The sequence below is a fragment of the Podarcis gaigeae genome, assembly GCF_964106915.1.
Source record: "Podarcis gaigeae genome assembly, chromosome: 3".
Lineage (NCBI taxonomy): Eukaryota > Metazoa > Chordata > Lepidosauria > Squamata > Lacertidae > Podarcis > Podarcis gaigeae.
The window spans coordinates 87,734,740-87,878,918 of NC_139680.1; the positions used below are offsets into that span (position 1 = coordinate 87,734,740).

General features: G+C 44.9%; 2 protein-coding genes and 3 long non-coding RNA genes across 10 annotated transcripts in view; 3 read left to right on the forward strand and 2 right to left on the reverse strand.

Moving 5' to 3' along the window:
- The window catches only part of SUPT7L (SPT7 like, STAGA complex subunit gamma), a 49,042-nt gene extending 41,040 nt beyond the window's left edge, over window positions 1-8,002 (reverse strand). The window contains exons 1-2 of the mRNA XM_083732653.1: window positions 7,912-8,002; window positions 7,780-7,871 (exon numbers count right to left, since the gene is read on the reverse strand). The gene's annotated coding sequence lies outside the window, so the exon portion shown is untranslated. The remainder of the gene's footprint in view (window positions 1-7,779; window positions 7,872-7,911) is intronic.
- Window positions 8,003-10,431: 2,429 nt separating this feature from the next.
- LOC310841625 lies at window positions 10,432-23,014 on the forward strand. Its single transcript, XR_014562625.1, has 4 exons — window positions 10,432-10,570; window positions 18,057-18,145; window positions 20,171-20,306; window positions 22,861-23,014. It is a non-coding gene; the product is annotated as an uncharacterized lncRNA (long non-coding RNA).
- A 1,910-nt stretch (window positions 23,015-24,924) lies between these two features.
- LOC310841509 (uncharacterized protein) lies at window positions 24,925-84,715 on the reverse strand. Of its 6 annotated transcripts, none has more exons than XM_083732742.1 (7): window positions 84,595-84,664; window positions 68,555-68,633; window positions 66,475-66,519; window positions 66,340-66,381; window positions 65,663-66,151; window positions 47,212-47,265; window positions 24,925-27,733 (listed from the first exon to the last, which is right to left on the reverse strand). In XM_083732742.1, exons 1-7 carry the CDS (start codon window positions 84,642-84,644, stop codon window positions 27,605-27,607), a joined length of 888 nt encoding a protein of 295 aa, XP_083588868.1. In that variant the 5' UTR covers window positions 84,645-84,664; the 3' UTR covers window positions 24,925-27,604. The 6 variants fall into 6 exon arrangements, with proteins under 6 accessions (XP_083588868.1, XP_083588869.1, XP_083588870.1 ...); XM_083732743.1 differs by lacking the exon at window positions 84,595-84,664 and adding an exon at window positions 77,496-78,222; XM_083732744.1 differs by lacking the exons at window positions 66,340-66,381; window positions 66,475-66,519 and having other exon boundaries at window positions 65,663-66,153; window positions 84,595-84,715.
- Window positions 84,702-90,372, forward strand: LOC310841627. Its single transcript, XR_014562627.1, has 2 exons — window positions 84,702-84,840; window positions 90,131-90,372. It is a non-coding gene; the product is annotated as an uncharacterized lncRNA (long non-coding RNA).
- Window positions 90,373-109,032: 18,660 nt separating this feature from the next.
- LOC310841674 lies at window positions 109,033-111,356 on the forward strand. Its single transcript, XR_014562679.1, has 3 exons — window positions 109,033-109,171; window positions 109,275-109,384; window positions 111,120-111,356. It is a non-coding gene; the product is annotated as an uncharacterized lncRNA (long non-coding RNA).
- Window positions 111,357-144,179: the final 32,823 nt, after the last annotated feature.

The following is a 144,179-nucleotide window of genomic DNA, read 5'->3' on the forward strand; positions in this document are numbered from 1 at the left end:
GTTAATCTCATGCAGTCAAAGGTCAGGCAGAGTAGAAATGAAGGGAGTTTGAGGAGGCAAGAGATAAAGGCAACAGCGAGTCCCCCTTTAGATGTGGGGGGAGATGGGACAAGAGAGTTTTGCTGATTAAGAAACCATAGCAGTTTGTAACGATCTCCAGCTGCAAGAATGAAAGGGCTGCTCTGGGATTCATTAATATGAGGAAAGGCCTCCAGTCCTTTCACGGAAAGCACAGACAAATGCGGAGATCAATTAAAAACCGGGGAGAGGGCACAAGCAGAGGAGATTATTTTAACATCTGGCCTGTGTGAAATACATTCTTTGGAACAATGGCTGGCCCCATCTGACAGCACATGCTCATCCTCTAAGCCTTCTCCACGCCCTGGTTGCTATGTCAGAGGCCAAGTTCTTAGAGAGGTAGCAAACCTGTGTCGTACTGCTCCAAACTCTACATGTGTAACTGAACAATAGAGCGCCTCCAATCTGCCAGTATTTTGTGAGAGGGGTTCAAGAGCATACCAGAAGTTTTGATTTGCACGATTGGAGTTGATTATGAAGGAACATTCCCTTCTCTGAATCCCCCCCCCCCCCCCGCAGTCTGATGTGGTACAGTCCAGACACAGGTTTTGCTGCCGCAGAAAGAGCCACTTGCTCCCATACAGGGGAGCTCATGAGTGAAGATCCATGTCAGTGGCCTTGCTCTCAGTGCTATCTAGAGATATTTGGCAAGTTCTGATCTACCTGTAGTTCCTGATCTACCTTTTCCTCACTCCTGGTCTGAGGGGACTGAATTTGAAGTCCAGTCTCAGCCATGAAGTTCACTAGGTAGTCATCATGGTGTCCTGTTGCTCCAGAAGCGGCTTAGTCATGCTGGCCACATGACCCGGAAAGCTGTCTGTGGACAAACACCGGCTCCCTTGGCCTGAAAGCGAGATGAGCACCACAACCCCATAGTTGCCTTTGACTGGACTTAACCATTCAGAGGTCATTTACCTTTGATTCTCAAATTAATCTACCTTAAAGATGTTGTGAGAATAAAATTGAATGGTCCCACATATGCTACCCAAGAACTCCTTTCAGGAACTGTAGGATACAGATGTGTTGACTGAATTTCTGATGTCAGCCTAGATGGTGTGGTTCAAGCTTATGAAAGTTCCGGATTGTCTCCATGCCTGTAAGGTTTGCATGCATACAATTCAACAAAAGCCCCCCCAAGGTTTGAAAGGTAGGGCTCAATAAGAGCTCAGAGGAGCCTTAACAAGAAAGAGGAAGGTCTCAGCACTTTGAAAAGGGCCACATAATTCTTCGGGAACTCCCTTGTTGTCACTTGTACATTCAAGATGCCAAGTGAGTTCATTCGAAGACTTCCTGGAGCCTTGTAGCTGGGTTCAGAACCTCTGCCTGCAGGAATCCTGGCAGATCTCAAGATAGCCCCAAGAAGGGAATGTTAATGCAACTTTGACTGAAATATTTCAAAGGGGAGTTGGCTAAAGAAACATGTCTCTGCTAGGTTGCCTGGGTTTATCGTTTGCATCTCTCATATCTCTGGCCAGAGAGGAAGTTTCCTCTATTTTCTTCACAAACACATATAGCGGTGCCCAGTCTTCATCCAATTACAAGGCCCCTCACAGACTAAGGTTTATGAGTTGGATCCAGAATCACCCTTCAGTTTGCAGGAGGGAATGACTTCTAGCAGAGGAAGGGGGAGATTATTTTTATTTTACTGATTCCCCTTTCTCCTTGGGCTGCTTCCCATGTTGTTCAAGAGGGATCCTCCAACTCTCTGGAGGAACTTTGCAGGGACCTGCAGAAGGAAGGAGCAATAGGCAAAAATCACCTCCTCTCCCTCCCTCTTTCCTCCATGAGGAACATCCCATGAGCAATTATCTAGGTATGGAATGGGGGAGTTTTTCTGAAGCCTGGGAAAGAAAAGCAATGAATCCAATTGTCTCCCGCTGCTGATGGAAAGCTCTGTGATCCACCAGAGACTGCCATAAACACTAAGGGGGGGGGGGGGAGTGATGTTTGCCAAGTCCCTCCTTCTGCAGCCTCTTGCAGACCCAAAAAATCTGCTTCAGGGGATGGTGAGATTCTTTGGAGCAGAATGGAAAGTGGTCATAATGGTATGTTTAAACTAAGCCTAAGATACATGAAGCCTGAAAGATGTAAGCACAGTGGTACCTCAGGTTAAGTACTTAATTTGTTCTGGAGGTCCGTACTTAACCTGAAACTGTTCTTAACCTGAAGCACCACTTTAGCTAATGGGGCCTCTTGTTGCCGCCGCGCCGCCGGAGCATGATTTCTGTTCTCATCCTGAAGCAAAGTTCTTAACCTGATGACCCTTTGCTGGCGGAGGAGCTTAACTTCTTCTTTGCTCGCTTCGAGAAGGAGCCACCTGAGACGCCGGTATTACAGCCACCAGCCCATAGGGGCCCCTCATTCACTGTAGAGGAGCATGAGGTGAGATAGGTATTGAGGATGGTGAATCCGAGGAAGGCTGCTGGACCTGATGGCATCACGGGAAAGGTGTTGAAGGGCTGTGCGGATCAGCTGGCGAGGGTCTTTACTAAGATCTTCAACAAGTCCTTACACCAGTCTATTGTCCCACCCTGCCTGAAGTCGTCAACTATTGTTCCTCTGCCTAAAAAATCCACAATCAGTAGTCTGAACGACTACAGACCAGTTGCACTGACTCCAATCATCATGAAGTGTTTTGAGAAACTGGTGCGCCGTCACATTATTTCCTGTCTTCCATCAACTTTTGACAACTACCAGTTTGCATACAGGGCAAATAGATCCACGGAAGACGCTATCACTACCACTCTCCATGCTGCTCTGTTCCATCTGGAGCAGCCGGGGAGTTATGTGAGGCTGCTGTTTGTGGATTTTAGCTCTGCTTTTAACACTATCCTCCCCCATAGACTGGTGTCCAAGCTAGAGGCGATTGGACTCTCCAACTCCACCTGTCTCTGGGTTTTGGACTTTTTGTCAGAACGTTCTCAGAGGGTTAGAGTAGGGTCACATATGTCCACAGCCCTTAGCCTTAACACCGGCTCACCACAGGGTTGTGTGTTGAGTCCCCTGCTCTATACTCTCTATACGTATGATTGTACAGCCATTTATTCCAGCAACAAAATCATCAAGTTTGCTGATGACACTACGGTGGTGGGGCTCATTTCAGGAGGGGATGCGTCCGCCTATCGGGACGAGGTGGAGCGGCTTTGTGCTTGGTGTGGAGAGAACAATCTGGCTCTTAATACGACTAAGACCAAGGAATTGGTGGTGGATTACAGGAAAAAAAAGGCGGACATTCAGCCCTTGTATATCAACGGGGAACGGGTGGAGAGGGTGGCGGAATTCAGGTTTTTGGGAGTGACTATCGATCAGGGCATGACTTGGAGCGCAAATACCACTGCTCTGGTGAAGAGGGCCCAGCAGAGAATTTATTTCCTCAGACTTTTAAAGAAGAACAATCTGAGTGAGAGACTGCTGGTGTCCTTCTACCGAGGCTCCATAGAGAGCATTCTCACATACTGTATTTGTGCCTGGTTCTCCAGCTGTACAGCTAGGAAGAGGAAGGTGCTCCAGAAGGTCATAACCACAGCCCAAAGGATTATTGGTCATCCCCTCCCATCTTTGGAAGAACTGTACGGTTCCCGTTGTCTTAGGAAAGCAAACAATATCCTGCAGGATGCATCTCACCCGGGACACAGTCTGTTTGTACTACTGCCTTCTGGCAGGAGATACAGAAACATCAAGTCAAGGACAAATAGACTGAAAAATAGTTTCTATCCAAGAGCTGTGGCCTTCTTAAATGCAGTAACTCGATAGTGTGACCTGGGAGTTTGATGGGTGTGGGTGTGGGTGTGGCTGGAATGTGGTTTGTTTGGTTGTTGTTGTTGTGTTGCTTTTGTTGTTTTTAAGGGATGGCATCCAATTTCGTTGCACTTGTGCAATGTTGCACTTGTGTAATGACAATAAAGAATCTATCTATCTACTATTTCTGGGTTAGTGGAGTCTGTAACTTGAAGCGTATGTAACCTGAAGCATATGTAACCCGAGGTACTACTGTAATAGAACCAACACATCCTTGTGGTTATAACTAAATTGTAACTACTTTCAAGACAAGATAGGGAGATGAAGTTTGGCATGTTTTACTTATATATAGGTACACTGCTGATGGGATTGGTAGGTGGGAGATATAGAATGCCTGAATTTCTAAAGCAGGAAGTGGAAGAAGAATCCACGTTCTTCCTCTTCAAAAGAAGAACACTGCTGGATCAGAGCCAAACCCCCATCTCGACTAGCATCCTTTTCTCACAGGGGCCAATCAGATGTCTATGGGAAGCTTGCAAGCAGGACCTGAATGCAACTGCGCTCTCCCCTGCTGTGTTTTCCAGCAACTGGTGTTCAGAAGCATAGTACTTTGAAGGTGGATTATAACCATCATTACTGCTTTAGAAGGAAATGGTAAATATTTAGCAGCCATGCTGTGTGTTGTTTTAAACCAATATGTGCGGGATGCATGTTCGCAACCTGCAGCGTTCGCAACCCACACCTGCACACGCACCGGTTGCTATTTGGTGCTTCTGTGCATGCGCAAAGCACCATTTAGTGCTTCTGAGCATGCACGACCACCAAAACCCGTTCTGGTACTTCCAGGTTTCGGTGGTCCGTAACCCGAAAAAACGCAACCTGAAGCTTCTGTAACCTGAGGTATGAATGTATATGATTTTTATATTGCATACGTGTATTGATGGCAGGTGGCGCTGTGGGTTAAAGCCTCAGCGCCTAGGACTTGCCGATCGAAAGGTCGGCGGTTCGAATCCCTGCGGCGGGGTGCGCTCCCGCCGCTCCCGCTGCCAACCTAGCAGTTTGAAAGCACCTCCGGGTGCAAGTAGATAAATAGGGACCGCTTACCAGCGGGAAGGTAAACAGCGTTTCTGTGTGCGGCTCTGGCTCGCCAGATGCAGCTTTGTCACGCTGGCCACGTGACCCGGAAGTGTCTCCGGACAGCGCTGGCCCCTGGCCTCTTGAGTGAGATGGGCGCACAACCCCAGAGTCTGTCAAGACTGGCCCGTACGGGCAGGGGTACCTTTACCTTTACCTTTATTGATGGCTGATGTGTTTTGCTTTGTGTTTGTTGTCTGTGCTCCTTTGGAAGAAGTGTGCTCCATAAGTATGCCAAATCAAAAAGTAGATTGTGGTTAGCAGCTGTCAATAGCCTTCTCCTCCATAAATCCCTTCTCATCCTGCATCTTAAAAGAACCCATAGCAGAGGTTCCTCCAACGAGCTCAAAGTCCAAGGAGGTGCTTTTGTCTGCACCAGACCATATGAGATATTAAAGGTCAAGAAGACCACTACTGTGAACTTTAAAGAATCAGTGATTATTTTTTTAAATGACCAGAGATCAGAGACAGTATCTGCTCTGCATGTGGGCCGTCTCAGGTTCAATCTTCAGCATCTCATGATAGAGGTTAAAGAGATCCTGCCTGAAAACCTAGAGAGCTGCTGCCAGCCAGTGTAGGCAATACTGACCAATGGTCTGATTCAGCTTCCTGTGTTCCACTGCATTCCATTGTCTGCCGGGTCTTGTTGAAAGCAGTTGTATTTTGTGCCTGTTGCAGTTCCTTTTGAAAAGCAGCTCTGCTTCCACTAATCCCATCTAGAGGTCACCAAGGAATGTATCATGTTGGGCCATGCAGTGTGCTCTGGTTAACAAATGCCACTTGGGTATCCAGGAGCCCAAGTTTAGAAGCACTCGCCAATATTCTTGCTTCACATATTCCAAGGTTGATCCCAGGCTAAGCTCTGATGATCCGCAGGACTCAAATTAAAACCTGGGTGGAGTCCCTTTCAGCTGCAAAGAAATAAACCGCTTGGTGTACTTTTCAAAACTTGATCTTCTCAGTCTTTGGTCTTGGCTCCGGGTTTCAGTAGTTGTTGCTCCCTGAGCATTAAATAATACCAGGGCTTTATTAAAAGCATATTTGCCAAGGTTTTGCAGCAATTGGACACACATGCCTCCCCCACGTGGGAGCTCAGCCTTGATGAATATGGTTTCAATAAATGAGCAGCATTTCATTTACAAGCTATTACTGTGTTGTTAAATTTAAGATGAAAAAGAAACAAAGAATACCTCATTTGGAACGGTCATTCCACACGAAGCGATAGAAATAGGAAGGTCGAGGCAGAGCAAGAAAGAGCAGTTGCAATGGAGAAGTGCACTTCTCAAACAAATCACTTTTGGTTTCACTGAACATCATTTTGACCCACACGGGAACCAGCGTAAGAAGCTGCAGAGTTGGAAGATCAATGTTTGTTAGCCAGGCCCTCCCCCCAAAGTGTTTATAAGGTAGAGTAGGGGAGACTCAAGGCTCTCCAGTATTGGATTTAAAATTAAATTCAAAAGGGATGCCAGCTGTACTGAAAAGTGCATGACTATTTGCACAGTAGCAGAAGATGTTGAAGGCTAGACCTCTTCACTCTCAATTTCTGCTGTCTCTCCCTCCCATACATGCACAATCACTCGGCTCAGCAATTCCCTCATTCAAAACTATGGAATGTTCCAAGGCACAGGAAGCAAGTTGGTGCAGCTGGTTACTGGTTCCTAGAAAATGAACTGCAACTCTTCATCTTATTGATCAGTCAGCCTTGACTACAATAGCAGTCTTTTTTGGCTGACCGTCCCACGGCTACATATGGATTTGTACTCAGAGAATGGGTTTGCAGGGATGGGAAACCTGTAGTCCTACAGCAGTTGCTAGACTGCAGCTTCCATCGTTCCTGGTATTAGCCATGATGACTGGGGCTGATGAGATTTGGAGTCCAACAACACCTGGAAGGCCACAGGTCTCCCAGCCCTGTGATATACAAGTACGGTCTCTTCCCCTCCACACCCAGTCATCATGCCCCTTTGTGACCTCATAGGTGGTCTGCTGTCAGGAATGAGCTAGCTCCTAGTGGAACTTTACAGCCAGCTGCAGAACAGAGAGGGTTAGATCTGACGCAGACTGAACAGCGGCCAGTGTCCAGTGCGACTTCCTCAGACACTGGAATGCCAAGGGAACGACTGAGAGCGGGCTGGAACACAGCCAAAGCTCTCAGAAAGCTCCAACAGGCGTGAACAGACACCAAGACAGTTTTTCAGAACAGAGAGAGTCTAGAGCTGATCCAATAAGTCCGAAGAGTCAACGAATGGGAGGGCTGCTAGACAGGAAGCAAAACAAGAGACATAAGGGGCAACGGTTCAATATATTCTGTAGGAACCGGAAGCAGTCTTCAGAAGGGTCATCTTGAATGATAATGTTGGTGGCTTCGTTAGGGCTGCCCAAAGCTATCTGTTTGTTTTTGCAATAAATCCTCCTTTTTAATTACCTACGCTTACCGTGTTATCAAGCTGGGAACCTGGACTCCTGACATCTGCAGCCAAAGGTAATAGCTGGAAAGGCATCAGCACAGCTTTCAGGTTTCATCTGTTCATGAATATCCACCAGTTTCCTTTCAGACATCACAGCCATGCATATGCATACACCATTCACAGTGACCACATTTGAAACCCACCCCCCACAAGCATATGCCAGCCAATATCCATGAAGAACGCCAACATACATATTCACTGATAATTCACTCTCCATTCATAAACATTTGGGCCTCGGCTTCAACCCACAAATACCCACCAGCTGATGTCGACCAGCTTCAGCCATTTTACATCCACAAATATCAGCCTGCTTCAGCCTTGTGGCATCCACTGATTTTCAAATACAAATTCCACCTACCAGCATCCAGCATCTTCCATCTTCCGCTAGGTCCATCTCTAGATATCATCCAGCTTCTGACCATGGATATCAGCTGCATTCAGGCTGCAATCCTGCTCAGCAAGTGAACTTGCCTTATTAGTGCTCCATAGCATCCCACAACCAGATAGCCTCCATTCATCTGCAAATGGGCCTCCTACAGATAGAAGACAGGGCATCTGGATATCACAGCTGTTGCCCACTGTACATTGTTGTTAGGGAAGAGGAAAAGGCCCTTTTATGTCCACATCTGCCATTACCTATTGTGACATCAGAGGTAGTTCCTAGCCAATGGTTGCTAAGTTTAGTAATTTAGTTCACGGAAATTGTAAATGCTTGTATGCATTACTATGTGTTTAAATTTGATTGGCTGACAACTGAATTCTAGAAAGTTCTCCAGTAGTTCTCATGTGGTTGGCTAACATTGGTCACATGGTGTCAGAGCTGCCTCTAGGTCCCAGCTCACAGAGGACCAACGCCAGGTTGATGTAATGTACAAAAGTCTTTATTGAACCACATTGTTAGGAGAGCAATTTTAATGGTCTGGACAAAATATAAAGACTTACTGGAGAGTAAGACTCCGAGGTGGCTCTCACCGGTGGAGGCCAAGGCACGTAAGAGACCTAACATGGAAGCCAATTGGCCTAAATATGGGGAAATTATTGAAAAGATTGGAGACAATTGGAGGTTGCAGAGCTTGGAAAAATTAAAAAACAAGGTGCGAGATTGGTTGCATTATGCACAAATTCAAGAGGTCTTTAAAGTAGATAAGAAGGTTGGATTCCAGGTGGAAAAATCGAAACTAGAGACAGAACTGTTAGAACCAAAAAGTAAACTACTTTCGAGAATGTATAACCTGCTGCTTAAATGGAATACTCAGGATGAGACAGTCAAATCCGCTATGATAAAGTGGGCGCAGGACTTGGGGCATAACATTATGTTTGAAGACTGGGAAAGGTTATGGAACACCGGAATGAAATTTACGGCATGTAGTGCCTTGAAGGAAAACATTATGAAAATGATATACCGGTGGTACATGACCCCAGTCAAGCTTGCTAAGATATATCACCTGTCTGATAATAAATGTTGGAAATGTAAAGAGGCGGAAGGGACATTCTTTCACCTCTGGTGGACCTGCCCGAAAGTGAAGGCCTTTTGGGAAATGATTCATAATGAACTAAAAAAGGTACTTAGATTTACCTTACCTAAGAAACCAGAGGCCTTCCTCCTGGGCATGGTGGACCAGAGAGTGCTTAAGAAGGACAGAAATTTTTTTATGTACGCCACTACAGCAGCAAGGATTCTGATTGCAAAACATTGGAAGACACAAGATTTACCCACACTGGAGGAATGGCAAACGCAGTTGATGGACTACATGGAACTGGCCGAAATGACTGGCAGAATCCGAGACTTGGGAGAAGAAACAATCGAGGAGGACTGGAAAAAATTTAAGGACTATCTGGAAAAACACTATAAGTTGTATGAATGTTAAAAAAATGCACCTTTTAGGAAACTCTAGCTTCAGTAATGTTAAACTAAAGAAATGGAAATTAAGGTACAGGAAGTCTGAGATAAGAATAAGGAAATAACTTTATTGTGTTTAAATGAAAATGTACATGATTCGGGTTATAATACATTTGAAATTGGGTAACATGATAAAACGAAGGATACAATAAGTAATGAAATAAGTTAACAAATTGCTGATGTTATGTTCACAGAGAATGCAGGGTTGGGAGGATGCGGGGAAGTCCAATAGATTTGGAAAAAAGAACAAGAAAATTTGTAATCTTCTTATTTTACTTTTATAACATGCTCTTTATTCTTTTTTCTGTATTTTACAAACTTAATAAAAAATATTATAAAAAAACAAAAGTCTTTATTGAAGTTTAGTTTCCATTTCAACGCCAGAGCGTGCAGCCCTACGTCTTAGACCTTAGATCGGCGAAGTCCCGTCTGAATCACCTCCCCTTCCGCACCAGTTTAAGATCCTAGCCCTGCTCCACCTTCTGCGCTGTTCTCTCCTCCTCTGGGTCCTCCTGCCCACTGGGACATTCCCCTTTCTGGACTCCTCCAACGCTGAGTCGCTTAACTCCTCCCCCTGCCTCCGGCGGGCTTTAGGACCCGGTTCCCAATCCTCATTCTCTGCTGTCCCGCGCTCCTGTACATTTGAACTTGTTTCTCGCGCCAACCCAGTGACCTTTCTCCTAACCGTTACACTGCTTCTATCACTGCTTCCCTCTTCCGTGACACTGGCCGGATCTGACCTCCCCTCCGTTGCCTGACTCTCCGATAGAGGCGTGGTCAGCTCTGCCTCGTCTCCTCTCCCTGGTGGGGAAAGCACTGGCCCCGATACCTGGGACTCTTCCCCCCCACTCTGCTCTGGTGGGGAAGCTGGTCCTGATTTCCAACTACTGCTCTGGGAGTCCCTGCTGCCCCCTTGCTCCTGGGGCGTTCCCCTTGGGAACCCCCTGCCCCTGGCCACTGGCGCCCCCTTTTGTGAATCTTCCGATTCGCTGGAGAGGCTCATGGAATCCCTCGGACCACTGTCCCCTCCTACGCTCCCCTCGGATTCCTCCCCCTCGCTCTCCATCTCCCCTCTTCCCTGTGCCTCTGCTCCTGAGCCCCTGACACATGGGAAGTATCTAGTGAAAGAGAGACTCCATTCTATGTGAAGCAAGATGACTGTGTTTTAGAATCCACTGTAAACACTGCTAAGTTCCATAGAGTGTTGGAGTGCTTCTTTGCTTGAAAGAGAGCAAAGCTGCAGGAGAAGGTAAAAGCTGTTATCTCTCAAAGGAGCTGCAAGGCATAGCCTAATTGTGATACAGAAGGCTCAGTACTGTGCTCTGGAAAAAGAGGAAAATACAGTTGTTTGGAAGTTAGAAAAAGAGACTGTAAGCCCATGCTTGATGGTAAATATGTTTTGATTCATCTACAACTATATATTTCTGTAAGTAAAGTTTTTGAATGCTAAAGTCTGGACATTGGTTTAATTTCCAAAGAAGGGTTTCCGTCATATACAGTGAACCCTCCGGATATGAATTAAATTTGTTCTGGGAGTCTGTCTGCAACCCGGAAAGTCCGTAGGCAGAGGCGCTGCTTCTGCACATGTGCAGCATACACTTCCGGGTTTGCCGCATTTGTAACCCAAAAGGTACGTATCCAGAGCGGTGCGTAACTAGAGGGTCCACTGTATATCATTTGAGCTTCTTAGCTGCAATTGTACTGCACTTACTTCAACAATGGTAACAGTTTGTGACACCTCACAATTGTGGATGTACCTCAGCAGTGATTTATTTGCGCGCTTGCTTATTCTTGAAAATATTTCTTATAGCCCACTCTCCATCTGTACTGATACCAAGGGGACCTTTCCAGCACAAGGGCCGCATTTCTTTGCAGGGAACCTGCCAGGGGCCAGTGCAAGGTAGCAGTCAGAGGCAAAGGGGAGAGGAGCAGCACATGTAGCTCTTGTGTTTGTCCAGTGGGCTCCATTGCAGCTGTGCAAAAGCCAGTGGTTTCTATGCTGCTGCCACCCATCAATCTCTCAATCAAGTTCCGCAAGAAGCATCATCACATTTCAAAGAAACATTCCAACCAGAGAAAATGAGGGAAGTGTGGAGCAAGGCTAGTGAGGGGCATGGTGTGGGGAGCATCCTGGGGTCCAGAGAGAATGGCCTGGAGGGCTGCATTTGACCAGCAGGCCAAGTCTCCCTTTGAAGAAGGTTGCAAAGATTAGTACTATGTGCTAAGTCCCATTGCACCGAGTGAGGTTTAGTTCCAAGTAAACATGCATATAGCACATTGACCGGACAATTTTGGCTTCTCCATAAGGTGGCAAAACAGGTGCTGGATTTCAACGGAGAGGGAAGGAAAGAAACCACAGCATTTCTGAAATAGGGGAAATAAAAACACAACACATATACCCAGCCACTGACTGCATCCTTAGATATTTAGTCCACTGTGTGGCTTTTTGGCTTTCTTAATCCATCCTTTGTTAATCCACTACAAACAACTCCAGCTTTCTGCTGAGACAATGAGTCTGAGGCCCTTTGAAGAGAATGGGCGCTGGTGAAGCAAGCAATATATTTCCTAAAATAAACAGATCAAAGCATCATTCTTCCTTTCATATGTGGCATGAACCCTTTCCCCCAAGAAATTCTTCCTTCCTTGCCACCATCACACACTTTAATTAACGCATTGCAACCTGCTGACCCATGGAGGAGTTAACGCAGTACAGTTCTGGTATGGCACAGGTAAATATCTAACCACATACCAAATAGTAGGCCTGGTAAACATTATTTCACTTGGAATGTCAAGCGCTTGGGAGTTGCAAAATGCTCATATTTATACAACTTTTAACCCTGTTCTTTGATTCATCCTCCTCCCTATCCACTGAATGAAGAATTTCTCACACAAATAAAACAATCCAGTAATTAAATCCCAGAAGAAACTGCTGTGTCAGGGGGTGCTTTGGGTTAATATTGCCTGCAGAAGCATGAATGGAAAAAGAGATGCTGTATTGCCTTGCTTGCTTTTTAATTTCTTATTACTTTTTTTATCCTACCTTTTCCTCCAAGGAGCTCAAGGTGGTGTATATGGTTCCCCCATCACTGACTGGCAGAGGCTCTCCAGGGTTTCAGACAGGGCTCTCTGGAGATGCTGGGACTGAACTCAGCATCTCAGCAAAGCAGATGCTCAAACTCTGAGCTACCCTTCCCCTAAGGCTGTGGGACAGAGATCTCTACATGCCTTCCCTTTCCTCCCAGTTTCCCTGTCTTGGCCTACTGGATCCCAAAACCAAATAAACTTTCTAACACAAGTCAATTTCATACGAATATCTCTGAGGGAGTTTTAAAAACAAACCATGAAATCCAACGCAGGCCAAGTCCTAGCGAGACAGTTTGACAAGTGGAATCCGGAGTGTTCTAATCTGTAGGCCTCAGTGTGAGCTGGAAACGATCATTGCTGAGCTGTTGTTGATTCATCTCGGCAAGCAAAGGAAGGGGGTCTGTGTTTGGACAGATGTAGGTTGTATATCACAGACAGGAGACCTAAACAGTATGCTGAATCCCCAGCTGTCTATTATGGATTGTTTTTACCTCCCCCATTCTCCATGACAGTTTTTCAGGCTCCTTTTAAACATCTCCAAAGCTCTTTTATTCCAGTTGATGCTCAATGAACACTTTGACTCGCTGAAAGCTGCATGGATTGAAAATTGTGGTTATAGCCATGCCAGGAAGCCAAAATTGCTGCATCCCATCACGTAACCTTTCCCTTCAGAGTCACATCAAAATAGCATTTTTTTAATGCAGATTGATCAGATTCACTTATTGCCATGCACAAATATATAAATATATCAAATATATCATCCTAAGAATGTCATCCGTGGAGAGGCAAAGTAGGTTAAACTGGGCTTAAACCAGTAGGTTAGACTGCATTCAATTTCAGTGGTCAGGACTCTCAGGGACTCAATGAAGGCTGTGTCCTGGCATGGAGTCCACCTCAGGTTCTCTCATTAACATGGGTGCATAGCCTTGAAGCCATTCCGGTGAGACTGTGATCACTAGCTTGATGTCAGGTAACCCATCTTCAAAAGAAAAACTCTGGAGTGCACTCTTAAGTGCACACTTTCAAGTCCTGAGCCATTTCTGATGAGGCAGCCTTTGAATGGAAGTTGACGACACCCAGGACAATCATCCAGCGGGTCCTCAGCACCTGATCCAAGACCAGCTTGGTGATCTCAGGGAGACAGTTTGGTGGGATGGGATGGGCACAACACCAACAGTATTCCCAACTTGTCCCACTAGAACCAAGTGCAGTTTCCAGAGCAGCAGCCATGATAGTCCATTACACCAAAAGCACCTTAAAGACTCACAGATTAAAGACTCATAGATTTATTTATTGTAGAATAAGCTTTTGTGGACTGAGGCCCACTTTGTCAGTTATGTATGAAGGAATATATTGCAGACTTGTTAAGTTATGGGTGAACATATCAGACGACACAGCAATTCTTCAAACAGCTCTTGTTTATTCACAGGCCAGGACAGAACTCAACTGAAGGGCCCAGTCAGCCTGCTTATATAGAGCTCCAGTACCACGTTACTGTAACAACTTTCTAAAACTATCCAATCACTGAACGTCACTTTCGATCCTTCATTTGCATAACTATCTACAGTATGCCCCTGCTGGCCCAGGGTGAGAACTTCAGTACATAACAAGACTGACCTGGCATTCCATAGCAGCACCACAAGGCCAGAAGCCACATTGACACAGGGCATCTCAGATTTCCAGGGTAGGCGGGAGATTACCAGATGTAACACAATTCAAAACCAGGCAGGGAGGAGCTCCCTTGAAATTTGGGATTCATTAAACACCAAGGACTATGTTCTGGTATATGCCTTAAAACCTCTACAAGACATTGCCATGTTGGTAATACAGTAGGATTCAGATACGGCTTATTTTGAAATGAAAGCTCACAATTCTTAATGCACCAAGATGACAACAGCAACGACAAATTCAATGTAATATTGCATAGATGCAAAAGCCTACGCCAGATGAGCAGTGAAATGAAGAAAAATGTGCCGAGGTCCCTCCAACTTGCCTCCTCCCATGACCAGCTGTAAATATTTATCTGGCAGCCTTTAATGAAAGACATGGGCCGAAACAATGATAGTTTCAACATGGCTGCCCTCCAGGGCTCCAAACGCGAGGGAGTTTGTTCTTTGCCACAGCTTTCTCAGCCGATGGTGCTGTAGGTTCCTAGGCAGTCAAGTGGATGCTTTGGGGGATGGAGGCAGGGTGGGGATTGCAGGAGACCCATATAAAACCGCAAACTCTGAAAGAAAAAGTGTGAGACTGCAATGGAAGCCTGGCTGCCCTGCCTTTTAATGAGCTGGTGCTGTTTTGAAGCTGGAGAAACCTTCCAGGGGTGGGGAAGGATCTTGCTTGGCGAAGGGGTTTTAGAAATCTTTCCCTGCAGCAACAGATTTAATGGTAAATAACTTGCATTCTTTTCCTTCTGAAGTGCCTGATTATGTACACCCTCCAGATAAGTTGTCGCCACTCTAGGGCAGCATGTTTGCTCATTTGTACCGTGTGCTATATAAACTGTTCGGAACAAGAGCTTGAAAAGAATATTACTTAACACTCTCGTTGTTAATAGAGTGGGAACACCGGCAGCTGACATACACTGAGTTAGCTGGGTGCTACTACAGTGCTCTCTACATCTGATTCAGTACTGTCTATACTAAATGGCCGCGGCTCTCCAAGTTTTCCGACGGATGCCTTCCCCAGACGTACCTGGAGATGCTGGTGTCATAAACTGGCTGGATGCAGAGGAGTGGAGGGAGACAGTTGGGGAACTCCTGAGGGAACCTCCAACGGAAGAAGGCTCAGAGCCAGGGATTGGTGGTAGGATAGCAATGAATGGTCAGAGGGATAAGGGGAGGCAGGCAGACTGGGAGCAGGAGCACAGCTGTCAACGTACCCTCCTTTTTTAAGGGAAATTCCCTTATTCCGAATAGGATTCCTCACAGGAAAAGGGATAAGTTGACAGCTATGAGCAGGAGGTGTTGGATGCTGAAGAGGCAACAGGGTTTAGTGAGCAGGAAGAGGCTGTGGCAGACAGCAGTCCAGACTCAAGAGGCAGAAGTGGAGGCGGGGGGGGGGGAGAAGCAGAGATGAGGCAGCTTGCTGAAGAATTCAAGGAGTTTCCCCTTCCTGCTGTGACCATCTCCCCTCCTCCCCTCAGTCTCCCAGAGGTGTGTGTGTCATAGCTTCCCCATCTTTGCTCAGTTTTTGCTTTTATGCGCTCCCCACCCCTGCCCTTCAGACATGTGTCTGCATCATTGTCCCCAGGCACTGGTGCACCAGTAGGCTTTTTCTTGTTTGATAAGCCCCTCTGCTCTTTCATCTCCTGCTGATGCAGTTTCCTCCTTTTTTTTTTACAAGACCAAGGGCAGTTTCAGACAGGTGTTTATTGTGGGATGGTTGCTACTCATCTACGCAAGGTTTTGTTTTGTTTTGTTTTGCAGAGCCCACATGATGTCCTTGCCATCAAAACACCAGCCTATATTCCAATCCACTCCAAATCCAATCCAGATTTACCCTGAGAGAAACGCAAAAAGTGCTTTTTAAAAAACTGCTGCCAATGATCCATGTGTGATACCTGAATGGTCTATTTACAATGCCCTGTTTAGGCAGCCCTGTTTAGGGAAGCTTTTAATATTTAATAGGTTGTTGTATTTTAGTGTTTTGTTGGAAGCCGCCCAGAGTGGCTGGGGAAACCCAGCCAGATGGGTGGGGTATAATAATAAATTATTATTATTATTATATTATTATTATTATTATTATTATTATTATTATTAATCCCTCACCTGGAAGTGCGTCAGATCTACATCTCAATGGTGCTTTTTTACTCAGGTTCTAAAGCAACCTAGCTAAAGCTCTGATCCTCAACTTTTAGAAATGAGTATTTTCAGAGGGAAGAATGGCACTCTGCTTTTGCTCAAAGGAACCTTTCCCCATTATGCTGGACTGTTCTTGGAGCAAGAGCTGATCATGGCATTGCAATCTACAACCAGGGGAAGTCAAAGCAGTGTGTATCTCATGACATGAAGGAAATGGGTTTGCCCACATCATAACCCCAGAAGTGGAGTGCATAGCAGAAATATGTGTTGGGGTTATGCACGGGGAGATAACCAAAGGGCTGGATTTATTTCCCTTGTCTGCTAGGAATGTGCTCTGCCCACGCCCTTCAGAGTCAAGGCTTGCTCAGCTGTAATTTTCTCATCATTCATTTTGCAACCTCACCTCTAGCAGGTGAGCGCAAGGTAGATGGCCCATCTATCATTCTAATGTCCTTTAGGGCCGACTGTTACCACAGTGATCCCATAGACAAGACAGGGTGCACTTAGCCTGGCTGCTGCTTTCATTTCATTTCATTTCATTACCTTGCATATCCCACCTTTCTCTCAGTGCAGGACCTAAGGCAACTTACAGCATTGCTCCCTTCCCTGTAATGTGAGAAACGGCTGCCAATCTGACAGCAGCCAGTTGGAGGCTGGTTTTCCCCCATGATCCCTTTCTTCTCTCCCGCAGCCAAGTGGGTGAAATGCCAGCTTGAGCCGTCACCACTCACACTTGCGGCAGTTCAAGGGCAGCATGCAAGGGGAGACACTGCTATGGCTTTCCGAAGCCAGACGTTGCGCACGATGCCAGCTGAGTGATGCAAACTGCAAATTTCAACAAACAAGCTGGCTGTTTTAAATCTTCTCTTAAGCACTGGGCCTGCAAGAGAAACAAAGCAGATATTTTAATGCGCACTTTTCTAGAACACAGATGAATGGTGGAGACTCCTGTGGAATTTGAAAGCTTGTGTTTGTCTGCACATGGAGGCTATCATATTGGCATGGTTCTCCATGGTTTCAGCCAGTGGATATTCTCAATTTTATCTGGAGATGTAGTGCATCTGCCTTGCATGCAGAAGGTTCCTGGTGCAATCCTGTACATCTCCAGCTAAAACTGAGAATGTCCCCTGGCTGAAACCATGGAGAGCCATTGCCAGTCAGAGTAGACAGTACTGAACTAGATGGACCGGTGATCAGACTTCACATAAGACAGCTCTTATATTCCTATCTTCCGTGATTGCAATGAACAGGGGTCCTGAATTTGACTACCATATACCCCCAGCAAACAAGCTTAATTCAAGTTGTAATATATATTGTGTTATATTGTTGATGGATTGAAGCAGTTAATTTGAGCATGCTTAAGATACCTGTTTTCAAGGATCATAAAGAAATAACTCTCTATCACAGGAGTAGTCAATGAAGGCTAAGGCCATCTTCATGAGCAATTTTTGTGGCCATTCAAATACACCAGGCATAGACAAACTCTGCCCTCCAGATGTTTTGGAACTACAACTCCCTTCATCCCTGACCACCGGTCCTGTTAGCTAAGGATGATGGGAGTTGCAGTCCCAAAACATCTGGAGGGCTAAGTTTGCCTATGCCTGAAATAAACATTTGGCCTTTCCAGCAATTGTCATCATCATCATAATTATTCTTATTATTAGTACCTGGCCTATTTATCCATCTAAATCAAGGTAAAGAAATTTGTGCCCTTCCAGAAGCACTTGGACTCCAACTCCTATCATCCCTAATTAGGCTAGCAAATGATCAGGGAGGATGGGAGTTGGAGTCCATCAGCATTGAGGACTGCCAGCTGCCCAACCCTGATTTATGCTATCCATTCCTCTGTAGGGGTATGAATGGCAACTGCTAAACACAGCAGCCTTCCAGACTGAACACAGCACTGGAAAGAAGAGGACAGACAGCTAGAGATCTCTCTGGTATGCATATATCTGAATCCCAATACTCCTTTGTGGTTATTAAGAGGTTTCTATTATTTCTGTCAGCAGTTAACAAAGACAACTGGCTCCAGCGATCTGTCTGTTCTGTGGATCTGTGCAAGCATGGAATTCTGTGCCGGATACAAAATTCTGCATGCTAAGAATGCCAGCTTTTGCTCTTTCAAGCAAGTTTGGGTTTCTGCAAATATAAGCTTGAAGTCATGTGAGCAGTGGATGGCGATATATCAGAAGTCGGTCATGAATGAGGTCAGAGTAGTTCAATATTGTTCCTATCAATAGCAGGAGGCATTATGCACACTGAGGGCTCAGCCATACTCCCGCTTGTCCTGGGCCTAGAAAGCATGGTTCTAAGCAGTTTTGCCTGTGTCTTGCCGCTTTCCCCTGGAAAACCTGCTCTTTAGTGCTAAATTGGAACAAACAGCAATCTGCAGAAAACCTGATTGCCATTTGTTTCCTGGGGAAAGCTGAAAGGCAATTGGAAGTTGCCCCGAATGTTTTCCATTTTGCTTGATAGCAGTGATTTATTCAGATTACAGAAGCTGGATGAAGAATTCAAATACAGAACCTGTTTCTTTCCATCCTTTTCCAAAGAATGGAATGTACACAACATGGACTATGGGGAATCTAGATATTTTACTATACTTTCTACATAAGTGTTATACACCAAATATTTCCACAATGCTGCTTTTAACAGTCTGCATTGACAAATACATGTTTGATAAGCTAGATTTGAACCCAGCCAGCAGCAGCCTTGCTGGCCCAATCTGATTCCTGCATAACCATCAACACATGTTTTGAAGCAGATGTGAACCTGAAGGAAAAAACAGACAGGTCAACAAGAATTCAGTTGCACAATTGTCTGAACTACTCTTGAGAAACTTTGAGGAATTGGAAGGGGGGGGAAGAACCTTCAGTGATCCAAATCAGGGTGTAGGTGGCTGGGACTCTTTCTTTGGCCCAAATGTCAACTGTTGTAATGCTGCAAGTTTCCTAGGGCTGAATCATTTGGTTAGTTTTCATAACACTGAGGTTTTATTTTAATTTCCCAACATCTCATTCCGAGTTTCCATTGCTACAATATCTCAATGCCACAGCTGGCCCAGCCATTGGGCAAGTGGAGCACTTGCTTCCAAGTGCTAGCTCTACAGAGGAGCTGAGCAGAGGGCTGAAGAAGGCAAATGAGGATTGCTCCCAAGAAACACCTGGCAACTGGAAGAGACTAATCTGGACTTCAATGGATCTTCAATGATGGTTGCAGCAGTGGTAAGAAGACTACAGAGTTCAGGGATGAAGACTCAACAGCCAAAGACAGAATGGAACTCCATTCAGGGCATCTCAAAGGCTGGACCTAAGTGCACTTTGATATATACAGCTTCAAATATAAGATACCTTGTGAAGTCAGTGGGATCCAAGTAGATTCTGTGGTGTCCGCCCATTGTTCTTTCAAGTGAAGCTTACCTGGCACCAATTTTGTTGTCCTTCCAATGCCAGACAAATACATGCTTTTAATATTTAGCACTTTGAAAGTGCCAATGATTTGGCTTTTGTCTTGTAATTATTATTATTATTATTATTATTATTATTATTATTATTATTATTTACTATTGAATAAGAACAACTACAATATTATGCCACCCATCTGACTGGGTTTCCCCAGCCACTCTGGGCGCCTTCCAACATATATAAAATCATAATAAAGCATTACACATTAAAAAGCTTCCCTATACAGGGCTGCTATACAGTATAGTTACTCATCTGCTTGGCATCTGATGGGAGGGTGTTCCACAGGGTGGGTGCCACTACTGAGAAGGCCTTCTGCCTGGTTCCCTGTAGCTTCACTTCTCGCAGTATGAGAACCACCAAAAGGCCCTTAGTGCTGGACCTCAGTGTCAGGGCTGAATGATGTTTAAATTACAGTAATTACATTGAAATATGCGTGTATACATATAATTAGCATATGCAAATTATATGCAAATCTCCCCCTCTTTTGTCCTCTTTTACCAGGAACAAATTCTCCTTTTTGGCAATGTGTGCAGAAGACAGAGAAAATTTGACCAACCTGAGCCCAGAAGAAAGGTTAAGAGCTCCTGAAACTTAAGAGGAAGCCATCCTTTCTGGATTTGTTGACAATGCTCCAAAGGTTCGTTTTCCTTACAGAGACTAAATGGGTCTTCAGTATTCCCTCCAACTTTACTGGCCTCATACTCGGAATGGGGTTGCAAGGAACTTCACGTAGCAGACAGATGGCTGCCCAGCCAATTCAGTAATTAGAATACTAAATTAGGCAAATCACAGGCTAAACAGCAACTCCCCAAGTAGCAGGAGCGGATTGGAGGGCTCCAATTGAAAATTAACAGCGTCTCCGAGGAGGGAGAAGCCATTGTGGCTGGGAAGCTGGCACAGCTGGGAAGCTGCAATGCGGCGGGCAATGCATTTGGACGGGACTATTACTGCACGTCAAAGCAGGAGAACACAATGTCTGGGACACGCTAATGACACCAGGGGAAAAAAACAGTAGCATTTTATTGTTCTTGGGTAGTAATTGCTGAAATGATTTGCTGTCGAGTCTAGGAGCGTAAGTGGCTTGATTAGCAGCATTGGATGCAAGAGAGAAAACAGTGGCTGCAAGGAGCTGTTGAGTTGTTCAGCAAGTGCAAGGAGGGAGCTCATTAAGAGAGAACACGACAACAAGGAAAGAAATAGAAATGCACTCGCCCCTTTGAAACGTTTGCAAAAGATGTCGATTCTCAGCAACTCTATAGCTGTAAAACCATTCAAGGTATTATTTAAGCCTGGTCTCACTGGGGGTTATCCCTGTTAAGAATCATGTTTATAGTGCCTGTGTTTAATCCAGTTTTTTTAGGGGAGGCCTTAAAACAAAATGTTACGCCACTTGGTAGTCAGCCTCCCTGGCTTCCCACATTTCAGATTAAAGCTCAGGAGAAGATGTTGTGGGTTAAGTCCTCCTGTGGTGCTTTTGCAGATCAGGAGGTACAGAGGCTGGAGGCTGGAGAACATTTCGTAGGGTTGAGGAAAACACCACAAGAAAAGCTTCCAAAAAGGACAACCAAATTTATTAAGTGGGTGGAGCCTTATGGAGAGAGGTTGCAGCGTTCGAGGGCTTTTTAGTTTAAAACAGGAGTCAGCAAACTTTTTCAGCAGGGGGCTGGTCCACTGTCCCTCAGACCTTGTGAGGGGCTAGACTATATTTTGAATAGAGAAAAAATGAATGAATTCCTATGCCCCACAAATAACCCAGAGATGCATTTTAAATAAAAGCACACATTCTACTCATGTAAAAAGACGTTGATTCCCAGACCGTTCACGGGCCAGATTTAGAAGGCGATTGGGCCGAATCCGGCCCCCAGGCCTTAGTTTGCCTACCTATGGTTTAAAGAAAAGGCGAGGAAGAGGCAACATGATAACACTTTGTAAAATTATGCACAGCATTGAGGAAAGGCATAAAGGAAAGTTTTTCTCCTGCTCTCATTAACACTAAAACTGGTAAAGCATCCAAGACTGCAAGATTCAGGACAGAGGAAATAAATTACTTCTGCACACGGCACTTAAACTATAGGACTCGCTTGCGCAAGAGGCAGTGAAGTCCACCATCTTGGATGGCTTTAACAGAGGCCTGGACAAATACATGGCAAATAAGGCTACTTATATCTACTAGCCATGTATTCTGCCTCAATAGCCAGGAGTGAGCTCCCGTTGCATTCTCCCAGCTCCTGCCAACCTAGCAGTTTGAAAGCATGCCAGTGCAAGTAGATAAATAGGTACTGCTGCGGCGGGAAGGTAAATGGTGTTTCCATGCGCTCTGGTTTCCATCATGGTGTGACGTTGTGCCAGAAGCGGTTTAGTCATGCTGGCCACATGACTCAGAAAGCTGTCTGTGGACAAACGCCGGCTCCCTCGGCCTGAAAATGAGATGAGCACCACACCCCATAGTCGCCTTTGACTGGATGTAACTGTCCATGGGTCCTTTACACACACACCCCAGGAAATCAATAGCTTTATTCGGACCAACTAATGCTCACAATACCATGTGCAAACTTCTGAGTTATACAGAACTCACCCCCAGGCTGGATGCTGAAGATTTTTTTTAAGGGAAAACAGATGCTTCTCAGTGTGGTGTTAACCGCTGAGAGCCAGTGTGGTGTAGTGGTTAAGAGCGTTAGTCTCGTAATCTGGGGAACTGGGTTCGCATCTCCACTCGTCCACATGCAGCTGCTGGGTGACCTTGGGCCAGTCACACTTCTTTGAAGTCTCTCAGCCCCACTCACCTCACAGAGTGTTTGTTGTGGGGGAGGAAGGGAAAGGAGAATGTTAGCCGCTTTGAGACTCCTTTGGGTAGTGATAAAGTGGGATATCAAATCCAAACTGCTCTTCTTCTTCTTCTTCTTCTTCTTCTTCTTCTTCTTCTTCTTCTTCCTTTACCTTTTTACCTTTTACCTTGATGTCTACTAGCCATGATAGTCATGTTCTGCCTCAACAGTCAGGAAGGAGGCAGTAATACTTCTGAATACCAGTTGCTGGAAGAGGAGAGGAGAGCGCTCTTACGATGTGGTCCTGCTTGTAGGTTGACCCCTCTGAGAACAGGATGCTGGACTTGATGGGCCATTGGCCTCTGTTTATGTTCTGAGTACCCATCCCCTTTTTGGAATCTAAATAAGCTGCTTTCACCTTTGAAGGGAAACACCTGCACGCCGAGGCAACAGGATGAGGGCTGGGACTCCAATGTTACTGGAACTGTTCTCTTAACCGCAAGCTCAACCGCCAACCAGCTGTGCTCAGTTTACATCATGAAGCAACCTCTCTGAACAAAAGAGAAGGCATTTAAAACAACTGTCATCCTTTGGGCACACACAGTAGATTTCGTACATATGAGCAGCTGCACAAATTCACTGAACTACAGCTCCTATGTTAGTACCACCCAGATTTCATTCATCCTCTAGCAGTTCAACATTAACAGAGGACTTGTTGAACCACAACCCAAAGTTGGCATATGAAGCAACAGCCTTGCACACGACCTCCTGGCAAACTGACATATGTCACCTTGAGTTCCATCATAGATGGAAGTCAGGAGATGAGCAATATAAATGCCATCATAGCGAATCACAGTGGGAAAGGTAATCCAAAACTGCAGCCAGCACAACTAGCCTTTAAAATAAATACTGATTTATTTATTTTTATTTAGCCTTTTCCAAAAAGCTACCATATTAACTTGGCATTAAAATGATCATGCTGGTTCAGGCCAGATTTTTATGTAGTCCAGCATTCTCTCCAGTAACAGCCGTTCAGCTATACTTGGGACACTCGGACACAACTATATGTTATTCATGCTTTTTAGAAAGTGAGCTTAACTGGGCCACTTTTATTTTAAAGAAAATGGTGTTGTTGGCAGTCCAGTCTGGGAAGAGTTTCCTATTCCTTTTGATAATGCCCCTCCAGCTGCAAACAGCACTTTGGGGGGTAAATAGCAGCTCCTGGGGGTGATTTTTGGTGGGATCCTTGTGGTGGATGGGAAAATCAGGAATCTAGTGCTCTCCAACGCTGCTGGATGACAACACCAATTATCCCAGAACCTGACCATTAGCCATGCTGGCTGGGGCTGATGGGAACTGAAGACCAATAACATTTAGAGGGCTATAACTTCCTTATGCCTTCTGTAATATATAGTTTGGCACTCAGATACAGATCATGGGTACAGCTGATCATGGGTGCAATTCTCGCTGAATGCATGCACTACTTCCAGACACAAAGGACTTGGCTAACACTGATAGCACTATTCCCCTGAAAAAGGGAGTAATATATGTATATGAAGAGCTTTCATAATTGTTCAAAGATATTCACCAAATATCTCAATTGAGGCTTGCAGCTACTGGGTAGTCAAGGACTGATCAACTTCAGGCCAAACTTCTCATGCCTCAAGACTGCTTCTGTGTGAACGGGATAGATTACTGTCTCTTGAGTATGAATGGTTGGATCTGGGGATGGATGATGAAGGGGGGAGAGGGAAAGAGAGAAGAGGGGTGACCCACCCAACTTTTGGTTTTGGCCACGCCCACCCTCAGTGTCACTTCTGCCCAACTCTGGTACATGATCTCCGATTCCTGTCCTCTCACCAAGGGAGTACAGCCCAGGTTGCCACCCTGGCCTATAGACCATAATTCTATTTTCACAGCAATGTCTCTTCTAACTTTCAACAGCAAACTGTTGGCAGACGGCTAATCTTTTCTAAGTATCAGCTGCAGGGAGTCACATTCTCAGTGCTGTGTGAACCAGTCCTTGCACACACACACCCCAAATTCCTCACTGCAGGGCAGTGGCCAGTCATTTGCGCACGCGCACACACACACAGTCATTTCAGGCTCTTGTTTCGTGTATGCGAGATGTGTAACCTAGTTGCTCACACTGACCTCACAACACTGTGGAAATACCAAAACAGCTGTTGCATATAAGGTTGATGACTCCTCTGGGGGTAGGGCAGAATTGTTGCTCATCAAGGCTGACCAGCAAAATGTGGCAAAAGCAGCCTTTTCTTTTATTACAGCAAAAACTGCAAAGGTCAAGCCTGTGCAACTTCCCTGAACTTGCGTGACTGATTCCAGTCAAGCTGCTTGGGCTCCCTTGTTGTGGGATGAGGAATATTTTAAACATGGGAGTCCGGGGGCCCTGTCTATTTTGAAATAGTAAACTAAAACCCTGCATTTCATGTCCTCGGAACTCAGAGACAAGAAAACCAGCAGTGAATATAGCAGCAGTTAAAATGTAACTTTATTGTTCTGATTGAAAAACCACAGAGAAATGTTACAAAAGTACTAAAGAAAGGCAACATTAACAGAGGTTTGTCTCCCCTCCATTCCTTCATCTTGGAGCATCATTTGGGACGGCATATTCTGGGCCAATCAGAAATAGTCATCCTGCTTAGCAAGGGGGGGGGGAGAGCGCTCTGTAGTGTCTGTGGGACAAGCAGTTGGCTCTAGGCAGGGGAAGTAGCACCCCAAACCTTTCCTGACCACGATTCATGCTGGCTGTTTGTAGGCCAAACCTAACTTGCAGTAACGGCAAACTAGGTTACATTTGCCCTTGTCATATAGGGAGGCTAAAGCCCATAAAGATTACAAATCCCACCATGCATTGTTGACCATAGAGCCTGCAAAAATAGCAATAAAAGACAAGGAAGCAAATTTCCCCTCTTTCAACTGGAAATGTTTCAAAAAAAGACCTGCCTTATTTCATTCCTCATTGATTTTGTTCTTATCAGAGCAAGCCAGCGGACAAAAAGCAGCCTGCTTTTTATTTCATTGATGCTGGTGAAAAGAAGGCTGTGCACACCACCAAATTTTTCTTTCATGGGATGGGGCAGTAAAAAACCAACAACAACCCAAAGCATTGACTCTAGTATCACAAACATTCCATCCACTGCCACCTATGTGCAGGGAGGACTTAAGGCAGCAGAGTCAACTCATACTCTTTGAAAGATTCTGGACTTGGGATTCCAAAGGGAACATGAGCAACTGAGGTTGGCTTTTTCTATACAGAATATGTTCTGTGGCCAAGATTAAGATCTAAGGCCCAGATTCAATTAACCCAGCATGCTAGCAGGAGCTAGTGCAAAGGCAGTGCAATGGGGCTCCCCCCCTGCTCCTCCCCATCTCCCCCAAATCTGCTCTGGGGGGTCAGGAGGAGAACCCCCTAGAATAGTGTCTGAGGTGATGGGGGCAGTTTTGTTTGGCAAGCAGACAAGCTTGCGTTGATGGAATGATCAGAACAGCAGGGCACTTAATTCCTCCCCAAGTTTCAGAGAAGTTGTTCATGCTATGGCAGACTCACATTTCCCAAATATTGTTTTGCATATATGTTTTTCAAAATTAAAAATGGTGATTACACATCAGAAATGGGTGCTCGATTGTACAACATATTATTATAGTACACCGATAAGACTGATGTCTGAATACACATCTTTGAAATCACAGAACTAGAGAAAACAGTGTAGGCCCAAGAGACACTGTAGATTTCATCTGGTTTGAAGGGGACCCTGTAAATAGAGGCAGCAAATTCTGTGGCCCTCCAGTTTTGCCTGGACTACAACTCCCATCATCCCTAACCATTAGCCAGGCTGGCTGGGACAGGTGGCAGTCCAACATCACCTGGAGAACCATAGGTTCCCCATTCTTGCTGTAAAATCTGGGCCATTTAACAGCACCAAAAACTAGCCCCTCTTATATCAATGCAGACAAGCAAGAAGAAAGATAATCAATGTGGAGCAGAAGGGGCTGCAGTCATGTTAAAGCAGCATTCCGGCCCCCATAAAGATGCTGTTAGTAAAATATATTTTGTCTTCCTCTTTCTCCCTCACTCAGATCTACAAAGAGTCAACTGAACAGGCGGCTGAGAGCCGATGTTTGCTCCCAGTGCCTATTATATCTCAACTAGTGCAGTGAATATAAATCAAAGGCAACCCAAGCACACATTATTCTATCCCCTGCAGTGCTAACCCATGCAGCTGCAGGATGCGAGCAGTGTGATCACATGGATGGAGCCAGACACATGGTTGGGAACCCAACCATGCACTTATGGTTTTCTTACATATTCCCCAGCCAGATGGGGACGGCGCCCAAGGAAGTGATGCTCTCATGGCTCAATAAGGGGTTTTCTAGCCAAAGTGAGAGGAAATTGTGCCTCTTCCAGCCCCATCCTCTTTCCTGAGTACCTTCTGGCTAACATCTGCCCAGACACAGAACATCCTGGGGCTCCATGGCATATTCTAGACTGCACAGGGCAAGAACATGTGATGTTAGTGAACTCGGCAGATGAGAAAATCCTTTGGGGCATTCTCTAGAAGTGTGTGTTTGTGCTGTGTCTCAAGGCAACTCTGGGGCTGCACAACCTCAATGTGCTTCTTGTTCCAGCCTTGTAATGTGGTTGCACAAAGAAGATCTGGTCCACCCTCCAGGGGCAGCTAAGCCAGATCCACCTTGACCTTTAGTTGATGAGACCAGAGAGCATTCTAATTCTTGGCAAGGTTCACTGGGCTACAGAGAACAACTCCCATTAGATTTGGGGAGGGAAATGGTAGAACCCTGCTTATTCTTCACATTCCACCACATGGATCACTGCTCATTCACTAGGGCAAGATGCCAACTTTTAATTGTAAGAAAAACAGCTTTCTGCGTTATCAGACACCATCTTGATAATTGTACTATGGCTTATGAGCTGAGCTTGCTCAATGCACAGACATTCCCTTTCTGCAAATCTTCAGAAGTTACGACGGCATGAAAAACAGGCAAGAGAAAAGCCACCCATCTCCTGTTACCAACAATCTTGGTGGTTATTGCAAAACAAAAAAACCAAAAACATGCCCTCCCACACCCAGTCCCTGCTGGGAAGTTGGTTGGAATGAGGATTCCTGAGAGTTTGGCGTTATCTCCTTCAGTAGGCACATGATGGTTCTTCAACTGGAGCTATCGGGCTCAGAGGCTTCAAGGTGCTCAGGGATCGGAAGGCGAAGGCCGAGGGGTCGTACACAAAGTGAGGTGGTGGTCGGCTCCCATGGATGTGCTGCACGGAAACGATAAAGGTGAGAAGGACAGGTATCAGAACACGTGAGACTAGCGTGCACAAGGGAAGCTGGCAGTGAGCACCCTATGTATTCAAACAAGCACAGAAGAATCAAGGTGGCCCTCCCCCTTCATAATACAAAAGAAAACCAGTGAAGCAGCAATCATAAAAGAGTAAAAATGAAAAAGCAGGGAAGTGCTGAACACCAGCCATAAAACTGGCTGATACTCAGGCAGCACCACTGAAAAATACATCTAAACAAAGGTGCTTTAAACAAAATGTCTATAGGCATAGACAGGGGTTTAGCTGTGTTTCCTGTTGCAAGGAGTTCCATAGCTGAATGCCACCACCAAGAAGGCATCGACCCTCCTTCGATTCCCTTCTGCCGTATATTATCTAGGCATAATCTTCACTGTTTTTTTAAGAGCCTACCAGAGACCTTCTTCTTCCAACAAGCCTTTTAAGTGGAGATCTTCATCCCAGTCTGCATCTGTACTGAAATTATTTTAAACTGTTCTTATATGTGGAGTGGGTCTTAAATGTTTGTACTGTTGTCAATATATGTCATTGTTTTCCACTGTTTCTACCAAGGCTTTTTTTCCAGCCAGAACTTACCAGAACTCAGTTCCAGAACCTCCATCCTAAGAGAACAAGGGAGGCGTTCATGGTGAGTTCCGGCACCTCTTTTTCTAGAGAAGCAGCGCTGGTTACTGCACTAGTGTAGTAACTGTTTCGTTTGTTTTATAACTGCATATTTTATTTTTGTGGTGAAAGGCGGGCAAGAAATCTTACGAAACTAAATAACCAAATAAATAAATAAATGTGTTGCCATTAGCTGGCATGAGCTCTGCCAAGAAAAGGTGGGTTATACATATTTTAAAATGGAAATTGGAAAATAAATAAATGAAAAGGGAAGTGAAGACAACACGTAGGGCTATGCAGGGGATACAGCAAGGCACGGCTTCATCCTCATCTTAATTGTATGCTGCCTTTCCACAAAAAGGATCGTGCTTAGAGCAGCTTACAATGAAGAAAAAAAGAAAGACACCTTCAAATCAGTCACAAGAACGATTCCATAATAACGTGATAAAACAACAACATAAAAGCAAATACAGCAGCGTACAGAAAACAACATTTCAGTACAGTGGTACCTCTGGTTAAGTACTTAATTTGTTCCGGAGGTCCGTACTTAACCTGAAACTGTTCTTAACCTGAAGCACCACTTTAGCTAATGGGGCCTCCTACAGCTGCCGCGCCGCCGGAGCACGATTTCTGTTCTCATCCTGAAACAAAGTTCTTAACCTGAAGCACTATTTCTGGGTTAGCAGAGTCTGTAACCTGAAGCATATGTAACCTTAAGTGTATGTAACCTGAGGTACCACTGTACTATAAATGCAACATCATCACCTTTCCTGGCAACGGCAAAAATAGCAAGAGCGCTTGAGTTTCACCTTGGTCCTAGAAACACATTTCCCATGATGTTGCTCACAGCCACTCTCCTGCAACAGATTCTTCTAAGAATTCCAAGATGGAGGGGGGGGGAGGGAAAGGCAACTGGAAACACCTATCCCATAATGTTGGTGCGGTGATGTTGACTCTAGACACCCTGCTGTTTCTTTTCCTGCTTGCTTGCTTCCCTCCCTCCCTTCCACACACCAGTGTTCCTAAATGCTAGCGTTTACTCAACCAACTTGAAGAGACGGCCCTTTTGCTAAGCAATGGGATTTTCCTTTCCTTTTCCATAGCACCAACTAGCAGGTCTTTTATCCCAAAGTGACCTCTGACACTTCATGGCCATGTCTGTCAAGAGGTGGTCACTGTATCGGGAACCCCAGTCTTTGATCCATGCATCTTCCCTAATGGATTCTGACTTACAATCAAACAGTGAAAAGGTCACAGACAGAAAGGTCTTCTCTGTTGCTGACCCTGCCAATAGGGTCAAATCCCTTTGTCAGCAGGGGAAAGGGTCCATTAGATTATCTGGTTCATTCCCTGGTTCTTAACATCGGAAACAGGAGAGGCCCTTGGATCAATGGAAGACAAAGATTCAGCCTTCTGACAGCACTGCTGTATTCTGCCTCACTGATCTAAACATACAGATTTCTGCATGGGCATTGAGTTAAGAGTTATGAGTCCAGATTTTGTTGCATACACTTTTGGGGGGACCTTTAAGGAAAGAATATTGGTTAATATCCAATGTGAGTCATTCTCAGAGTAGACCAAGGGGACTCAAATTACTTCAGCTGGTCCATTTTGAAAATGACTTACATTACATGAGACCCATATCATATTTTATTTTTTCACTTGTACAGACTACATTAATAAGCAATATCAAGCAATATCAATATCAATATCAATATCAAGCAATATCTGGTAACATCTATAGGGATGAGTAAAAATATATGTAAGAAGCAATGTCTAGGTATACTTACCTATACATTGATGAACAATACACCAATTTTGAAAAAAGGGGGTTTTTTTCAACACCAATTTTGAAAAAACAGGGGTTTAGCCCAAAGCCATGCATTTATATGGTTTTGATGCCTTCTCTAGCTCAGGGGTGGCAGAAAGTTTGGACTACAACTCCCATTAGCTCCAGACAGCATGGCCAATGGCCAGGGATGATGGGAATTGTAGTCCATAACAACAGGAAGGCACCACATTAGCTGCTCCTACTGCAGCATCACCTATAGATCCAATATAGCTATTTTATCCATTCCTTTTTGATAATGCATAAAACAAATTGCCAGGACAGAGTTGATATGCGAAGTTGGGCAAAGCAACCATCTTTCTATCTTCCATGCTCCCCATATCAAAGGGGGGAAAGGACAAACATGTACTTTCTCAATGTATCTTCAGCAACCTGGTTAATGGTCTTTTCATTTCTTCCCACATATTTTGGTGCGTGAAACAAGCAGAGAAGAGGGTCCTTGCCAGAGTTCAGAAAATTATCCTGCTCAATGAGATGCTATGAGTAAACTTTGGATCTTTACCACATTTATATAAAATCTGAAATCCCAATAATCTCATGCTGTTGAGCACTCACACTAGGTATGAAAAAGGGCCCGTATGTCCACACACTATGCAGCATTTTCAGGTTATGCTGTTTGTGAATTCTATGTAACATAATGAGGTTTGTATAACAATTAAAACAATTTCTAAAGCGTTTCCTGCAGGTCTGTGTGGATAGTTGAGGCATTTTGCTGTATTTTTCTTCACTGATCCTCATCCAAGTGGTCTCTGAAATCTTTAACCTTCAAGCTGGTGCATGTAAAGATAATGTACAGATTCAAGGGAGTAAATCCTTGGAGTTTATAGCTGCAGATTAAGACTTTTTCAGTGGATATTAAATCTGAAGTAAAAGGAGTTGTGTGTGAAACTGCACCAGAAGGTGGCGCAATTGCAGTAAAGCACACAGTGACTTGAGCACACATGCTTTTAGTGTTGTGGCATAGGTCTCTGGAATTCTGGTCCCCACAAGAGAAGTCAGCCCCAACATCGTAAAATTTTTGTTTGTTGAAAACTTTTTGTCCCTCCCCTCAAGTCTTCCCAACTTGGCCCATTTTATTTCTGCAGCTTTTAATACTTATTGGCTTTGTTTTATGATTTACACTATGACTCACTTTCTCTTTTTATGCACCACTTGGGTATTTTTTAAAAATATGTACAACGAAACAAATAAATTGAATATATTGATTAAACAGTAACAGTCTCTGTTTGTCTCTGTTAGAACTTGTGGGGGTGGAAATAACCTGTTCTTGCTCTAAGAGTCAAAGATGTGCTGCATTTCCTCCCCATTTCCCTGTTAACTAAAACTCAGTCTAAGTTTTAAATCAATGCAATCCAGTGGGAACTATTAAACAGAGTCTAGGAATTAGTCTATTTCTCTGTAGCACAGGGGTAGCTAACTTGGCGCCCTTCAAATGTGATGAACTACAATTCCCATCATTCCTGTCCTTTAGCTATGATGGCTTGGGCTGATGGGAGTTGCAGTAAAAAAAATAAAAAATTGGAGGGCCCCACTTTAGTTACCAGCTGCAGCCACCGAAAACTGGTAATCGCAAGATGGCTGAAAGACGTTGTAAGTACCAGTATTTCCTTCATCCTGTACTACAGCATTCAATAACATCCAGTGGGAGGGTGTTCCTCTTGTACCAGTCATCTCTACTATGGCTATACAAACATTTGCAAATAATCAACTATAATTAAAATTTGGGAAGCTGTATAATAACCCAGTCTGATGGGACAGGCTGACCAACCTTAGATATAGAAGGTTGTAATGAACATTTCTCTCCCCACCAGGCATAACCAATGTGATGTTGCCAAACATCATTGGCGGATGGTAGCTGGAGTCCGACAATATCTGAAATCCATTGCATAAGTTACCCCAGGTTCTATGTGATTCATCTGCCCATACATATAAAGATGCTGTTATTCTAAGTTCCAGTTGGACAGGTAGTTCTGCAATGCTTGAAAAAACAATAAAAGTTTTTCCTCTTTTGCAGTTATGTAGACTCATAAAGAGATTCAAGTGACCAGCCTTTTGAATCCTTCTCTACTGTGACAGCAGCCAGTAGTTAAAATTATTAATATCTCTGAACTTTGAGGAAGTCTGACCCCAGGTGCCTCTGGGGTTAAACAGTGAAAGCGTCAGAAAACTTCTCTGAACAGGTGCCATGAATTTAAATCAGCAGTACTGGCTTTGCAATCCAAAATATTTCCAATTCAAGATGTTCCCATTTCTGTACCGGGAGGGCAGTAATGGAATAATACTGAATGTGACTCTGCACACTTCTTGGTCCATCTAACTAACGTTTAGGCCTCTGAGGTTAGCATTGTCAGAGAGCTATGACTGAAGATTGCACAGCCACAATGGACTTTTTCACCTGTAGAATTCAATTGGCAAAGATCACTGATGATTAAACACTATCAAACACCCAATCAGGGAGAGGGAAGCTGAGGCCCTTCAAATGTGGGACTCCAACTCCCATCAGCCTCAGCCTACTAGGGACAATAGTCATGGGAACTGTAGTCCAACAAGGTCTTGTGGTCCAACAAGCTCTATATGCAGAATGCCTTGCTTCAGCTGCTCTGAAAAAGCTCTGACCAAACACCAAATTCAAATGATAACAACTCCAGCTATCATCATTCAGTCCGACAAAAGGTTATCCTAGCATTCACTGACACAATAGCCAGTGGGTGGGTGGATAGATCTAAACACAGGGGGGAAATGCTAGAAATCAGTCATAAATTAAATTGTTACAACGAAAGGAAAAAAAACACTATGCAAAATTGCATAGAAACGTTTTGTGCTCTACAATGCCATCTGCTGTTGTATGTTTATGACACATTCAAAATGCTGGTTTTTTGACTAATGTAGCTGAGTCTGGCGTCTGGAGCCCTCGGCCGAGTAAATCACATCTCGTGTTTGCTTCCAGTATTGGCAACCAAATATGAATCTACAACTACACTAAACCTGATTTATCAGAGACTGCAAAAATTTAGCTGACTTGAAAGCATAGTAGTACAGTGGTACCTCGGGTTAAGTACTTAATTCGTTCTGGAGGTCCGTACTTAACCTGAAACTGTTCTTAACCTGAAGCACCGCCGCGCCGCCGGAGCACGATTTCTGTTCTCATCCTGAAGCAAAGTTCTTAACCTGAAGCACTATTTCTGGGTTAGCAGAGTCTGTAACCTGAAGCGTATGTAACCCGAGGTACCACTGTAAATGTCTTTGAATCCTGATTGACAGGGGAATTTGACCTGTAAGTTGATAGACACATTGAAATCTTCCTCCAGCTTTAGAATCACTATAGGTTTGCACATACAGCAGAAGGAGATGGTTAAATGAATAGAGCACTTCACGTAGCATGGAGTGGGGTGCAATTTTGGGAGCACTCCTCCACGTAGAAACCTCCCTGCAAGCAACAATCTAGCACTACAAAGATAACGTTTTTGGCTCAGCTACTTCCCTATTGTCTTTTCACTTGTGACAGGTCTTCTTTTGTTCTGCTATTAATTTACAGCTTATCTTTTTTAATCATAATCATCCCATTCTGCATTCCAAAGCAGTATCACCCATTCTCCTGGCAGCCCCAGCTAGCACAGCCAATGGTGAGAGATTATCTGGGGGCTCACAGGTCCCTGCTTTCAGAAACTAGCGATATCAACGAGGGTGGCAGTGGGCATCTGGCCTGCTCTTGTCCGCGACTGAGCATGGTCAAGCAGCAGCTTTTCATTATAAGAATTCCGATATGAAACCCGCTTTGAGAGAGATCCTCCCAAGCTGGCATTTTTATGAAGGAAAATCCTAGTGCTGCAATGTCCGACTATCCATAGCTCTGCCCCCCAAAGTCATGCCCAACACCCCCATGCACACACCCTGTAACCTTGGCGAACAGCAAGAACACAGCAGGAGAGGCACATTTCAAGAGCACTCACCAGCTGCCTGCTGTGGCATTATGGATGGTTGTATGCACTGGCAGGCCTCAGAGTGGGAGGGTAACATAGCAACCTTTATTCAGAGCTAAAGGGGCAGAATTAATCAGACAGATTTGTCCCTCTTCTGAGCAATGAAGCTGCCTGCCAGTACAGAGAGAGAGAGATGGAAATGGACAAAGAGGCTGGCACTGCCCTCCATTTTAAAATGCCAACCAATCAGGATCAGTGAACATACAGCAGCTGGATATGGGGGGTTTTGTGCTTTTTTTGTTAGTATGTGTGTGTGGGGGGGGTTAAGTTGCAGGTAGACAATGTAGCTGACAGGCGAGGGAAGGATGACACTTGTTAACTACTCAAAACTCCAAGGCGCAAGGCAGAATAAGGTCTGGAAGCTCTCATGGGGTCCCGATAATGGGAAACAAGTCTTCACAGCAGGAAATTTAATTTGGCAATAAAATACATACTGTGGTAAAAAGGGATGGCAAAAGCAAAGGAGAGGCTTCAGCAGAAGTTGGCCTGCGATGATAGCCACTTATCAGGCCTCTACAGTTTCAACTATTTTATTTATTTATTTAGCCAATTACCACTTCACCAAGGGCATCATGTTGAAGGTTACCAGGTCTCTCCAGTCTTCAAAACATGGCCACCTGTTTTAACACACCCCAATCCCAGAGGATTTCAAAGGGTATCCCGAACAGGCCATAAGATGAAAATGGAGAGAACCTACGCGAGCCAGGAATCCATAAATTCTTAGCTTTCAATTTATTTATTTTTAAGAGTAGGTTTCTATCATTTGTAGACCCTGAAATATATAGCAAAATGCACAGGCACTATTTTACTCCGTTTTGTGTTGTTTTGTAAGGAACTAGCCTGCTCTCCCGGTTTGTGTTTTACTTTGCTACCACCCCCACTCCCAGACGGGGGTGCAACCCTGCATTTTTGTCTGTCAACTACAGCCACAACCAAGTACACAAACAGGCATTGTGGTGTGTGGTTTTGAAGAGAAGGGCTGTGGCCCCAGGCAAGTGTTTTAGAAAGAAATTCTAGGCTCAGTGACCAATGAAGAAGAATAAGTGGAATCATTTGGGTAGCATAACATCCTAGCTCTCCTAGCCCTCAATACTGACATTACTGACATTATTCTTCTCCAGCTTACTCTTCCTTTCCCTTTCTGTTTTATCTTCTTTGTGGTTACACTGCAAGCCCTCTGAACAGAGACCTGTCCTCTCATACTGCAAAGTGCCATACACGCTGAAGGTACTGTTAGCAAAACCACTTGCATAACACAGACAGAATCCACAGAGAAAAGAAATCATGATAAACACTATACTGAGCGGTATATAATTTGAGGAACAGGGAGGTTTTGTCTTTCTTACTTTAGGCCTTGTATATAGCAGATAGGCATTCAATCAAATGTACAGAGGAAAGACTCCCTCAGAACCACACAGCCAATGAGGGCATGTGCTACCTCAGCAAGCAGCATCCCACTCTGGTTGCTAAGCAACACATCCACCTGTCACCCCCTAGGCTAGCAGAACTTTGACACTAGTAGAATTAATTCTTAAATCACAAACCAAATGACGCATGCTGCAGCACTTGCAACAGGTACAATAAAAGTATTATTAATGAAATAGGAGTTGGAAGAATGAATGTACCGTATTTTTTGCCCTACAGGACGCACTTTTCCCCCCCCAACAATGAAGGGGAAATGTGTGTGCGTCCTATGGGGCGAATGCAGGCTTTCGCTGAAGCCTGGAGAGCGAGAGGGGTCGGTGCGCACCGACCCCTCTCGCTCTCCAGGAAGCTATCCGCAAGCCTTGTGCGCCCGGAGGGAGTTCCTGCAGGCTTGCAAGGTTTGCGGGCAGCAGCCTGCAGCCCGAAGCACGGGACGCCCTCCGGAGGGAGTTGCTGCCGGACTCCGGAGGGAGTTGCCGTCGGACCCGCAAGGCTTGCGGGCAGCAGCCTGTTCTGGGGGCTGGGGAAAATAATTTTTTATAATTCATTTCCCCCCCAAAAAAGGCGGTGCGTCCTATGGGCCAGTGCGCCCTATAGGGCGAAAAATACGGTAATTAGCAGGGATATAAAAATGAAAACAAGGAGCAAGACTATAGGCTTTAAATGTAAGAACCAGGGATTTGTGCTAGATACAGAGGGGAACAAGGAGCTAGGAATGCCAAACTGTGAAGGACTACAAAGTCTAAGCAACAACCAGTTTATTTATTTTTTAGAAAGCCAGTATTTCAAAGCAACGCCGTACAAAACTAACAGCTGTTTATTTACATATACATACTATTAAAGTTCAAAAAGAAAGTAAAACAATGCCTGCTCAAGTTCTTTCCTATTAAGGCGTCTCTGTACAAAGTGTCCCATTTTTTTATTCAGCCTTTCATAACCACATTTGGAAAGTTTTGTATGCCGTCAAGTCCACCGCTTGTAGTACCTCCCAGATCTTTGGTAGCCCATTCAGTTTTTAGAGGGTTTAGCTGCCTTTCTGCCAATGTCTTGCAAATACTATTCTCACTGTGACTATTAAAATCAAAACCACAAGTTGGTCATTATCAAGTGGGCATTGTCTTATGTGAAAGTCCCATTTAACTCAGGACTTATTTCCAAGGTAACACGAATGAATAAGATTGTGCTCCACATTAAGTCTATGCAAGACTGCAGCCGTAGAGAACGGATCAGTTGCACATACAACTCTTAACATTTCTTCATCACATTGAGAGTATTAGTGAAGCAATACTCAAAGCATTTTTGCAATTTCCACAAAGACTGAACCAATTCCCTTTCTTTTAATGACAATGTCAACAACAGACATTGCTAGTCCAGAATATCTTCTGTAGAATCTAAAGAGTTGGGTGCCATCATGTGACCATGCTAAGGTTTTCTTAGACTGGAATACAGAGAATCTCAGCTCCTTATCAAAACCAAAGTCAAACTCCTTTACAGGCTCTTTGTTGCTTCTTTCTGTCATTTGCACCTCTGCACTAATCACTGATAAACTTAAACAAAGCTTCCTCTTAATTTATTTTTCAAAACTGAAACAGGTGCCTTCAAATAACTGGCTAGCTTAAATAGTAAAAATAAATAAATAAAACAAAACAGTGAAACTATTAGTGAAACAGCAGAAAAACACGGTATGGCAGGGATAAGGAACCTGTGCTCATTCTGATATTGAAGACCAGGGTTTCCCAAACTTAGGTCTCCAGCTGCTTTTGGAGTACAACTCCCATCATCCCTAGCTAGCAGGACCAGTGGTCAGGGATGATGGGAATTGTAGTCCAAAAACAGCTGCCAACCCAAGTTTGGGTTATAGGCTCTGAATTCCCATCTGCCCACAGCTGTCTTGTCCAGCAACATCTGTAGGGCCACATGGACTCCCTATGCACGAGATAAGGTAAAACTTGAACACTCTGAGCAACAGCTCAGCAGGTTTGTCCTGGATGTGCAATATAAGTACGCAAGAAAAGCCTGCTGGATCGGACCAATGGCCCATCTAGTCCAGCATCCTGTTCTCACATTGGCCAACCAGACGCCTGCAGGAAACCTGAAAGCAGGATTCAAGCAGAACTGCACATTCCTCTCCTGTGGCCTCCAGCAGCTGGTATTCAGGAACATTACTGCCTCCAACTTTGGAGGCAGAGCACAGCAGTCATGGGTCAGCTTTGCCTGCTGAACAGCAGCCTGGAGAAGGCAAACTGATACCAACCGCAGCTGATCAGCCTTCGAGGACACAGAGAAGGCACTGATGACAACCGGCTGGCTCTGGCCTTCTTAAACACAGCTCTCAGCAGTCGTCAGATGCTCGAAACAATGCCTGTGGTTCCTGGCCCTACCTTGCTGCATTCTGCTCTCCCATTGGACCCTTGGCTCTGTGATCATCTGGATTCCCTGACGTCTGGATTGTCTGTCTGACTATGCTGCCTGCTGCCTGCCCAACCCTCAGAATGGACTTTATTTCGGATGTGGATTCTGCTCTCAGGCCAGTGTTCCTCAGAGACTCCTAGCCCCTGCTTACTCAGAAACGGGACTACGACAGTAGCCATGATGGCTAGTAGCCACTGATAGCCCTTCTCTGTGAATTTGTCTAATCCTCTGTTAAAGCCATCTAGGCTGGTGGCAATCACTGCCTACCGGGGGACTGAGTTCCATTGTTTAAAGATACGCTCCGTGAAAAAGTATTTTCTTTTAACTGTCCCGAATCTTCCAACCATCAGCTTCTTTGAACGTCCACAAATTCTAGTGTTATGAGGCGGGAGACTTCTCTCTCTCCCATTTTCTCCAGGCCATGCTTAATTTTATAATCTGCTATCATGTCACCTCTTACTTGCTTTTTCTCTATTCTAAAAAGTCCCAAATGCTGGCACCTTTCTACACAGGGGAGTCATTCCACCTCCTCGATCATCTTGGTTGCCCTTTTCTGAACCTTTTCCAATTCTATAATATCCTCTTTGAGGTGAGGCAGCTAGAACTGGATGAGATGAAAGCCTGCAGGAAATGGCATAAATGGGAGTCATTAGGAGGGAGCTTTTATGCTGTGACTTTTGTATGCCTTATCACCTTCAGTTCTGGGAGCGCTGACAAGTGATGACTACTCTTGATGTACGTACTTGTCCATTTATAATCGACCCGTTTCAGATCAGTTAATTTTAAGCAGATTCAATTTACTGAAACTCATGTGCATGAGGAAATAGTCTGAAAGAAAGCATTGCTGTCAGATGAAGCACACATGTGCAGTGGCAAGCACAATCTGAGATGAGACGATCCTCGCAAATGCAAGAAGGAATGTTCTTAAGATGGTGTAGTTTTTATAAGTACTAAAACAATCAAAATATATATACTGCTGACTTCAGAGACACCTTATTATTATTATTATTATTATTATTATTATTATTATTATTATTAAAGATCAACTAATCAGCTAGTCAAAAAAATTTTAAAAATCCAATACTGTACAAACTGAGAAAATGCTACCAAAGATGATTATGTTTTAAGTACTTTTCTGTATCTGAAACCCCCAATCCATTGATTGGTACTCAACAAAACTTCTGCTAGAGCTGTTTTAGCATCTTATGACTACTTTTACTGGACTGTCGTTAATGTTCCTTTAGAATGTTATTTGTTTCAACTTCCACCCCGAGCTTGCCTGAGGAATGGAAAGGTATAAAGTAGGTCTAGTAAGCCGAAGGTTATTCCATCCCTAAACTGCACAGCTGGACTTGTTCAATGTTCCATAGAGTGCTTTGCCTCCCTTTCCTGTGGGCAATCTGCGTACCTGCTGATATCGTGGCCCTTCAACTTATTCCTTATCTGAACACTTTCTAAACATTGGCACGCATATTTAAGCTACAACCCAACTCTTCTGGCTCATCCTAGAGTTTAGCATCCCAAGGTCTTTCTGTTCTCGGGTTTGACACCCCAGTGTCTTTTCCTCCTGTTGCCACCTTTAGAAAATTGATGAAGCCAATGTCATAAGCAGAGAACAAATTGCTGCTCAACTCCCCCTTTGTATTTCTGCAATGTTGCTAGGGGGTGGCGCCATCTGAAAAGGTCAAGTAAACATACCAGTGTCCTCGCTATAAGGGGGTGGGGGGGAGAGAAGCACAAGTGTGTTTACAAAGTTGTCAGGTGGCCACTGGCAACTGTACAAAGGGGCAACCAGACAATGTTCAAGCTTCTTTGAAAAGCTCTTCAAAGAGAAGCATTATGCTCAGTTGCACATAACCAGGCATAGTAGGAAATTAGCCAGAACTGGGTTCTCACTGAGGCATGGTGCTTGCATTAATAAAGCACTTCCACTGTCCTGTGGTGCAAAATAAGCTTTGCAAAAGGCCATTTTTTTTACATGTTTCAGCTAAATAAACCCCATGTGCTGAGCATTTGAAGGCTTACATGCAATAAAAACTGTTTACTTATCTACAGAGCATAACGGTATAGGTGAAGAACACCATTCTAAAAAGGAATTTAGTCATGAATTACTCCGGTTGTTGATAAACAATTTTTCATGCATTGACTTGCATGGAAATCAGAAGGGTTGTTGCCTATTCACTTTCTGATTTTTCCTTACTTGGGGGACGGGGACATTGCTCCTGAAAATAGGCTACACCAACCATACAGCACTGACCTTGCTTATTTTGTCTTTCCATCTGGCAAGTCTTTATAGATCTCTCAAAAAGCAAGCTCTTGGTGCTGCCACACTGGTAGAACGCACAACAATATGGAAGAGCCATAGCTCAGTGGCAGGGCATAAGCTTTGTGTGCAGAAGGCCCTGGGTTCAAACCCTGGCATCTTCAAGTAATACTGGGAGAGATGCCTGCCTGAAAGCTTGGAAAGCCACTGCCAGTCAGAGGAGACAGTACTGAGGTAGATGGACCAATCTGAATTAACATAAAGCGCCACTCAATGTTCCTAAGCTTAAAAAGGTAAAGGGACCCCTGACCATTAGGTCCAGTTGTGGCCGACTCTGGGGTTGTGGCGCTCATCTCGCTTTATTGGCCGAGGAAGCTGGCGTACAGCTTCTGGGTCATGTGGCCAGCATGACTAAGCCGCTTCTGGCGAACCAGAGCAGTGCACGGAAATGCCGTTTACCTTCCCGCCAGAGTGGTACCTATTTATCTACTTGCACTTTGATGTGCTTTCGAACTGCTAGGTTGGCAGGAGCAGCGACCGAGCAACGGGAGCTCACCCCGTCGCGGGGATTCGAACCGCCGACCTTCTGATCGGCAAGCCCTAGGCTCTGTGGTTTAACCCACAGTGCCACCCGCGTCCCTTGTTCCTAAGCTTATTGTGCTTTTAATTGCTCAATTCCCCTTCAAAGACTTGCTGCATATGCAACTGGGGCTGCAGTCTTTCTCTCTGTCTTCCTTTCTCCCAACAATTTTTTTTTAGTAAAAACACAATACAACATCAAACACTAAAAAAAAATTCCCTGAACAGGACTGCCTTCAGATGTCTTTTAAAAATCACATAGCTGTTTATCTCTTTGACACCTGCTGGGAGGGAATTCCACAAGGCGGGTGCCACTACCGAGAAGGCCCTCTGCCTGGTTCCCTGTAACCTCACCTCTTGCAATGAGGGAACCACCAGAAGGACCTTGGAGCTGGATCTCAGTGTCTTGGGCTGGAGAGACCCCTTCAGGTGTACAGGGCCGAAGCCATTTAGAGTTTTAAAGGTCAGCACCAACACTTTGAATTGTTCTGGGAGCCAATGTAACTCTTTTAAGACGCGTGTTAATGGTCCCAGCAGCCACTCTCAGTCACCAATCTAGTTGCCAAATTCTGGATTAGTTGTAGTTTCCCAGCCACCTTCAAATGTAGATCCACACAGAGTGCATTGCAGTAGTCCAAGCAGGAGATAACCAAGGCATGTACGACCCTGGCAAGATAATGCACAGGCAGGTAGGGTCTCAGCCGGTGTACCAGATGGAGCTGCCTTGGATATAGAGCATGGGAACATAGGAAGCTACCTTACAACAAGTCAAGCCATCTGGCTCTGAACCATCTGTAGGGAGTGGCAGCAATGGAAGAGTTGTCGCTTGGTGGCAGAACACATGCAAATCGTCCCCATTTCCATCCCCGGAACCTCCAAGCAGGGCTGGGAAATACTTCTGTTGAAATGCTGGAGATCTGCTGCCAGTCAGCAGAATGACCTTGATCAGTAGTTCGTCTCCCTTAATCTCCAGTTAAGGCTGGAAAAGATCCTGGAGAGCTGAAATACAGACCATCAGCATGTGCCCTCTGCCACTAAGCTACGGCATCTTTGGAACACCAGTACTCTGCCAACACAGGCACATGTCGCTTTGAACGGGTACTGCTGGTACATGTGCTTGTAAGACTTTATAGCCTTTATGTCTAATGCAAATCAGATGCTAGCCTCGGGATCTGCAATACACAGAATGAATGGCTGCCTTATGGAGTAAATGTGCAGGGGGGTGGGTGGGAGAGAATATATGCAAGCACCCTGTATACACCCTGCAATTTGCATTAGGCTCCAGGCACTGCAGTTGCTCACAGCTAACAAACCCAACACAGGCAATATTATGCATGTAGAAAGAATCAAAACTGAAAAGAACAAAGTGCATCTTTATCATCTTTCTCTAACCAAGGCTGTTGGCACAGGGACTACACATGCCGACACTAGGCCCTTGCCTCTGGATAAATCACTTCCCTGACAGAGGCCAAAGATGAGAATCATGGGCACAATGTACAGCAGAAGAATTAATGAAAAGGAGATCCAGGTCCCCACACTCATCAGAAAGATAGGCAAATATAAGAGATCTGTTGACAGACTATGGTGTGGAAAACTGTAACCTCCCTGCAACCCAGTCTTTGGGGAGGGGGACCCCCCCAAAATTCATATATATGAATGAGAGCCATTGATTTGACCTACATCTCCTGCTTCCACTCCTACAGCAGCATGACCTTAACTTTTTTACTCTATTCCTACATTTAATTTAATTGTTAACAAGGCCCCAAATGGGACAAATTTCAAAAAACCTCTGGGCTGACAGATAATGCCAAAATTAAAATAAAAGGCAAGATTCAACTCCCACCCTCCGCCCACGTAATGAAATGATCAAAGTCTAATTACCACCTTGCTGGAGAAATAAGCCACGAAGAAATAAGCCTCAAACTCGGAAGAGCAAAGAAGGACACCCAAATATTTCCCCCTTCCATGGAGCATTATCTGATACTGATGGCTCTGTTAGCAAGAGCATTTCAGCTCTTGTACATGAAGTTTCTGACTTGTATCTAACTTAGCCAGTTGGCTTGTTTGGAGGACTAAGGATTCCATGCTTAGTTAAAGTTGCTCTCTATTCCGAACAGAAAGAACTTAGAACTGGTGCAGAAGAACTATCATTTGCAAAGGCAACCCATGGAACCGCAGGAAACAGATTGCTATTCTGTGAGAATGAAGAGCTTGAAAGTGAGTGCAGGTCTACAAAACAGGATCCACAGAAGATGAAATGAGTTACAATAATCTACATCAACTCTCACCAGAGATTAGGTTTATTTTCAGGAAATCCATCAAGGAGATGGCACTTCTCTTCCTATTTTGCATCCTTCTCATTCTTGCTTTCAAGCCTCCTCATCTCTTGCCTTATCCATTTGGTCATTTCCAATAACTTTGCTATTTCAGCTCAAACCTGGAATTTTATGGATTACTCAAAATGGCATCACCTGTTCTCCCTTCCTCCTGCACAAGGCTAGAGCTCCCATCTTGCTACACTATTTTTTCTCCCACATGTGGGTAGTGAAGCCAATGAATTTGTACTGGCATACATTCTGGATAAAATAATACTATGAAAATGTTACATAGATGGTACTATACCCTTTTGCATGCAGAAAAAGTCTCACTAATTTTTTGGAAAGGGTGTGGAAAGAGACCTGTATATATTTGGTTAGAATGTCAAGAGGTAGAAAGGTATTGAATAGAGTGTTATGTGAAACATCTAAAACATAAAGCATATGATTGATTTCTTTGAATATAGCACCACACCAAAAGAGTTGGTAAAGTAGCAAAAAAGCTTACCTATCAGATATGTATGATCAAAGGGATCACAAAACCAGAGTAATATTTTGCTGTGTGGAAGGACTTTATTTCTTACAGGGGAAAAAGAACAATGAAACACATGCTTCAGTTTGGAAAAATCAAGTGGGATCAACATTATAATTTGCAGTTCTTGGTGTCTGCAACAAGGGGCTGGAAAAAGGACCTCTGTTGTTTTTAAACAAGAGATAAAAAAGACGAAATGCTATTTTGTTGTTAAACTGTTGGCCATTTAGAATTCTGCACTGGAAAGTTTCTTAAAGAAATAATAATCACTTCCTCTCAGAGGATCCTTTGAAACTGCCAAAGATCGTGTACTAAGTTATACTGTTTTAGTTTGCTTAGTGGTTATCAGCTACTTTACAGCTTTGTGATCTCTCAGATTATGCCCACAAGCTGTTTAGAGATGAGATTTACATAAATGAGCCACAAACTTCCTGTTTATTTGTCTTGGAGAGTTAGGTCATATCAATCATCTTCCTTATTTCTGTGCTTCAGTCCATATGCAGAGTTAAGAAATTATTTTCTGGTGCCATTTGTGAAAGGGATGCCCACCGCCACCCCCCACAATAAACAGGAGGTACATGCTGGCTAGAACTCCATGAAAAATTACCCAGCTGAAATCTTTTGCCTGGAGAACTCAGCAAAATCAGGGGAATGTTTTGCAAAGTAGCAAATGGGATTTTAAGTTAACTTTTCTCAAAAGCGAGTCAATTACTAAGAAGAATGCTTACAAAATTTAAGGAGGGCTGTACCACACACTGAGAAGATAAAAGAAGCAAAAATCACCAGGTGCAGGAAATAATCTATTGCCAAATCGATCCCAGCACATTTCAAACATTCATGCTCTTCCTCTTGAGAAAGTGCATGGGAGAAGATTACTTTCACATCTTAGCTCTCGCTTCCCCGCCCTTATCACAATAGGAGGATATTATGTGATGAAAGAAGCATTCCAAGAACACAGCTCTGCTGTGGCATTGCTGGCCACAAAAATGCTACCTCTATAACAAATTATTGTTTTAGTTAAGTGGAAGGGGCTGCAGAAAGTATTCTTGCCATCATGACCAACCCAATCTAGTACTTATTTTTTTAAAAGACACTTTTGTGCTTCAGTGAAAGACTTTAAGTAATTATCTGCTCCTCAGCTATTCTCTTCTTTCCTTCTTACCTGCTCTCACGCAGGTATCCACACTGCCTTGAAGAAATGTGTATTAGCTTCCCAACTTCCCTCTCTAACTCACCCTAGCATCCACATGTCCACCCAGCACTTGCCACCCCCTCCTCTCCATTTTGGGAATTAGATCCCTCCTTCTACCACAGGGGTGAGGAACTGGTTCAGGTGGGGGGACAGACAGTTTCCCCCACCCCTCAAAGGCCAAGTATGTCAGGTGGGCAAGGTCTCCCACCTACCAATCACCTGACATCAGAATAGCACCAGGTGACCCACTTTTGCCTGCTTGGTTCTATGTCAGACTCTGCAGGTAAAAGCACAGCCCACGAAGTACCAACAATAGGCCAATCAGCACAAGCAGAGTGCTAAAAATGGAGCTTCCTAAGACCTGCTGATCAGTGCACAGAGCTTTGGAGGCACTGTCAATCAGCTGATCAGCAGTGGCTGTAAACCCCATTTCAGTTGAGCTAGGTGAGTGTGGCTTGGCTGAAATGGAAGCTGCATGGTACCAGTTCAGATGATTTGTCCATTTAGTTCAGTATTGTCCACATTGGATGTCAGCAGCTCTCCAAAGTTTCAGAATGGGGACATTCCTAGCCCGGCCTAGAGATGTCAGGGATTGACTGTGAGGCCTTCTCTGCATGTGAATCAGATACTCTACCAACGACCAATTATCCTTATTACTGAATGAAGTGATAATCATCTATTTCAGTTCTTCCTAATGGGCACAACTAATGCGTAACTGATTGTATACACCACATATCTACATATTAAGCATGCATCCCAACGATGAAATGATTAGCACTAATGCTGTGATTAATGCAAACCACCATCTAAGGATATTCAGATGTTATTCCCAACTGGCAATAATAGTAATAGAGTGGCCACATGTTCTTCCATTTGAAGGGCTGTCAAAGCCAAGTATGGGTTAAAGGCAAAAAGCCACAATAAGGGACAGCTGGGGCCATGGAAGTTGCCAGTCAGGCGTCAGCAGAACAAACTGAGCAGGCACACAGATCACCTTGTTACAGTCTTCTTCCTACCTGCAATGAGAGGTGTTGCGCTTCCATTTAAAATTATAGTCATTATTTCCCTCTTTGTCACTAGTCTCAATAGCTAGCAGTGTGTTTTATCAGCTAGAGCTAGGGTGCCAACTATGTCCATTCTTGGAAGGGATAGCCTGTCGGTGGTGATTCATGCACTTGTGACCACAATGCAATGTGATCTATGTGGGGCTACCTTTGCACCTCATTTGGAAGCTCCACTTGGTGCAAAATACTGCAGTTACAGTGTTGATAGGGCCAGCCTATCACCAGCACATTGCTCTGGGGCTCAAATGCTTGCAGTGGCTGCCCATACTCTACCGGGCCAGTTTGAAGGTTCTTGTATTGTAAATTGTAAAAGGTTCTTGTATTTACAAGGACTTTAACAACATGGGTCCAGAATATTTTAAAGACTGCCTAATCCCTAATATCCCAGCCTAATCACTTAGGACTTGGGGGAAGTCTCTGTTGGCGGTCCTCCATGGTTCATAACTACTAGATGCAGTGCATTGGGTGTAGTTGGCCCCAAAGGATTAATAGATGTGGATAGAAGAAAGCAACCAAATTATATGAAAGTACATGCAAGCCCTTTCTTCCATGGAGGTACATTAAGGCCCTTAACTCAGGTCCCTTCTCCCAATCTCACACATAATTCTGTTGGACAGGGAAAGGCTGGCAATGGTGATTCATGCATCAGAAACTTCAGGATTCCTGCACATGGCTCAGAATATACAGCTGAACTCCCTGATGCTCAAGTTCAGGAGTGTCTAGTTTCCATCTCTGCCTGCAGTCCTCACCCGATCTTCACCCTCGCCTCTAGACACAACCCCTTTCTGGAGAAAAAACCATGAAAGTTCTTCTGAGGCAACTGCAACAGACTGAAGGTGAAGTTTACTGCTATTCCAAAAGTGGACCCGAGGAGAGCACAACATTTTGGATGTCTCCAGCCTGCCAGTGTTTTGTGGGAGTGATTCAGCTGCCTGCCAGGACTTTAGGTTTGCGCAACTGAAGTGGATTGAATGGCCCCCATCACCCGAGCACAACAAATCCACTTTAAAATACACAAGACTTTTTGCAGTTTGGAAAGTGACATGCAAATATAATGAAAAGTGTGAGTTAAGTGAAAGACATGTAAGCATGCTGCAAGGAAATCAGGATGAATGCAAGACGAAGGTTCGTTACTATATTACCATCCCACAAGCAAGGAAACTTCATTGCCCAACCCCAGGAGGAAGAAGACAAAAATGAGAACTATCAAGCAATAGCCACTTACCCGAATTTTGATGATTCTTGTCTTTGTGCCACAATTCTTCTTAAACAACATCTTCTGAAAAAGAAGCAGAATCATAGGGTTAGAGAAAGCAGATATGGAAGATATAAGCAGTGTAGCTGCACAATTAATTTGGGTGTTAAATAATGCTGGAGTGCTAGAAGTGAGTTGGAAGTTCAAACAAACATTTAAGAACCACTACTGAGACCCATGGTACCAATTGGGGTTTTCTTTCTATTAATAGGTGGTGGCATCCAATCAGAACAAAGGCTTTTAAAAAAACCCTCCCCCTCTTTCTTATGGGGCTTGGTGGGGGCACACTGTCTATCTTATTCTGTTTTTTAATGAGTTTTGCAATAGCAAACTACACATTCAGTTTAGCCCTTAAATACTTTGCTCTTAAAGGAAGTTCTTGTTTTCAGAGCAACTATATGGCAGGCAGTTATTCCACAGGACAAACTTGCATCACTGCTAAATCTGATGGGGGTGGGTTGGGGGGAGAATGGATTTGCTGAATTTCTCCTGGCCATTAACTTTAAGAGGCAAAAAGGTTAAGAACCTTACTTGAGAGTTTCTGAGAAACCTCATAACAGAGTTATGGAACAGCAGGCCACCAGAGACAGGTGCCTTCATTACCAGCCAACAGTGGTGTCTTTACAAGAGATTAAGGTACACTTTCCATTTTCATAATCTGGAGGTGGATTGGAATAAAGATGGGTTCTTCAAAGAGTCAAAAATAAAACAATCCCTAAAAATATGCAATCTCTGTGTATAAAGCAGGGGTCAATATGGCACTCTCCAGAAATTGCTTGATTACAACTCACATTATCCCTGACCATCAGCCATGCTGGTCGAGGCCAATGAAGTTGTAGTCCATCAACACTTTGAGGGCGCCATGTTGTTACAGAAACTGCATGACATGTACTAGGCTCACAAACGCAGCTTCTACCATAAGAGTGATGCACAGGGCCTGGAAAGCACCTGATCTGTACCTTCAATGCCCACCACCCAGAGGCACGACACTTTTTAGAAGTGTATTAAAAACTGACATATAGGTAACTGTATTGGTTTCTCCCAAAGAATCCCTGAGAATTTTACTTGGGCAAATGCTGATGTTCCTATCCCTTTTCAGAGTTATTTTTCTATTTTGATATCCTAATATACTCATAAATGATCCCAAATGGTTTGGTTCTCAGGGGGAAAAGGATGAACTATCAAACCTTTGTAGATCTATGGCTTAGATATGCTGTAAAACTGAATCAGCAATAATAAAAAGCTGTGTAGGAATTTGTGGAAACACTTTACTGGGGTTTCACATTAATATATTCACTTAAAACCTATTTAAAATGCCTTTTCAACACTACCGTCATTGAGTCTTAATTTTAGCATTGTGATAATGAAACTCTTAACACATTTGTTTTAATATTTTTATTTTTTTAACCTAAGGGCTGAACAGAGACATCACCTTGCCAACAAAGGTCCGTATAGTTAAAGCCATGGTTTTCCCAGTAGTGATGTATGGAAGTGAGAGCTGGACCATAAAGAAGGCTGATCACCGAAGAATTGATGCTTTTGAATTATGGTGCTGGAGGAAACTCTTGAGAGTCCCATGGACTGCAAGAAGATCAAACACATCCATTCTTAAGGAAATCAGCCCTGAGTGGTCACTGGAAGGACAGATCATGAAGCTGAGGCTCCAATACTTTGGCCACCTCATGAGAAGAGAAGACTCCCTGGAAACGACCATGATGTTGGGAAAGATGGAGGGCACAAGGAGAAGGGGACGACCGAGGACGAGATGGTTGGACAGTGTTCTCGAAGCCACAAACATGAGTCTGACCAAACTGCGGGAGGCAGTGGAAGATAGGAGTGCCTGGCATGCTCTGGTCCATGGGGTCGCGAAGAGTCGGACACGACTAAACGACTAAACAACAAGGGCTGAACAAGCACCATGGATACTCGAGGCACAGATTGTTCCTTCCCTAGAGCAGGGGACTTGTCTGTTTGATCTGTGGAACCCTGAATGCAGTGTGATCTTGTCTTTTTCATTCTTTGGGACCAAGAGAACTGCAAGTTCCACTATTGTGAAGTATTCTAATGTAACTTTTGGAACAGCATAATGGGCTGCAAGTGAAACTGAGATGTGTTTAAAACGATGGACACCGATTCTGCAATGCTGCAATGTGTGAGTAAAATACAGAGCTTGTGGTTATGTTGATCCCATAATGAGAAAGAGAAAAGAAACTCGAGAGATACAAGAAGGGACCAGCAAAACCGCAAACTCTGCTATTAAGAGGTTAACCTACATCTGTATTTTACCCACATGTTGCCTCTGCTCAGTGTAGCATTACAGAAACAATGAATATATATCCTTTTCAGTTTTATTCTGAGCCCATTACAAAATGGCAGCCCTATTCCAAAAGTGACATCATAACATTTCAGCATGAAACAGAACAGTTTAGTACTGTTCAGCAAAACACTCCAGTACAAATGAGATCCTTCAGAAGCGGCACGCCCAAAACATCCCTACCCAATTAGGATCAAAGCGAGCTGAGCACAAGAGAAAACTCCACAGCCAGAAACCATCAAGTTGTCAAAAGGCTCTACTTCAAACTTAAGCAATTCAGCGTTCAGAAGTCTCTTTAATTAGAAGTCTGATCAAGCAAGATTTCTCGAACCAAAACAACAACACTGACAGCCAGAAATGCGAACCACCCAGTATGAATCCCATATTGCATTGCAAAACCAATTATCAGTGTGAACCAAATTAACGAGCATTTGGAACTTTGCCCATCAGTTCTCAAACTTATATCAAGTTATTACCTTAGCAGTGTTCTAAAAGGCAGGGAAGGGTAGATAACAGATTATGGCTCACGAGGCAGTTTCCAGTAAACCACTTACTACTAGCACAAAACATGTGCTCTACCAGTTAGCTCCACTTCCTGATCACCCAATGGAGCCTCTTTCCACAAACTCACCAAAACATAGCTTGCTCCTGGACCCAAGTAGGACTGCCAGTTTAATACATCCCTGGCTCTTCAGCTTGATGTGTATGTACAAGCGGCACATGATAATCCCTCTTACCATACCGTGCAGTGTTTCACCTACTGATTTTTGCAAATTAAACTTATGTGAAAGGCACTGGAGCAAGAACACAGTGGCTTCTTCCCCCTCACCCCAACTTGAGTTCCAAGCCTGTGGGTTAAATTCGTCCCCAGAGCTTCCAGCACTAGAAGGGGTTCCCAGGGAAAATACGCCAAGCGGTTGGAGTGCTGTCCCAACCCATGCCTGCAACCAGCCAACTCTGAACATAATTTTCCTGGAAATGCCTGTATAAAACAAACTCGGGCTTTGTTCCAGCGCTGCTGTGAAAAGTATCATCAAGCTGGTATTTACTGGGCAAGCTCAGCGAAAGGAGGGGTTTGTGGGCACAGAGAGAAGGGGCAGAGGCCCTAGTGTAATAAATGAATAATAATAATAATAATAATAATAATAATAATAATAATAATTTTATTATTTATACCCTGCCCATCTGGCTGGGTTTCCCCAGCCACTCTGGGTGGCTTACAGCACATTAAAAATTGTTGTGTGTGTGTTTATATCTATATGTCTACATAGTGGACACACACACACATATAGTGGAAAGGCAGGTGATTACACAGAATCGAAGAAACTTGACGTTGGCATGTACTGTCTACAGCTGTTCAATGTAAATTTTAAAAAACCTCCCTCAGTATTAATTTGGTGAGATTTTGAAGAGTCGGAAGCAGATTTCCCCTTACAAAAATGCCAGTACTAATACTATCATCGGGAGAAAAGGTCATCAGGTTTACAATATTTTTTTCTCCTTGCCACAAAACCACGGGCTTGTTTTGAAATTCCCCAGATGAGAAGGCATTTATTTTGTCACTCAGGGGCAAGGCCCAGCTCTCACTCCTGCTTGGCATCTTAAACTCCAGGTGGACACCAGAGGCCCAGGCAATGGGGAGAGAGAAACACCTGCATGGCAGTTTCAAGCGTGGGACTCTGAAAGAAAGACAAAAGGCTGCATTTTTTTAAAAAAAAGAGAGAGAGAGAGAGAAAGAGAGAGAGAGAGAGAGAGAGAGAGAGAGAGAGAGAGAGAGAGAGGAAACAGCTGCTGGGATCCCTTTACTCGCTCTTGAATGGAGCTCATCAAGCAGCAGCCTCTCCCCCCAGCATCTGGCCTTTGGGTCAGTGTCTAAGGGAGACACTGTGTTTGTGTTTTTCAACAGAGGTGAGGGGAAAGAGCCAATAAACAACTCTTGCAGCTTTTCAGTTTAGAAAACAGACAAAAACAGACAAGTAAGTGGGAACATGATAGAGCGGGCAGGGAGACGTTCGGAACTCAGGGTCATCCAATGAAGCTAATCCACCGACATGAATGTCATTAAATGAGAAGGTGACAAATTCAAGGCTATCTATAGCCATTAGCCACAATGGCTATGTTCTGCGTCCACGGCTGGAGCCAGTGGCCGAGACTCACAAGTGGAGATTGCGCTCAGGTCCTGTTTGGGGGCTTCCCACAGTCATCTGGTTGGCCACTGCGAGAACAGGATGCTGGGCTTTTGGTCTGATCAAGCAGAGCTCTTCTTATGTTCTTATCCACAAATTTTTGTGTGCAACAGCATGATGCACACTGCCTAGGATTGCGGTATCTCAAAGTCCCTCAGATCTGGGCAGGTTTTAGGCATATTGCTTTCTACTCAATGCAAATCAACTTGCTGTCCAAATTAGCACATATGCTCTCTTTTTCTCATCTGAGCAATAAACCAGTCTTTCCTACTTTCTGGTGTGATGTGTTCTTTACCAGCTATGAAGGTGAATTGGGGTGCATTTATTTTAAATGGGCACAAGTTCCGACTTGTTTCCATTCCTCTCAGGGTGTAGGTTGGATTTATTTGCACGATGGACATGTATGTGGATTCTAACATACACCGCCTAACATCCTGCTGTTATCACTGCTTCAACTCCATTTGCCAAATTCACTGTTTGCATCTTAGCATCTACATTAATTAACTGGCTTATAATTTACCCAGAGAGTATGATCTTTACAAGATTTAGGAGAAACAGAAATATATGCATCATACTTTGAACCTGACATTTGGCCCCTGCACTTTCCCAATCTTCATTATATAAATGGCATTCTTAATTTCTTCCATCTGTAATGTTTTTGCAATAATTTCCTTTTGCTGTGTATTTAAGATGTAGGAGAACCAACTGGAAAAAAAATGCTTTCACAGTCACACACCATGTAGGATCATTATCCTTCGTATGTAATTTGGAGTAATACTTCTGAAACTCTGAATTTATTTCATTTGGTACTGAACAGACCGTATTACACTCACCTCTAACCAACAACATATCGTTCTGACTTTTAAAAAATGAAAAGTCCATTATCTGATCCAGTCTCTCACCCTTTTCCCAATATACTTGGTGCATACATGTAAATCCAAATTCTGCCCTAATTTAATTCATAATTAGCGTGTTGCAGATGTTTTCTATAAAGACCTGAGAAAAAGGATGTTACAAATTGATTTAGAACAGAGACTTCACTGTTTTCTGAAACTTCTCTTCCTGCAATGTTCTAATGCATTCCTTATGGAAGGCATATGCTATAATCCGGCTTCGAATGCAGCCCTTAACACGCTTCCCATTCAATGTCACGTGAAGAAGTTACAACCCCATTAAGTTCAAAACTTTCCTGAAGTCCAACACCTATTTGTATTTTACAATTTTCATCATTCAAAAGTCAAATATTTAAACACCGCAAACCAGAATTTCAAACCCCATCTGTTAGCTGCATTGCCAAAAGATACTGGAGCATGATGTAGAGCAACAATTGTATTACCACACACTATTACTCACTGGGCAAAGAAACAACCAAATTGTGAACTGAAAGCAAATTTGGTGTCCTAGTGAGGAAAATGTCATGTTCTTTAGGATTACCGGTATGCCTTCTACCCATGATTTGCATTTGCCCCCAGACCTACATCACAAAAGTTGAAGGTGGCAGCAGAAAGTTCTGATCAGTTGCTCATGTCAGGGAAGAGCTGTCCTTCTCATGTGTCTTGCATGCCTTCCTTCTCCAAGTCTCATAAACAGGCTGCTGGGTCCCACCAGTTGTGCTTCTGGTGTTCCAGAATGTAAAAAGAGCCCTGCTCGATCAGAACAAATGCCCATCTAGGCCACATTCTCACCAGATGTTTAAATCACTATGGTACCACTTTAAACAGTCCTGGCTTCCCCCAAGGTATTATGGGAGCTGTGGTTTTTTAAGGGCGCTGAGAGTTGTCAGGAGACCCCTATTCCCCACCCAGAGCTACAATTCTCAGATTGTAGTTTAACAATCAATCCCTCTTCTGGGAACTGCAGTTCTGGGAAGGTAACTGGGCTCTCCTAACAGCCCTCAGCACCTTCACAAACCACAGCCCCCAGAATTCCTTGGGGGAATTTAAAGTGGTGTCATCATGGTGCATTACATATATGGTGCCCTTTAAGTGGTCCTAAGTCCCAGCATCCTGTTCTCATTGTCACCAACCAAATGCCCATGTGAAGCCTGTGAGCAAAACCCAAGCACAACTGCACTCTTCCGACCTGTGATTCACAGAAAGTAGTATTTCAAGGCATGTTGCCTTCAACAGTGGAAGCAGACCATCACGTCCCAGCTATTAGCTATCCGATAAGTTGGAAAGTTGAAGAAAAGCTCCTCAGTTCAGTTTCCCCCCAAACCATTTCACCACACTGGTTTCCTCCAGCAAATTCTGAAAACAATAGCCCAGTCAGGCTGAAAACAAAGCCAGGGGTTTCCCTCATCCATCCTCGTTGTGCTGTTAACAGTTTCTATTTTAAACCAGGTGTTGGAACTGAGTTTTCGACGTTCTGCTCCTGGCGCTGCCACAAGGGCATGTCATTGATGGTTTGACAGGATCCCCACTGCTATTTCTCCACACGCAAGTCAGGCCGCAACCAAGTTTCCAAGTGCGAGAAATTCCAGAAGCCCACTGGCTTCAGCCACAAATAATTTTAGGGGAGCAACCCTAAGAACACTTAATCTGGCAATAAAACCCTTCGAAACACAGCCAACTTACCTTCCAAGTAAACATGCATAGGTTCTACAGGTCTTAATGCTTAACCAAATCGAGGCTTTTCCAAAGCTGCATCATAAATCTTTCTGTTACCAAAGCAGGCTCTTGTCTGAAATTGTGTTCACTTCCCATCTCTACTTGGACTGGAGATAACTTAAATCATTAGGTGTTGACCCCATTCATTTTTAGTGCATTACAAACCTGCCAAGAGCCCCAGGGAAAAAGGGGTGTCCCATTTTTCCGGGCAAGATTGTGGCGGCCATTTTGGTTGCTGTGCTCTTGCCCTGAAAAAAACATTTTTTTCTGGGCCAGAGGGAGGCATAGGTCATGACACTCACCCAGAAGTGCATCCTGGAAGACGCACATCCTGGTTTTGTGTCTCCAAAAGTTGGGCAGAATGCTGTGTGAGGAGCCTGCAAGTCAGATTGGAGCAAATATGGGAAGGGAGGCACAAGAGTAGTTTTGCACCTCAAAACCAGCAGACACAAGTTTTTGCTGGCAAAAATGGTCCCCAGGGAAATCCTCTTGGGCCAAGATGCACTAAGTGTGGCCCTTTACAAACTACATTCAACTACATTGACATAGATTTGCATCCCTTCCCCTGAGCCATTTCAACCCCCAGACAGAGTATTGTCTTATACAGATTAGCAGTGAGAAGCACACACAGCTTGCCATGCAACTCTGAAGGGCTGCTGCAGCTTGTTCTCTCTTGCCTTTCCAGAACTTTCTTCAGCTGCTTTCTCCACTTCTCAGGGAAGCAGCACAGCATTAGTTTATGTGCATGCACACAAATGGCATAGCTCAAACAATATGAATCTCACAAACTGTGGTACTATATAACTTTTAGAAGGCAGATTTAAGGTTTAATGTTTTATTATGTTTTAAAATATGCTGGAAGCCCCGCAGAGTGACTGGAGCAAGCCACGCAGATGGGCAGGGTACAAATAATAAGTTACTATTATTTATTATTATTCGCTGCAGATGTGGGTAGGACCTGCATTCTTCAACCTGAGTCGCTGAGCTGGCAAGTCTAATACAGTTTTGATCCTACCATGAATTCTCAGTGAGAAGTACACAGACAGGCGTTATGCCTGAACTGCGAGTTCCAGTAATGAGCAGAAGGTGTGGGGAGCTCAGCACCCCGGCTGCCGATGTCCCTGTGGGCAGAAGCTCCAGCTGTTCCCAGAGAAAGGGGAGAAATTAGGGTCATTTTAAAATGTGAACCAAACTCATTTGCACTTCCCAAAACAACGCCAAAACCAAAACTCAGGCTGTTTCTGAAATTTACACTTCGCCAACTATTGCAAAGTAAGCTCCTGAACCAAATGTGTACGTTAGTGTCAACATGTGAAAAATGCATGTATTGGTGAAGATAACAAATATGCATTTTATTAGACAAAACAGCATAGAAAAATATATACTGGCAGAAATGCACACCAGACATTTTTGTGAGGATTTTTTAAAAAATGAAACAGAAGTGTGGCAAGCTGAATTTAAGATTGAAAGAGAAATTGACAGAATTCTCCATGCACACCAACTCTACCCACAGACTTCCCAGACTGAACCAAACACACTTTCAACCCCCCTTCAGACCTTCCTACAGCAGCACTGCCCTGTTCCCAGAGTTGCAATGAACACCTAAAGAGAGCTTAGGAGAGGCAGCATTCTATTAGAGTTACCAACTTTTTTGCGTCATGGCTTTCCTGCTTTTTAACAGGTACAGAAATGCGGCAGGCAAAAAAAAAAAAAAAATCTAATAAAGAAATGCTATAATGGGGAAAGCCACATCTCAGAATTACAGTAGTAATTGCTGCTAGAAAGAACTGAAGCCCTGTTACAGACCAAAAAGTGAAAAAGGACAGGAACCTGCAGTTCTGTTCTGCAAGCTCAGTATGTCAAGCCTAAGCCCATCTCCTGCTTCTAAAATAAAAAGGCACACAGCACTGATTTTACGCTAGCACACTTTTAAATTGCTCCCACAGGCTTTTTCTGTTCACATGAGGAATCTGCTGCCTGGTTATCTTCACACCTGCTGCTACAGCAGCTGCACAGGGCATAGAACATGGAAACCAAGCAAGGGAAATTTTGCCATGCGAGGTGGAAACAGCCTGACTGCCTGTTCACTGTTTTAGAACCTTACCAATTTGTTAAAGCAAAGTTTTTCGGTAAAACCAACCTGCGGGAGTCACTGCCTTTTGTGCAGGAAACCCTGATCCCAACCTCATTGGAACAAGTTTTACACTCTGAAGATATGCTGCTGCTGCTGCTGCTGCACAGGCAGAATGGCTGCAGAATCCAATGGAGGGAAACATAAAGCAAAAAAGGCAAAAAAAAAGTATAAAAAGGTGAGCAATCAGGGATTGCCACCACCCATGGAGGGAAACAGTGAACTTCACTGATGGGGGCGTCTCCCCAGCACTACATACAATGCTGGGACACCCCAGTCCTCTAGTCCCAGTAGTACAGCCTGCCAGAGAGACAGGGGTTCGAATCTGCCCCCCATGTTATTCACACACTGTTTCAGAGCACATCACTCACAAAGGATGGGGAAAACGCAGTGTGGCACCAACATAGGGGCAAGAAGCCTACAGAGGGAACACAAGTCAACGTCTGCTGTACTTGTGCATCAGAAGTCCTCCCCATGACACACTTTTCTCAGAAGAATTGAGAACGTTCTCTCACAGCTATAAGCAGATCTGCCAAGAGGAGAGAGGGAGGAGGCGGGACTCGCGAACTAAGCAAGACTTTTCTGTGTTTCCAGGAGCTCTCAACTTAGTCTTACCCAACACCCCTGCCGGTGACAGTTGTTAGGAACAGAACACAGAGCTAAGCAGTAACACACCCAACCCACGAAAGGAGAGCCAGTGAAGAACAATAGGAAATAGCTCCTGCCCACCGCTCTCTCCGTCCCTGTTAAATGTTGTGTCTGGCACACAGCATGCTGGGGGTTAATGCCTGGCTAGGGATGGGAGCAGCTGCAGTGTGGTGGGCAAATGAGGTCAGGCCACCAGACAAAGTGGCTATTGTGAGGCCAGAGGCTTCTGTTTGATGGCCTCCCACCTACCATTTCACCACGTGGCAAACTGGAGCAGGCCAGGGAGGGTGTGTGCAAATATTTGTGTGCATGCATATATGCACACGCATATATGCACACGCATGCTCAAAGAGAGAGGGCCAAATACATATTATTTGCCTGCAAGCAATTGACTCAAAGAGGAGAATTCTTTTCTGAGTTTCTCCCTCCCTCCCCATAGCCAATCCTAAACACAGAAGAACAGCTCCCCACTGTCAGATCCTTTTGCTCCCAGTTACAATTTATGACAGGCATAAGTTGCACAACCTGTTAAGGTGTGGCAGGAGAGCTCCTCCCTCTGATCTTTTTTTTTTAACCTACATTTCCATCCCACCTTTCCTTCAAGTTGATCAAGGTGGTGTAAACAGAGCACCACACCTCCCCCAGCAACCTTGTGGGGCAAGTTGGAGACAGCAAATGACCCACGGCCACCAAAAGAACTGCATGGCTGAGTGGTATTTGAACCTTGGTCTCTCAACTCTTTAGTCCAGCACTCTGGCCACTATGCCATGCAGAGAGGGCACTTTTTGTGGGTTTGCATTAGTGGCAGTCAGAATTTATTTTATTTTATTTTTTACAAATGTACATCTTTTCTTCAAACTATGGAATTCACAACAGCAAAACACACATCTCATGGACAGCCAGCCCCAATGCCAGTGAACTAGAGGCCTCTATTTTCTGATTTCTTTTTCTCTAACAACTCTAACAGCTGTGTTTGCCACTGAATGTCCATGCACCAGATTAGGACTGACTGAACCCTACCGCCATCATCATAATCATCACAATTTCCTGCTCTTAAAGCAGCTTTAAGTCAACAGTCAATGAAATACACATTAATAAAACAATAAAACAGTTACACACAAGGCAACTGCCATTAAGCAACGTTTCTAAAGGTAAGCAGATTTTTAAAGGTACATTATGGGGCAGGAAATGCGTTCCCCAGGTAGGGAACTGGATCTGGCTGGGGTGGCCAATTCCTTATCTCTCCCCCATCCCCCGGGGCTAAGCTCGACAGGTGGGCAGGGCAATCTACCTGCCAGACCGCTGACATCACAATGGCATCAGGTGACCCATTTCTTCCCCAAGTCTGTGAAATCAAACAGTGTGGACGAAGGTATCATGCTTTGCAAACCCTGATAAGCAATCAACAGTTGGGGCTCGCAAAGCACCATGCAAGTGCTGCCAATCGGCTATGCCTGCAAATCCCCTTTTGGCCCAACCGTTTCTTATTTTAATTCATTGCATTTCTATCCCATCTTTTCCTCCATGGAGCTCAAGGTGCGCTGTTGTTTTGCTTTTGGCTTAGCTATTTATTTTGTGCTTTTATCCTATATTTTTATCTTGGCGAACCTCCCCGAGATCTTCAGCTGAAGGGTGGTAAATTTAAAGAAAGGTTCTCTCCCCTTCGCATTTAATTCCCACAACAACCCTGTGAGGTAGGTTAGGCTGAGTGTGAGCGATGTCACCCTTCATGGGGGAGTGGAGATTCAAATCCTGGCCTTCTTGGCCCTTGTCCGGCACTCTAACCACCACACCACACTGGCTTTAGCATTACAGTGGTTTCTTTTGAAGTGATGGGGGTGCTAGAAGTCTATTAAATGCTATAACAAGCCTTGAGCTGAGCTATCTATACCTATCTCATATTAAGAGGCCTGTCTCTCAGCATCAGGGCCCAGCTCCAGCTTTCGAGGGACCCTGGGCAAAGTGTCCTCACAGTGCCCTGTCCCCTTCTCTGTCAGTGGGTGCTGGTGGGCAATGAAAATCTCTTAAGGAAAATTTATTATCCAGGGGGCACAGTGGCAAAAATGTAGTCTTCCCAAAATTAAGGCAATGTAATTTCATTCATAGGGAACCCTAGTGGTCCCTACCAGAAGATCCTCCCTACAACAGCTACTGCTTTGTGAGGACTAGCCCATTTATAAAGATAAAGATAAAGGGACCCCTGACCATTAGGTCCAGTTGTGACCGACTCTGGGGTTGCGGCGCTCATCTCGCTTTATTGGCCGAGGGAGCCGGCATTTGTCCACAGCTAGCTTCCGGGTCATGTGGCCAGCATGACTAAGCCACTTCTGGCAAACCAGAGCAGCGCCGTTTACCTTCCCGCCAGAGCGGTACCTATTTATCTACTTGCACTTTGACGTGCTTTCGAACTGCTAGGTTGGCAGGAGCAGGGACCGAACAATGGGAGCTCACCCCGTTGCGGGGATTCGAACTGCCGACCTTCTGATCGGCAAGTCCTAGGCTCTGTGGTTTAACCCACAGCACCGCCCACGTCCCTTAGCCCATTTAGTACATTCCTAATTATTTCCTAGAGCCTCTACCATAACTAATGCAAGCAAATGCTCTTATTCAACAATAATTAAATTGTGTAAAAAAGAGGGGGTACCCTCCAGCAGGCATTTCTCCCACACAGATTAAATTTATCATTCCTATTCCAGGCCACACCATTGCTATGCTGGCTGGGGATGTTGGGGAATTATAGTCCAAAACAGCTGGAGGGCACCAGGTTGGGAAACCTGATCCTACAGCACAGCGGCATAAATGCCTAAGAGTCAGTCAATCTTCACATGCTGCTATGTTTATTTTTGCTGTATTAGGCTCATTTGTATAATATGCAAACAAGTCAGCTTTTTGCATCAATAAGAAGCGTTGTTTGGAACCATCAGCAAAGACGACGAACGGGGTGAAGAGTCTGTTTAATATCATTAGGAGCTTCCTGAGGATGACAGCAGAATAATAATTAGAAAGAGGAAACATCATGGACCATCCTGCCGTTCTCCAGTTTCCATCTCTGCTATCTTGTTCCCACTGAGCATCATGTACATATTGAATGACACACAGGGGCCCACGGGAGCCATAGAGGGGCTAATGGGATAAAGGGATCTCGCTCTCCAGTGATTTGATCCACTGACGCAACATATAATTAAACGGCTGCGATTGGAGAGGGTTTTCTCCCTGATGCTCACCAGCTAATTGCTTGACTGCCTGTAGTACGCCTGATGCCAGGTAGTGGGATCAGCTACATACAGTGGTACCTCGGTTTAAGAACAGCCCTGTTTATGAACTGTTCAGTTTACAAACTCCGCAAAACAGTAAGTAATGTCCCAGTTTGCAAACTTTACCTCAGTCTAAGAACGGAAGCCGAACGGTGGAAGGGCACCGGCGGCGGGAGGCCTCGTTAGGGAAAGCGCGCCTCGGTTTAAGAATGGTTTTGGTTTAAGAATTGACTTCCGGAACGGATTAAGTTCGTAAAACCCAGGTACCACTGTATTCGGAGCCTGTTTTACTAGGCCTTAAAAATAGCTTTGGTGTAGCGCTGTGCTTCTCAAAGGAGACAAACTCCAGAAGCTCCTTCAACGGGAGATTCTGCTGTCACAAATAGATGTGGACTCAATTCAAACCAGGTTTGGCCTTAGCAAGCAACTGCCGAGAACCATAATAAGGAAGCGTGCCCATATTTGTTGCCCCCATGAGCTCCAAACCTCTTGAAATGGCTGCATTTTCCTCCCTCCAATAATGGGTTTGTGTAAGTGCAAGGGATGTTTCAGTCTCCCCCCCCCCCAAAAAAAGGACTTCTTATTCCCAAGTCACATTTCATGTATCGTGGACAAAGGAGAGAGATAAAGTGCGTCTTTCAGGGGGAGGAAGGCAGAGCTCGCCCTCCAGCCATTGGCTGCAAGGTTAACTGGAGTAAGTTCTTCTACGGCTTGGGTTAAAAATCAGAATCAAAGAGGAACTTAGGGTCATAATGTTCCTCGCACATCAAAGGTAAGCATTACGAGTTCTCAAGAATAATAGTCAAACTTGTGATTTATGAACTTCAGTGTCATCTCAACCCCAAATGCTGGGATGGGTGAGCTATGACAGGGTATACCAGAGGAGAGAATCTCTGTCAATGAAACACAGCGGGCGTTATAAATTCTGAAGGAAACTGTGCCCCTGAGAGAGGTGAATGGAAATTTTGCCTTCAACACCAGATCATAGCACTCTGCGTTTTTTATTTCCCTGTGACAACGGCATCTTCACAAAAGGCTGTATGCTTGGGAAAATAAATGGAAATCTTGCAATGTCCTCAGCACCATCTCCTCTCACACAGAAGTCAGTCATTCAGTGGTAAGTCGACTGCCAAACGCTTGAGGAAATCCCTCCACACACACACACCACACACGTCTGCCAAAGTTTCTTTATGTAAATATAAGTAGTCCATTCATTAATTCACATCCACCCAAACTCCTGATGACTTCTACAACAAACACTAAAGACGAGCATATTGGAGCCAGATTTCCAGTGTATAAATAGGTTCTTCAACAGACAACAGAAACTTTCCAGAGCTGGGTTCAATTCCGTATTAAATATTCCACTCATTTGTAAAGGACCATCTCATTTTAAATTGTGCCTCTTTATCTCAGCTATCAGGGCAGTTCATAGCATTACAAAACAGCAACAAGATATAGAACACAACATAATTAAAGACTGGCTCACACTTGACAGGAGCCTTCACACAAACATATTTGAAGTACATAGACTTCACCAGCCAGATACATAGGCACCATTTGTAGGAATCTATCCTGTCTTATGGGGAGTTCTGAGAAATGCATCTAGGGCAGGGATGGGGGACCTATGTCCCTCCAAATGTTGCTGAACTACAACACCCATCAACCCTGATATTGGCCATGTTGGCTGTGGCTGATAGGAGTTGTAGTCCAGCAACATTTGGAGGGCCACAGGTTCCCCATCCTTGATTTAGGGGCCGCCACCAGGTATTATTTGATCCCAAAGTAAGCAGAGTATTGCCATCAGCCCTGGAATAAGCCCAGGATCATGGAGACATCCACAACAAAGCTTATCCTTCATGGGTGCACCACTGCTTAGGAAATCTGTTTTGCATAGGTTTTTGTCACATCTTTCTCACTTCCTACATTGACTGATCACAGGAAAACAAAACGGGAAAACTTGAAGGTATATTAAAAAACCAAGCCAAACACCATCTGCCAAGGAAAAAGGGTTTCCTGTTTTTTTAAATAATAATAATAGTAGTCCTGGAACACTTCTGTAGGATTGCCCTGAAGGTCTGGGTTCTGCAGTTGGATGCACATGAAATGTTAGACCTAACATGCCAGAGTGAACATACTACACCAGCCCTACTGGCCCAACTGGGTTGGCCACCAGTAAGATTTAGGACAGGAAGCTTGGACTCTCCCAATAATTCATTTGCCAACATTTGCTTAAATGATGAAGAAGCCGTTCCTAATTTCTGAAGTCATCGAGATAACCCAATCTCTAGCTGCATTCCCCATGGCTTTAACAAACAGAGCTAACAGCTTGTTTGGCACACAAGCGCACATTCAGTCTAACCCAAGCAGTTGTGGATACTGACATACAAGCACTCCAAAGAATGGGCGCATTGTTTACGTGGATTAAAACAAGGAGCACTGTGTGTGGAGTGGCTTGAGTGAATTGCAGAGCAGGTTGGAGAGTGTTCACACCCTCAAAGTACTGAGGACACACCACTCTGGCACCACCCGGATGCCAGAATATGTGCAAGAAGGGCCGTCAGCGTGACCTTTCCTTCTGGACGACAGCCAGAGCAGCAGCCCAAAACTAATACCCTCTTACCAGGCTGCTGAGCTCAAGAGTCAAAAGGTGGCCACAAAGCTGGGAAAGATTCCAGTGAGCAGGCCAATTCCATTAAAAATTTAAAAAAAAACAAAAAAAACCTGGTGGCTTCAGCTTCAGAAGTATTATTTATTGCCAGATGCTGGGATCTCTCTTACAGGACAGTACTAGCGAGTCAAGACTGCTTTCCTCAGAAGTTTCCAATTGTATCATTTTCATGCAATTAACCAATGCAGTGGTACCTCAGGTTAAGTACTTAATTCGTTCCGGGGGTCCGTACTTAACCTGAAACTGTTCTTAACCTGAAGACCACTTTAGCTAATGGGGCCTCCTGCTGCTGCCGTGCCGCCGGAGCACAATTTCTGGTCTCATCCTGAAGCAAAGTTCTTAACCTGAAGCACTATTTCTGGGTTAGCGGAGTCTGTAACCTGAAGCGTATGTAACCTGAAGCTTATTTAACCTGAGGTACCACTGTAATTTCCTTCCATCTGATGGGACATCCCACTTGTGCAGGCCAAAAGCCAATCTAGACCAGCACTATGTTCTCACAGCAGCCAACCAGATCCCCAAAGGAGGCCCACAAGCAGCACCCAAGCACTAGAGCACTTTCCCCACACCTTTGAGTCCTAGCTTGAGATATATATATATATATATATATGCATTCGATCCATAAGAAGGTTGTGGTCTCCCTCCCTCCAATTTCCTTACCTCCCATGATCCGCTCCTTCAAAATTAAACAGTTCTGTTATGATCTGAGGGCCTAACCTTTTCTCTTCCTCCTCAACCAACCCAGAAGGTGTAAGATGCACCTCTGTCGAGAGGGAATTGCACAGCCTAGAAGCTGCCACAGAGAATGCTCTCTGCCACCACAACCTGAACTTTTGAGGGTGGTGGAACTACCAAGAGAGCCCCCTCTGCCAATACCAACACTTGAGAGGCTCTATAGGGAAGGAAATGGTATTTCGGGTGTTTGAGGCCTACACAATTTAGGACTTTAAACGTTAATGTGAGTACCTTGAATTGGGCCTGGAAAGAAACTGGCAACTATGACAACTACAGGTGCTCTTCCGCCCCTTTGCAACGGCCATCACCTCAAGTCAACCAAAACAAGTTGTCTGATCTCTCTCTCTCTCTCTCTCACACACACACACACCATCTGCCTTCTGTCCTGCAGCACTTCACCACAGGCTCCCCTGAAAAGAAGAGTCTGCCCCCTCCATCCAGAAGCAAGCAGCGGCCCTGGGCTTTCTGGGACACGAACACAAAGGCCTCATTAAAATGCATGTGGCTGGCAGCATGTCCTGGGTGTAATTAGGACGTTGCCCAAGGACAGCGATCAAGGGGTGGAAGAGAGACCACTGAATACGCTGTAGATGTATCAGTGCCTTTGTACGCAAGCCAAGCTGATTCAGCCCCATTTAAACAAAAACAAAATGGAAAGGGACCCGAGATGGGAAGAGAGCCAAATACAAAGGAACATGCACACTGAAGCAAACGCTCGTCTGCAAAGGCACCACAAGCAGCCTAGCATGACAAGCAGATGGGGCAGATGCTTTCTCCAACTGATTACAGGCAAACAATACGCCACCAAGCCCAATGAGCGAGGCAATGGGACACCGGTGGCCTCTGCCAATGAAACCAACAGGCTGAGAACATGAAGCGTTTCCAGAAAGGAGAGAAGGCCAGGAAAAAACGGAACCCCTGGCAAGCGAACACAGGAAGTCAGATTCCATGCAGTGCAGAAGGTAGTTACTAGACCATCAGGAGCTAAAGCAGGGATGGAGAACATCTGGTGCTCCTCAGATGTTCTTGAGCTCCTCAACTCCCATTAGCCCCAGCTTCCACATCCAATGATGAGGAACAATGGGATATCTAGTGAAGCTACATCTGGTGAGCCAGAGGTTCCCCATCCCTGGGAATAAAGGCTATTGGGTTCTTGGGAGCAAGGGAGCTCAGGGTAGTCAAAGCTGTTTCAATTGCACCTCATTCCAGGAGGGAAAGTCTGAGCAATTATTCTACCACATAATTTGTGAGACTACTGGCAGAGAAACTCTGTGTGCCATCTGGGGGTGGGCTCTTCCCACCTGCTTCGTCCCACCTCTCAGATCCAGGAGCCTTCCTAAAGGAGCCTCAGCCAGAAGGAGGACTGCAAGTGGCCTCCCAGATCTGTTGGGTTTAGGTACAGAATACATATTATGGTTGATTGGCCTATTAGTAAGCTTTTAAAGTTCATTTTTTAACGTAAATGTAAATTTTAAACAAGAAGTCTTAACGGTTGAATTGCCAGTGGTGTTTCATTTTCTTCTCATTTTGCTTTTCATTTGTATACCTTTCTATATGTATTACTGTCACAACAGGCTGCTTTATTTTCGTGAACTGTGAACTGACTACAAATGGAATCAAATCAGGTGGTACTTTCTGGCGGTAAGGGCTGTTCAGCAGTGGAACAGACTCCCTCCAAAGATGGTGGACTATCCTTCACTGGAGGTTTTTAAGCAAAGGTTGGACGGCCATCTCTTATGGATGCTTTAGTTGAGATTCCTCAACCCAAAGGGTTGGGTTGGATGGCTCTCAGAGGTGCTTCCAACTCTGCAGATTCTAAATGCATTCGTAGAATATTTCGTAGATCAGCCATCTGACTGTCACAACATGGCCTTACCTGCTGCATTTTTTCCAGGTCAAGGCTGGGCCTTCCGACTTTGTCTCCATAACCTTGCCGGTGCCGCTTACAAGGCATCGCTTGCTCATAGCTGGCTCCGACGCTCGTGAAGATGAGAGGCCGGGACGTCGGGGTCCGTACCAAGGGCTGGAGTCTCTTGGGAGGGGAGGCACTGAAAAGCACTGGGCTAGGGGTGGCATGCAAGCCGTCCGCCGCTTCCGCCACCGGCCGGAACGACATGCCACACAAGTTCTTCACCTCCTCGTCGCTGGAGGAGGTATTGCAGCTGTCACCGCAGCAGGAGAGCCTGTTGACCTGGGACCACTTTCGCTTCTCGGCAGCAAATTCGCAGCTAATACGTTCTAGCTCCTCTTCAGAGCTGTGGCGGTCCAGGCCAGGAGGAAAATGGGCTCGTACTTTGCAGCACTGGTTTTCTTGGTTCTGCAGCTGATTGGTTGCCAGGGGGGTCAAGGTGCAATTCCGTCTTCTCTCTGCAGAAGTAGATTTTTTAAAAAAGTGACTGAAGAGATCTCGGTCATGGCTGTCACATGATGGGAAACTGACCATGCCAGGATCCCTCCTTCCCATCAAATGACTACTTCACCAGGGACCCTGGAAGGGGAGGTGGGGAAAAATTATTTATTAATTGAATAAATAATAATAATATCCACACACACCCCACTTTGGCCAGAGAGTCCAAGAACCCACTGGTGATTCTCCTGCAAAAGCAACAGCTGTCGAAATCAAGGCTCATTTGTGGAGAAGGAAAGGTCCAGCTTGTTTTCTAGGACCCAGCAACTTGCTCACTATACCTTCAGAGCAGAGCTTTGCAGAGGCAGAAGAAAGTGAGCTGAGCACTAATACAATGAGAGAGAAGAGACAAGAGTTGAGGGTGTTAGTGAAGATACCAAGCCTTTTGAATATTTCTCTATTCCTTTGGGATCCCTTTTGAATATAATTTTTTAATTTAATATTGAGGTTCCCCAAGGCTCTCCACCCACCCACCCACCCCTGGCCACCAGATATACATACAATAGACACATTCTTGTTGCCCCTGAACTTTACTACCCTTACCCATAACCAGGGTGCCTGTAGGGTCCTCATACATTGTTTGAGCTCCTATTTCCCACAGTACATTTAAAGAGCATGGCTGATTCTTGAAAACCACATGCATATCTAAAGTGGAGAGAGAGGTTGGGTAGAGGAAGAAGTCAAGTAGAAACTTGAACACAAGATGGTTAGCTATTTGTTTTATTTTAGAACTTACATCCTGCCTTCTTTTTACCAACTGAACTTGCAAAATAGCGTAACATTTCAAGCAACCGCAACCATAAAGGAAACGGTATGAAAAGAATGGCAAATGAAAGGTTCAGTCAAATGCCATTTTGAACAGTAATGCAACATTCCCCAACTTGGCAGAAATGCATACTGTGCCAAATTATTGTTAGAAGAAACTTGGCATTTTATATTTTTTACATGGTGCCAACAAGCGGTACCAGATGTTTTGCATCTACCTTGCATTTCCAACATATGATGCTATAAGGACTCTTCGTGCAATGTATTTCCCCTAAAAAGTGGCAAAGGACGTGTGACTTATATTTCATAACACATGGTTGGATCATCAGTATCTCATGGCCAGGTATTTGCATCAAAGCCATTGCACTATGGGTTGTCGATCACAGACAATATATTCTTGCCACCTTTGATAGATACCTTACAAAGGTAGGTAAAGGTAAAGGACCCCTGGACACTTAAGTCCGGTCAAAGACGACTGTGGGGATGTGGCATTCATCTCGCTTTCAGGCTGAGGGAGCTGGCGCTTGTTCACAGACAGCTTTCCAAGTCATGTGGCCAGCATGACTAAACCGCTTCTGACACAACAGAACACTGTGACGGAAACCAGAGCACATGGAAACACCATTTACCTTCCTATCGCAGTGGTACCTATTTATCTACTTGCACTGGTGTGCTTTCAAACTGCTATGTTGGCAGAAGCTGGGACAGAGCAACAGGAGCTCACTCCATTGTGGGGATTCAAACTGCCAACCTTCTGGTCTGCAAACCCAAGGGGCTCAGTGGGTTAGACCACAGCACCACCCCCGTCCCATATGATACCTTACAAAACACCACACTGTTCCCTGTACATAAATTCAAGCTCCACATATGAAAGAGTAAAGGAAGCAGCTCATCAGCCAGAAGAATCTAAACAAAAGTATGAAGTATAGTAGAGTGGCAATGCAATTTCTACCATGGTGTGAAAATTCTGGCTTCAGGAGAGCAGATCCCAGCTGCTTCACTCCTCCTTGCTCATTTTACTGCTGTACTGTACTGCACTGAACTGAACCAAGCCACAGTTTGGCTTGGTGTGTCGTCTGAACCCCCACTTAGGGTTTACCTCTCCCAGATGAAGCACGGGCTGTAAGCCATGGGACAAACCTTGGTCACCGCTCATGGTTAGCCGGGAGAAAGCTAAACCACAAGCCTTGTTTTGGATGACACGCTAAGCCAAACCATGGCTTCGGCTTAGCTCAGTGCAGAACTGCAGCAAAACAAACAAGGAGAACTAGAAGCTCCACCCAACTGTGCAGTTCACCGAGTGGGTCTTGGTCCAACCACCATCATACAGCCCAGGCTACCTCCATTGTTACAAAGATAAAAATGGAGTTACTGCCCTGAGAAATCTACAGAGGTAATAAACAAGCCACACTTTATGTGTTCTTGGCGCATTTTGCAGTCTCAGAGCTACCAAACTTGGGAAAAGTCCGGTGTAGTAAGGGGTCAATGGAAGGAGGAGTATATGGTGGAAGTTACATATAACAGAGTTGATAGAGCATGCAGGCATTGCAGATCAATAAGGGATAAGCCCTGCACCCTACGTGCTTCCCAGTTTACCTTTGTCAATCTGAGCAAGTTCCTGGTTCTCTCCCTCAGAGTCATCACTGTCTTCCTCATCACTCGGGGGATAGGAGATCTAGGAGAGAAACACATTAAGAAATAGTTTAATATAAAACAGGCATGCACAGATCAGTGTAATTCTGACCCTGGTCCCTTTCGCAGGCATTCTGATCTCTTTCAGCAGTTTTTTGGTGTGTTTTTAAGGCATGCATCACATTTATATTTGACTTTCTTTTTTCTTAGAACTTTATTAAGCAATCGAAATAGTTTGCAATGAAGCAAAACAAAGAATCAGGTGGCAACTTGCTATTATTGGTTGGATACGACAATGGAACATGAAGTGGTTCAATCTAAAGTCAGACAAGGAAATAGGATTATTTTTCTTGAAGGAACAACGAGGGCTAGTTAAAGTGGATATGTGTATGTAATCAACACCAAATTAAATCAATGAAAATGTCTCATCCTTAAGCATAACAGCTTTCAACATGCTGTTAACAGTATTTCTTTATGCTCTTTAGCTTTGTTTTATTTTGATTATTAATAAAAAATAAAATAACTTTCAAAAAACGCTCACCCTCCCAAGCATTTTAAATGAATGTTTCATTTCTGCCACTGCTGCTTCAGTTTTGCAAGTCACTTTTATCTATTTTTTCGTTCTTGTGCTGTTGTTTTTATTATGTCATGTCAGCAGCTTGGTGGGGGGTGGAATTTGAAGGACAAGATTTAACATTTGCTTGAACTAAATAATAACTATGCCATCTCCCTGGAGAGCCATGGGAACTGTCTGACCTGGGGATAGCCAAGAATTCTATCACCTTCACCAGAATGAAATCCCCAAGAGTCTATAGACAGCCATAAAACAAATAAAACTGCCATAGTGTAATACAGATAAGCTCTTAGCTAAGCTGAATGATCACACCAGAACCCAGAGAATAGTGGTTTTCCAAACAGAGATGCTATTTCAAGAGCTCGGGTCCCCTTAGATCTCACATAATCTATGTTTGAAAACTGTTGCACTGGCCACACGTTCATTTCTGGGCCCAATTCAAGGTGCTCACGTTAGTGTCTAAAGCCCAAAGTGACAAAATCCCCAAATATCTGAAATGCGGCCTTCTTCACTGCAGACCGCCTCAGGTGTTCAGGTCTATTGGGTGGATAAAAAATTAGTATTACTCTTATACAAAGGCACCCAGAACCTTTAAATAAACATTGCTCAAAGTAGAGAGTGTGCATGCAATTGCTTACATGTGGCTTAGTCAAAGAAAACCAATATATTAAGTGTGCAGATGTACACACTTTTGCACAGAAATGGGAAAGGAAAACAAATAGGATGGAGGCTGCTATCCAGAAGCATGCATGTGCTGGATCAGGGATATGCTACTACTGTTCACAGGATTCCCTGAGCTATCGGCTTTGTCTCAGCAAAAAGCTGCAGCTGTGTTTATTTAAGGAAGAAACTTGGACCGTAGCTGGAGGGCTTTGCTGCTGCAGCCGTGTTCACCCCTTGTCTCTGCTCAAGGCTGGAAAATTCCCAAGTTTCCTCCAATTACAATTTGGGGGTGCCATTTCCCCATAAAAGTGCATGCTGGAAAGTCTAGAGGGGGAAAAGGAGTTACAAGCCTAGGGAAGGCGAGTTAATTTAAAGGTTTTGATCTGGGGTAGCCAAGATGGTACCCTCCAGATGTTACAGACAACAACTCCCATCACCCCCAGGCAACACAGCCAATGATCAGGGATTATGGGAATTGTAGTCCACAACAGCTGTGAATCTCTGACTGTGTGGCCCAGGCAGGGCCGGATTTAGGTTTGATGAGGCCCTAAGCTACTGAAGGTAATGGGGCCCTTTATATGTCCAGCTGTCCTTTGTCAACAACAAATTGTCGCTGTTTTTTTGTGTTGAATATATGCTATATGGTAATTTATGGACCTAATAAGTATCTAAAGCAATTTGCACATAACAAAATATGTATTTTATCAAAGTAATTGTTGAACTGAAATACAATTAAGAAGTATATTAATAGTGAAATGCGATTAAGAAGTATATTAATAGGAAAATAATTATTAAGCTCTAACTGTATGTAGGTTTTATTTTATTTGTTTTTTATCCTATATTGAGGAAATGTACATCCAGTGGTTTTTTTTCCTTTAAAATTTTTGGGAGCCCCCAAGAAGAGTGGGGCCCTAATCTATAGCTTGTTTAGCTTATACGTAAATCCAGCACTGGGCCCAGGGAACAGTGGGAAGTCGCTGAAAACGGTTGGAAGAGCTGGCCTCTTCCCAAGGGAACCCTGCTGAGCACAAATATTTATTGAGCAGGTTAAGCTGGTGGTAAGGGTCCTAGGGAGTTCTTGTTTAAGATGCCAGCATCATTGTTTTCTCATGATCAGGCCTCCAATGTAAAAAAAAACAGCCCTAAGATAACTATCTGGGGCAATTATATTGGCTCTATTCGTTGGGTGGGGCAAATAAAGGTTTTTTTTTATTTTTATATTAGTTTTCCGCTAACAAAGCTTGCACATGTGCACTTGGCCTAACCTATGAATCAAGGCTGCCTATGTAGGATCTTTCGTGGGTTACGCTCAGATTGTGTGGATGGAGCATTGGTGGGTGGGGAGCAGCAGGTTTTTGATCCCCATGTTGGGTAAAAGATTCCAGCACAGCAGCTGGTTGGACTATATGACCTTCGTGGTCCATTCTCTGATTCTCTTATTCTATACTCCCTACTTTACATAAATTCCTATAGATTGAAAAGCAGAAAAGCACTAAATGCTTGATGCAGCCATAGACAACATTACTTCTACATATTGCCCAACAAAGGCAATGTGCTCAGAGAACAACGGACTGTTAAAACAGTCAAACAGATAGAGTAAATAAAAGTTATAATCGCTGCCGTTTAACACCAACCGTTCAACAGTTAACGGTGTGTGAACTGGGCCTTGCCTCCAGTACTGTTTACAGGTAGTGCAATACTAAAATTAGTCCCCAAGTTCATCCAACAGAAGCAAAGAGGGAGGAAGTACTCCTCTTAAGGGAACTCGTTTTCTGAACAGGAGGGGGTGAGAATAAACTAGAACACAGATGAAGAGCAAAAGGAAGAGGGTGAGAGAAATAGCCTCTCTGGGAGATGGGAGGATGGAAACAAATCCTGTTGAGCAAGACTTTCATCAGCTGAGTGAGAAAGCTGCCTAGAGCCCAGCGGAAAGATCAAGCAACAACTGCACAACCGACCACAAGAAAATTCTGAATACTTTTGCTTCTCCAAACAATACTCCCAAGCATCCTGTTCAACTCTGCAAATGAACCAAGTAACAAACTGCACAGGAAGGATTGTTCAGCAGACTGGGAATTGGGAGAGACAGGGAGCCAAACTGCTGTAAATGGTTAGAAAGGTCACAGTTTACAGCAAGGGAGTCTCCAAGCTAAGATGTTAACCTTGAAAGTGCTGCCTTCCAAGCTTGTGTCCAATTAGTATGTGGGCAGCAGCCAGTGTTCCAATCATTCCTGACAAAACTATTCCAAATTACGCAGTAGGCCAGGGGTAGCTGACATGGTGCTCTCTGGATGTTGTTGGGATTCTGACTCCCACCAGTTCCAGCCAGGATGGTCAATCATCAGGAATGATGGGTGTTGTGGTCAAAGGACATCTAGAAGGCACCATGTTTGCTATTCAAGTCATGGAACATGCACCTGGTTTCCCACAGGCGGCAGTCACGGCCACCAACTTGGATGGCTTCAAAAGAAGAATGGACAGATTCATTAGAGAAGCCTATCAATGGCTACTAGCAGAAATGTTTCTGAATACCAGTTGCTGGAAACTACAGGAAGGCAAGTGTTCATTCTCTGGTCCTGCTTGCAAATTTTCCTACAGGGATCTGGTTGATCACAGAGGGAACAGAATGCTGGACTAGATGGGCCATTGGTCTGATCCAGCACTGCTTCTCTCATGGTCATAGACCGTAATTCTCAACTGCTGTCATGGTGAGTTTTACCTGGGTCACTGTGCCATTGGTGGAAGACACCCTTTCTGAAGGACTGCCATACATGCATGTGGCCAGTAGAGCCAATTGAGAAGAAAGTGAAGAGAGATCAGACAAAGGAAGAAAAAGTAAAGGAAGATAAAGGAGTATGTGTTTTTTAATGGGTACAGACCAAGAAAACAGATCGTCATGGGAAGTTCTTTTCTGTCACATAGTCAACTGTGGATTGGCATTGGTTTTCTTCCTTGTTTGCTCACTCTCATAATTGTAAATTTGCTGTTACTTGCCTAAATCCATAGCATGGAGAAATATTGTTAAACATCTGTAAGACTAAAGAGCGGCTGCCTATCTGTCACTCCCCGTCTACAGCAGAGGTCTGTGCCCATTTGGTTTGGGTGGATTTAACCAACCCACTTCTCCATTTACACAGGGTGGTTTTAGCAACGGTTGCATATATGATCCCTATCTTGAGAAAAACAAGCACTTGAACTGCACCACGTACAATTAGACAACTGATAGCACCCAGAACTCCTGCTTCAGAACTCAGAGGTGGAACCATGCAAGGTTAAAAAAAGGAGGAGCTGTGTCTAGCTCAATAATGTTTGCTCACTGGTCCTCAACCCAACAGTTGACACAAGGGCAGAGGAACATTCTTCCTTCTTGCAAGGATAAGGAAACAGGCTGTCTTCTGGCGCAGTCATGTCACGGATAAGAGTTTACAACTAACCTGGCAACTCTCCCTCCACCTCTTCTCAGGAAAACTCCCTTTACACTGTGATAAACCAAAGCCCTAGGATCAAGGAATCAAACATCCACACCTTAAGATAGCATAGAGATCCAATTATGCCACTTAAGTTCACACAAGGATAACATGGCTGCAGAATGACCTCGCAGGAATGGAGGCACAGATTAATGGGGGTGCTATCTTTAATAAAACCTAAGCCCTCTTAAGGGGTTGCAAGGAGAGCAATGGGATTATGTGAGGGGGGCGGTCTGGATGAGTGCTAGCTCCACCCCTTCCACCACCAACTTTGTCACCTTCCAACTTGTGAACACAAGTGTCTGAGATGGAGAGTGTTCTGTATCCATGGAAAATTGGGGTGCTAAAACATGCAGGGAGCCACTACAGACACAGAAGGCTCTCCACTGTGATGGAAAGTGGAAAAGCAGCAAGAACAGTGACATTTATACATATTTCCCCCCTCAAATGCTCTCATTGTCCTCTTTACAACTCTTGGAAGAGGGCTGCATCCTGATGTTTTTAGACTACAGCTCCTAGGGCCAACAGAAATTGTAGTCCAAAACATCTGGACCATACCAAGTTGGAGCACAGCTGTCAACTTTCAGATTTGAAAATAAGGGATCAGCAGCCTCGAAAATAAGGGATCAACAGCCTCACCTGTCCTGGGGACAGTCTATGGGATATCTAACAATCCAGGATAGCAGCGGGAAACGGCGCTGGAATAAGGGAATTTCCCACAAAAAAAGGGAAGGTTGGCAGCTATGAGTTGGAGAAAGGTAACCTAGATGATTCTAACAACCATTCTGACTGAAAGGGAGCGGCTTTCCTAACACCACCAGCAAGTTTATGGCCAAGTGGAGATTTGGACCACACTTCCAAGCTCACATTTTGCACTTTTGGGGATCACACAGTCACCCATGCTTTCTGTTTAAGCAGTTGTCTATTAGGACAGAGAAAGAACGAATGTACAAAGACAAACATGACTTCAAAACACAAATGCAGGGAAACTTAACATATGGAATTAACTGCTCCAGGATGAGGTTTTGGCCAAGTATATAAACATGAATTTCTAAAGAGAGATTTTGAACCATGCATACTTTCTCATGGCTCATGCTTATTATATTTTTCTTTCCCCTATGCGAATACAAGCATGTATTCCCAGGTGTTAGGAGAGGAGGATGGTGGCAGTCAACCCGCCCTCAAGGTTTCAGATTACATGAGATTATTCCTTCGAGGCACACTTCTCTCTCTCTGGGTATTGGTTTATAGAAAGTTAGTCAAGACATGTTCCTAATATCTATTACTTTTTTGCAGGTTACATCTTGGAGATATCCAAGACCAGTTTGAGGTTGGACAACCAAAAGCGTGTAACAGACATCAAATAGTCTATCCTCTTGCATAGCAATCAGGTAGCAATACAGCTGCCCCCATGCAAATATACCAGTTGATTCAAGGGTCCTGTCCTTATTTTAAAATCTCACGTTGTCAAAAGTTCAGTGTTTCTATAGTTGGGTGTGAAGGACTACCAATCTTTCTACTCCTCTGGCCATTCTGAAGACTGCAAACCATTCACTTTTGCAGCTGCTAACACCAAACCTTGCAACAACATAGCCTAGGCTATGATTCTTTTTGTGATGCTCAGGTGAAAGAGACAACCCCATAAACTGACTTTTGTGTACAACTGTAGTTACTTTGGGGCACACCTCCATGAAACAGACCCAAGAGAGATTATAGATTCTGTCCCATAACATATTTTTTCAAAATTGTATTTACTACCAGCTGAATCCAGGGACGCGGGTGGCGCTGTGGGTTAACCCACAGAGCCTAGGACTTGCTGATCAGAAGGTCAGCGGTTCGAATCCCCGTGACGGGGTGAGCTCCTGTTGCTCAGTCCCTGCTCCTGCCAACCTAGCAGTTCAAAAGCACGTCAAAGTGCAAGTAGATAAATAGGCACTGCTCCGGTGGGAAGGTAAACGGCGTTTCCGTGCGCTGCTCTGGTTCACCAGAAGCAGCTTAGTCATGCTGGCCACATGACCCGGAAGCTGTACGCCGGCTCCCTTGGCCAATAAACCAAGATGAGCGCCGCAACCCCAGAGTCGGTCACGACTGGACCTAATGGTCAGGGGTCCCTTTACCTTTACCTAAATCCAGGACTGCAATCCTTTCTCCAAGTGAAACAAAACATATTAATATGCCAGCTAGCCCACAACCACTGGATATGAAGAGACATTGGAACATCAGGCACCATTTTGTTCTCAGAAGTGTATACTTTACTGTGTCCCTTTATGAAGTGGGCAGCATCATTATTTCCATCTGCTTTTTTTAAAAAAAGCAAAAGTTACTAATTTCTAGTTGCCTATGTTCAGAAGTTTGTTTCAACACTCCAAGCCCGACTCAATGCTATTAACTAGAAGCTATACTAAGAACCAGAGGCCTACTGTATATATTCCCCATTCCAAGACATATTTATCTGGAGGTGGAGGGAAGAGGGGAAAGAAATCCAGTTTGAACAAATGCTGAACTTTTTCTGTTCTCCAGCTTGTGCAAGTCTCCAACGCCTTTTCCTCTCCAACTGTGTTCTTTTGAGAAGAAGCAGTGGCAGCTTTACAAGAACTTGTGCTAATTCCTTCAGGACAGCTGCTTAAAACCAAAGCTTGGCACAAAAACTTGACAGACGCTGGGTCTAGAAAGCCAATCTAGACCCACACATGCAAGGTATAAGGGCGGACCTCAACACTGCTCAGAATAGACAGTCCAATTCTACCCCCAGCTAGCTCCTACCCAGACACTGCTCTCCTAGAGATGCCTGGAGACTTTGACTTCAGATAGCATGGCCAAGTTCACTGTGGGGTCTGGAAGAGCTTTGTCTACGGCAGGCTTCCCCAACATGGTGCCCCCAAATGCTTTGGACTACATCTCTCAGCACACCTGTGCTGGCTGAGGGTTATCTAGAGCAGTGTTTCCCAACCTTGTGCCTCCAGATGTTTTTGGCCTACAACTCCCATCATCCCTAGCTAGCAAGACCAGTGGTCAGGGATGATGGGAGTTGTAGGCCAAAAACATCTGGAGGCACAAGGTTGGGAAACACTGATCTAGAGCACCCACAGCTCCCTGGGCCCTAATCAAATGTTATATTGGGGGGGAGGCAGGAAAAGAAGTCTGGCCCTGCAGACGGGAGGCAGGCCACATTTGAAGCACATGGTCTCCTCCAAAAATTCCTGGAGACTGTCATTTGTTAAGGGTGCTGGGAGTTGTGGCTCTGTGAAGACTAAACTACACTTTCCAGGAATCTTTGGGAGAAGCTTTTGAATAAATGTGTGTGCAATGTGCGAGAAGCATATGGTGCAGATGTGTCTGGAGTCCCTAGCCTTTATGAACTCCCTGACAATATCCAGGCAGACACAGGCAAGTCCATAAAAATGAATTAACTTGCTCAGTAATTTGCCAACAAAGAGAGCCGTAAGGGGCAGGTAAAAAGTACGGCCTGATCCACTCATGTTTACTCAGAAGTCAGTCCTGCAGAGCTCAAAGGCTTGCTCTTAAGTGAGCACCAGACTGTAACTATACCATGCAATCCTAAACATGTTTCGCCACAACAAGTAATTTCCACTGTGTTTTATTTTATTTTATTTTATTTTATGGGGGTGGTGGTGGAGATATGCTTACTCTCAAGTAATTTGGAAATATCTACAGACTAAGAACAGACAAAACTCGTGCCTAGCAAAGCACTTCACCAACTTCTAAATATTGCCCGAATGTTTTATTTATTTATTTATTTATTTATTTATTTTCAGAGTGGCACAGCCCCCTCTCTTTGCAGGAGCCACTCTCGACCTCAAAAAATGTCTCCCTTCAAATATAATCCACAACACACAAAATATGCACTTTGCTAAGAACCCTTGCATCCACGCAGTGCACTTTTCGAGGCTCGAGGCTGTCCAAGAAAGTGCAAGGCCTCCTCCATCCCTTGAGCTGCTGTGTGGACAAAGACAACCTGGCCCTCGAAAGGAACAGGCCTTATTCAAGTGCATACGCAGCTCTCACGGTTAACTCGTGCCACGAGCAGGATGCGAAAGGGAGAAAACGAGCCCTGGCCATGCTAACAAGAACAGTATAGAGTTTCTGCAATCAGTACAGCTCAACGCAAAAATAAAAAAATGAGACGTGCTTTGGAATATACAACCAACTCCGCGCTCCCCCCCCCTTTTTTTTTTTTTACCTTTAACTGGAAGGGCTGGATCTCATTCAAACTCTGATTCCTGAGCTTCTTCGTGAGGATCTTGAGCATGGTACAAATCCAGAGAGCCGGGAAAGAGTTAAGCACCCACGCACAGCTAGATCGGCTGCCGCTGCCGCTGCCGCCGCCGCCGCCGCCGCCGCCACGCTTGGAGGCACTCAGAATAGCTTGCATTCAGCAACTTCAGGTACACGCAACTTGTAGTTTGGAGAGGGCAGGATCTGCAGAGAGAAATTCGATCTTGCGCCCCTTTCCTTCCAAACAACAGGCTGTATGGGTCTGGGTTTTGTTGATGAAAAATACTGCCACGCACAGTCTTTGGTTTTTGGTCCCCCCCCCCCCGCTTCCTTTTCTTCCAACACGTATAGATATTACACAGCAAATCCTTTCATTTGCTTCGCAGGCTGCGGAGGCAGCCGAGGTAAAGGAGCAGCTATAGCGGGGCTTCTGCTCAGCAAGAGAGGCAAAAGGGGAGCAGCAGCAAGAACTTAGGAAGAGATGAGCAAGCTCTCCCAGCAGAGGCCCGGGGCTCCGCTCATGGCAGCGGGTCTAACGTGCCATGCCGCTCACTCGCTTCCCCGTCGCCGGCAGCCCCTGGGCAGCATCGCTCCTCCTGGGCACACGCGCTCTTCCTCCCTCGCGCACCCGGCCCGGCTCCTTTTTCTCTCTTCCACGCTCCCTCTCGCTGCCTTCGAGCTGTGTGAAACTTGTAACAAACAGAACACGCATCCGAGGCGCCCATTGGCCCGGCCGAGGAGGACTGTGTCAATTTCAGTGGGCGGGGCTTCCATTTAAAGGGAAACCAAAAGGAAGAAGGGGAAAGTCGCCTTCCACGCGCGCGCGCACCCTCCCTCCGGGCTGGGAGATCCAGAGGCGCCGGATGCCGTAAGCCCTTGCAGCTGCAGATCCTTAAATCCGAAAGGATCCCCCCCCTTGAAACGAGGGTGGGGATCACTAGTAGCATACAGTGTGTGTGAGTGCACACATATATATGTGTGTGTGTATGTATGTGCATACACGATTTGAAAAGTTTTATTCAGCACTTCAGAAAGTTTGCTCTGGATCCTGGTAAGGTAAAGGTAAAGGGACCCCTGACCGTTAGGTCCAGTCGTGGACGACTCTGGGGTTGCGGCGCTCATCTCGCTTTATTGGCCGAGGGAGCTGGCGTACAGCTTCCGGGTCATGTGGCTAGCACGATTAAGCTGCTTCTGGCGAACCAGAGCAGCGCACAGAAATGCAGTTTACCTTCCCGCCGGAGCGGTACCTATTTATCTACTTGCACTTTGACGTGCTTTTGAACTGCTAGGTTGGCAGGAGCAGGGACCGAACCACGGGAGCTCACCCCGTCGCAGGAATTAGAACCGCCAACCTTCTGATCGGCAAGTCCTAGGCTCTGTGGATTTTAAAAGTTTTATTCAGCACTTCAGAAAGTTTGCTCTGGATCCTGGTAGAATGCCGTGAATCACTAATGTCGGACTATTACAGAGGCTAACAAAACAGAGATTCATTATTTCCAGCACCATGTGAAGGCAGAAGCTGAGATACTTTGCTAGCAATAACTGATCTATTTTGTTAGCCACTGAGATATGCATGGCACCCATGAATGTGTTTACAATGAAGAGCCTTGTGCCACCTTCAGAACTAACAAATTCATTATGGCATTAGCTTCAGTGGCCTACAGTCCAGCAGAGAATTGTAGGGTTGGAAGAGACCTCCAGAGTCTTCCGGATGATTGTTGTTGTTTAGCCGTTTAGTCGTGTCTGACTCTTCGTGACCCCATGGACCAGAGCACGCCAGGCACTCCTGTCTTCCACTGCCTCCCGCAGTTTGGGCAGGCTCATGTTTGTAGCTTCACAAACACTATCCAGCCATCTCATCCTCTGTCGTCCCCTTTTCCTTGTGCCCAACATCAGAGTCTTTTCCAGGGAGTCTTCTCTTCTCATGAGGTGGCCAAAGTATTGGAGCCTCAACTTCACGATCTGTCCTTCCAGTGAGCACTCAGGGCTGATTTCCTTAAGAATGGATACGTTTGATCTTCTTGGCGTCCATGGGACTCTCAAGAGTCTCCTCCAGCACCATAATTCAAAAGCATCAATTCTTCGGCGATCAGCCTTCTTGATGGAATCAAGTAGGAATCTATTTTCTTGTAACTTGAAGCCATTGGATTGGGTCCTACCCTCCAGAGCAGGAGAAAAGAAGCTTACTTCCATCTGACAGCCCTTTAGATACTTGAAGATGCCTATCATATCTCCTCTCAGTCTCCTTTTTTCCAGGCTCCTTCAACTGCTCCTCATAGGGCTTGGTTTCCAGACCCTTGATCACCTTGGTTGCCCTCCTCTTCACAGGACTCCAGGTGTGAGCTGAATGAGCCCTTGGTCACCCTCCTCTGCAAACATTCCAGCTTGTGAATATTATTCTTAAATGGTGGTGCCCAGAACTGGACACAGTACTCCAGGTGTGACCAAGGCAGAATAGAGAAGGACTATTGCTTCACTTGATTGGAACACCGTTGATGCAGCCTAGAAAAGCATTAGCTTTCTTTTGCTGCTGTCTCACTCTGTTGGCTCATGTTAAGCTTGTGGTCTACTAAAACACCTAGATCCTTTTCACATGTAGAACTGGCAAGCCAGATGTCCCCCATCTTTTATTTATGCAGCTTGTTCTTCCAGCCTAAGTGCAAAAACTTACATTTGTCCCTATTGTCAGTTCACCAATCTGTTTAAGGTTACATTGAATCTTGATTCTGTCTTCTGCGGCATTAGCTACCCCTCCCAGTTTGGTATCATTTGCAAATGTGATGAGCATCTCTTCAATCCTTTCATCCAAGTCATTTATAAAGACGTTGACAGACAGACAGGTTGTACATCCATAGCAGTGACCAGAGGAGGAATGATCTCCCAGACGCCTTTATCTGCCCCAGCTGCAACAAAACATCTCTCTCCCATATCACTCTGTACAGATACAGCAGGTGTTGTAGCCTTCCAACAGTTTGACTTCACCCCCAAAGGCGCACTCTTCCATTGTCTCCCAAGAAATGGGAATTCCAATGAACAACAATGGGCCCAGGAACGAACCCTGCAGCACCCCACTTGTCACTTTCCCCCAGGATGACGGGGAACCCTTAGTGAGCACTCTTTGGCTTGGGTCAGTCATCCAACTACATATCCACCTAACAGTTACCTCATCCAGTCCACATTTTATCAGCTGTTCTGTAGTGAGGCAGTATACAGATGATAGCTTTTTAGAAACTGGCACCGCAATACTCTGTGCATCTTTCCTGAGAAGTTAGCACCGCTGCATTCATCAGATCTTATTTTTTAGTGCAGGGATAGTTAGCAGGGTGCCCTCTGGGTGTTTTGGATGGCAACTGTCATCAGCTAGCATGGCCAATGGGTAGGGCTGGTGGGAATTGTCAGTGCAAATATCTGGAGGCCACCATGTTGACTAGCCCAATAGTGTATTTAGAACTCCACTGCTGGTAGAGCTGTTGCTGGGCATGGTGTCTCGCCATGATATCTAACCGAACTTATGTTTGGCATGATTTCCCCCTCCCCCCGCCACCCAAAAAAGCCAGAACTACGCCTAAAGAAGCATGTTTAACTAAATGAAAGGATAGGTACATTTCTACGTAACGACATGTGTGTGCACGTGCTCCTTTTAAAGGCAGAGACAGACTACCATTCTGATCAGAGAACATTGCCACACTCAGTTTGCTTATTCAGGAGAGTGGGGCAACCAGCAAGGGAGGAGGAAATCCTCAAAAAATATTGAAGAGCATTTAAAATACTCAATTAACTGAGGTTCTGCCCCCTCTAGCCAAAGCCTGCTCCCCATAATGTCCTCTTGGGGGAGGATTTTTACCCGTTATCTCCCCCCAAAAGCTCAACAACTTTTGGGGTCGATCTCTCTCTCAAAAAAAGGCTCACTCTAACAAAAATCCTGGCAATGCCCAAGGGAACCAGCTGCAACTAGGAAGACAGAGCAAGGGCATTCTCCTTCCTTGAAAAAGGTTCAACTTGTACCCTTACAGATTGCAAAAGTACAGCAGGCTTAAAAGGGGAAGTTACACCAGAGAAATGTTTGTCATACACAGCCTTGTGGTGTGTCCTCTTGAAGAACCCAGGCAGGAGCGCCAAAGGAAATTTGCTAATGACCTTGCGAATACTCCCTGAGCACCGTTATTATCTGATGGGTGCTGGGCACTCTGTGCAGAGCGGAGCAGCTCCATGCTATAATTATTATCTCATGGCTGTTCATCTGTCGAGTTCCAGCAGGTCCTGAGCTGAGGTCCTTTGAGCTAAAGAACAAAGGCACTGAACTGTTCCAGGAAACCTTGCAGCATATGAAGATCATTCTGTTGTTCAGATCTGGTCTGAAGGCACATGAGACCATTGCCTTGCTGGAGCTATACTAACCTGGGTCTGGGTAGTGCCTGGATTGAATGACTGTCTGGGAACCATTCTACCTTGGATTCCATGAAGGATGAAAGGTGGGAAATAATTGTAAGAAAATAAATAAAGGGCACTGTTGTTCAGGCCTTGGCTGTTTAGGAGATTCACATGCTGTTCCTGTTTTTGGAAACACTCCCATGAGCTAGTATTGGTATTTCATTTCAAGTGAATATTTTACATTGGCTTTTTAGTTGTTATTACTCACCCCGAGACTTCTGGAGCAGGATGTCTACACCCCCCCCAATAAATAGAAAATCAAAGGCCTAAATTAAATACTCAGATTTTCTTATGCTTTACAAGTAGGACCATGTCAATGTAAAGTTCATCCAAATATCTCAATATACAATGCTAGATGTTCCCAAAGGCTAATCAGATTTAACCAAACAGCTGACTGTATAAACATTTGAAACTGTAGTGAACTAAGAATCAAAATGGAGGCATATGCTATCAACAGTGTAACAGTTTCCAAACCTAAAAATGGAAAGCGGTTTAAAGAGGTTTAAAGACTCTCTCAAGGCAAATCTAAAAAAAATGTAGTATAAACACTGACAACTGGGAAACACTGACCTGTGAGTGCTCCAGTTGGAGAACAGCCTTTACCAAAGGTGTCATGGGCTTTGAAGATGCTCGAACTCAGGACGAAAGGGAGAAATGTGCTAAGAGGAAGGCTTGTTTGGCAAACCATCATCATGATCACCTCCTGCCCGGAAACCTATGACCCCACTGTGCAAGGACGTGTGGATCCAGAATTGGCCTCCACAGTCACTTATGGACTCACTGTTAAAACCGTGTTTATGGAAGACAATCTTACTTGGCTATGAGTGATCACCAGAGAAGAGAGAAGAGATTATTTTCGTGCCATTTTTTTTATGAAGAAGGAAAAAAGCCTCTCGCCAAAGAACAGAGAAGGGCATTTAAAATCCAGCTACTAACACTTAAGATCCAATCCCTGGCACTTCTAACTAAGCCAATCACCATGCCACAACAAGAAGCCTCCTAGCCTCGTAACAGATGTGTATCAGGAGGTGGTGATTCAAGAAGTGCAGCTTCTTCAGTTGAACTATATCCATGCATCACAAAGAACTTGATCATCATGCAAGCCTAATGGAGGGTGGGTGGGAAGAGAAGAGCTCTCATGGAAGAAGGAAAGTCTACTCTGGGGACATCTCCAGATGTTGTTGGACTCGAGCTCCCATCATCCCTGGCCATCGGCCATGCTGGCTGGGTCTGATGGGAGTCTGATGGACTCTTAACAGTGTTTGAAGGGATACAATGCTATAGCCACCCATGGTCAGTTCATTCCATTTCATCACTCCTAATTGATTTCCCCTCCCAATCCCAAGGGAAACAAAGGAATTGTGAAATTGAACAAGCATCTTCTGGTCTAGAAAGCTTCACTCCTCAGGGAAGCGGCATTCTTTGTTGCCATTTTAAGGACAAAAAGGGTAAGAGCATCTGTTGATGTATATGAATATATGCAAGCATTTTCATTTGAGAGGGAAAGTAAAAATCAAATCAACTCCCAGCTGTTCTGCTGAGGGTTCTTTCCCTCTTTTTTGACTAATCCTTCTCCTCTGCCTTTAGGAAGAACAAGACAACAACATACATTTTAAAAAGTGATGAGGGGAAAATTTCTCCATGCCAGAGGGTTCAAGCACCATCTAGCGGCATCATCCGTTCATTACATTGTCAATGAACATTGTTCCAAGCGTCAAAATCGGAACCCGTTGTGAGCAACAAACCCCACATAAAATACGAATTCAGCTGTGTCTGTGTAACACACAAAATAAAAGAATACACGTTTGAGATAATTAAGACAGGGCAGAAACTAGAGATGTGTTTGGCCCTAACTGTGGTTTCCAAAAGCTTTTCAAAAAAGTGAAGCAGCAGTTAGGGTGAAGGGTGAATGTGGGCCTGAATTTAACTGTTAATCATCCTGTTTATGTTCAAGAGGAGAAGCATGGGGTTGTAGTATTATTCATAATAGTAAAAAAAATCTCTAAGTGGTTGATGCAAAAACAATAAAAATAAAACCGCCTTCAATTTTTAAAAAACTTGTTTTGTCCCCATCCTCCTCCCTTCTACAAAGGCCACACTGAGACCAAGGAGGAGGAAACCAACAGGCAGTGCCACCCCTTGGGCACCTTTGCCTCAGTCTCCTTCTCCTGGGGCTCTTCCCTCTCTCCCTCCCACTAATAACTGCCGCTTTCCCTTCAGCCACCATGACCTTTTGTGACATCAGAGGCAGTTTGTAGCTAATGGCAACAGCACAACCTTCCTAGACCTGACGGTTGTGGGGGCACTTAGCAGTGAGTTGCTTATTATTAAAAAATATTAACAGTTCAACTTTCATATGTACTGTTACCTATTTGTGCCCCAACTTCAACCCACAAATATCCACTGGCTTTTGTCAACTGGCTTCTGAAGGTGAATTTCAACGAGCGTAAATCTACAAACATCCACCTGCTTCAGCCTCATGGCATTTCACTGATATCTGAATGAGAACCCATTGGCTTCCACCCACTAACATCTTCCAGGTTCAGTTAGGTCCATCACTAGACGTGAGCCAGTTTCTGACCATGGATGCCAGCCACCTTCAAGCCCCAACTCTGCTCAGCAGGTGAACTTGCCTTATTATCGTTCCACAGCATCCCACAGCCAGACGATTACTTCTGTCCATCTGCTGATTCTCCAAGTGGCAGAGTGAGCGATACTTCCTGTCCCAGCTGTTGCCCACTGTGGTCTGTTGGGAAAGAGGAAAGGGCTCACTTTTATACCCACCCAGTTGCCATGTGCATTTGTGATGTCACAGGTAGTCCGTAGCCAATGGCAACCACTGGGGATGCATCACCAGAATCTCCTCAGGCCTCACAATGGTAGGTGCACCTCAGCAGTGATTTATTTGCATGTTTGTTTATTATTAGAGTCATAGAACTGTAGGGACCCTAGGAGTCATCTACAGGAATCATAGCTGAAGAATCTCTGACAGAGGGCCACCCAACCTCTGTTTAGAAACCTCCATTGAGGCGTGTCAGCCACCTTCCAAGGCAGCTCATTCCACAGTCGAACAGCTCTCACTGTCAGAAAATTCCTCCTAATTTTTAGTCAGAATCTCCTTTCTTGTAATTGTCATGCATTGGCCCAGGTCCACAACAACTCTCTTCCTCTCCCGTGTGACAACATTAGCTGGAAAGGAAAAGGGGGAACCTGGGCTCTTCTTGTTCCCGACAGCCGTGGAGGGTGTTGCAACCCATCCTGTATAATACAGGATCGTCCTGTATTTCAGTGTAAAATGCTACATCCTGTATTGATTCATTGCAGGACACAGTTTGTCCCGTATTTCTGTATTCTGCTGCGTACTCTTTCTCTGGGCCAAGTAGGGGATCCTTTCCTCATCCTGTCCCCAAAGAGGACCAAACCACGGCAAGGCTTTCATGTGGTTGTCTCTAGTTCTCTGCAGTTTTGGCTGAATTAAGGCAGCCATCTGCAGAACTGCAGCCTGTGAGCTCTGGGCCCCGTCCTTCAGCGAGCAACAGGTTCTGAGGCTCTAGAAGCAAGCTGCTTTGTGTCAGCGAATCCCAGAAGCCCCATTTCTAAACAAAGTCATCTGCATGACATTTGAAAGGGGAGGGTGTGGGATGAAATAGCTCTCCACAAGGATTGCTCCCCACCTAATATTTTCTCTCTCTTTCAGAAAATTAACAAAGCTCGTTCCCTCATCAGAATATGCCCTCCCCCATTTATTTACTTATTTGCCCTGGCCTGCATTTATTGCTATACACATGTATATATGTGAAAGGGTGCATGAAATGTCATTTATTTAACCTCTGTGTAGCAAAGCACAGACAGATTTACAAATTTGTGTGTGTGTGTATGTGTGTGGCAAATTCCAGAGGAGCCACTCCGTTAGGCTGCAATAGATTGCAGGTGAAAAAAAATCCACCACTTCAGCCCCCCCCCCCCCCCCGTATGATGGCCATTCTAAGTGGAAGCTGCTCCACCTCTGGCTTCTTGGCTTCTTACTTACAACTCCAAGGGGTGGCAGCACCGACTGACAGATTCCTCCTCTTTAGTTTCAGTTTTGTAGAACACAGCAGGGAGGAGGAAGGTCAGGACAGAAGCAGAAGGAGGTGGTTCTGCCTGTCATTGGCTCAGGTGGCACCTACCCTTGGTCTCCCTGCCTTCTGCCCTCTGGAATACCTCCTCTAAAAGTGTAGGCCATAGCTGAAGGACCTGCAAGAGAAGGAAAACACAGAGCAAAATGCATATGTTTTTATGCTGGAAAGCTCTCCAGCCAGGTAAATTGCAAACATGGAAAGGCAACCCAAACATAAGCCGCCTGTGGTATAGTTTGAGTTTCTGTTATGAGAAGGGCTGAAGGGCAAGGGGTAGCATAAGACCTTCACACTCACTCCTAATTTATGAAATGCGTAATTGTCACCAGAGGGCAGCAAAGGAGCATTAATGCTTGCTGATGTGCGGCCAGTAGATGTGTTACAAGAGAAAAGGAGCTGAAGAGGTTATGGAGGGCATTCAGAACTGATGAGAGTGCGATACTCTCCCCGATGCTTTTCAACATCTTTATGCGCCCCCTCGCCCAGCTTGTCCGGAGTTTGGGCTGGGTTGCCATCAGTATGCTGATGACACCCAACTCTGTCTGTTGATGGATGGCCATCCTGACTCGGCCCCAGACACACTGACCAGATGTTTGGAAGCTGTGGCTGGATGGTTACGTGGGAGCCGGGTGAAGCTAAATCCTTCGAAGACAGAGGTCCTGTGGCTGAGACGATATGGGATTGGGGGGGCAACTCCCATCTCTTGCGGGGGTGCAATTAGTGCCAGCACCGTCCGTTAAGAGTTTGGGTGTAATCTTTGACACCTCCCTTTCCATGGAGGCACAGATTGCATATAACAAAGGCTGCATTTTTTCATCTCCGCCAACCTAAGCAGTTGGCTCCTTACCTCTCTCGCCCTGACCTAGCCACTGTGATCCACGTGACGGTCACCTCCAGACTCGCTCTACGTGGGGCTGCCCTTGAGACTGACCCAGAAACTCCAGCGGGTGCTGAATGCCGTGGCGAGACTCCTTACGGGGTCCTCGCCGTGAGATCATATTCACCCGGTGCTATACCAGCTGCACTGGCTCCCGGTGGAGTACAGGATCAGGTTTAAGGTGCTGGTTTTAACCTTTAAAGCCCTATAGGGCCTAGGACCCTCGTACCTACGGGACCGCCTCTCCTGGTATGTCCCACAGAGAAACTTACGGTCTTCAAATAAAAACATCTTGAAAGTCCCAGGCCACAGAGAGGTTAGGCTGGCCTCAACTAGAGCCAGGCCTTTTTCAGCTGTGGCTCCGATCTGGTGGAACGCTCTGTCACTAGAGACTAGGGCCCTGCGGGACTTGACATCTTTCCGCAGGGCCTGCAAGACAGAGCTGTTCCACCAGGCCTTTGGCCAGGGCACAGCCTGACTCCCTCCTTCGGCAATCTTCGCAGAGCTCTGGCCGAATGGTTGCCAGTGGTTTAATTCAAATTAATTTTATAAGGAATGATTTTAGAGTGTTGTGTTGTGTTGTACTGTTGTACTGTTTTATTGTTGTTAGCCACCCTGAGCCCGGCTTCGGCTGGGGAGGGCGGGATATAAATAATAATAATAATAATAATAATAATTATTATTATTATTATTATTTCTTCTGCAAGGTGTTGTTACCTGTTGCAGAGCTGGAAGCAAGAGCGGAGCAGTCTGCCTCAGAAGGTGGTAGACTCTCCTCTGTTGTAGTTGTGTAAGCAGAGGCTAGCTGACTGCATGTTGGAGATGCTGTAGCAGTGAACTTCCTGCAAGGACAGGGTTGAACTAGAAGGCGTTTGAGGTTCCTTCCAACTCTATGATCCTAAAATACCTATTTGCAGCAGGGTTGGCTCACCTGTGGCCTGCGAACTGTGACTGGACTTCAAATCCCATCAGGCCTGGCCAGCATGGCCCCTAGTCAGGGATGATGGGAGTTGCAGTTCCAGCAACATTGGGTGAGAGGGAGACACAGGTGAGCCACTCCTGCCCTACGAGGTCAAAGTTCTTTCCGCATCTTTCAATGCACCCTGGTTTATTTTTTAAAAGTTCAGCTCATATTAAACATTAACTAGAAGAGACTTGAATTATCCAAAAGCATAGCTGCCTGAGTTCTCTCCATGAAGCTTAAAAGAAGCTACAGAGCTTCCTTTTACTGAGGATCACCTCCCCCCCTCCCCGCCAAGTGGTGCCTGGTGTGAATTGGGAGAAGGCATAGCAAAAGGTAGGAGGACCACCACTAGGTGGAACCAGAGCCAATAACAGGCACAGTCAAGCAATTCTGTCCCCCAGCCAGCCCCCTGCTGAGTTCTATGAGGGCAGAACTGACACCAAGGAAGAGGACGCTGACAAGCAGTGCCACCCCCTGAACTGGTTGCCCGTAAAAAAAGAAGGCAGGCAGGTTGGGGCTGGCTGAGAGCAAACTGCGGCTGAGGGGACAATGCTCCATTCGCCCTAATAAACCAGCCTACACTGGGCTATCCAGACTGGGTTTTATGTTTGGCTTTTCGTAGGCGTTTCATGCAAAAAGTCATTGATAGTGCAATAGTGGTGGATTGATACTGGACTGTCCGCACATCGTTCTGTTTTATTAGTTGTTCTGCAATGCCTCCCGAGTGTTACCTTCTGGAGAGGCACTCTTCTGCTGCAGCACAACGAAAGCAGGATGAAAAATAAACTGGGACGTTCATGGTGCAGAAAGTTACAGGGGAATGTTTCTGCTCCGAAACACTGGAAGGCACAAACAGTTATCAAAAGTGAGACCCCATATAACTGCCCCTGATACCCTCATGAGGAAATCATCAGGAATGTACAATAAAAAAGATGTTGGGGGGGCATTTAGCTAACTCGCTGCTATCTATCCTGACTGGCAGCAGATCTCCCCAGGTAATGTTCTTTTCCTAGCCCTTCCACCCAAAAGGCTTTTACTGGCAACGTCAGAGATTGAACTTGGCCTTTCAAACATATGCTCTGCCACTGAGTCATCGCCTCCTCTGGGATTATTCCTAACCTTTTCTGGGTTCACCCTGTCAGCTTATCAACTGATATGCCACACGTGAGCTTACCTGCGAGGTGATTGCTTGGGTGCATGTACCCATGCTCTGGTAACCATTTAGAGCGGGAGAGGGGATTTCTCCCCCCCCCCCCCGATGTTGCTGAACTGCAACTCCCATGAGCCCTAGCAAGCATGCCAATAGCCAGGGAGGATGGGAGTTGTAGTTCAGCAACATCTGGAGGGCCAAAATTCTCCACGCCTGATTTAAGAGTACGTATTGAAAAATGTGTTGCCATTAAAAAAGACCCAGAAGCTACCATTGATCCAGAACAGGGCTGCGAGGTTATTAACCTGGGCAGCTTGATCATATGGTGCCTGTGTTTTGTCAGTTGCGCTGGCTCCATGTTACTTCTGGTCCCAAATGCTGGGTTAAGCCCTTAAAGATCTAAATGGCTTGGGACCAAGTGGCCTGAAATACTGTTTACCTCTATATTCACTTACCTGGAACTTAAGATCCTTTCCAGAGGACCTGCTTCAGTGCCTGCACCAAATGGAGGCGGGTCACCGCTAGGGAGGGCCTTTTCAGTAGTGGCACCCCAGTTGGGAACAGCCTTCCCTAGGAGGCTGGCTTGGTGCCATCTCTGTGGTCTTTGACACCTTTCTGTTCATCCAGGCCTTTTCAATACCTTATAGCCAGAGCCACTCAGTGTATCTTGTGGAAGATTGTCAGCACTGTCTACAACACTAACTGGCAGTGTCTCTCTTTCGGGCAGAGAGTCTTTCCCAGCCCTACCTGGAGACGCCAGATGGAGACTGAAGCAGATGCTCTAGTACTGGGCTAGGGCCCTGCCCTGTGTGTCCTGACTTTGGAGTCAGCCCCATTGGCCTCAAGGGGACATACTTCCGAGTCAACATGCATCAGACTGAGTAGTAAAACAGCCCTCCCTTAGAGCAAAGACCTCTTGTAGGGCTGATCTCAGGGAACAAGAGGTTTTTAAAATGTGGCATACTGAATCTGGTGAGCCATTGTCTGTTGAGCAAAGGGTGAGCTTACATCTGCATAGAAAGGGGAAGGAGTAATATTGCTTTATCGGTCCTTGCTTTAGGACAATGGAAGCGGAGAGAGGGTGGAGAGGCTGGTGGGGTTCTGACAAGTGTTGATCTCCGAGCTAACCAAGCCGAAGAGCCACCGCAATGGTACCCTGCTGTGCAAACTGCTGCTTATAGGAGACGTTGTCAATTCAATCTCCTGCCAAGTGTTACCTGATTTAAAGGGAGAGTCGGTGGAAGCACCCGAGGAACCTTTGGTGCAGAAAGAGATTGATTATGGAATAAAATTATAACATTACAGCTCTGAGCATGTCTTCATATCCAATCTGTAGAAGATGATTGCATCCCAATCAATTTATGGCTACCAGTTTTCAACACCCTCCCCCCATCTCCACCCCCCACTTTAGCTTCTCTCTGAAAATCTTTGAGGAGGAATGAGTTTGTCCAACATTTTTCTTTGGAGATTTTTAAAACCTGTCTTTGCTTTCCACTATGGACAGCTTGACGGTTGCATTTGTGCAAAGCGAGGAAAAGGACAAAAAGCAGCTGCAAGTTAAGGATACAGTGGTACCTCTAGTTACAAACTTAATTCGTTCCGGAAGTCCGTTCTTAATCTGAAACTGTTCATAACTAGAGGCGTGCTTTTGCTAACGGGGCCTCTTGCTGCCGCTGTGCCACCGGCACACAATTTCCGTTCTCATCCTGGGACAAAGTTCTCAACTCGAAGTAACTCTTCAGGTTAGCAGAGTTTGTAACCTGAGGCGTTTGTAACCTGAGGCGTTTGTAACTCGAGGTACCACTGTAATGGTGACACTTAATTCTTTGGGCTTGGGTGGGTGGGTGCTGGATGTAAGAAACTGTGTGTATTCTGAGTTGATAAGACTTGAGCCCACAGCGAATCCTGCCGTAGTACTTTGCGATCCGAGGCAAAGGAAGTCTCCAAGGAGCTCGGGGGTGTACATGGTTCTTCCTCACCTCATTTCAACCCCACAACAACCCTGTGAGGTAGGTTAGCCCAAGGGCACCCAGTCAACTTAGTGGCAGAGTAGGGACTTGAACTGTGGTTTCCCAGGTCTACAGCTCAGTACTCTAAGCACTACACCACACAAATGCTGGCTCCCTCGGCCTGAAAGCGAGATGAGCACCGCAACCCCATAGTCACCTTTGACAGGACTTTACCGTCCAGGGGTCCTTTACCTTTACTTCTTTCTTTTTTTTACAACACTAAAGGACAGAAAGAGTTTGTTCCAGGAACCCCTGGCAAAGAAGCCCATGACACCAGTTACTTCAGAAGTCTTGCACAACAAAGCTGCTTCCCCAGAAGTTCAGACTTCCTGCAGTAAGAAAAGTGATGAGGAAATGCTCTGGGCAGTGCAGGACAACACCTGCTTAACACAAGTAGTCTAACTTTTCCGCAAACAAATCAGAATGAATGCTCAATAAGTCATCTGAAAGTGACCTTAGTATCACATTAAGGAATGTCTCAGCGGGAGTCAAGCTGTGAAGCACATCTTGTCTCCTTGGTCTGATCTGTCATTTGATGCCACACTTGCATACACACAAAGTGGACAGACAAACAGAGGTTTGCAGCCGGGGGGGGGGGGATTTCAGGTGTGGAAGGGCAAGATTCAGATCCACGTTCAGAAGATCCATTCAAGATGAAATTACAAAAAGAATATTTTAAGGGCATTTGTCATGGAGCAGCTCATTATTTTCAATATTTCATTTTATTCCTGATTTCTCCTATCTCATAATGAACCCAGTCATCCACACAGGACAGCCACATACCTCCCTTTTCAAAAGCAAAGCTCACCCAACACAACACCCCAATTGTTTTGCAAGCATAGCCAGTACATAAGGCTGCCTCCAAACTGTCTCTGTTTTGTGGGTAGGAGTCAAGTACATCCTGGAAATTTAGGCTTGTGCAATTAAACTGCTCGGTCACCCTAGCACAGCAAATCTGATTTAGAAAATAAACTTTCCATTAGGAAAGTGATGAGAAATGCACAGAAACATGTGGGACGAATGAAAGATTAGCAGGCATATGTGTAGTAATAATAAAAATAATAATTTATTATTTACTAATGGAAGAGTTTGCTGAAACTAATTTGGAAATTGGAATACAGAAAAGGGAGGTGTGAGGAAGTTGGGAAAGTAAGGTACATGAAATTAAGAATTGAACTTATATATTTTTGTTTGATTTTTATGTGTTATATTGTTTATTGTCTGTTATTGTGTTGTTTTGTTTTGTTTGTTATGATAAAATCTGTTGAAACCCTAATAAAAATCTTTTTTAAAAAAATAATAATTTATTATTTACACCCCACCCATCTGGCTGGGTTTCCCCAGCCACTCTGTAAACACCCTGCATGCAAATCAGAATGAATGCTGAATAAACTGAATGCTGAATAAGGAGATCATCTGGAGGAGACCAAAGCGAATATTTGGAACAATAGTCAGTCACACTCAGGGTTTATCCACACTACTGAGCTAGCCAGATATGGATGCTCTGGTGCATAAGACTGTGGTGAGGTCTGGAGCATGAAATCACCCCAAATACCACTCCGAGGCAGGGGTTTCTGCTCCTATACTTTCTATATTTCCAGACCAGGACTGTGGGTCCTTTGCCCTCCCTTCCTCTTGGATTCGTGTGTACTTCAGCAACAGCAGACAAGGAGCAGGAAGAAAAGGACTCTCTGTGTGGGGAAGACTTTCATGGGAGCAATGTCACATTTATATCTTCCGTGGTGTGTCTCCTTCATTGCATCTATTTGTGTGTGGTGCGGGGAGGCAGCGCTGCACGAGACAGCGCACTGAAAGGCACTGTCAAAATTAGAGGTCTCTCTCCGAAGCAAACAGAACTTTGCAGCTCGGACTCATCTCTGCTAGTGCCGATTATTTAAGATGATGTCCCTTGTCAGATTCAAGGCCTTGCGTGGAGGCTGAAGAGAGGGAGAGAGAGAGAGAGATCTCAGCCACCAAGAAGATTATCTGGATGTGACAATGTTCAAACCCACTGGGCCCTGCCATGCTGCATTATTTAAGCCCAGTAACCAAATTTAGTAACCAGCCCGCAAGGCACTCTTGAGAAAAATGCGGTTTCCAGAGATTCATTTCCCAGCAGTGGTGAATCTGACCACAGCTACGGGCTTCTCGCTTTAAAGGAGCCGCAACACACCGCTTTCTCCCTTTGCAGGGCACGGACTAATTCTTCAAGGACTGATTTAAACCCGGCAGTGTAAAGTTATATAATCACTGACAGAAATCAGAGTGGCCGAGAGAATCCTGTGCATGCAAAACAGCCTCACCCTCCCTCCACTTTGCACCACGCTTCTCCGGAAATGATCAGAAATGCCGACTTCTACTTTTAACTATGGATCGCTATGATGACTCTTCCCATGAAAAAGAGGACGTGGCCTGGAAAAAGAGGACATATGGCAAGCCTAGAGGAATCTTGCTCATATAGAAGACCAGGAGAAGCTGAGCTTTAAGTGACTGCCACTTAAAGAAATTGGCAGAGCATGTGTTCTTCCAGAAACTGACTACAACTGCCATCACTCCCCTCCAACATGGCCAATGGGCCAGAGATGATGGGAGTTGTAATCCAACTGCATGTGGAGGGTGAGAAGTTCCGCATCCCGGCTGTAATGAATGTTCATGTCCATTCTTGGGAAAGAGGAACTTCAAAGTGGGTGGGCTCCAGAGTTTGGCATTCCGCAGACTTGGGATGCTGCCAGGACCATTTATCCAAGCATCAGGTATGATTGTGTTGGCTGCTGCAAATCAATTTACGAGCATTAGCGAAAGGTAGTGAGGAACGAGCTGGTACAGAAGACTACTGTAACATGATGGAGTACTGGCCAAGCATTCCCTGCATTTTCACCGTTAAGCTTAGGACATCTTTACACATTTCAGGTGTGTGCCCAAGAAATGAAAACCAAAAGTTAAGCGCAACAAATGTATTCTTATCATACATCAGCAATACATCATACAACAATACATCATACAACAGCAACACACTCATCAGGGAAGTGGGATTAGCAGAATTTCATTTGCGGCCTAATCCTGTTCATTTTTATTCTGAAGCCTTTCAGTGCCTTTCTTCCAAGCAAGCAAGCACAGGTTGGCAGCCTAAATACTTAAGGAGTCGAATTCCAAAGCGCTGGTTTTTCAAAAGCTTCTTGCAAGACAAACTCAGAAAAATACGTTGCCTACTAGTACAGTTCCTTCAAGCTTGTTTTCAGCTCAACGTGAACAACATCTGCTTCACCCCCTCACACACACACACACCCCGCCCTCCTGTCTGAGCTGTGGCTTGTGCCTAACCAAACTCAGGGGAGAGATAGAGCCCCACAAAATGGTTTGATTCTTTGAGCACGTCGGGACTTGGCGAGTGCGTGAGCAAAGAAATGATATGATGTCAATATTTCTCTGGCACCAGGCCACGCACAAACAGCACGTCCTTTGTCTTGGCAATCATTACACAGGGAGTGATCTAAGTCTGAGAACCGGGACGGGTGGGTGGAATGGGCAGCAGCGGCGCTTTTCCCCATGCCAGCTGAGCTGCCTCCGAGTTCCAGAACCTCCCTTTGCATGCGCAGAGACTGCCTTGTCCATAAAACCAACTCTCGGCCCCCAGGAGCCAGGAGGACTACGCCAATACCTGTCCATGCCAAAGTTGACTCTTGCACGCAGTTATTAAACATCAAGCATGCCAATATGAAGGCAGCATTTGGACTCCGTGACCCCTTAAAACCACCAGGAGCCTTGTCTCTACAAGCCCTTACAAGTAGCAACAGAAAAACAGGTGTTTACAAACAGTAGTATAAATGGCAATAAGGAGGAAAGGCTATCGAGCAGCCTCGGGGGAAAGAGTTGATGCAATGAGGCCTTGCCTGGATTCTCGTTCTGATTTCTTCTTCTCTCTAGCTTGAGCCACTTAATAATTTCTCCTTGCCCTTTGGTAGCAGGATGCATGCTCCACGATCTCTCCTTCTGTTCCATTGTCCATAAGGGGAGGGATGAGGAATAAATTCATATAACTGTAGAGTTGGAAGGGGTTCCAGTGGGCATCTAGTACAACCCACTGCAATGTGGGAATCACTGCTAAAGAATCCCTGACAGATAGCCACACAACCTGTTTAAAACCTCCAGTGAAGTAGAGTTCAGCAACCTCCAAAGCAGTCTATTCCACTGTCAAACAGCTCTTGCTGTCAGAAATTTATTCCCAATGTTGAGTTGGAATCTCATTTATTGTACAGTCGTACCTCGGAAGTCGAACGCCTTGCGAGTCAAATGTTTTGGCTCCCGAATGACACAAACCCGGAAGTGAGTGTTCCAGTTTGCGGACGTTCATCGAAAGCCTAACATGTGATGTGGGTTCCATGGCTTCTGATTGGCTGCAGGAGCTTCCTGCAGCCAATTGGAAGCTGTGCCTTGGTTTCCGAACATTTTGGAAGTTGAACGGACTTCCGGAATGCATTCCGTTCAACTTCCAAGGTACGGCTGTAATTTGAATCTATCGGTTCAGGTCCTACCTTCTGGAGCAGCAGAAAGCAATACACCAAGTGAAATACAGCTGGCCTTTGAAATTTGCACTTCTTTAAATTTTGCAGTGGAGGTCTTTGGCTATGTAATGTGTTGAAATATGCATACAGCAGGGTAAAATGTGCATGGAAAATGCACATATGAGTGAATGTAACATGCAAAAATGCATTCTATTAGGGGAAACAATTTTGCAAAAATGTGCATGTCCAGCAAAAGAACATCACAAACGTGCAGATTAGGAGAAATTCACACTCATTCATAGGGACTTTTTAAAGAAAAATGGCAAAGTGTTGTGAAAATGTTGAGAACCGAAGTTAAGACTGGAAAAAGGATAGAGAGAAACTGAAATCAACTTATTTGTCACTCTGTACCCTAAAGGTGCTTCCAGACTCTTACTCCTCCAGATAACCTGTTTATTCAGCATTCACCCTCTTGGTTACAGAAAGCTTACAGGGTGGCTAGACTATGTCTGGTCTTTATTGAGCATCCGTTCTGATTTGTTTATGAGAACATTATGTGACAATGAGCATTGTTCATACACCTGCCCATTGATCATTTGTTCATCCCACACCTTTAGGGGCATTTCCCTGTCACTTTCCAAACTGGTAAAAAAATGGTGTGTGTTTTTCTAAGTGGATTTGTTGAACCAAAGCACTTCAGTTGTGCAAAAAGTTCTGGTACGAGCTTGAATCTCTTTGCAAAATGGTGAGAGTTTGAAGGCAGCAACGATTTCCAAACGGGCTGTCCTTCGGCTGCAAGATGCCAGCTCCTTGACTTCATCTTCTTCTTCATTGTTTCTAAGGGTGCTTTCACCAGACTGTCCCTAGTCTGCAGGAAATATTCAGGTACATCACAGAAATATAGTTTTGTGCAATGGAAGTGGATTAAAGCACTCTGTCAACCTAGCACAGAAAATACACTTTACAAAAGAAGTCAACTTTTTGTGGTTGGGAAAGTGACGGTGGAATGACCAGGAAGTGTGGGATGAACAAATGATCAACGAGAAAACATATAAACACTTTGTAAAGAAATCAAACGCTCAATAAAACCGGACACCATCTAAGCTCCGCCTAAGCTTTATGTAAGCAAATCAGAACGAATACTGAATAAAGTGAGCATCTGGAAGAGACCCAAGTCTTTCTCAGAAGTAGACAAAATTGTCTCCAGAGAAGGCACTTGTGGTCAACAAGCTGGCCAGTTTGTAGGTATTATGCCAAAATACTGGATGTTGCAGGAAACACTGTTGTTATCAGTAGCAAGACCTTACATCATTTGCCATCACAAATACTATAGCTTGAGGACATAACCTGCAGCTTATAGCAGCCTTTCCCAACCCAGTGCCCTCCAATTGTTGTTGGACTGCAATCCCCATTAGCCCCAGCCAACGGGACCAATGGTAAAGAATTATGGGAGTTGTAGTCCAACCTCTGGAAGGCACAACAGTGGCAAAGGCTGATTTATGACTATTAAAATCCTTTTTGTTTTGCATGACAGCAGGCATCAGATCTACAGTTTAAAGCAGCCTTTCTCAACTTTCGGTCCCCAGATGTTGTTAGACTATAACTCCCATCATCCCTGACCACTGGTCCTGCTAGTTAAGGATGATAGGAGTTGTAGTCCAACAACATCTGGGAACCAAAGGTTTGAGAAAGGCTGCTTTAAATTCTAAGCATGAAAAACCAAGTCCAGTTTTTTTCACAAGTTAAAATGTTGCATTGGTGGAAGCAAGGAATGTTAGGACAGACTCGAGGCAACATTTTAGGTCTTCTTCATAAAAACAGACATTTTGTAGGCATACAACTTTTTTTTTTAATTTAGGAAGAATGCCCTTAAAAGGTAAGATATGAAGCTACAAGGTATATGAATACATGCATCACAGGTACGCTTATTATAGAGCCAAGACTGGCTGCAGCTTCCTGTTAAGGTACAGCCAGGGTGCAAAGTGTGAAATGACCTCTACATCAGCTGCAATCCCGTTCATAGTTACTTGGAAATAACCCCATCAAACTTGATGGCACTTACATCCAAGTAAAAACAGATAGGAATCATAGAATTGTAGAGTTGCAAGGGACTGACTCTGGGGGTCATCTAGTCCCCCCCTTGCAATGCAGTCCCCCATTTAGTTTGCAATCATACTGGACCTTACTTAACTTTGCAAATGTGCTTGCAGTTTTTATTGCTGCACCTCTAGGATCGTTTTCACACTGTTAGACACCCTTTACTAGGCTGAATCACTATTTGCTGCATTTTATTTATTATCACAGATTTGTAGCCACCTTTCTCCCAAGGCGGCATACGCGGTTCTCCTCTCCATTCTATATTCATAACAATCCTGTGAGGTACAATAGGCTGAGAGACAGTGACCAGCCTAAGGTCAGCTGGTGAGATTCATGGCTGAGAAGGGATTTGAACCTGGATCTGCCCAGTCCTGGTCTGACACAGCCTGACTGGAAATCTTTACAGCTCTGCTGAGCATGCAGCAGCCAGTGCACCGTCTGAACAGGCAAAGTCAGCCTGAAGCGTCAGTACGCAGTATAACTCAGGGAACCTGTGACCCTGCAGACATTGTGGGACTCCCAACTCCCATCATGACCAACTGCCAGGGTCCCCCCCCCCCATTTATTTTTATTAAAGTTTTCTTGGTTTACAAAGGTATACACAATGTCTCTTTTTTCAAGTTGCATTTTCCATAGGTCAGTTTTGTTTGTTGAGACATTAGGGTTACATTAGGAAGAAAAGGGGGTTAGGAGGTGGAGGGGGGAAAGGCGAGTGGGGGTGGGGTCAGGAGGCAATGTTTCTAATTTGCTTAATGTATGTGTGGAGTTTTGTGTCAGCATCGTTTGTGTGGGTTCTCTTTGCTATTCGCTTGTGTCCCTTTGGTGGTGAGAGAAATTGGGGTTGTCCTAGGGTACGGTTGCTTGTTTGTGATTGGCTGTGGTGAACTTTGTTTTCATGTGTGAGTGGAGTGGGTGGGTGTTTTTGAATCAGGTTAGCCATATTGATTCGTATGCTGTTGGTGGATTCTTGTCTTGGCCAACCGTCAGGGTTGATGGGAGTTGTAGTCCTCGCAACATCTGGCAAGCCACAGGCTCTCCATCTCTCCTTTAGAGGACAGATCTGGAGCTTTCTCATTCTAGAAGCATCCATTGCATCTAGGGCAGGGATGGAGAACGTGGCCTTGCAGGTGTTGGTGGAGCCCAGACAGCAGGGTTGATGATCAGGGACGATGGAAGTTGAAGTTAAAAAGAGAGAGAGGTTTCTGCTGCAACCGCATGGCTTGGCTTCTGTGGCCTGGAGGAAGAAACTGACCTGTGAAACACTCAGCCGCCCAGGAGATGGGCAGCAATTTCCCCGCAAAACATAAAAAAGAAGCCGAGAGTGGGTGATGGAGAGAGAGAATGAGAGGAACCAAATTAAGGAGGTCGGAGAGGTAAAGAGGAGGGATATGTATGTCACTGCTTACCTCAGAGCCCGAATTAGAAGCTGGGTAAAAATATAAAATCACAGCAGGAAATAATGTGTTTCTTAAAATAGCAACATCAAATGGGAGAGAGAATGAGGAGTGGGTGGCATTTGAGGTTGCTGCTCAGTTCCGCCCTCCATGGCAAGCTGATTAATATGTCTGTGCTACTTGTGTTTATATAACAAAGAGCACTAAAGGCCAAGGCTGTATTTTAAACTAACATGGCAGGAGGCTGTGCGAGTTTTTCCTTTCACCCTACGGTATTAAGTGGGAGGATATGCACTCGCAACTTCCTGTCCCAGGAAGGAGAAAAGTCCCTGTTGCAGCAAGGCACACACAAATACCTTTCTTGCGGGGTGTGAGTCTGGTTTGATAGCATAAACTTGTCTTTCCTATTCTCCTCCTTTGCTACCCACAGAAGCTAACACAGGAACACAGTCCAGCACCCTAGGTCACTACCACTCTTAACCACTACTTCAACGGCCCTGGCTTCCCCCAAAGAAATCCTGCAGACCCTCATTTGCTAGGGGTCTCATAGAAACTCTCAGCACCCTTAACAACCGACAGCTCCTAGGATTCTTTGCGAGAAGCCATGACTGCTAAAGAGGTAGGAGTGCTTTGAATATCTGCTCCCCAAAACCGTAAAATATCGCCGGCTAAACTTTGCGATACGGCAGTATATTACAATGTCGGAAAGGAGGAAGAGGGCAATTGCTGGCCACAGATTAGCGTCACCATGCACAGCTTTTGCCTCTTCCCTGCGAAGAAGAAGAACAACAACAAGAAGAAGAAAAGTTTCGATTTGATATCTCGCTTTATCACTACCCAAAGGAGTCTCAAAGCGGCTAACATTCTCCTTTCCCTTCCTCCCCCACAACAAACACTCTGTGAGGTGAGTGGGACTGAGAGACTTCAAAGAAGTGTGACTAGCCCAAGGTCACCCAGCAGCTGCATGTGGAGGAGCGGAGACGCGAACCCGGTTCCCCAGATTACAAGTCTACTGCTCTTAACCACTACACCACACTGGCACTGGTGGTGGGTGGCACTACCCTGGGCAGAATGCAACAGCCAGGGCATGGCACAGCACCACAGAGCTGCCAGCCTCCCCAGAACTGTCAACCGTGGCTCGTCCTGACAACAGTATCACCGTGCAAGCAGTGGCTACCTGGAGCCACCATCCCACTCGGCGCGAGGAGGAACGGAGGGAGGAGTCAGCCTGCCAGTGCTCAAGCAGCCAGGCAAAGAAATGAAGGCACCGGCTGGCAGGCAGGCAAGCCCCAATCTCGAGGCTGGTGGCTAGGCTGCAGAGGGAGGGAGTGGGCGGGTATCAGGTGGTCATCAGGAGGCCTGATTGAAGGGGGCAATGGTGACTATACAGAATTAGATAAATTAGCAGGAAGGATTCGAAACCTGCGGGATCAGAGATTCTTAGAAGGCTGGAGTAAATATATCAACTATTTGAAAAGTAATTGTGATGAACAGATTACGCTAGTGGGATTGCAAGAAGTTTTGTAAGGAGGATTATTTGAAATATTGCAAGAAAGACCAGGTAGAGAATTATTAGTTAAGGATAATTAAATGTAATATACAGTTACAGATAGGTAGCCGTGTTGGTCTGCCATAGTCAAAACAAAAAAAATTCCTTCCAGTAGCACCTTAAAGACCAACTAAGTCAGTTCTTGGTATGAGCTTTCGTGTGCATGCACACTTCTTCAGATACACAGTACTGTGTATCTGAAGAAGTGTGCATGCACACGAAAGCTCATACCAAGAACTGACTTAGTTGGTCTTTAAGGTGCTACTGGAAGGATTTTTTTTTGTTTAAATGTAATATAGAAATTAAGAAATGCAGAATAAGTGATAAAGAACGGAAAATCATCAGAGGTGTTGACGGAAGTCCAAAATATTGTACAGTGGTACCTCAGGTTACATACGCTTCAGGTTACATACGCTTCAGATTACAGACTCCGCTAACCCAGAAATAGTACCTCAGCTTAAGAACTTTACTTCAGGATGAGAACAGAAATGGCGCGCCGGTGGTGTGGCAGCAGCAGGAGGCCCCATTAGCTAAAGTGGTACCTCAGGTTAAGAACAGTTTCAGGTTAAGAACAGACCTCCAGAACGAATTAAGTACTTAATCCGAGGTACCACTGTATAAGATGAGAAGATATGTTGTATGACTGTTGGAACTGGTATGTTAATATATATATATATATATATATATATATGCTTTCGTAGATTTTCACGGGTACAGGAATGCAGGTTTTGGTGTCCTCGGGTGTCTTCCCGTGTAAAAGTTGGGGTGTCTAGGCGACGTTTCGACGAGGTCTCACTCGTCATCTTCAGGCTGGTGCTTTCGGCTTCTTGTTACTGGAACAGAGCGGGATCTCAATGTTTGAGTTCCTATAAATACTGTAGAGGGGGTGTGGTGTCTAGCCTCCAATGTTCTGGGCAGAGAGGAAGTTCCCAGGCTAGTGTGCCTTTTCTTCTTTTGTTCCTTAATTACTTGAGAGATACCTTGAGTGATTTCTTGAGTGATATCCTGAGTACCACTTAGGTGGGTCATTAGGTGTGGATTAGTTGCTAAAGTCTTTGTGTCTTGACCTCTTGAACTTTGTGAATATCCTCAGAAACCCCAAGGATAAAATCCAGTTGGAAAACCAAGGGATCTATGAAATACCCTGCAAAGTCTGCCCAGCCACGTACATTGGACAAACAAACAGACGAATAAATGCACGTATTGCAGAACACAAGAATGCCGTCAAAAAAGAAGAAAAAACTTCCTCTCTTTTCCAACACATGAAAGAAACAGGACACGAAATTAATTTTGCAGATTCCAAATTGCTCTTTAACACGGAACATCACCACAAGAGAATAATCATGGAAGCCATCGAGATAGAGAAACACCCTCACAACATGAACAAGCGTGACGACACATCCCGCTTGCCAGACATCTGGAAATTAGCCCTCCCCACAAAAACTGACACCAGATCCAGAGGCACACAGAACGCCAACACCAATCAACCACACCAGACCCAAACCCAGACCCTCTCCACAGATGAATTACTGACACCATCCAGTAGCCAATCCATGGTGGCACCTCCGGATGCTGCACCCCCCTGCAATCCCTACACAGATCTGGCTGACACAAGCCACAAAACCACAGCTCGCCCCTATACACGAAGCCAAGCCAAAGCACAACTAAGTGCAATACAGCCATCTTCTCAGGAAAACTCTTCACAAAGTTCAAGAGGTCAAGACACAAAGACTTTAGCAACTAATCCACACCTAATGACCCACCTAAGTGGTACTCAGGATATCACTCAAGAAATCACTCAAGGTATCTCTCAAGTAATTAAGGAACAAAAGAAGAAAAGGCACACTAGCCTGGGAACTTCCTCTCTGCCCAGAACATTGGAGGCTAGACACCACACCCCCTCTACAGTATTTATAGGAACTCAAACATTGAGATCCCGCTCTGTTCCAGTAACAAGAAGCCGAAAGCACCAGCCTGAAGATGACGAGTGAGACCTCGTCGAAACGTCGCCTAGACACCCCAACTTTTACACGGGAAGACACCCGAGGACACCAAAACCTGCATATATATATATACATATATATATAGTGTGTGTGTGTGTGTGTGCGCGCGCGTGTGTGTGTGTGAGAAAGGGGCAATGCTGGCAGCGAGTGGGGCCAGGAATTCACGATACATTGCCTGATCAGAAACTCTAAAATCGCTCTCACTATTTTACATTTAGACCGGTTTCAGGCAATACAACACCTATTTTCACAGGGCCCAAGCAGATGCACGTGGGAAGCCCACAAGCAAGAGCTGAGCACAACAGCACTCCGGCCACTTGTCATTCCCAACAACTGGGGTACTGCCTCCAGTAGTGGAGACAGAACACAGCCAGGTTGGCTAGCAGCCTCTGAGAGCCTCATTTTCCATGGGTTTGTCTATGACCCCTTTTAAAGCCACCACGTTGGTGGGCATGGCTACATCTTGTCATTATTAATCAGGAACAGGTACTACCATCCTTTCCATTTTTCACACCCCCAAAGTGTTACAGTCATCACCCCTTAGAATGCTACTTTCACTGTGAATTCACATGAACTAGTAAATTTACTATTGCAATCCCCTTCTCACACAAAATGTTTTGCTATATCAGTTTTTAAAGGTGGATCTCTTCCATGTACAGTCCTTGGAGATATTCTTGTAAGGATATGTGTCCATTCTTGGGATATGTTTGCCAGATTCATAAACCAACAGCAGGGGTGGCTCATCCGTAGCCCACCCCCAGCCTGGCTTGGCTTAGTGTTAACATGCAAACTGGCTCTTAGTATTTTGTCTTTCCACCCAAATGCAACACCTACTTAGGAGAAATGTCTAAATATATTTCCTGCCTCAGCTTCCTCTGCATGAATACCCAGCCGCAGATTAAGAATGTAAGAAGGCGAAAGGTAGGGGAGGAAGGAAGATAGCTAAACAGACAAAAATATTATCTGTTTGAGCCTTTAATTATAAACTACATACCAGTAGGCACATCCCCTGCTCTGGTGAAATTAATTCCTTGAGGATTTCAAATATTAATTCAGTAATGTTCATAATTAATTATCATTTTTGCTTCTCGCTTTCTCTTGTGCTCGTCCTTAAAAAGAAAAAAAAAGGGGGGGGAGAGAGATTATTCCAGCTGCAATACTGTGACTTGCACATCCTGAGAAGAGCTTGTTTTTGCCAATAACGGAGAGCACGCATCCTCTCTGCCATCTGGAAGGAGAGATTTTATTTCCCCACTTTCATTGCCACTATTGCCACCACCAGATCTTTACAGGAAGAAACGCAGATGGAAAGCAAAAGGGGCTGGGGGCACACAGGACTGCCAGGCAGGTCTCCTCGATTTTATCCCGAGGGCCTTCTTGCCGAATGACTCACGCGTGCATCCTAATCCTGCACATGTTTTACTCACAAGCAAAAGCCACCGAGTCCAATGCAGCTTACTCTCACATCCCCTTAGAACTGCAGGTCTTAGGATAGTTCGCAGGGGAATGCGAAGGACATAATCTCTTTACAAGTCGCAAAGATCAGTAGGTTACTGGGGGCCATTTCAAACGGCCCCCGTTATCTCAGTCAGTGGAGCATAAGACTCTTAAGCACAGGGTCCTGGGTTCGAGCCCAACATTGGGCAAAAGATTCTTGCATTGCAGGGGGTTGGACAAGATGATCCTGGTGGTCTCTTCCAACTCTACAGTTCTGGGTCCCGTGGTTCCTTATTTCACAAGGTGTTATAAACAAAATCTGCCCTTACTCCCTTATGGGGTACACAAGAGCCCTTATAGAGTCCTTAAGTGGGTTCTCTATCGTGGGTTCTCTATCAGTAGGAGAAAATAACAGAGGACAACCAGAGAATATTGAGAAGCAAAGCAGCTAGTAAGCCTGATCTTTATTAAAGCTGTTGCAACAGGGTTCTCCCCCCACACACACACGCAGGAGAGAGGAGGAGCAGCCACAACAAAGGTGTGCCCGCCCTTATATAGACTTTTGGAATTGCCCACCCTCAAACTCCAGACCACCCCCAGAAACATCATACATACATCACAGAAGGGGTGTAGCCCAGGACCACCTCCCCCAGTACACCGTACATACATCACAGGGGGCGGTCTAAAACAGAATCCTGAGTGTGTTGTTTATCTCCTGTCTGGCAGGTTACCTGCTTGCATTATCTGGGTTTTGCCCACTCTTTTGTTGTTGTTGTTGTTGTTTAGTCATGTCCGACTCTTTGTGACCCCATGGACCAGAGCACGCCAGGCACTCCTGGCGTTATTATAACTACTTAATTCCTGAATGCAGGTCACAGGTCACAGGCTCAACCCCATAGTCGCCATTGACTGGACTTAACCATCCAGGGGTCCTTTACCTATTTTTTAACCTTTACATGTGGGCAACAGGCAAAATCTGCATGCAAGAGCAGCACCCAGCCGAGAATAAACTGCTATGTGGAAGCGGGGGGCTGGGGGCGGGGAGGGAAATGGGCAACTAGACAGGTAAGCATCAGACAGGTACAATCTAAGCTGATCATCTCCTGCCCAGTGGTTATTGCCGTTATCCTCAGGCTACCTTAGGAGCCTGCTGGTGTGTAAGAAGCATCAGAGGAAAGGGGATTTGGATCCCCACTGACTAGCGGCATGTACATGCTGGGAGCGAGTAGCGGCTGCTTTCTCACTGCCAAGCCTGTTCCGTCACTGCTGAAGTGTTGCTGCTGGAACACCACTGAGCTCCAGTTCAGTGACTCAATGCTTGTGAGTCACGGGCTGTATCTCTGCCGCACAGAATTGATCACAACCTGGAAACAAGAGCTTAGCAGTCACAAACTGTGTCAGGAATTGCAGATGCAGAAAAACATAGAAGGGGGTATTTACAAATAACAGGAATATCACATTGAGCTCTGCTATTTCAGGATTTTACTAGCTGACTGGCCGTAAAGACACTGAGTCCCAAACCCTGACTTGGATTAAAATCAGTCAAAAGAAACACCGTTTCGTTTCATTTTTCCAAGGCAGTGAGATCCAAGTTTCTCAAGTTCAGGCAAGGGAATGTTGCATTGAATGAGATTTACAAAGAAGCCCCTCGCAGCCATCTCCAAGTCTTGCTTTTACTGATTGCAGCTCTGATCTGAGCTGGCGGTAGCACATAACCTTTCAGTATTAATCATACCGAATGCAGACAACTTAAATGAAAGAAATAGATGAAACGAAGCCTTTCAAACCACAATTGTGGTTGAGATTCATTTCTCCCACACTGGTAAACCTGACCTACTGAAGGTGGGATGGGGGAGCTGGAAGTTTGTGGGCAGATGTCTGGAGGGTGGAGGAAACAAGGGGAAGACCAGAAGCTGGATAAAAGGGCAAGAACACAACAAGCTTTGGCACTACATGCATGAAAGATTGCCTCTGATACAAAGAAGGCCTTTGTTCAAGTAACTCAGCATTGGGCGGCAATGGCAAGGGTGCATCTGATGTAGACCGTATGCGACTGGCAGCAAAATACAATGCATGCTTACTTAGAAGATCCATAGAATTTAGCAGGGCATAGAATTCAAGTATCATTCATAGGATTGCAGCCTGAGAGGGCCTTACATGAATGGAGTGGTGAGCCACCAAGACTTATAGACAGATAGCCACTGGGGTAGACCGATTAGTCAGAGATCGGTTGACTCAGGTCAACAGGGAATGTCCTTGTTTGGATACATGCCCTGCTACAATTGAAAGAAGAGCAAGGGTTGCCAAACATTTTGGACCCACAGAAACATTTGCAAACGGCAGAAACTGTTGTGGGCCCTGTCCACACACCGCAACCAATCACACATTGCTCCCTATTCTAAGGTAAAGGTAAAGGACCCCTGGACAGTTAAGTCCAGTCAAAAGCAACTATGGGGATGTGGTGCTCATCTCACTTTCAGGCCGAGGGAGCTGGTGTTTGTCCACAGACAGCTTTCCGGGTCATGTGCCCAGCATGACTAAACCGCTTCTGGTGCAACAGAACACTGTGACGGAAACCAGAGAGCATGGAAACACCGTTTACCTTCCCGCCACAGTGGTACCTGTTCATCTACTTGCACTGGCATGCTTTTGAACTGCTAGGTGGGCAGAAGCTGGGACAGAGCAACGGAAGCTCACCCCATCACAAGGATTCAAACCGCCAACCTTCTGATCAGCAAGCCCAAGAGACTCAGTGGTTTAGACCACAGCACCATCTGCATCCCGGTTTCCCTATTCTACTAGCTACAAGAGAATACTTCTTTCAATTCAAATTGCAGCCTGGAAAGAGAGGGGACCCTGTGGGTACTAGGGACGGCCTCTGTGGGCACATATGCACCCCACCACAACCCCTAAAGTAGCAGAACACACCAAGGGATGCAGCTCCTGGACAGATCACATCTGCTGTCCTCTGAACTTCACAAGCTTAGCTGAAGATATGAATGCATCTTGTGTGTGCAGTGTGAAAAGACCAGGATCCCCGATTTTAGGCACAGAGCCATATTGCCACAAGTAGCTTCAGTATCATAACACTGTGGGACAGAGGCTTAGTAACCCCTTCCATATGTAGATAGGGAAGCAAGCAAAGGATGCTAAGGGCTGCTGTACAATTTGATGAATACATGTCAAAAGGAATGCCCAGTAATAGCCCACCTTAGCCCAAGTCTACCATAAGCGAAACAGGGTGCCTTTATCTTTACAGCCTCTTCAACACATAGGAAAGATGTAATTTACACAACTCAGCTGGATTTGAGGCCAATGCCATATCTCAATAAGCTTCAATAAAGCCTCACAAATGGTAGAAGAGGTGGATTTCAGATGGTAGTTTGACTACACTGCCTCACACATTGTGTGCCATTTAAGTCACCTTGCACTACCACCTGGAATCTGAACGTCCAGTAATGTAAATGGTGGAGACTGCCCTCTTTTTTGCACATTTTCAGTGCACACAGTGAATAATTTGGAGACCATGTGGCTAGTCTCATTATATGGTTTCCCACCGCTAGGTGGCATTGAATTTAATGGTATTTGGGTGGAGTCTGGAGTTTCCAGCTGCCGTTCTGTAAGAATAAGAGTCTTGTTGAGCTTCCCGCCTGGTGTCTCCCTTATGCCTTCCATGACAGATGACATAGGAAACCATGATTCACATTATTAGTCAGCTTTGAAACTCCCTGGGGTTGGACGGACAGACATCCTTTTTAAAGAAAATTGAAAGTGCTTTGAGACAGAGATGCTTCATTGTTCTAGTTGTAAATTCACTGATAAGAGATTATAAAAATTGGACAAAGGCAACCAGGTTTTTGAAATTTCAAAAGACTACGGAACCCTGCAGGACCTGTTATCAGAAGATACCAGTACACTCAGAAAGAACAACTGTCTTTCAGTCTGAGTGGCCAGAAGCAAAGAACTCAGCCAGAACTTAACTTTCTCCCCAAGGTTGCAGCAAAACCTCTTTGGAGGCACTTCCAGCCATTTGGTTGTGCTGAGCATTCATCCTGACTGGTTTGCAGGGAGAATAAAAGACCCTGGCTATTTATTGAAAATTCATTCTGATTTGTTTGTGGGAAGGTTAGATGACATCGCATCAAAGCAATTGCTATCCCATACTTTCCCGTCCATTTCTCTATTATTTTATTTATCACAAAAAAACCCCACTCCTTGGGGGAAGCAGGTTTATTGTTCAAGACCTCCCCATCAACCATAGCTGTGCAACCTGAATTTTGCCTGAACGTGATTGAATCCTCAGTAAAGAATTATAAGGTGTGGTAAGCTGTTAAATGCTACAAAAATAAAATTGCTTTGGAGCATTTGATGATGACGATTTTAAATTTAAAAGTGGTTCCTATTTAAACATTTTTTTGTCAAAAACATAAGCTACTCTCCAAAGTATGGTTCAACAACATTTGCGGTGTAGCCGTCTCAGAGTGACTGACTGGGCTTAGAAGGGTAGCAAAAGGTGTTATAAAGAGAAATACCTTTGTTGGATAACAATTCTCTCCCACCAACTACTACAACAACTGTGCCCAGCTATTGTATTTAAATTATAAAAGTTTTATTATTTTGGAAAATAAAAAATTTGGGGGGAAACCCCAATAAAATATATTTTAGCTGTAAGTTAAAACATGATTTTCTTCGCCTTTCAGGTTTCCCTCTCTTGTACAGATTTAGCTTATTGAACAGATAACGAAGCAATTCTAAGCATAGTTACTCAGAAGTAAGTCCCACTATGTTCCATGGAGCTTATTTCAGGATAGCTACAGGGATAGCCAATATGGTGACCTCCAGATGTTGCTAGCTTACAACGCCCCTCATCCCAGACCCTTGGCTATCCCTAGCTGATGGGATTTGGAGTCCAGCAAGGGCTGGAGAGCACGACATGGACTACATTGTTGTATAATACTGCCTTCTTAATCCAGCAGGACTGTGGACTAATCTATGAGAAATTCCCAGGCACAAAATGGAAAAGCATGTAGACTGTTACCAGCAGAGGGACACACAACAAATGTTAGGATATTACCTCAGTGCAAAAATTCCTCTCTTCTTACAACTCCCTGTGAGTATCTGCCAGGTGTCCTTCCTTATCAGCACCAACAATATGGGAATGATTCAGTTAAACAACTAACATCCTTTTTCCCTTCTTCCTTATGGTAACTCAGCTGCTCAAGCTATTTCTGACCATCAGGTGTGAGACTGATAAATAAGCAAATATTTCAGTGCACTTCCTCTGCCGGCTGCCCATATGGGACCTCTCAAACTGAAGCGAAAGGTGTGGACCTGGATTCCGTGAAAAGGTGTTAAACTGACATTAATTATTGTTTCCAGTAGCACCTTAAAGACCAACTAAGTTAGTTCTTGGTATGAGCTTTCGTGTGCATGCACACTTCTTCAGATACGAAGAAGTGTGCATGCACACGAAAGCTCATACCAAGAACTAACTTAGTTGGTCTTCAAGGTGCTACTGGAAGGAATTTTTTTGTTTTGACTATGGCAGACCAACACGGCTACCTATCTGTAACTGGAATTATTGTTGTTGTTGTTGTTGTTGTTATTTTATTTGTATCCTGCCCTCTCTGGCCATGGCCGGACTCAGAGTGGCTAACATCATAAAAACAACACAATATTCAAAAAAACAGACATCAATTAATTAAAATACATCTTAAAATTGATTCAGACAAGTTAGAATCTGGGCAGACCCAGTGAAATAAGTGTCCAGTAGCAGTATCTGAAGAAGTGTGCATGCATGCGAAAGCCTATACCAAGAACAAACTTAGTTGGTCTCTAAGGTGCTACTGGACAATTTTTTATTTTTTTAATATATATTTCGACTGTGGCCACCTACCTGAATCCAGTGAGATAAGATCAGTTTACAGAATAGCCCCTTTATTCCGATATCATCTCTCACTCTGAAACAGTAGGCAGTAGCAAATTCTACACACACACAAAACCATTCAAGGAATGATTATTGTACAGAAATAGGCTTGATAATTTTGTTTGTCACTTACTCCATGTTGGCAGCATTAAACACATCCTGAGTGCAATTCATAGACTTCATTTCCAACAGGAAATTTAATCTTGGCAGTGAAGTGTCCATGTTTGAAAAAGCTGCTCATGTACCAGTTCCCCTCTCCTCCTACGGCACAGCCTTCGGATATCACAGTTTAATCAGGCATGTCCAAAGTCTGTTTTGGGGGCCTAATCCGGCCCACCGGTTGGTTTAATTCAGCCCCTGTGGCAGCTTATTTCCTGGTAAAATCATTTAAAAAGCTCAATAACTTCAGTCCTAAAATAAAGGTCAACAACTCTGGTTGGCCCTTTGGTCGGCCCTTGACTTCATCAAATCTGGCCCTCTTTGAAAAAAGTTTGGGCACCACTGGAACTTAATCCCTGCTTACCAACCAGATCTGGGTTAAGCCACCATTTCCTCGTATGATTAAACCACGGTTTCCAAGTGAGGATATAATGGGAAACCATGCTAGAAGTGCAGAAGCGACCCATAAGGAAAGAGGTGAGATGTAGGAGGACGAATGCTCATTCTGGACCTAATAAACCAAATTTACCCTCTCTCTACACCACAAATGTATGGTGGTTTTATGCATGTTAAACGTTCGTGGTTTCTCCAAATTTTGAGATTTGTAGCAGGAATTCTCTGGTGTCCCCACACAGGCATTTTTCTTAGGTGTTGAATCACCATTCCCGCCAGTCACTCTCCAAAAGTTAGAGGGCGAACTTCTGGAATATCAAATTGTCTGATTTCAACGGAAGAGCTAAGCATCTGCTTTTAAGAAAACCCAACAACTTTGTTTTTCAGAAATTCTGCATAACAAAGACTAGTTTGCCAAGGCATATCTATGAATAAAGGCGACTGAGATGTTCCATTTTATTTTATCAGTTGAAAGCACATAAACAAATGGTCTAGAATAGAATAAATGCTTCCCACTTTTCATTCTGCTGGGGAACATGTGGGGGAATTAAATGAAGATTTCCCCCCCCCCTCCCTGCAGCTCAGTTTCAACATATCAAAAGTTTCCTGTTTCCAGCTCAGTTCCTGAGAGCTCCTGGAACTGACCCTCAAGAATTAATGAAATCACATAACATCTAATTGCTTTGAAACTTGCCCCCTCATTCCCACATTTGCATCATCCGAGAAAAACAGCAACAAGGCACAAAGGCTACCTTGTTCCTTGACGTGAGTCATCGGTGTGACATCAGAGAAGGACCTGACCCAGTTTGTTCAAAATCACAACCAACCTGGAAATAACACAGTTTGTTCCCAAGATCTTATTTACCCCCGGATCCCTCTTTTCTATTCAACCATCATAATGCAGGCATGACACATCTAAAGGTGCTTTTTCTTTGACCTTTTTTTTTGGGGGGGGTTGTGTTCATGGGTATTGTTTGTTCATGAGTCTCTTTCCCCACACCCCACCTAGGCTCTCTCTGCAATGCATCTAAGCCAACCCCACTGGCAGGCAGCCTGGCTCTCTTGATGACGGCACCACACTCTTAATTTGTTCCAATCTGTTTCACACTGACATTTCGGCACCAACGTCACCAGCAGCTGAGATCTCATTGCTTCGGCTAAAAATAGCAGCCCTTTCAACCCCCACCTTCCCGGCACTTCACCCCAAAATAATTATTTAATGATAAGGGCTGAATGACACAAAATCAGGGGCACTTATACGAGACAGGGAAGGGCACAAGCCCAAAGCAATGAAAATGCCTAGAAACATTCAGACAGGCTGCTAGAACCAGAATGTCCTTTAGAAGGGTTTGTTTTATTTTTTTGAAGCAGACATAATAATACTGAAGCAATAGCACAAAAGAAAATCAGGTAGTTTCTGTCCTAATGAGTACTAGGTACTGATGACCACACACAAATAAGTTTCAGCAGCTTATTCTGCAACTCTTCTAGACAAAGTAAATAAGCATCTCTGGCCTCTTGCAATGGACCTTTGGAAAAGAATGCCTGGGTTTTAGTTTGCACAGTGCCCTCTATGTGCATGACACACACACACACAAAGATGCCCCCTGCCCCAAGGAGCTTACACAGTGTCTGTTTTTTTACACATATCATAAAGAGAAAGTTGAATGTTCTATGGATATGGAGCTTCTCGTAACAGAACAGCCAGGCTTGAACAAATGAAGTGGTCATCTGGTCTACTATTCCCACCTCAAAGCAGGCTCCTCCACATGTCTGCCCCACCAGACCTACCCCAATGGATTAATGTACATTGGACCAAGGAGTGTACCACGTAAAGAGCTTGGATCAGTAATCTGCAATATATATTGTTCGTATTTTTGGCTGGGCCAAGTAAGTGAGTTAAGACAGGGTGACAGGAAACCTCTGTGATCCCATGTTGCCTCTCAAAAAGGGGGAGCATCCCTCCCCCCAGCTCTCTAAGAACAATCCCAAAGCTGCTACAGAGACACACACCACTGGTCCATCAAGCGCAGTATTATACTGGCTGGAGGCAGGTCTACCAGGTTTCAGACGGGACTCTTTCCCAGTCGTACCTGGAGGTGATGGGAATTGAAAGGAGGACCTTCTGAATTCTAAGTGGTTGATCTGTCATTGAGCTATGGGCCTTTACTGCAAAATCTTTGGGAGAATTTCTTTTGAATTTGTAAGGATTTCTAACAATACAGGCTGTGGACAACAGCTTTGGTAGCTCATCTTCATGATGAATTTTTTTTTCCCCTTTCCTAATAATAATAATAATGTTCAAATGCCTGGGCAAATAGGTAAAGGTACCCCTGATGGTTAGGTCCAGTTGCAGACGACTCTGGGGTTGCGGTGCTCATCTCGCTCTATAGGCGAGGGAGCCAGTGTTTGTCTGCAGACAGCTTCCGGGTCATGTGGCCAGCATGACTAAGCCGCTTCTGCCAAACCAGAGCAGCGCACGGAAATGCCGTTTACCTTCCCGCTGGAGTGGTACCTATTTATCTACTTGTACTTTGACATGCTTTCGAAGTGCTAGGTGGGCAGGAGCTGGGACCAAACAACGGGAGCTCACTCCGTCGCGGAACCGCCAACCTTCTGATCGGCAACCCCAGGCACATTGGTTGAGACCAGAGCGCCACTCGCATCCCAGCCTGGGCAATTTTTTGTTATTTAGTCGTGTCCAAAGCCAAATAGGAAAGAACTGAGATCTGCCAGGGAGACACATCTCCACATCCACATATTCACCCTGATGACCTATGAAATGCTGTGACTTTAAGATTAGACTATGCATATCAGAAGCAAAAGCAAAACCAAGGTAGGAGGGTGAACAGATGAGAAAGTTGAAAAGTAACCCAACACCGGAATTGTGATTGCTCTTCGGCAATGTTTCTGGTTTACATCTAGGTCAGCAGGGTCCAACACCTTTGGGCTGAGAACATCATCAATCATCAGTCCCAAGTGAACATGCTGCTTCTTGTAGCTTTCAGGAATTGCGCCAGGATAAATACAGTAGGAATTCCCTAGGGCAATGTCTTTCCCTTGCCCAACCCTTGTCCCTGCCTTGTGTGTGAACCTGAAGTATTTTCCTTTGAAATATAATACTGTATAACTTTACTGCTTTCTGTTGTTTCACGGGAGCTCCAGGTAGTCTTCCAACAACATGAAATGCTGTGGTTAAATGCACAGGAGCTGGGGTCAGCGAAAAAGGTGGCAACCCTGCACCAAAACTCTCCTGCAGGGCAAGATCAGTGGTAATGGGCAGCCTATCTTTCAGCAGGGCTTAATTTGAGTCCCACGTCTGTTTCCATTGCCAATGTTCATTCCCAGAAATTTAGCAGTGAAAACAAAAACAAAAAATGGGTTGAAAGTGTCATTCTGCCTGTTCATTGTCACTTTCTCCCACCACCAAATCACTACAGAGCTAGTGTGGGATAGTGGTTAGATTGTCAAATAAGGACAAGGCAGACCTGTGTTCAAATTCCTTCTCTCCCATGAAATTCACTGCCTGAACTTGAACCTATCTCTTGCTTCTAGGCTAGCCTACCTCACAGGGTTGTTGTGATAAAACGAGGGTGCGCAGAACCGTGCAAACCGTCCTAAGTTTCTTAAAAGGGGGAGGGGAACCATAAATGCAATAAACAAAATTCAGAGCGCTGGATTCAAACTAAGTTAGGACCCTTTGAAACCAGTGGCACAAGTTCATTGCCTTTTCAGTGCTCATTGCACATGGAACTCCCTCCCTACTAAGATAAATCTGACCCCATCTGTTTAAAGTTTTCATTTGTTTGTTTTTTGACAGGAAAAGACACACTTTTCTTTGGTGGCCATTTGGCACCATAAGATAATGCTTAGCAAGGGACTCTGTAAGACTCTTGCAGACAAAAAAGACTACCTTTTTTTCTTAAAAAAAAAAAGAGGATTGGTGGCTATTGCTGCTTATTGGTGAATTGCTACTCAGTGAATTATGAACCGTTTGTACTTTACTGCTTTGTGTTATTATGTTGAATTTTACATATTCTTATTCTGTTTTGATTTTGTTGTAGACTGCCTTTTGGCTTCTGCAAAGGGAGGGATACTGTACAATAACACACCTAAATAAATAAATGCAAAGAAAGTGCAACCAATTTAGATGTAATTCAGAGAACCCCCATATAACAATGAAAAGAGGATGGGGGAAGCCACTTCCAAAAAACATAATGGCGTTGTTTCCAGACAGACTGGAGCCCGGGATCTCCTTTTCTGGATAGTAAGCACTGTTTGTCCACCGTTATTAGCCATCTCCTCAGTAATGACAAGTTCTTGGTAACTCTTAAGGTCCTAAGCCAACAAACACTGAACTAAGAGGAGGCCTGGACATGTCTAATTAACTTTTTAGGTTATTATTTGACTTCTCTGTCAGCAAAGCCATTCCTGCCTATATTGGGAAGGGACAGAGAGCAGGTTGTAAATTTTTTACTGAAATGTATTTTTTTAAAAAAACAAAAACCTGATGCTAAAAATGATGGTGATGATTATGCCCAATAATGCAAACAAAATCCCAAACTGGAAATCTCTAGGTAGGCGTGGGAAGGCGCGGCTTCAGGCGTCCCGGTAGCTGACTTGCGCCACCGGCTCCGGCGGGAGCATGTAGGGGGAAGAAACCCGAGTCTCGTCTCGGCAGGAACTCAGCGACCCGGGCCGAGGAGAGAGCGGGGGAGCTCAGGCCCAAGAAGCGACTCTCATTTCCCGGCGGAAGGGGGAGGGAAAGCAGCGCCCGAGGGGAAACCGGAGCCGCTCCTTCTGGGAATCGGCAGGGAAGGCGCGCCCTTTCCCACTCGCAGCGCCTCCCTCTGACCCGAGTGCAGCTCGGGACGGGGAACCGGTGACCTTCTCAGCCCCTCGGGGACACTCTGCAGCCAGGGGCGGCCAAACGCAGCGCGCCCCTCCAGCTGCGGGCGGACTGCAAATGCGTATCTTCATTTATTTCCCCACTGTGGAAGGACGTGTGGATCCAGAATTGGCCTCCACAGTCACTTACGGACTCATTGTTATGGAAGACACTCTTACTCGGCTACGAGTGATCGCCAAAGAAGAACAGCCTTATTATAAAGGAGGGCTGAATTTCTTCAGTGATGGGTGGGAGCAAATTGGGGGGCACCAACCCCTTTCTCAGCTTAGCATCCTCCCTCTACACTGACTTCACTCCCAGAGGAGCACCCCTCCATCATCTCCCGAGACAGACGGATGCCCACCAACCAGCAAGCCCAGAGGACAATGGATGACCTTCACCCTGGAGAAACCTCCAACCCTGGATGAACTTGGCCCTGAGCAAACGCAGGAATCTGTGACATGAGTTTACCTCTTGAGCAAATGCAGAGTGCGCCCACAAATCATAGTCTGAGCCAGGGGTGAGCTTGCCTCTGAGCACATGCAGAGTACAGTTCCCTCCTCATATCTACCGCCTGTCAAAGCAATATTTTCAGGCAGCAGAGTCTCCCCCTAGGCCAGGAAGATATAAGAGCAGGCCAGAGCCCGCATTTCTGTTCAGAAACCCACAAAAGTGCTTTACGCCCCCAGCGTGCCCTTAAGGCACCCATGGAGGGTGCTCTGGAGCGCACCTGGGCGCTCATGCATGTGCCTAAGCATGGAGTGGCGATGCAGGCGGGTTACGAGGAAGGGCTGCTCCCGACCAGCTGCCCGCCGTCGCCCAGCAAACTGCCACGCGCAGAAGCTCCAGAAAAGCGGTGCTGTCTCTTTAACACGCTCCTCTTCTTCCGAAGCCCGGCCGTGAAGGAGGGAGTAAGCCAATCACCGCCAGGGAAATTTGCATGAAGGGATTGCGGGAACAAAAATGAGAACAAAGTGGAAAGGTTTGAGGGTATATAGTCAGAAAATATTAATAAAGAAAGAGATATAGTCACACACGAGAAAGGCATTGCCTAGCCAGGTACTATAGGGAAGACAGACCCGACTAGAATTGCTCCGCCGTTTGCTTGCATGCTCGTTGTATGCTGGAAATACATGCAAATCGAGAGGTTTATATACCGAAAGACTGCTACGTCTTTGATGCCCGGATGATCCTCAGTGGTCTGGGGTGCAGGCTTCAAACCTGTAGCTGTTTAGCGACAGAGTGGTTCAATTCCACCTTTCGGGCGAATGAGCAAATGCGTTTAATTGTTTATTTTCAGAAAAAACGAACGTGCCGTGGTTTAAAACAAGTAGTGACAAAATTGTGCAGGTTTTGTTTTTTTTAAAGAGAAACAGCAGCATACGTTACTTGTTTTCTTCTCATGTTCTGAACCTGCCTCCATTGGTATACAGTATATCACGGGTAACCCCCATAGCATGGAAGCAGGGAGCCATTAAAAACTGCCAATACTATAAAACAGCAGCTGTCTTCAACTGAAATGCTAAATTCTCAGAAGCAGCAGGTAAGGTGGTAAGTCTGCTGGCTGTACCTGTTCACCTTACAGGAGGGGATTCTCATCTGCATGTTTCTTCATACAAACCGACAAAATAAAAATAAGCATTCCAGGGAAGCGTCCAAAATACTGTATAGTAACTAGAGATGTGGAGGTTAGGCGGGGGAAAAAACAGCATTAGGTAACCAAATAAGCTTCCATGTTAATTTTGCAAAGCTGTAACTTTTTTATTCACCCCTTACTTCAAGCGGTGAAGTTACTTCAAACTGCGGAACATTAGAAAAAGGGCAGTCAGTCCTCACACTGCTACTGCAAATCAGGTTTAAGAAGCCTGGACTTTTTACTTTTGATAACCATTATGAAATTTGCATAAGAGGAGATCTCTACTCAATCCTCATTAAGGCAGATGGGCAAATATTGTATTTATGCTTTAGAACCCTTCAGTGATTTATCCTCACAACACACCTGAAAGGGAGGCTGCAGTGAGACCAAGCAATAACTATATTGGCCAAACCGGGTTTTAGCTGATAACCAGAACGGGACTGGCAGCTATTTCTATTATTTGTAAATTATAATTATTACACTTGTATTATTTCAGTGTCAGGAGCTGAAGTGGGGTGTACATGCTTCTCCCCCTTCCTTTTTTATGGTTGAGAGACAGTGATCGTCCAGAGATCACCCAGTGACCTTCATGGCTAACTGGGAGTTTCAACTCCGGGTCTCTAAGATCCTAGCCCAATGCTCTAACCACTACACCATGCTGTCTCTCTGGTGGGTTAGGATCATACTGTGCTGGTGATCTGACAATTGCACTGACTTCTGGGCTCAATTAAAAGTGCTTGTCTTAACCTTGTAAACTCCTTTTTGGCCTGGGTCTAGGGTTTCTAATGGCCTGTGTCAGATCTTTAACAAAGTTTTTTTGTCTTCCAACCATCCGAGATGGGACAGTGGTTACCAGGGAGATGGCAAGTTGGTGGTGGCTCCCCAATTATGCTATTTCAGCATCTAACCTTTGTCTGTCTTTTCCCAGGCTTTTCCTGATTTAATTTAATCCATTTTATCTCTGTGCTGGGCTGATGGGTTCTTGCTGCTCATTTAGAGTCTGCCGCTCTTGGTAACACTCTTTATATACTTTAATTGTTGTAATTATATTTTGATCCTTTGTACGACACCCTGGGAACTTGTTCCAAGGATGAGAGCTGAAATTCTCTGTAATAAATGCATACAACAATAGATAACCTCCCAGGTCCAAAGTTAACTGTTCCTTGTCCATGATCCCAATGTTGCTGCTTTCTGAACCAGCAAATTAGTCCCACATTTTTAAAAGGTGATGTAGGAAGGATTGTTACATGGGTAGCCAGCATGTGACCTAGTGCTGTGAATGATGTGGGCAGGCAAGCTGGGTTTTGTGGCACTCCTGGAGGGCCAGCAGGCCTTCGTTATAGCACAGAATCAGACCCACCTACTGCAATGGCCTGGATTAGGACCCATAAAGCTGGGTCCCAACAAGATGAAGGTTCTGTGGGTCAGTGGTTATCGGGCCCAGGAATGAGGTGGGTAGCTTGTTCTGTGGTTAGGTGTGTGTCAAGCTGCACAAGGATAGCCTGGTCTTAATTATCCACAGACTAATAGCCTCTTGTATAGACTACTGCGATGCACTCTACATGGGGCTTCCCTTGAAAATAGTCCAGAAGTTGCAGCTGGTGCAGAATACTGCAGCCAAGTTGTTATTGGGCTGCCGTCATAGCAGTCCAATGCCAAAGGTACTGCACTGTAGACTACCTGGCCCAATTCAAGGTGTTGATGGAATGCAATGCCCTAAATGACCTGGGTTCTGTTTACATGACATTATATGTTTCCTAATAGCCATCACTCCAAGTCTTAAGATCGGCCAGAGAGACATTGTTTTGTGATCTTGAGGACCAGCGTAGCAGCAAGGTGGTGACACCAAACATGGCCTTCTCAGTGGCGGTGCCTTGTTTATGGAACCCTCCCCATTGAGATACAGCAGTTGTCCACACTAGCTATATTTAGATAACATTTTTTCTGCAAAACTTGTTTATATTTTCCGGGTCTTTGGAACCCTATAATATTGATGCCAGTTGCAGCTTAGGCTTGTTATTGCTGTTTTGCATGCATGCATGAATGAATGATTTTATTCTGTTATATTTTACATTAATGTTTTTTATTGTTGTATTTTATCTTAATGTTTCTGTTGTATGCTGTACTGTAGGCCACCTTGTGCTCTGATCTGGGGAGAGGGCGGTGTATAAAATCTCTGAAATAATCAAACAAAAAAATTTCAGCTGTTCTGCATTTTTAAGAACCATTGATTCTTAACAGGAAAGTGATCCTGTGTTGTATTCAGAAAGGAAACATCAACTACTGCCTTGCCTAGAATTTTGTATTTACAAAGAAGCTGGGTTCTACATTCCTGTATTTTCCAACCCTCCCGTGCTCTCCTGTCTCATAGAATCTTTTTGTACGCTTCTCTGACATTTGTTTGACTGTCCCATAATGCAACTTGGGAGCACAGCGAATTCCAGATGGCTATTTAATTTGCACAATTCCATCTGTTTCTGCAAATCAGCATGTCTGGGGCCATGGCCCATAATGAACTCTCTGAGTCCAAAAGCACTATGGTAGCCCTTTAAACACTGAACAATATGAAGTTTGGTGATGGGGTTTCATTGTCCCCAGAGGTAGCTTTGGAAAGAGAGTCTTTGTTCGTCAAATTGGCAACTCAGAACAGCTAATCTTGATGTCAGTTTCATAAATGAGCATAATAAGTCCTTTTAAATGTGCGGTTAGAAAATGAGCATGCTTTTGTGTCTGTCTGGTGTTTTTATTCAAGAAGCTGTTTGAGATTAAATCTAAGCAATCGAAGTCTATTCAACTGCTCCCGTCCTGTAAGCAACACATAAATAGGAGGCTGTGTGCTTTGTATTGAGCTAAGTTTGAACTGTACAGCAGGCCCAGTGCAAGACATTAGACTAGTGCCACAGGTTGGCCATCCTCAGTTGTGGCCACACATTTTTCTGCTGCTGTCATAGTTGTGGAAGCAACACAGTGCCAGATTAAACCCTGTGGAGGCCCCTAGGCAGTTGAAATCTTGGAAGGCCCCTTTGCAAATTATCTCCTAATACATCTTTGTATTTTTGTTTCATAATCAAATCAATATTATTTTGATCCATTGTCGCAGGACCCCTGAAAGGCCAGTGCCTATTTGGTAATCTGCGACTGGTACTTCCCTCCTTGCCAGGCCCTCAGATTTTAGTGGTCATTGGGTGGCATTAAGATTTGGCTCGGTGAAGCCAAGCTGGATTGCATCCCTAGAAGCCACTCGCTATCTTAATTTACCCATAATGCAGTGCCACGGCAGACCTATAGACAGTGGGTTTTTTCAGGGGGTACACAGTACCTCTCTTTTGTTGTTAAAAAGAGTGGCACTTACTATAACAACTTTGTGGTGAGTACCAGCAGCTATTTTTCCAGAAAAAAAGCACTGCTTGTAGATCTATGAAATTCAGAGGATGGGGATATTTGCAATTGGGCAGTCATCAAACACCTGAAGATCTGGGCAGGGTGGCGCTTTGTAAGGAGTTGCCTCACCAATGGCTCTTTAAGGGAAGCAGGTATCACTCTCTTTTGTAAAGAGCATTCACCACACCTTAGACCCACTCAGTCTCCCCACTCTGGCTAGATCATATTTCCCAGGAAGGATGAGGGTCAAAAGTGGCTGTGCAGATCCAAGCATCTGGCCACATGAAACTCAGCCCACCATACCCGAGCAGGCGTGGTCTGAAACACCTCCTCAGGAACTGTCACAAGCTGCAAGGTTGGTGCAAGTCCAAGTGATTTTATCCTACCAAATTAGGATAAGGAACCAAAATAGTTTGGCTCGATTGCCACAGCCCCTTCACTGCTCAAAAAAACAACTCTACTGGATGGCAAACTGGGGCTATAAAGCTGCTTCTTTGCCACCTTCATCACCATCTTGCGTGATCATGTGCTCAGGCAGGGACTTGGTTGTCCTTGCTATGAGACTTGGACCACTTGTTCTTCAGGTGTCGTGAGGCCATCTTCACAGCCCTCAGCTTCCCAGAGAACCAGGGAGCCACAGAGGCTCTGCAGTGACCGAGAGGGGACAGCTGTGTCCATGGACCTCCGCATCTCCCCATTTCACTGTGAGGCCAGGACCAGCCTTGTGGGTCAGAAAACCTTCTAGAACACTCAAATTCCATATGTCTCCAGGAGTAGACCATCTTCATAGAGTTTCCCTTCCCTGCAGAAAGCAGGGTTATTGCTATCAATCCAAATCTCCCTGCTCCATCTCACGTCAGAAACACACAGAAAGATCTCTACAGTCTAATTACTTAGTTATTTGCAATTTGTGAGTGAAAATTAGCTGCGCTAGCACAAGCTGTTCCACTCCTTTCCAGTCCACCGTGGAAGGAGAACTATTTTTTTTTTTTTTGCTGCAAAGCACAGGCAAGGTAATCATATGCCATTATGAAGAAAAAGTGGAGAATGGTCTCTTAAAATTTATGTTCCGAATATAGTTTGCTTTTATGCATATGAATGTGCTACTAATGCATCCCTGATCAAACTTACCAGTAATGCCTTCCCACAAATAATGTAACCCTATGAACAAGCCACTGAAAGTTTTATGAGGCTGGGGTCACCAATGTGTCACCCACAGGCAGTGTTACTTTTCTAGAAAAAGAGGTGCTGGAACTCACTGCAAACCCTTGTTCTTGTATAATGGCTATGGTGCCCACCTGAGAGGTGCCGGAACTGTGTTCCGGCAAGTTCTGGATGAAAAAAAGCCCTCCCTACAGGGTCAGTGGTGTCCTTGATAGCCCACAAAGCTAGGGTTGCCATTTTTCAAAAAGTAAAAACCAGGACACCCCCAAAGTGGAAGACCCCAACATTGTTGAGCTTTCTTTTAGGAAACCACCGAAACTGCTGAGCTTTTTTTAGACAAACCCCAAAGTTTTTTTTTACAAAAACGCCAAAATTCCACCTCTCCCCACATGACCTGACCCAGGCCCTGCATTTTTTCATTTGAAGCCCATGTCCATAGGAGGTCCAGAAGGTGTCAACATATAAACAGGGCTTCCTACTTGTAGAAACCTCTCTCCAGGGAGGTTTGCATGGTACCATCTTTATTTTTAGGTGCAAGACAAAACCTTCCCCCACCCCCGGCTTTTGGCGCTTGATTTGAAGTGTTTTGAGTACTTTTCGCCCCTTTTGGTGGGGCAGGTTCCCTATGGACTGCCTTTTTATTTGTATAGATATGTTTAAAGTTTTTACTGGTTTGTTTTTTTGTAATTGGTTTAAGTGTTTATACTGTGTAAAGTCACTTTGAGACATTTTTGTGTGAGTAAAGCAACAATGACAACAACAATGTCATTGGGCCCCAAAAGGTTGACAACCCCTCATATAAGATGATACAGCACAACTTTATATTTTCAGTTCAGGCTTTGAAGGACAAGGCAGCCTGTTGAATGAAAATAAGTAATAAAAGGACCCATTTCCTGCTCTTATACCAAACGAATTGATGTGCTAAGTGCAGTGTGTGACATTAAGATTTTTGTGCTTTATGATGCACTCTGCTGCAAAAAAAATATGTTTAATGTGAATTGTAGATTTCACTCTGTAGTCTATATGGATTGATTGTTTATGCCTCTATTTGCTTCTATAAACTCGCAGTTACTCAGGTATTTAGCAGCAGAGCTTCATAGAGTATGGAACTTTTCCTTAGATGAGCAGACTGAATAAAAATCGATGGCATCATCCCAAAAGTGGTTGAAATGCAATCAATGGATGACCTAATCCCCAGCAAAGCAAATTACTGTTTTTGATCTTTTTGTCTAAATGGAGCTACAATGTGGTGTGGAGGATGTGTTTCTCTGTAGGGGCGAGCTGTGTGATTGACATCACTTTTGGTACATGGGTGACTGTCTTCTGAATCAGGGAGCATGTGCTTATGGGGGAGTGGGCACAACTGTGTCATCGAACTGTGCACATGTTGCGTGCATTGATGTACACACAACAAAGTACCCTTTGGAGATGCCATCTGCAGGGGCTGGATCAAAGGCTGCGGGACTGCAAAGGGCAAGGCATCTACTCAGACTGGGGAAGCACTGAAGGAACAAAAGGGTCTCCAAATCAAAGAATTATTGAGTTAGAAGGGACCACAGGGATCATCTAGTCCAGGGGTTCTCAACCTGTGGGTCCCCAGATGTTGTTGGACTACAAGTCCCATCATCCCTGACCACTGGTCATGCTGGCTAGGAATAATGGGAGTTGTAGTCCCAAAACATCTGGGGACTCACAGGTTGAGAGGAATCTTTTGCCCAACATATGGCTCAAACCTACGACCCTGGGATTAAGCGTCTCATGCTCTGGCTGAGCCCCCGTCCGAAACTCTGGAGAGTTGCTGCCAGTTTGTGTAGACAGTATTGAACTAGATGAACCACATGGCCTGGCAGCTTCCTATGTTCCTGTGTATGACGTGCTCTATACTGTTTTGACCTTCTCTGCTGCCGCCTTCTGGGCCCGTCTGTCTACATCCTTCGTAAAGCATGGCACCCAGAACAGGACCAGTAGTCCAGGGCAGAATAAAGGGGAATGATTCCTTCTTGTGACTGAGGAACAATGGCTCTGTTCAGACAGCCTAAAATCTCACATGTCAGTTTGTTTTTTGCAGGAGTGCCTGGTGTGCTCTGGTCCATGGGGTCACGAAGAGTCGGACATGACTAAACGACTAAACAACAACACACTGCTGACTCACATGCTGCTTGTGATCAGCGGTAATCCTGAGATCCTCTTCACAGGTGCTTCCGCTGCCAAGCCAGGCGCCTCCCATCCTTTGAACTATGGTGATGAACCTGATAGAATAAACCCTCCATTTTAAAAAAATAAAATAAGTTTTATTTTTACAGTATGCTGCCCCAAAGGCTACAGTATATGCATTTATAGAGACAACTTCAGGCCATAAAGAAAAAGAATTCGGTAAACCAAGAGCAGACGATGTTTGTGTGGAAAGTTCTGTAGCTCTTCTGCAAGGCCTCTGCTTCGCTTCCTTGGCCTAAAGAGCCACAGCGAAGCAGCTTCTTCAAGGAACAGACAACCTGAAGTTGGAATTCCAGTAGAGAGCTCTAATGCTATAGCAATAGAACTGACAGAAGGGCAGATTGGCACACCTAGTGGTGGAGAGCGCAGGGAGGGCCCTTTCGAAAGTGATGTTAATTAATGAGTCGCTAAGGAAAAGTCAGGACTGGCCTTGATCTCCCACCCCACCCCCTGGCTGCATCCAGTTCATTGCAAAGGAGACGTGGAAGCTGTCCTTTGTACGCACCGCAGGGAGAAAGTCCACATGCAGCCTGAGTTTCATTCAGCTGCCAACTCCAAGAGTGTTGTTTTTCTTGTCTTCTCGTTTTCAAGGAGCATTTAGCCAGATGGCCTGGGTGCTTCTCTCCCCCCCCCCCCGGTGTGTGTGTGTGTTTAAATGCATTGTGCGTTGGTTGGTTGGTTGGATGTGTGTTTGGAGGAGCTGCCAGCTTTGCAAAAAAAGAAGGAGAAATGGGAAGAAGGAGCAAAAGAAAGTGCCATTTGGTGTCTATCCCTGGTACCTGGCCAGCTCTCTGTTCTAAGGAAGGGGGGATCTTAGAAGTCACATTTCAGTCTCAGAGAAGCTTCCATAAGAATAGCAGGAACCAGGACAAAAGTCTATCAAGCCAAGTATCCTGTTGCCAGCAGTGCTGGCCAGCCAAAAAAGCTTTAGGAGGATTAAAGACCAGTGTTAGCTCCTGTTCTTTGTCTCCGGCAGCTGATATTTAGACATGTTTGGGTGCCCATTAATGCATAAGGAAAAGGAAAGAGGACCCCAATTTGCATACACTAATGTGTATATATATATATATATATATATATATATGCACGTTTATAAAGAATTGCCCATAACTTAAATAGAAATGCACTGCCTCTCACCATAGTGAGGGAAGATTGGGATCAGGCGCTGAAGAATGGTGCACTCGTGGCCCTTCATAGAATCATAGTCCAACCCCCTGAAATTCAGGAATCTCAACTAAAGCATCCATGGCAGATGGTCATCAGATGATGCTGGACTGCAGCCTCCATCATCCCTGACCACTGGCCACATTAGCTGGGACTGATGGGAGCTGCAGTCCAACAACATCTGGAAGGCCCTGAGTTCCCCACCCCTGTACTAACTATTGATGCACAATGACAAGGCCCCTGTGCTCTCTTCTTTAAAGCATCTATGGTCTGGATAGCCCTTCAAATTGAGGACCTATTCAGATAGAGGTCTGTCCCCTGACAGCCCTTCGGGTAGAGGACTGTCCTCTGTAAAGTGGGGCACAAAGACCACTCTAGTTAGTACATGGAGACTTCATTTAGCAGGTAAATTCCTATTGATAGACCTATTCACCATGCACTTCCTTTTGCTTTCAAAAAGTTTTCATTGCAGGAAGGTGGACTAGATGACACTCAGGAACACTTCCGACCAGTGGCGGAGCTTCATGCTCTGGCACCGGGAGTGGAGAGCAGGCAGGGTGTGGCTGGTGCGCGTTCTGGGGGCATGGCGCGTGTCCTGGGGGCATGGTGCGTGTCCTGGGGGCATGGTGCGTGTCCTGGGGGCATGGCGTGCCACCTACGGGGGCATGGTGCCCAACATGGCACCCCACTGGGATTGTAGTGTGCTCCCTCCACCCCTCTTCTTCCGCCAGTGCTTCCAACTCTACAGTGCTTTGATTCTAAGTCTTCTAAAGTTCTAGTTGTCTCTGTATCTTACAATAGCCAATGTCTTCCATTCACATGTATCACAAGTATACTTCTTTTTGTCTGACCTGAACCTCCTGCAAATCAACTTAATTGGTGACTCCACGTTGTGGAGAGAGGGAGGAAAATGTTGATTTATCTGCACTGTTTATAATTTTATAAAACTAATTGGTAGTAATAATTGGCAGAGCTGGCCCAAGACCATTTTTCTGCCTGAGATGAAACAGCAAATAGTGCTCCCGCTCAGGTCTAAGGTTCATAATACACAAGGCTGGCCAAGGTATTTGCCATGTGAGACCACAAACGCCTTTACGTGGAAGTAAAAACAAAACAAAACACAATTTAGTTATTTGAGGTGATCACCTCGGTCTGCTCAATGGTAGGGCTGCCCCCGATAACTGCTAGTCAGGAAGACACCATCGAACTTGCAATAATGGTGGTGGCAGAACTGTGGACAATGAATCAAAGCTGGTTATATTTGAAAGTATATCCTGCAGTTGATGTGGTGAAGTGCTGTCAAAGAAGAGATGGTTGCACTTGAGGGGGGGGGGGGGGAGAGAGAGAGAGAGAGAGAGCATTGGATTCATGTATTATTTCCCGATCACATCAAATTGTTTTCACTGAAGTGACCTGAAATCAAGGACCATCGGGTCAACCAGTGTCTCCATAGCAACAGAAGCTGAGGGTAGTGCTTGGCATATAACTCAGATAACATTTCTTTTCTACAGTAATAAATCTACCATCGCATCCCTCTTAGAACAGCTTTGGTTAATCTCGATCACGTTCAGAGGCAAATTTGTTGACCAGAGCTGCTGCAGCTTTGGTAGGTGTGTACAGGGAATTTCAGCAGCTGTAGTTTGTGTCATCAAGGAGAAGGGGACGACAGAGGACAAGATGCTTGGACAGTGTTCTCGAAGCTACTAACATGAGTTTGACCAAACTGCGGGAGGCAGTGGAAGATACGTGCTCTGGTCCATGGGGTCATGAAGAGCTGGACATGACTAAACAACAAACTCTACCTGCTGAAATGTCCTCTTCGGCGCAACAATTCAAGGCAGGAACCCTTTCTCATCTGACCATCTGACATAGGGTCACCTAGGGGAAGGAGTAGGAAAGGGTTGGGTATTCTCCTTAGTATGAAGAGGAGGATTTAGTACATGTGACTTGTTACACAAGGGTAAGATAGCCAGCCAATCAGCAGATAGCCAATCAAGATTTTTTTTTTAAATGATATTTTTCTTCACTTCTCACTTACCTCTTTGCCCCCCATGCCTCGTGCTGTGCCCCCCCCCCATTTGTACATTTTTCACCTGGGCCCCCCTTGGAATATCCCTTCCAACTCTTAAGATTCTGTGATTCTAAGAGTCAGGACAGACATATTAACGTCTTTGCACAGTGCAGAGTTAAGCACTGTGGATGGCTCTAAAAAATGGGATAGTCAGATAGATTTATGGAGAAGACTATCAATTGCTACCAGCCATGAGGGCTATGTAATGCTTCCGCTGTCAGAGGCAGTATACCTCTCTATCACTTGCTGGGTTCGTGGACAAGAAAATGCTGTGTGGGCTCAGGTCCTGCTTGTGGGCTTCCCATAGACATCTGGTTGGCCACTGTGAGAAGAGGATGCTGAACAAGATGGGCCTTTGGTCTAATCCAGCAGGACTCTTCTTACAGCCTCGGTCCAGGATACCTGAAGGAGCGTCTCCACCCCCATCGTTCTGCCCGGACACTGAGGTCCAGTGCCGAGGGCCTTCTGGCAGTTCCCTTGCTGCGAGAAGCCTGTGGAACGCCCTCCCACCAGATGTCAAAGAGAAAAACAACTACCAGACTTTTAGAAGGTTTTAATAGGTTTTCTGTATTTTAATATTCTGTTGGAAGCCACCCAGAGTGGCTGGGGAAACCCAGCCTGATGGGCAGGGTAAAAATAATAAATTATTATTATTATTATTATTATTATTATTATTATTAGTTCTTGAAAATAGGTCCAGGAGCTAAGCTGGGGTTCATGGCTGAAACACAGAATGGTGTCCTGGATATTATTCACAGAAGCTGCCCCCCCCCCCCGGGGCTAGTCTGTGTGAACAAGCAGCTTAAATTATTGCCTGCAGTAGCATAACCTACTTCACAGGGTTGTTGTGTAAATGGAACTAGTGATGGTAGGAAGTGCACCGCCCTTAGTAACTTGGAGGAAAGGCAAGATTTGAATATAACAAACAATGCTTCCAGTCCCCATTCCTAAAAATAGGAGTAAACTACAGTATAAGTCCTGGTGTGGAGGATGTTGATTCAGCAAAGACCCCCAAGATTTGTCACATTGGAGGTGGGTGCTACAACCACACCTGACCAGCCTTGAAATAAAATAGATGAAACCTGTTTCTTATTTTTCAATCCATCTATATTTATATCGACAGCATTTCAAGCTGGCATATAATGCTGATGTACGAGTTCTTCCTCGGTCTTCCATTTCCGTCTGGTTTGTTTCCAGTCGCTTTATTTGATCACTTTTACTGCTTTTTCATGTCCCAAATAAAGGCAGCATCTGCTCCTATTTAGTTCTCAACAGCTGTGCTCTCTTCTGTTGTCCCTGCATCTTCAGAGGAAAGAGTTAGGAGTTTGTCTGGGTTTCTTCACCATTGCGTTTGTTCAGTCGAATGGCCAATCGACAGCGTTTCCAGTAAATTAACCAGCAGGTTTCCCCTCCCCACAAACATTTAATATAATCAGGTTCCGAAGGGGCAAATAAGTGGTTAACAGCGCAGAAACATCTATTATCACATCTGCTATCCAGGATATTTTGATTTAAAACAATCTGAATGGAAATCAGTTGAGCTAAACTGGCTTTGTTTCAACAAATTTGATTTGGGGTGCGATTCTAAGTCTGGAAGTCACACGGAATTTATTTATTCTATAATTACATATACAGTCATACCTCAGGTTACAGATGCTTCAGGTTGTGTTTTTTCAGGTTGCGGACTGCCGAAACCCAGAAGTACTGGAACTGGTTACTTCCGAGTTTCGGTGGTCGCGCAAGCGCCTAAGTGCTAAATCGCTCTTTGCACATGTGCAGAAGCGCCAAATCGCAACCCGCGCATGCGCAGACGTGGGTTGCGAACACTGCGGGTTGCAAACGTGCCTTCCGCATGGATCACTTTCTCAACCCAAGCATCCACTGTATATCTCACCCACTGCTTTTTTTCTAAAAAAATGTTTGGGGGTACTCTCATTTTGACTCAAGAAAATCACCATTTTATAGTTCAAATTGCGGAAAATAAATACAGTAAATGGACGAAAGGCCGCCATCAGGGGTTGCAATGGAACTGACAATTCACTGTGCTAGAGAAGAAACTTTAAAAATTAAAAAAATGTAGTTTCTTCTCCCGTTAGATTCAAAAAATGTTTACGGGTATGCGTACCTCTGCATCCCCCCAGAAAAAAAGCACTGATCTCACCTTTCCTCTGAGAATTACAATGGGGCATACATGATTCCCCCCGCCATTTTTCCTCACAATAACCCTGTGACGTTTAGATTGACTGTGCCTGCCTCTGTTGTATCTTATTGTGAGAGTATTTTCCCCCAATGATATTGTGATTTTAATTCTCGTAGCCCTCCATAGGTATTGCATATGCATTTAAAAATGCAGTGTAAAAAATTCCCATTGTAGAATGGTAGAGCTGGAAGGGGCCATGGTCATCTAGTCCAGCCCCCTGCAATGCAGGAATCTTTTGCGCGACATGGATCTCGACCCAAGACCCTGAGTAAGAGTCTCATGCTCCACTGACTGAGAGTAGACCCATGGAAGTGAATGGTGCATGCTAGTCATGGATCGCTTGTCCCATTTATTTAAATGGCTATACTCTAAGCCTGATTAAGATCCAACCCTACATAAATCAGTAAAATAAAATGCAATTTGCACCTTTGTGGTTCACACCAGTCCTGTGGTGCTCTCTTGGAAGAGAGATGGTTAATATTAAAACCAGCCTAGGATTTCAATGGTGGTATTTCCAGCTGGCTTTTCTCCCCCCCACCTTCACAATATACGCCATCCATAAATTGGGTATATTCTCTTTGTTTACTTTTATTTTGACCCACAAAAAATAAACTAGAATCTCACAGGCCCAAGACAGTTTTGTGACTTTCGTCCCAATGTGGTTCCACTTGGAGGACTCTGGGGCGGATTTTTTTTAGTTCCACTTCCCCCCATCCTTGCCCTTGACAGATATGACAGTTGTAGATAGTGGAAGTAATAGAGCCCTGCAGGGGAGAAATTCTTTTCTAAAGCTCTTTGTGTAATCTCAGTTCGTTATTGCTAAAGAGATCTCTGACCAGGAGGCAAATGGTGCAGTAGGAGCCAGAACTATATATAGCCGAAAGCTCCTAAGGGAGCAGAAAGCCAGCAAGGCTCCTGCCTGACACACACAGATGCCTGGAAAAGCTTGTGTGGATCTCGGGGCCTTTGCTCATGTATCAGTGGCGCGTCTCTTTATGGTGCAATGGAGACCTGATCTAGATGTTGCTTCCTGGGGCTCTTTATAGCAGACGCTGTCAAAGGTCAGAGGAGATTGTGTTTTCAGAGCTAAGCAGGGCTGATTCGTGCATGTACAGTGGTACCTCTGGTTGAGAATGGGATCCGTTCCGGAGGCCCATTCACAATGTGAAAAGAACGCAACCTGCAGCAGCGTGTCTGCGCACACGCTGGTTGCGATCTGCCGCTTCTGCGCATGCGTGTGATGTCATTTGGCGCGTCTGTGCATGCACAAGCGGCGAAACCCGGAAGTAACCCTTTCCGGTACTTCCGGGTCGCTGCAGGACGTAACCTGAAAGAACATAACATGAAGTGAACATAACATGAGGTATGACTGTCATGGAAATGTCTCAGATACAATATTGCAGTTGTACCTCGGAAGTCGAACACCTTGCAAGTCAAATGTTTTGGCTCTCGGACGCCGCAGACCCAGAAGTGAGTGTTCTGGTTTGCAAATGTTCTTTGGAATCCGAATGTCCTATACAGGTTCTGCGGCTCCCTGCAGCCAATCAGAAGCCGCACCTTGGTTTCTGAATGCTTTGGAAGTTGAACAGACTTCCGGAACAGATTCCATTCGACTTCCAAGGTACGACTGTATTGTTGTTGTTGTTGTTGTTGTTTCAGTTTATATAATCATAGAATTGTAGAGTTGGAAGGGACCCCGAGGGTCATCCATTCCAACCCCCTGCAATGCAGGAATCACAGACACCTAAGAAGTTTCCATGAAACTTACAAAAAAAATTAAACAATAATAAAAATCATAATAAAGAACAATGCATGGCAACAACAGTCATGGAATAACTATCAGGGGCGGGTGCCAGGAGCGGGTCAGCAATAACTCACACGGCTTCAGTGAAGTTAACTCTTTATTCAAAGAAACAACAGGAATCCAGGCCTAGTGAACACAGCAGCTCTTCCTGGTGGAACTTGCCCCTATGAGGCAGTTGTGAGGACTGAAGGTCCCCACCTTCCCACAGCTCCCTGAGACTCCTCCTTCAGTTTCTTCCCAAGCAACCTGAGGCTCCCTTATCTTGTCTGTCTTTGCTTCTCCCTCTTCATACCTCTTCGGGATCTGGGAGACCAGGGTAGGGGGCAGCGTTTGGTCGTAGCAGGAATGGGAGACAGCCTGGCTTATTCAGCAGCCTGGCTCATCTCAGTCTCTTGCCCCCCCCCCTCTGCTCCAGCTCCTGTGTCTGATTCTGGACTTCTCTCTGCCACGGACTTTTCCTGCTCACTAAATCCTGTTGCCTTTTCCACTTCCGATACCTCCTCCTCCCCACAGTGCAAACAATTTTCCAAGAAAGGGAAAATTCTGGTTTATTAGGATTGGAATAAGTGTCTTCTATTCTACACTTCTACAACTCTAAAAGGAGCTAATCAAATGCTATGTGAATTTCATGCTGGTTAGGTAGTATGGGCTGTTTTTGAACATATCTACTGTATGCAGGGGACGCGGGTGGCGATGTAGGTTAAAGCACAGAGCCTACGGCTTGCCGATCAGAAGGTCAGCGGTTCAAATCCCCGTGACGGGGTGAGCTCCCGTTGCTCAGTCCCAGCTCCTGCCCACCTAGCAGGTCAAAAGCACGTCAAAGTGCAAGTAGATAAATAGGTACCGCTCTGGCGGGAAGGTAAACGGCGTTTCCGTGTGCTGCTTTGGTTCGCCAGAAGCGGCTTAGTCATGCTGGCCACATGACCCGGAAGCTGTACACTGGCTCCCTCAGCCAATAAAGCGAGATGAGCGCCGCAACCCCAGAGTCGTCTGGGACTGGACCTAATGGTCAGGGGTCCCTTTACCCTTTACCTTTACTGTATGCAGATTTTATTTCAGTTTTATTGTCAAGTCTTTCCCTCAAAGAGTTCTGGAAATTGTAGTATTGTGAGAGCACTTTTAGAGACTCCCATAGCTGCATGCACACTGCACAGAACTACAGTTCAAAGCGTTCCTGGGAAGAGTGGATGGCCTTTAGTCCGTTTAAGTCTGTGATGTAGATGCTTTTGTGACTGACTCCAACTACAAAAGCTGAGGCTGCTGAACAGACTCTTGGGCTGGGACATTGTTCGGGGTTTTTTGTTGCTGCTGCTGTTATTATTAAATTTTTGTATATTTTTAAATCTCTTTATGATTTACAAGGCGATTGCTTGGTTTGGTTTTGTGCTTTTTAATGTGTTTTCTTTATTTGTGACTTTATTGTGTTTGTCATGGTGTAAATATTTTCATGTTTTTAGCAGCCTTGAACGTGGCTTTAACTATGGGACGAATTAAATGATGAAGATTTCAAGGGCAACAGCCTTTGGGAAGTGGTTACTTTTGTGATGCTAGAATCATCTATTTTCACCAAAGCTGTTGCAAGCCGGCCATTTAGCAAAGGAGCTGTGGGTGATGCTTATCCCTGAGCTGTAACAGCCACATCCTTGCTCTAACAGTTTTTTAAACTCCAGCTTGGACTTTGCGGTCAGTGGGCACTACAAAAGAGCAACACACACATCCTCTCCCTCTCCACACCCCCCACCCGGCCAGATTGAAATCACAGCACGGTGTTTCTAGACAAGTTGTTATGTAATCCTCTCTCCCCCCCCCCCCCCACTTCCGAGGGTGTCACAGGAGAAAGGACAGATGGGCAGCTCTTATGAAATAGAAAAAGGAAAGACGATCTTCTGGCAGGGACTGAGCAAAGGTCATCCTTTGCTTCGTGTGCGTCAGCAGCAGAGAGTTCAGACCTGCGTATGTTACGAGGCCGAGTGGGATTGGAAGTGACTTGACAGAAAATAAAAACAGGTTTCGGGAACTAACCCAACCAAGGAAGTTTCTTATGCAGCAAATGTCTGCTGAAAAGGGAGAGTTGAGGTATTCATTTGCTGCTCAGCTTCCTTTGGTGTTTTGCACTTCCTTCTTTCATAAACAGGGATGGAGAACCAGTGGCAGCCAAATGCTGTTGGACTCCAACTCCCATCAGCCCCAGCTAACATGGCTAATGGATGGGGATGATGGGAGTTCCTCTGGTACCTCTGGTTAAGATCTTAATTCGTTCCGGAGGTCCGTTCTTAACCTGAAACTGTTCTTAACCTGAGGTACCACTTTAGCTAATGGGGCCTCCCGCTGCTGCCACCGCGCGATTTCTGTTCTCATCCTGAAGCAAAGTTCTTAACCCGAGGTACTATTTCTGGGTTAGCGGAGTATGTAACCTGAAGGGTCTGTAACCTGAAGCGTCTGTAACCCGAGGTACCACTGTATTTTGAATTGAAAAACACCCAGAAAATCAGCCACGTTACCCAGCTCCCACCTTTAGTGAGGGAGTCTGTCACAGAGCCAAACCTTGTGAGTCTTTCACACCTGATCATTGTCATGGCTGAATGGAAAAGACCCACATGATTGACTTCATCTATGTGACTGGAATGGGACGTGGGTGGCGCTGTGGGTTAAACCACATAGCCTAGGACTTGCCGATCAAAAGGTCGGCGGTTCGAATCCCCGCAACAGGGTGAGCTCCCGTTGCTCAGTCCCGTTGCGCTGCTCTGGTTCGCCAGAAGCAGCTTAGTCATGCTGGCCACATGACCCGGAAGCTGTATGCCAGCTCCCTCAGCCAATAAAGCGAGATGAGCGCCGCAACCCCAGAGTCATCCACAACTGGACCTAATGGTCAGGGGTCCCTTTACCTTTATGTGACTGGAATGTTCCCATGCTCCCTGGTGCCATGGGAACATCTCTCCGGGAAGTGGCTGCCATGCTACTAAGGACATGGCCACACTTCGGCTTGTCCTGAGTCTAGAAAGCACATGTGCAAGAGGATTTTGGTTTGTCCCAGGCTTTCTAGGCAAAGGTCTGTGCGGTTTTTCATTTGTCCTGCCACTTTGCCCCAGAAAACCCTTTTTACCACTGAATCCGAACCAAGTCAATCCGCAGAAAAACTAATCGATGTTTGTTGTGATTTAGCAGTGAACAGTAGGTTTCCCCCAGGGAAAGCAGAGGTGGAAGTGTGGCTGAGCCCTTTGCGGATATGGGAAAAGAAAGCAGATACTTCTGACCAAGGCAACCATACTGCCACATGAAAGCATGCTTACTTGTATGAGCAAAGGATGCACCGAGCATGGGCTGCCTTGCGCTTCTTGGGCTGGCTAGCTGCCTGCTTATTTACTGTGGGAAGCTAACACGAACCGCTGGGAAATGTATGCGAGTTTCGTGCCCTGATCTCTTTTTCTTAGTATTTGTTATGCTTTGGCAACTGACAGTTAAGAGCACATAGAAAATAGGAGCACCAGGCCAATATTTACATTGTTCTGATATATTTAGCCTACCACTCATCTCTTCATTGATCTCTCTTTCTTTCTCTTGAGGGTTTCACCTCAACAGCTAGGTTACAGGTGCAGGGTTTTCTCTGCCAACATTGCAGGTGACTCCCTTGCCTTCTTAGCGAGTGCCAGGAACAGAGCCACACCTGTTTGGCAAAGAACAAGGACCTGGTTGCATCCTGAAGGCACACAGGGGATCATGTACACAATGATGAGTTCTAGAAAGGAAAGGAACATTGCAATCACAACGTGACAGGCCTTTTATTTTCTGTACTCAGGAAAAAGGCTTGGCATGATCCTGAAAGGCTCTTTCTCTCGTTGTTGTTTTTTTAAAAACGGGCATATTTTCTGTTGAAACAGGTAACTTCATGTTTGAAATAGCTGCCTTAAAAAACAACAACAACAAAAGCTTAGTTCTATACACCATTGGTCTTTAACCAGCAGGCTATGACCCACAATATACTTACGGTTAAATAACGCTAAGATCATTCACTGCATTATCTTATCCCAGTTCTCCATTATCTCTATATTTATTTATTTAAATAATTTCTTACTTGCCTGTTAGCGCTGGCTCCCAGAGCAGCTTACCAATAAAAACACTGCAATATTCAGACAAAACAAACAAACAAATCGCAGCAGACAGTAAAAATCCAACATCAAAGCTATGTTGAAAGGCTAAATTAAGCTAAACTATAAAAGGCCTGAGGAAAGAAAAAAAGAAGAAGACCACCCACCCCTGAGGACGACTCTTATGGTTTTTCTCTGATCTCCCCACTGTAGTTTGAGAAAATAAGGGGAAAGCTCCAGGAGAACACAGAAGAACAACAGCTGTATGGCAGTGGTATGTCTGCCCTGTAAAAAGCGAGAGGATTGTGCTGACTTCGTGAAACCAATTTTTGAGTGCATCTTCCTTAATAAAACTAGACAAATACCATGGCTTTTTCACTGTGTCACTAATGTTTTTCAGGCCTTAAAGAAGGGCTCTGCACCATGCTGGAGCCCAAACTAATGCCCAGCTCCTTCTCTCTATCCCTCTTTAGGCTTATCTCCGAACGCTATTATGGAACATATGACCAGGGGACTCAGATATACAGTGGTACCTCCGGTTAAGAACTTAATTCGTTCTGGAGGTCTGTTCTTAACCTGAAACTGTTCTTAACCTGAAGCACCACTTTAGCTAATGGGGCCTCCTGCTGCCGCCACACCACCGGCGCGCCATTTCTGTTCTCATCCTGAAGTAAAGTTCTTAACCTGAGGTACTATTTCTGGGTTAGCGGAGTCTGTAACCTGAAGCGTATGTAACCTGAGGCGTATGTAACCCGAGGTACCACTGTACAGCTGCAATTAAAATATTTTAACTGTGTTGTAAAGTGCAATATACATATGTGACAGTAGATGGTGACAGTGAGCGATGGCAATTTCAATGTGTTTTTCAAAACTTTTTTTTAAAAGCATTTTCACAGCATTTTTTATATGTGTGTAGATTCCACCCAGGACTGGTTTCCATAGTTTGCTCCCCCATCGCCCTGATCCATGGTTGGGGAAATAAACAACGCCTCTGAGGCTGCACTCTTTCCTTAAAGGCTCAGCCAAGTAGTGATCGCTAGTTTCTAGGGGCCCCGGTTCAAGACCCGCCTTGGCACCCTAGAGACTGTCACAACAGAAAATATCTGTCTCCAGGCATCACCCACCCACTTCAGGTGGTGGTGGAGACACAGAACAGGGCCTCTGAGATTGGTCTTGAGCCATGTATGAGACTTAGGTGGAGGGGAAGTTAGAACATTACAAATGTTTGGTAAACATTTATTATATGAAATGCTCACTACAACACACACCGACACACCCCATTTTTCTATCTTCATATTTTCCTTAAGTGCCATGGCTTTTGCTTCTGTAGAACAGTGTGTTCTTTTAATCTTTAGATTTGGATTTGCACCACATATTTATTAGGCCGAAAGGAGGTTTGACAGCTTTTGAAATCAAGAGGATCTAGGGTGGAGAAAGAGCTTGTAGTACCAGGAAGGTCTAGAAGCAGAGTTCAGTGCAAAAGCTCTTAAGGTCTATAGTGTTAAACATAAAATGACTGATAAGGTGGGTGGGGAAATTGACCTTTCCCCTTTGCTTTCCTGGCAACTAGCCTGAAACAAACAGAACCCTTCAAGACCAGTTTTTTTTACTTGTCATTTGGCAACCATCCTTGAAAAGGTTTCCTAGATTCCACTAGAATAATCAAGCTTGTGTTGCTTCCCACCTCTTAATAACTTAGCTGCATCCTGGTTATATTTAACATATATTGAAGGTTTGTTTTCTTAGATTTTTTTTTCTATAGAGAGGAAATGATGAATACTTATTAATACTAGGAAAGAAACCCCCAAAAAGCTTATCCCTGCCTTGCTATTATTGTCTCCCAGTGACCAAAGGCAGTATTAATGTTACTATTCTTTTCCTGATACATGCTGATTCACATTGTGTTTCTATACCCAAAATGGCTAATATTCTACATTATGCATTTTGTAATCAAATCATCTAGTGAGGGGAGTAAAGAAAATGAATTTTTAAAAATAATTATTAAAAATCTCTTTTGAAATGAGTCAATCACTGTGGAAAAGACAGAGCCTGTCTCCATAAGATCTCCAGCGACTGTTGAAACCAGGAAGGTTAGGCAGAGCCAGACTGTCTGGCCTCTTCACTGCTGCGTATCACAAGCTGTATACCGCAATTTTGAAAATATATAATGTGAAGTATGTTTGGGGCGAGAGACGAGGAATGCAAAGTTTCCCTTTAGGAAGCAGCCTTATCCTGAGTCAGACCAAAGGTCTGTGAGTGACAATGCTGAGGGAACTTGAATTTGAATGTCTGCGTGCTTGCCAAAGCAGATATGGGCCATGAAAGACTCTCTCAGTTTCATATATATACGCATGCCTTGTCCAATTGTAGAATGCTACAGTGGTACCTCGGGTTACATGCGCTTCAGGTTACAGACTCCGCTAACCCAGAAATAGTACCTCGGGTTCAGAACTTTGCTTCAGGATGAGAACAGAAATCGTGCTCCAGCAGCGCAGCGGCAGTGGGAGGCCCCATTAGTTAAAGTAGTGCTTCAGGTTAAGAACAGTTTCAGGTTAAGAACAGACCTCCAGAACGAATTAAGTACTTAACCCGAGGTACCACTGTATCTTCTAAACTCAACTCAACAACCTCACAGCCAGCATTATATCAACACCATTCAGTTCCCCCCAACAGCCACAAGAATAGTTTCTGAAGGACCCTTTTGCCATGAAAGGAGGAAAAGGAAAACAGCCTGTTGAACTGCCACCCCTCAGCCCCCAGATGTGGTGGCTCCTCCCTCATCCAACTGTCACCACAGAAACTTCTGCAGAACCATCTTGCCCTGCAGGGTGTGGAGAAGGAGCCGTTACTACAGCTTGTTCCCTTTACTGTAACATCTTTTCAATAGATGCTTCTTGTTGTAATCATCTTTTGCGAAATCACCTTGTGAGGTTCGTCTCAAAAGCAGCATATAAAGAATTCAAATAAATAAATGTGGAGATATGTGCTCTCCCCCCCTTGAGGTCGAAGAAAAAGTAAAATAGAATTCAATCCCTTTTGGGAAGATGTGCCAAATTCACATCAAAACTCTTTGTTCTTAATTCATTCTTTGCCATCAATGCGGGGGAGGGGGGTAGGTAGTGAAATAACCAACTCTTTGCAGATAGGGAGATAGTTTTAAAAAAAATGAAACTGGTTGATGATGTCTTAAGATGCAAAGGAGTTTAACTCCCAACTTGGCTGAAATAAACCATCTTGAGTGTTGCTTTAAGATTCTACAAATTCTGCAGTCAGATCACATTTCAGGTTTTGCTCCAAAGGAGGCAATGAAAGAGGATCAGACAAAAGGATCCTAATGGCAGCACTATCTGATCACCCCAAATGATCCCTCTCCTCTTTAACATGTTCCTTGAAAGCCTATATTTTGCGCAGTGGATATAGGTTTCTAAAGGACTGTTCAGAACACTGATAATAAGTTTTGCTTGTATATAGCTGAAATGGAAACAAGGCAGAACATGTAAAACAAAATCAGCAGGGCCACCAACAGACCTGTCAAATCAACTCCCAATGAGGATGTCATGTTACTCCAGAACTCGGTTTTACTGTCAGCCATTTGTTTTCATGCCACATAATATCACATTAACTAGCTGTTATTATGCATTCATTCTTGGCCTCATTAATGTGCTTTCAGCATGTCAAGCTGACATATATTTGTTGCATTGATAACTGCAGAACATTCAAAAGCCTGGTGAATCAATATTAATTCCTACACTACGTTTCTCTAACATGAAAGCAAGAAGAGAAATAACCCATCTCCCATTGTCTGTACAATAATCTGCCATAACTATGGGTTGCGGCAGTGGCGTAGCGTGGGGGGTGCAGGGGGGGCCGGCCGCACCGGGCGGGGGCGCTCACACTCACAGCTCTCTGCCCCTACTTGGCTCACTCTCTCTCTCTCACGGGTTAGGGGGCGCAAATTACTTGCCTTGCCCTGGGTGCTGACAACCCACGCTACGCCACTGGGTTGTGGCGCTCATCACGCTTTTCAGGCTGAGGGAGCCGGTGTTTGTCCGCAGACAGATTTTCTGGGTCATGTGGCCAACATGACTAGACCGCTTCTGGCACAACGGAACACCGTGATGGAAGCCAGAGCTCATGGAAATGCCATTTACCTTCCTGCCACAGCGGTACCTATTTATCTACTTGCACTGGTGTGCTTTTGAACTGCTAGGTTGGCAGAAGCTGGGATAGAGCAAGGGGAGCTCATCTCTTCATAAGGATTCGAACCGCCAACCTTCTAATCAGCAAGCCCAAGAGGCTCAGTGGTTTAGACCACAGGGCCACCTGCTGTGTGGTTGCAAGATTCCAGGGGGCTCCAGGCACTCACCCAGGGTTGTGTTTCCATCGGGAAATCAAGGCACAGTGGACACCAGTGTCTGTAAGAAATATGGTTTATTTTACAAATTGTTACACCTAAAGCCCTCAATGGAGGGGGTGCAGAACATTACACCCCAAGAGGGTCTCTCGTTGCTCTCTTCATAGCTTCAGCAAGCTTAGGTCCAAAGCAGCAGCCAGTCTGGTCTCTTGGTGCAGCCTCATCTAACAGGTGCAATATGGCGTTCTCCTACTTCCTCCCTCTTGTTCCCAGAACACCTTGCCAAAGGAAGCCCCTCCCCTTCTGTCTGCTCATCCCCTTCTTCAGAGGGACAACATTTTTCCTGTGTGTCATCACACCCATGTTAAGATGGCAACCTTCATCTCTCAGACATAAGCATCTTCTTTTGATAGGTCATCAACAACCTTTGTCATGCATTACAACTTCGATCCCAAGGGAAGACTCCAAGCATTTAGTAATTTCTAGCATTCAATCATTTCAAACATTCACTAACTTCTTAGAATTATGGGCGCTTTTGTAAAGCTTCAGTGACAGGTGGCCATCCAACCACTGCTTAAAAACTTCCAAGGAAGGAGAGTCCACCACCTCTTAAGGGAGAGCGTTCCACTGGCAGACAGCTCATACTGGCACTAAAAAATGCCCTTTAAGTTTCTCTCATGTAGCTCGTGCAGCTTGTGAATGTTGTTAATGCAAGCTAAAATGTAAAAGAGAACCATTTAATTTTAAAGTCAAAAGCACCTTCTTTGTTGTTTAGTCGTTTAGTCGTGTCCGACTCTTCGTGACCCCATGGACCAGAGAACGCCAGGCACCTCTGTCCTCCACTGCCTCCCGCAGTTTGTTCAAACTCATGCTGGTAACCTCGAAAACACTATCCAACCATCTCGTCCTCTGTCGCCCCCTTCTCCTTGTGCCCTCCATCTTTCCCAACATCAGGGTCTTCTCCAGGGAGTCTTCTCTTCTCATGAGGTGGCCAAAGTATTGGTGCCTCAGCTTCACAATCTGTCCTTCCAGTGAGCACTCAGGGCTGATTTCCTTCAGAATGGAGAGGTTTGATCTTCTTGCAGTCCATGGGACTCTCAAGAGTCTCCTCCAGCACCATAATTCAAAAGCATCAATTCTTCGGCAATCAGCCTTCTTTATGGTCCAGCTCTCACTTCCATACATCACTACTGGGAAAACCATAGCTTTAACTATACGAACCTTTGTTGGCAAGGTGATGTCTCTACTTCTCAAGATGCTATCTAGGCCTGTCATTGCCCTTCTCCCAAGAAGCAGGCGTTTTTTAATTTCGTGGCTGCTGTCACCATCTGCAGTGATCATGGAGCCCAAGAAAGTAAAATCTCTCACTACCTCCATTTCTTCCCCTTCTATTTGCCAGGAGGTGATGGGACCAGTGGCTATGATCTTCGTTTTTTTGATGTTGAGCTTCAGACCATATTTTGCGCTCTCCTCTTTCACCCCCATTAAAAGGTTCTTTAATTCCTCCTCACTTTCTGCCATCAAGGTTGTGTCATCTGCATATCTGAGGTTGTTGATATTTCTTCCGGCAATCTTAATTCCGGCTTCAGATTCATCCAGCCCAGCCTTTCGCATGATGAATTCTGCATATAAGTTGAATAAGCAGGGAGACAATATACAGCCTTGTCGTACTCCTTTCCCAATTTTGAACCAATCAGTTGTTCCATATCCAGTTCTAACTGTAGCTTCTTGTCCCGCATAGAGATTTCTCAGGAGACAGATGAGGTGATCAGGCACTCCCATTTCTTCAAGGACTTGCCATAGTTTGCTGTGGTCGACACAGTCAAAGGCTTTTGCATAGTCAATGAAGCAGAAGTAGATGTCTTTCTGGAACTCTCTAGCTTTCTCCATAATCCAGTGCATGTTTGCAATTTGGTCTCTGGTTCCTCTGCCTCTTCTAAATCCAGCTTGCACTTCTGGGAGTTCTCGGTCCACATACTGCTTGAGCCTTCCTTGTAGAATTTTAAGCATAACCTTGCTAGCGTGTGAAATGAGTGCAATTGTGCGATAGTTGGAGCATTCTTTGGCACTGCCCTTCTTTGGGATTGGGATGTAGACTGATCTTCTCCAATCTTCTGGCCACTGCTGAGTTTTCCAAACTTGCTGGCATATTGAGTGTAGCACCTTAACAGCATCATCTTTTAAAATTTTAAATAGTTCAGCTGGAATACCATCACTTCCACTGGCCTTGTTATTTGCAGTGCTTTCTAAGGCCCATTTGACTTCACTCTCCAGGATGTCTGGCTCAAAGTCAGCAACCACACTACCTGGGGTGTATGGGACATCCATATCTTTCTGGTATAATTCCTCTGTGTATTCTTGCCACCTCTTCTTGATGTCTTCTGCTTCTGTTAGGTCCTTTCCACTTTTGTCCTTTATTATGGGAATCTTTGTACGAAATGTTCCTTTCATATCTCCAATTTTCTTGAACAGATCTCTGGTTCTTCCCATTCTATTGCTTTCCTCTATTCCTTTGCATTGCTCGTTTAAGAAGGTCTTCTTGTCTCTCCTTGCTATTCTTTGGAAATCTGCATTCAATTTCCTGTATCTTTCACTATCTCCCTCGCATTTTGCTTGCCTTCTCTCCCCCGCTATTTGTAAGGCCTCATTGGACAGCCACTTTGCTTTCTTGCTTTTCCTTTTCATTGGGATGGTTTTAGTTGCTGCCTCCTGTATAATGTTACGAGCCTCCATCCATAGTTCTTCAGGCACTCTGTCCACCAAATCTAAATCCTTAAACCTGTTCCTCACTTCCACTGTGTATTCATAAGGGATTTGGCTTAGATTGTATCTTACCGGCCCAGTGGTTTTTCCTACTTTCTTCAGTTTAAGCTTGAATTTTGCTATAAGAAGCTGATGATCTGAGCCACAGTCAGCTCCAGGTCTTGTTTTTGCTGACTGTATAGAGCTTCTCCATCTTTGGCTGCAGAGAATATAATCAATCTGATTTCGATGCTGCCCATCTGGTGATGTCCATGTGTAGAGTCGTCTCTTGTGTTGTTGGAAAAGCGTGTTTGTGATGACCAGCTTGTTCTCTTGACAGAACTCTATTAGCCTTTGCCCTGCTTCGTTTTGATCTCCAAGGCCAAACTTGCCAGTTGTTCCTTTTATCTCTTGACTCCCTACTTTAGCATTCCAATCCCCTATAATGAGAAGAACATCCTTCTTTGGTGTCACTTCTATAAGGTGTTGTAAGTCTTCATAGAATTGGTCAATTTCACTTTCTTCAGCACCAGTAGTTGGTGCATAAACTTGGATTACTGTGATGTTAAAAGGTCTGCCTTGGATTCGTATCGAGATCATTCTATCATTTTTGAGATTGCATCCCAGTACAGCTTTCGCCACTCTTTTGTTGACTATGAGGGCCACTCCATTTCTTTTACGGGTTTCTTGCCCACAGCAGTAGATATGATGGTCATCCGAACTGAATTCACCCATTCCCGTCCATTTTAGTTCACTGATGCCCAGGATGTCAATATTTATTCTCATATTTATCTCATTTTTGACCACCTCCAACTTACCCAGGTTCATGGTTCTTACATTCCAGGTTCCTATGCAATATTTTTCTTTACAGCATTGGACTTTCCTTTCGCTTCCAGGCATATCCGCAACTGAGCGTCCTTTCGGCTTTGGCCCAGCCGCTTCATCAGCTCTGGATCTACTTGTACTTGCCCTCCGCTCTTCCCCAGTAGCATGTTGGACGCCTTCCGACCTGAGGGGCTCATCTTCCAGCATCATAACTTTTATATGCCTGTTGTCTTTGTCCATGGAGTTTTCTTGGCAGGGATACTGGAGTGGCTTGCCGGTTCCTCCTCCAGGTGGATCACATTTGGTCAAAACTCTCCACTATGACCTGTTCATCTTGGGTGCCCTACTCGGCATAGTTCATAGCTTTTCTTCAAGCCCCTTCGCCACGGCAAGGCAGTGATCCATGAAGGGGAAAGCACCTTCTAGTCAATGTCAATTTTATATTCACGTTGTCACTAGTCAAAATGCCCTTATGGGGCTACAAAAAATAAATAAATGTCAGTCTATGATGCCATGTGCTGTGTTCAGAAATATGCACAAGAAACACATTTGTCTCTGTTTAATTATAATGACTTTAAAAGTTCCCAATATGTGGTTTCAAATTACTTGAAAACTGTCAAAGATTAGAACAGCAGAGGGCAAGAAGGAAAGGTAATAGGGATTTGGAAGAGTTTAGGGATAAATGGTATTGTAGGGAGAAGAGCAGCAATCCATATGCATATTTTTGAAACTTTTAAAAGGGAAAAAAATCCTTCTTATGGTCCAGTTCTAAGCATGTTTATGCAGAAGCAAACCCACTGAGTTCAGTGAAATTTACTCCCTGGTGTGAACAGAACGACAGCTTTGGGGAGCTGATTGCTGTGCCGCCTGCTCACATTCTGATCCTGTGGTGACATGGAATACACGCAGAGGCCAGATATTTGGACAAAAGTATATTTTGTGCATTTCTAAACTCCACAATACAGACAAACACATATGCCATATGTTTCTAAAGTGGCATAAAGGACAGGTGCATGCGATGGGGAAAATAAAACCACATACCACTACCAGCTGCTGACACACCCAAAGATCTACTGAAGTTTGGGAAGGCACCATCTCAGTACCAATCAGCT

What these genes read in the sequence shown, in the direction of transcription:
- LOC310841509 (XM_083732741.1), bottom strand. Translation starts at nt 77,687, where the DNA reads ATGCAAGCTATTCTGAGTGCCTCCAAGCGTGGCGGCGGCGGCGGCGGC. An exon ending in ACTTGCTCAGATTGACAAAG is followed by an intron (nt 66,154 to 68,554) that starts GTAAACTGGGAA and finishes CTACTTCTGCAG; the next exon opens with AGAGAAGACGGAATTGCACC. An exon ending in ACCTGGAAAAAATGCAGCAG is followed by an intron (nt 47,266 to 65,662) that starts GTAAGGCCATGT and finishes CTTCTTTTTCAG; the next exon opens with AAGATGTTGTTTAAGAAGAA.